The sequence below is a fragment of the Rhipicephalus microplus genome, chromosome 9 (assembly GCF_043290135.1).
Source record: "Rhipicephalus microplus isolate Deutch F79 chromosome 9, USDA_Rmic, whole genome shotgun sequence".
Classification (NCBI taxonomy): Eukaryota; Metazoa; Arthropoda; class Arachnida; order Ixodida; family Ixodidae; genus Rhipicephalus; species Rhipicephalus microplus.
Genome location: NC_134708.1, coordinates 94,220,545 through 94,328,141, shown reverse-complemented (window position 1 = coordinate 94,328,141; position 107,597 = coordinate 94,220,545). Strand labels below are relative to the sequence as shown.

The window sequence follows — 107,597 nt, the reverse complement described above, 5'->3', positions numbered from 1 at the left end:
AAAAAGGGCTAACAGGGGGGGGGGAGCAAGAGGCAAAAATAAAAATATGAAAAAAATTAGCAGATACCACGTGCTGTGGGACTCAACAATATGCAAAGGAAGGTTGATATTTCACTTCAAAATCAGCACTACGTAACAAGGTGGACGTAACTTACGCCATATATGACTTCCATGTCACGATTGTCATGTTTGAACGAGTAATTTACCTTCGTCGTCTTCTCACGTCACGTGATACCAAATTTAGTATATGTGGAGCTAGCCAAACCCCCGCGGGTGCGCTATGAGAGTAGCATGTAGTCATGTTTTACATGACACGCATATCATGAGTATTATGTTTGCACAAGACATTTACCATTGTCTACCTTTCACGTCACGCAATACAAAATTTGGTATATGTGAAGCCAGCTAAACGGCCGCGAGCGCATCATGAGCGTGGAATGTAATCATGTTATTACATGACACACATCTCATCATTATTTTGTTTGCATCAGGCATATACCTTCGCCATTCATTCCCGTCTCATAATACGATATTTGTAAATGTGAAGTTAGTGAAATGACTGGTAGGGAACCGGGAGAGTAGCGTGTAGTCACGATTCGCACGACATGCAAGTAATTATTTCAACGTTGGGGTCTGTTCCTTATGTTCGCCGTACAGTGATGTAATACCATACCAGTTTTGCACTATTTCATGCGAACGAAATTGCCTCAAGAGCAGCAAGACCATGAAATGTTAATCGTGACAGTCATGACATACATGTCATAATTTTCACATTTTGAATTGTCACCTATGCTCGTCATACAGTGATGTTATGCCGTTCCGCATTTTGTATAGATATAATTATCGAAACGGCCAGGAGAGCTAAAAGTCGTAGGTGGCTAGATAGAGACGCGCAACGTAGCTTGAAGAGAGACGCGCAAAGTCGCCGAACATTTCTAATAAATAATGCGCGCATGAAAAAGCAGAATATTGAAGGTGGAAAATAGAGAGACAAGGAGCGTGAGAGACACAAACCATGATAGAGACAACATAAAAGTAAGAAACAAAGAAGACAACAGAAAGAAGAGCAAGGACACCAACATTTATGGGACGTTGGTTATGTGACATGCTTCCGCTAAAATTACATCGCCCTACTGCTATAGCAAAGTGCGCAGTAGGTGGACACAAGGAAAAAACAAAATGAGACAGACAAGCGTCATTTCTCCGTCATCTCCTGTCTGCTGCACAGTTTGCTAAACTATGAACCCTGGACGACTCGCCCAGCTTTCAAAGCTTGCTACAATACCCTGGCCAAATCGGATGTTCTCAAAGAAAGATAATGTAGCACTAATCATCTCACACGTTTCAGTCAAATGCAGCTCATTTGAGCCGGGTAGAGAGACGAGTCCTGCTGCGCCCGTTTTTTACTCGGGAATGAGAACACCATCTCCGCTCTTGGTTTCACTTTCGAACCACAAAGACAAGCTGCCTGAATTTCATTTTCGTTTCGAAACTACTGAAGCCCTGCTATTTCGTTCGCGAAGTGGCACATAATTTCAAAAAGGTGCCTGCAGCGCGTGAAACTTACACGCGAAGGAAGTAATTCGGATAAATAACGTCAACAGAAAAAGTGCACAATTATTTCAAAACGAACATGTGTCTTACCCAATAAAGATTCTGGGGCTAAGGGCATTTAAGCATCAGGACCTTCTTTGATGTGCTGCTTTCGGTTCGGCCTCAACACGGGTTTCTCGAGCAAGAAAAAGTCTACGCACTGTGGCAGAAGAGAACTGGTACAAGAATTGAAGGCCGCCCTCATGCGTGGCGTGTTTGCTGAGTAAATTACTCTCTTTAAGCAAGTAGGGATAGAATAGGTTATTGTTAGCAATCTGTGTCATCGAATAACCGTGATAACTTCTAAAACACTTGCAGGCACAATAATTGAAAATCGCTAACTAATCGATAAGCTCAACTGTCGAAGAGAATTTTCAAAGCTTAAAACCATTAACCTAAATAGAAGAGCACACCTCAATGAGCAGTAGCAACCTCGTAAACTCTGTAAGCGTCTTTTGCTACAATTTTTTGGGTTGTAATATAAAGAAACGTAGTTGTGTCGTATTCAAGTATGTGCGTTTCTGTGTATATGTGTTTGCGCAATGAAACCTTCCAGGCGTCTAAAAAACACTCGCTGTGTACAAATGTTTTCATGTTAATTTCATGGTAGTTATATTAGCAATAATTCTAGCAGTATCATTATATCTTTGAAGTTGCCTCAAAAAATGTTACAGGCTGAGAGTAAAAGTGTTTTCCTTCAAAAAATAAACTTCAGAACTGCATGAATACTTGAAAAATCATAACTGGGGCTCGAAACAGGTGGCACTCAAGTTTCGATATTTCATTTAACACATAGGCTGATTTACCGCATGCATTGTGGCAATGTATTTAATGGGCGAAACTCCACAAGAGTATATAGGTTCATCACGATTGAAACGCTGTGTACGTCAATTTGAAAAAAAAAAACACTTTTCAGATAACAGGCGCAGGGTAGAAATGTTCAGTCCACTGCTTTGAAAACAAGACTTTGAGAAATGAATACAGTTATGTGGTACAAAAAATTATAGCATATTCGTGGAGGGAATGAAGATGAGTGGAGTGAAGCATCCGTGCGTCCGTTCATCCGTCTGTCACATTCAGTCTGTTCGTCTGTCCGTCTATGGGCGCGTCTGTCCGTCTGTCCATCCATCCGTCCATCCGTCTAGTGAACACTCCAAGTACCACCATCTCGCAACTTTTAATCATATATTCATCATATAGAAGTACCACATCCAGCGGACATTCCAAGAACTAAATGAGAAGTGGCTACTACTACGTACATGGGACGTATGACCCACGGCGTAAGGAGCTTCACCCCTAAAAAATTCGGTGAACCCAACGTACCTTGCAAATCGACGCCATGCGAAACATGTGGGAGAAAATGACTAAAGTTTTATTGAGTGAAATGTCATGAAATGACATAATGACATAATTATGTAAAAACGTTGCATGTACACATCGATTTTGAAAATTTGCAGAGTTTTATATAGCCAGTAGTTCTTTGCACTTGGTTAACGATGCCAACAGGAACAAGGTACTAGCAACATTAGAAGCGACAAGTTGATATAAAGTGCTGGTGCTAGCGAGTGTGGTAGTCCTCGAGACTGCTACACAAATCAACCTCAGCGTATGACGCCTAACTACAGTTGTCAATCGGCCGAAATGACGGCTGTATTATAGTAGTACCTACGTAAAGTTCACGAAATTGGATAGACAGCACAACCACAGAAATGTACGTTCCACCAACATTAGGGTCTATATGAAAAGTAGTTTCCAGACCTGGCGTCTCTCGTTGGTAGAATGGTTGATTACCACGCCGAATGCTTGGGATTGATTCTTCCTGTGCCCTGCAATTATTATTTGCATTCGTCAGGTCAACGCGGCCGACGTAAGGTTTTTCCTAACGTTTGCGCATACAAATTCTCGTGGGTGTTCTCGTCATTCCTTGGTATATACTAAGGGCCAGGTACCTGTGGCACATACCCGCATAATATTCACATACACCTCCTTGCGGGTATGTGCTTCTGCTTGGCGCGAAGTGTTTCATGACGTATGCGACAAAATAGTGACTTATTTGATGTCTTGACGAGAGTGTCATAATCAGGAAACCAGCTTACCCTCCATTACTAATATTGATTCAGGCCAAGTGAAGGGGCGATGACGAGAGCACCTATGTATAGGCGGCAAACAGAGAGATAGATTGATACATAGATATGCACACATGTAGACGCCTAAAGTGCTTGCAGTTTAGAAAGAAATGCTTGACATTTAAAGAATTACGCCATTTCCCGCCATAGCAAACCATGTGTAGATATGAAGCACCATGCTCTAACACTTACATTGGTGGCGACGTTGATATTGGCGCTCATCGCGGTGTCGCACAAGAGAGAAACCTCGGGAGGCACAAAACACGCAATGATGGATTCGCGTTTCCTTCTGGAACATGCCAATTGTTGTGAAGGGGTGGTGAAAGACAGAAGATTTTGATATGACACAGAGACCCGCAGTCTGCTTTAAGTTACGCACACGCTGTGAATTATTCTGTTTCAACAAGACACAGAAAAAATCTCCCACCAGAACATTCGAGGTCTCCCATCTTGGTGGTGAAGGTTCAGTACCTATGTATACGGACCAGTCAGTCAATGGTTCTGCAACGCAAGCAGTTTTTTTTTTTTTTCAATCAATGCACTCACTAGCAGGTGGTGCATGCGTCGGCGTTACGAGGTAGGAGAGGGGAGCGTAGGAGAGGAGAGAAATTAGGAGGGCACGTGCATGCGCCATGGCGCTGCAAACGCGGCGGGGAGGAAGGCCTAGAGAAGAGGAAAAGCAAACGTAGGTTAGAAGATGCTCTCTGCGTCGCCATTTCAAGACGAGAGTGGGGAGCGTAGGAAAAAAGTTGCGCATGCGTAGTGTGAGTGTGGACCCCGACACGGCAGAACATAAGCTCGCGCAAGAGATGCTGCTCATTTAAATTATAGATATTCAGTAAGCGTCATTTACTCCACCTTTAAGAGCATTCTTATCATGGGATATAAAGGGAAAGAACATCAATGAAACGTACATCTATGTATTGGCTGCAACGAATAATATAGCTTGGTTGAACGAGGTGGAACCGTCTTTGGGCGTGAAGTATGGCTGCATGTGGCAAATGAACCCATGGATTGGTTTTGCACCAATATCTTCTAAACATGCGAAAAAAAAAGCTTGTCCAGCCGCAGTGGCAGACAGAGCACTCCCTTTGATGACCTCACTTAGTGTGAAGAACATGCTGTGTGTGGCAAGTCAGCTTCTTTGGCTGTCTTAGAGCCTGCACTGTGAAAATAAATTATTCGATGAATTGAAGTGACTCCTAGACAGCTTGCAAATCCTGCGATTGAAATGTAAAAGCTGCCAATCAAAAACGAAATGCAGCAGATATGCACCATCTTGCGTGACAATCGGGTATTTTTAGAAACATGTTCCCACATTTTGCATCTGATATTGTGCTAGGCGACTGGCAGAAATCTTTTGGGCAGGGGGGCATCTTTTAGATTTTAGGGGAGGGGATGGGGGGTACCACCTCATGGAAATGCTCATTTATTGCTCTGAATGCCATTGCGAAAAATATTTCGTGAATGGGGGGAGGGCAGGGGCTTGGTGTGCGACCCTCTGGCCACGCCGCTGATTTGAGCTGGAAGCGTTTGCAGTGACTGAGACCTAAAGCGCCACAGATATTACTACACTTCAAATAAATATTATACTATTCTAAAAGCTAATTTTGCTACAATTCGCACTGCTGTCCCTTGGTTTGCCAATTCTATGCATATATACGAAGCCTTCGACAAATATTCAAGGCATAGTTTTGCCTTTTTGCCTTTTTTTCTTTCTAGGGGACGTCATCCGTTACGATCTCAGAGTTAGAGATTCTGTTCTACCTGGAAAGCCTCGCAAAACCTGTCAGAATTTTTATAATCGCGCTATAAAACATCAACCCTTTTTGACTATTTACACCGCCGACTGTGAGCGGGCAGTCCCACCATTCGAATAGGTTCAATATACGTTTGTCTGAATAATGTAACCTTGTGCCGACTCTCATATGCGCCTCGGCGATTTCAATCATATTGTATCTATAGATGCCAATAAATGAGACAGAGTTATATTCACGACTCGTTGGTGTTCCCCTTTATTATAGTGAGACATATGTGCTCTTTCGATTTCTTTATGAGCCAGTAAGAGGAAAAACCATCATAAAGCCCTCTTTGTTGCATAAAATCTGTATATTACGTAAATGATATTGTTGATGATTTGGAGCTTAAGATTGTCATACGGTGTGGTTATCTGGCATCGGTTTTCTGAAGGAAGTGCATGAAAAACCATAGGACATTTCACATACCGTAAAATTGATATTCTAAGCCACAATGCTTCCATCTCCACATATATAGACTGTATACCAGGCGCTTCGAAAATGTTGTAGGCCCGTGTGCTCAGATTTGGGTGCACGTTAAAGAACCTCAGGTGGTCAAAATTTCCGGAGCCCTCCACTACGGCGTCTCTCATAAACATATGGTGCTTTTGGTACGTTAAACTCCACATATCAATCAATGAAAAGTATACCAGGCGCTTCACTGGAAGATGCACGCAATCCTTTCATTTTCAGTTCAGACGCAGAAGAAGGACATTTGAAAAATTCTACAGATAAGGTGACCAACGTGTTCGCTGTAGGCTCGTACACAACTAAAACATTACAGTTAAATTTCGGCCAAGGCAAGGTTTAGGCAAACTTTTTACAACTGATATCAAGCTTCATATCTGTCTTCGTCACCGAACAAACAGCTAGTCTTCAGTGTTCAACTGAGTAAAGAAAACCAATAAACAAGTAAAAGCATTCCAGCACATCCACGAGGTGTATGATAATGACTAGGCGAAGCTGCGGAGTCAATCTGGTAAGCCGTGAACGCATCTTACATTTTGCCGGATTGATCATATTTGAAAAGACGGGAGAAACGTGGGGTGGTGTAGTATACACACAAACATCAATTTTATTCATCGCCGTATGTTTTAGCGAGATGTGGCTTCCATTGACCCTTCACTAAGACGTCTTTATGGCGAGTGAAGTCTGAGTGGTTCTTGGATCGAATAGTCAGAAACTGGCGAACACTAGATCGATGCAGGTTCCGCTCGTCATCGTTGGCTGCAGATGATGAAATGACACACATCGCAGAGTTCATCAAAATACGATATTGCCAAGGCAAACTGCCAATGCTCTGTATAACGCAGTCGTTGGGAACAAGAGAAGCGCTGACGGGGCCACTACAACAGATGAAGCCAGCCCACGGTGTAAGGCAGCCGCAATGCACGTGCAGGCCCTGCGTGCGCAAGAGCTTCGACCGAGCAGCCAACGCGCGTGAAGATAAAAGCGTTGGTGTTCAAGGCGGAGCCTCGCGAGAAATACTGACCTTCGGCATAGTGGCGTGCGTTTTATTTGTTTTCCGCGCCGTTTTACAAAATTGCACAAATTGTCATTGCATGTTTTGGCACGTTACTGCTAGCAGTACGATTCGGCCATCAAGAAGACAAGAACGACGTAGACACGTGGTTCCTAAGGAGCTGTTCGTCCGGGTACTTCTCGTAGACTAGTTCTGGCCAGCGTTTGTTGTTTTCTGTGTTGAAAGAACCGAACGCTTAATATCATGGCAGCGTGCAGTGCCACGTTCAAAACAAGTTATAAACACAAGCTCGAGAATCTGCAAGATGCAATTTGATAAGCAGGATATTGTGCGATCGTTTACGCACATAGTCAACGGCGAGACCGTGTCAATTACTTGCGATTGACCTGTGATGACCAGCAATGCGATTTTGACTGTGTTCGCTAACGTGCTGTAGTATTTGTGGACAAAGGCACCGCTACTTCAAGGACAACTGCGCTGAGAAAGAGGATGGGTCACCTGCAGCAGCAGTACCCGTCACTCAAGCAGTGCACAGGGTGTGGCTGTATACTCATCATAGCAACTGCGCGTTTTTGCAACAACACTTGAGAACACATTTTCACGTTGCTTTTGTTCAAAGCGCGTGAACGGCGATAGTCTTATTGAGTCAGCGTCGCTTATTTAGCTCGCAAAGCTGACGCTTGGTGTGTGTACCGAACAGAGCACAATTATTACCAGCTGATAATTAAGTTTTAAATGTTGCCTTAGCTTCATCGTTCCTACATACATTATTCCTCATTTTAAATAAATCCCCTGAGAACCTTACTTTACTCATTTTCGGGAGGACACATCAAATTATCAATTTTTATTCCGTTTCTTGTGCACTCTTAAAGGTAGAGCTTCTGTGTTTAGCAATAGAACTGTGCTGATAGTTATTTTTATGTATCTTCTGTTTTGGTGACATTTCTTAAAATGTTATGTTTTTAAATTGTTTTATTTGTGGATGTGAAATGCATTTTCTTGCTCCTTTTTCAGCTTCATGTATGCTTCTCAGTTTTCAGTAAGTTCTTGTAAATTAGTGTTGGCCGCAGAATAGTTTTATCTCCTAGACCACGTGCAGCGAATAAAAGAAGCGTCATGTGCGGGTGCTATGAACTTCACCCTCACATCACACACTTTAACGACAGGCTATTTGTTTTCTCCTTTACCCCCTTTATGAATTGACGTTTGCAAGAAACGTTTAGTTGAAGTTAAGCGTTTGCGTTGCGTGTCCTGTGTAATATTTGCGGCGCTTCCTGCCAAGATGAATTCATACCAACTGGCCCGATACACTTGTTTATTGAGGAATAAGCAGTCTTAAAACAGTGCCAACGGATATGAAATCAACATTTTTGACCGGATAACGAACTGCTATTCCGTGTTCCTTATTCCGTTTTGACCGCCATTGGCGCTCCCACATTGGTCGTTCAAACTGTCAGTCAAGGGACGAGCCGAAAGCCCAAATTGTGGTAACGTCGAAATAGCAAGCAAGCGATCATTATGCAAAAACAAACGCTCTCTGATTGGTCGTTCAACCTGTCAATCAAGTGACGATTCGAAAGCTCAAATTGTGGTAACGTAAAAATGACAAGTATGCGCGCATTATGAAAAAAAGAAACAAACAGAATCGGTTCTGCGCTACGGCATAACAGCCAGCCAGTGGGCCCGTCGCAAATGGAATAGAAAGAATGGCGGTGCCGGCTGAGCCAGCGACCTTCGCTGTTACGTTTAGCTACATGAATGCGGCCTACAACAAGTACCGGAGGGATGTTGAGGTTACTTTTGGCATGCCAGACGAACAGTTTGGGCGCCACTTTCACCTGAGTAAAGCAATGGTGTTGTGATTGGGCGAGCGCCAAACGTGTGGCCTTCGCGTTGCTTCGCCACCGGATTCTTCCAGTCGTCGGTGAGAGGCGAGGAGAGCGTCGCGGTGATGCAGGCCGCTGTCAGCATTTGTGTTTGACGTGTGGCTCGAGCGACCGTCAACGCCGGCACCCGCAACAACTGGGTACACTTCCCGAAAACGGCGGAGCCATGAAGGAGGAATTCCTTTGGCTTGGACCCCTACCCGGCTTGATCGGATGCGTTGACGGCAGCTTCGTCGCATTGAGGAGTGAGCACAGGGGGTCCTTCTAGTGCCGCGAAGGTTATTTTTCCCTCAATGTCATGTTCGTAAGTAGCGGTGTTCTCATTTTCTCGTGCGCATTTTTTTGCTTATCCAGTGAGACGTGGCTAATATTGCTATTGTTTTCCCCAAATTTGCGTCGCGGAATTGCTGATCCTCGCCGTAGACCCACTGTGACCGGGATCGGATGACGACAGCCACGTCTGCGTCGGACCATGAATCTGACTGGCAAGCACCTTCTCAGTGAGAAGTGAATATATACTCTTCCTTTTACGTGTGATGCCACTTTTTTGTACATAAAAATTTCTTCGCGGTATCGATAAATCTTCAGAGCACTGACATTTAAGTGACGTTATGTCGCATGCTACCGGTGCACAATCTCTCAGTTGGGGCGTAACTGGTGCAGTATTTTCAAACGACGCGTTATGTCATGACAACCTCACCGTAGTAGCCATGTTTTGCATAATACGGGGTCAATGTCAGGCTTTTCAGATACTGCGGATTAAGTTTTTTGTATCCTAGGGTCAACAAGCCTCAAGAGATCTTGGTCATTTTGGCAGTATTTACAACACAATTCATATTTCTGCACGTGACAATGGCTACCCCCTCAAGCCTTGGCTTGTGATCCTGGTGAAAGGTCTTCCTCACATAGGTAGTGCAGAAGTCAAGCACAACTCTGCGCATGCTTCATTGCGTTCCATATTGGAGCATTGTAGTGGGCTACTGAAGTTCCGTTTTCACTGCATTCAGCGGCACCATACCCCATTTCTCACCGGAACGTTCTTGCAGTATTGTTGCTGCATGTGCACTGTTGCACATCCATTCTTTTGAAGGTGCCATAGGCTTTGACAGTCTCAGTGATGACAGTGGTGACTAGAACAGCGAGCATGGTAGCTCTCTCAACGATGACTTCCAACCTCGATTCAGACAAGGAAATTCGGAACACTGAATGTACTTGCGTGGGCAAGCTGTCCACAATTGTGCTATCAGCAATTTTAAGACGCGAAGCAGCAAACCCTGCATTATTTAAGGAGAGTTTGCAGGCGACTGCATAGCCCGCAGCAGGAACCGTGGTTGTAAAATGTTTGTGCTACATTGCAAGAGCTTTATCATCCGTTGGTCCTTAACATCCACCGAATACGAAGTGAACCGATGTTTCTGCATTTCCCCCTCAGATGATCTCGCAACCATTTCTGTCAGCAGTAATGGGACACACGTCCACAAGTATACTAGTGTGAGATCTTATGTGATCAGCTGCCATGGTGTTTCTAGAAACATAGCAAGGAATTATGAAGCACCAACCAAGTCTAGCCCACTCACTGGGAAGGAATCATTTTGGTAAAGCATTTTGTATTTAAAATATTGCGTCGGTTCTATAAGCTGAAACCACAATATGATTATGGGGCACGCTTCACTTCAGGTCTTTGAAAAAATGTGGATGGAAATGCTATGCAGGCCTTTTGAATTGCACCTCCATCGATGTGCACCGTAGATCTTTAATCATGTCCATGCGATCTGGGTCCACAGTCAAGCACTGTAGCCACAGTGCGCCAGTACCTTTTTTGTCGCTGCTTCTATCCTGCAGTTGCCGACAGTTGTTGCCGTCGTCTGCAACATGCCTGCGCACTGTCTTCTTGCTTCCTGTCCACGCATCGCCTTCCAACTACACTCAGTGACCTTCTGTGGCATATCCACCACTATAATTCGAATGCGACAACCCATACTAAAACAAATAGTCTAGCATTTCCAGTTCATTTTGGTTATTTGTAAACGCGGAAGCAATGTGAAAGAATAGGTACGCAGCCTTTTTTTCAAGTCGTAACTTGGTAGAAAAATTATTTTATTCATGCTCAAGAATATGCTAAGACGGCATACAATTTTCGTGAACAAATGCACGTTGTGAACCACGGTATCAGGTTTTCAAAGCAGATATTTATTACGTTGCCCACATTGCAAGAAACATCACGCTGAATGAAGCACTGCGTCAAATGGGTAATTATCACTAGAATGCCATATGCATACATGAGGCCAGGCTTGTCTGATGAAATAAAGGCACGTGATATTTGTTGTGTGCATCATTTCAGAAGGGTGACGAGCACACGTAAAAGTAATGTGTGAAGATACCTTCACACGGCTGTGAAAAGGTGGATAACTGAACACTGTTATGCACCACACTTGTCGAATAGAGAAGCTGACTTGCAAGTGAAACAACACTACAGAAAGAATAGTTCAAGTGAAAAAAATGATTATGCCCATGGTCGTTACTGTGGTGGTGGCAGCAGAGGCTGAGGAGTTCGAGGCACAACGGTGGCCAGGGTTGCCAAGCGCAAGCCCCTCACTTCATCGACAAGCTCCAGATTATGTAGACAAATCACGTGATGTACTATAGACACTGTAATCCAAGAATATACAGGAAACACATGTGATGCTCCACATGTTCCAGTTGGACGGGTAGAAAAACGTAGTATTTGCAATTGATTCGGAAAAGAACATAATTATCAAGATAAGAAAAGCCAACCCTTTGTTTTTGCCTATTTAGAACACTGCCCAACCACAAGAAGTCAAACAGATTGGCTTCACTTGGCTTCTTCCAAGCCTTCGCACAAGCACCTTAATGTATCATTGTTAGGTGTGACCTTGTACTTCAGCCTCTTCTACATAGTAAAAGGATTGCAGAACTTCTTAGGTGTACAGCATAAATTCATAGGCATGTTGTTAATCAATTTATTAGTAGCAGAATTAAATACAGCAAAGTTGTAGAAAGTACATAACCTGTGTCGTTCGGATGTTGCACCAATTTCAGCACACCAATGATGTTTTTTGTTTGTACTGTTGAAAAGTATGCTACACCTGTCCATGGCGGGCATTCTTTCATTTATTAGGTCATTTCAATCAGCAGTCATCGAGAGAAGCCATACATTTTTACAAGATGTCTTGTAACTATGTAAAAGTTTTGTGCCTCACTGATTTAGAGACACCACACAATAGTAACAGTACCTGAAACGCAGGCGGCAATGTGCGACCTGGATATCAATTACCACTGCAATTCTGATTTTTTTGGTTCAGTGATCAAGACCATTTTTATACCAAAAGTATTGACGTTTTCCTCACACTTAGAATTTATATTTAAAAAGCTGTGGCTTCGAAAATGTCCTGCACTGTATTGTTACAGCGTCATTCTTTGTTATTTGTCTTTACCGTGCATTGTCTTTACCGTGCCTAAAAAGTTTTTTTATGCCAATTATGCAATCCAGATAAGTAATAAAGTGATTTATGAGGTACGCTAAGTAGGCACATCACACTTGTGTCTTGTATCGACCTCCTGGATTACCAAAGTGTACCCTGAATAGACCAATTAGCTAAGTAATCTCCACTTCAAAAACACAGTGCATCGAACATGATGGCAACTATACGCGATGCTGCCCTGTCTGCAACACTCGTAAGTTGCCAACGAAGTCGCATCCTTTTTGCTCGATAAACACAAAAAAAAGGCCCGCCGCTGCTGGGAAACCCAACCAAGTGGCTTCTCAAATGTTTTGCCTCTTTTTCTTCCCATTTCTCACCGCCACGCGGTAAGATACTATGCCCAACATATATCATACAAATTGTTAGTCAGCTAAAACAATAATGCTTATCAAATCTAATCGTTCAATCATCCCAAATAAAACACCATGCCCTGCAGATAAACATAAATGTTTAAAGAACTGTCTTCTGCGAGAGTTGGAATAAGAAAAAAAATGTACGTAATATGCAGTGGGTAAATACATGAATGCGCACTTCCATGATAGGTTTCGGGTGCTGTAACGACGCTCGTCCACGCATGATCCATCCTTAAATAAAAAAGTGTTGCTTACCTGTCAATAGACGACAAAATCGGTGGCTTCTGCGGCTCACCATTTGTTGTTTGCTACCTGTAAGAACAAAAGCGAAGTAAATATAACGCGATTGCGGTATGCTTCGCTTTGTTTACTTACTTTAGCAAGATGTTCATGATTTGCCATTGCTCTTCGCCACTTGTCATACCTTTTGCCAACAAAAATGCTCCCTGGTAGTCGCGATTACATTATTCTCGAAGAATTATATCCCACAGAACGCGAAATGCGGCTCGCACAGACGATCAGCTTTAGCTGTTTTTTTCACTTTACTCACAGCAGCCATTATGTGACTTGGATTGGGTGCAAAAACGACTAACATTTGGCTTCGACTCTCAACACGCAAAAGTTTATAACTTACTTTCAGCAGTATAATTATTTCATGTCAGCGCTAGAATCCTATAAATCAAAGCTATCCTACTTTACGGAGGACGGTTTTATTTGTTACATGCTCGCGAATAAAATAACTGAAATATACTGCCTCTTTTTTGCACTCAGCCGGACAATCGCTAAGGTGGTTAAATTTTTTTCTTCAAAATACCCAGAAAACACGAGGGATTCTTTTACTCGCGTAAACAATAAATTGAATATACGGCCGCTTTGCAACTTTCAATCAGCAAGACACTAAAGTCTTTCTAATTTCCTCCTCAAAATGCCCAGAAAGTACTAGGAATTTTTTCATATTTCTGCGTAAACTAGGCGAACTGCTGTAATTGTCTTGTATACACACTATGGGTGGCAACGAGCGATCTTCATTGGCCAAGTTCGAAAAACATAGAAGCTTCCGGCATGGGCGGTGCCGCAAGCGTGACGTAAGAGGGAAAACGAAATACGAAATAGAAGTACGTTACACGGCCATTGATGTCTCTGACGTAATATCATCTGATCCTAACCTTTCATACACTCTAAGGCAAAAGGGTGTTAAAAAGGTGCGTGGTTCGTCCTTTTGGAGACTAATGGGGCGGCCACAACCAATAATCCCTTTAAGGACTTACGGCACCGGGTCTAACAGTTAGTCCCCTCAAGGGACTAACATTTAGTCTACACATATACACCTTAGTGAGTAACCGTTAGTCCCACAGTTCACCCCTAAGGACTAACATTTAGTCCTCACATTTGCACCTTATTGAGCAACTGTCAATTCCAACATTTACACCTTACCGGGCAACCGTTAGTCCTACCAGTTGCACCTGGCCGGACAAACGGTTGATCCGCTGAAATACTTCAATCGGATGAACTTTTTGTCCCCAGTTCAAGCAATAATTTTGTTTATTTTCTGCTGGGCCTAATACTTTTTCACCTGTTTTACTGCGCAGTGAGCAAAAAATTCCGCAGAAAAGAACACGCGAAAAAATAGTTAGCCACCTATGTGTTACTGCGTTCACAGTCATGGCAACAACGAAAGACAAAAGTGCGACATCAAGATCTTTTATTTTTCTACACACACGTGAAGTTTCCCCATTCTTTTAAGTGAATTCATGGTGAAGTGCGCAAGTCCAGTCTCGTTGTCAAATCTTGTTCACTGCTTGGGGAGCTCCTCTGACGGAAGCGATAGATGACAGGCATCGCAGACGCCAGCGCACACAGTCTTCAGCACGCCGTGTGCCCCCGGCTGCACAATAAGTATGTAAAATAGTGAGTCACACGTGGCAGAGGTTGAATACTAATGCATATGAGAAATACGTGCAAGGTGAAATGAAAACATATGCGAGATATGACATGCTAAGAATTTCACTGTGATGTCACACATCGTCAAAGACTCATTTCGATCCCCGTAGCACAACAGCTTAGGAGCGGCGGCCGCAGTCACAACTTCACGAACTAACGTGCCGTTAACAAGTCGGCGAGTCCTAAGCGAGTGACGTCGTTCAGCTCGAGCAAGCGAACGCGAGACCAAACACGGCACTGAACGCGGAGTGTCTGCCGCCAGCGAACTTTGAACAGGAGAGCGAGCGTTCGCTTGGCCGCCACCACGAACAGCGCCGAGCTGGTTTGGAGCTAGCGCTGGTGAAACCGACGGTAATGCGGCCCTTTTGCACAAACTCGAGGCGCAAACGCGAGTCTGCCGCCGCGGCCAGCGGACGGCTCCGAGCTGCTTGCAACCGACTGGCGGGAAAGCCAACTGTAATAGCGACCAATTTTCAGTGAGTTCCGACGCTAGCGAAAGCCCCACCAGCCCGTGCTGGTGCACTTACAGCGCGTGACACACTTCAACCAAGCTCTCTACGAGAACCCACAACGTGTTTTCGATGACTCCCAACACAGCGAAGAGGTCTCAGCCCAATATCGTCAGCATGGAGCTCATGGCGGCGGCGATGAGCGAGCGTACGGGAGGCCGACGGAAATGGCGGCCAAATTCCAGACCGTTGCAAGCACATGCGAACTGAAGACGCCGAAGCTGACCTTCGCGATGCATTTCGTGCCTGCGATATACAACACGACCGAGCCTGTTGCCGGCAAGCACGATCCGTATCGCACACACGACAAGTAGAGTAGAAAAAAAGAATGATAACCTACTTGCCTTAGAATCCAGCGCTGTTTTCTGCCCTGAGTCAGACTGAAGTATATATCCGATAGGCCTGTTCTTCATGGCCACCATATCGGCCTTCGCAACTGTTGCTGTCGTGTGTTGGTCGTGACTATCTTGAAGCCAGAGATATGCAGCGCAGGGTGGTGACCTGTCGAGGCTTGCTCCAGACTTCATAGGTGCAGCGAAACGCTAAAGCAGCAGCCCACGCTCATCCAGGCGTACACACAAGCACCACGTCGTAATTCTTAGATCGTCAAATGCAGGCGGCCGCGGTCGAACACTCCAAGCGCGACGCTACGCGAGTACCGCTGGCAAAATACGAGAAAAAACTGAGCCAGCACAGGAGGAGAAGGACATGTGTTTTGTGGAGAAGGACGGGTGGTCACCTTGGCAACGCTTTTCGCGCTGCCTGCAATGCCCGGGCGGTTCATCCCAGTGGAGACTAAGTGATTTCGCGCCGCAAACTTCCCTCTGTTGTTGTTCCTCAACGGTCTATCCCTTCATCACGCTCGCCTACTGGGCTCCGTTACTCTTTTTCGGGTAATTTTGCCTTAGAGTGTATAGTTACCGTGAACAGATATTCAAAACTTTACGAGAGCTCGGCACCTGTTTCTCTTATTGTTCAAAGGTACGGCGCTCGAGCATTACAAAACACAGGATAATCACGCTATAATCAGGCAGGTATTCCAGCACCCATATCCTGTTCCACCGAAAGGAAATTTATCCAGAATGAGGCACGGCAGATTCTTCAAGATGATCCTATCCAGCTTTGGGCATTTGCCGTGGTGCCTGTTAAGAAGTATAACACGCTAAGTTTTTGTGTCAACTACCGAAAATTTAATGCTGTGACGAAACAAGAGGTACACCCCCTTCCGGGCATCGACGACGTGTTAGATCAAGTTTGGTGGGCAAAGTTCTTCTCATCACTAGATGTGAAACATCGATTCTCGAAAATCGGATGGGACAAGCGAGTGACAGCGACAGTGAAGATACTCATGCTTACTATCTCAGCAGTGAGGACTTTTCAGATGACGGTTTCCAACCTGTGCTGAGCCGCAAAGCGAAGAGGAGGAACATGAGGACATCCTCATCCTCAACTATTCAAACTGTAAGTGAAGCGCCAAAATCGAACACTTATACCATCCTGTTTCTGCCTGCACTTCCTACCGTCAGCATGAAACGCCTTAACAGACAGTCTGTGTCGAGGTCTCTGGAAACGCTCGTGCCAAATGAGATCACGAACATAAGAGTGAACGCCAGAAAGAATATACTGGCTGTGGACGTTTTGCACGCAAGTGCGTTGGGCGTTCTGCGCAGTGTAACTGACTTGGACGGCAACCAGGTGCGCTCTCATGTTCCCTTGGGATGTGATGTAGTAACCGGCGTGATCTACGACATAGATGTGGCTATTTCCAATACTGACTTACAGTTTCTTGTCAAGTCAACAACTGATACTCCAATTGTTGATGTCACCCGGCTAGGCAAGTCTCGCTGTGTGAAAATTGCGTTTAAGAGCACATCACTCCCCTCTCATGTGACGGTGGGGTACTTCAGACATGCTGTGCGGCCTTACATTCCAAAGCCTCTCTAGTGCCGTAAATGCATAAAACTTGGACATGTGAGCAGCGTCTGCGAAAATTCGGTGGTATGCCACCGCTGCGCCGAGCCCCATGAAGCGCATAAGATCGTCGCAACTGTCAAGAAATGCTCTAATTGCAATAGATCCCATGAAGCCACATCGAAGGACTGCCCGCGGATTCAGAAGGAAACTGCCATCTTGAAGGAGATGGTGCGTGATCACTCATCTCATCGAGAAGCCGCAGCTAAAGTCAGAAGGCGTCGTTCACGTCGACGTCGGTCTTCAAGGACGCCCGCTACCTCCTCGACACGTTTGCCAGATCCCTCATCAGTACCACCTCCTTTGCCTCCAAGACCACATGCCGTGGGAAAGGCTGCAAACGACAAAGCCAGTGAGCATACGCTAACTGCGACAGAGTGGCCTGCACTTCAAAGGGAAGCAGCATCAAGCGAACCGAAGGAGTTTCATGACGGCCAGTCCGCGATCCCAGTTCGAGGTCTTTCCAACCAAGACAGGCAAGTGACTGCAATCGTGCAATCATTAATTGCCACGATTCGCACGCTACTGAGCAGCATAAAATCTCCGTCTGCTAAGAGTGCACTGCAAATACTGGATGCACTGAATCCAGTTCTTGCTAACGTCGTATAAGCAAAATATAGGCTAACGTCGTATAAGCACAATATAGGCTCAACAAAATCTCATCTTCCGCACTGAAGTTAAAAGTGCGTCGATTTTTCAGTGGAATGCCAGAGGCATGAAGTCCCGTATCTCGGACTTTCGCCAATTCGTTCGGGCCAATCAATTCCCTATACTTGTCATATGTGAAGCAAACGTATCAACGCCTTATAGATTGTCCGGTTATGAAGCTTTTTGTTCAGCTGCTAGCGAAGAACGAACCAAAGTAATTGTTTACATTCGCACAGAGTTGACTTTTCTTTCGCACGCAATAAGTTCAAATGACGACAATCAGTACGTGTGTCTTTGTGTAAAGAAGAATGCAGTTTCGTTCACGCTTATTGGTGGATATATATCTCCGTCATCGCGATTTAACTGCGACAGATTAAAAGACATCCTAATGAGAACCGATGGGCCTTGGATCATCGCCGGTGACTTCAACGCCCATCACATGCTTTGGGGGAGCACTAGGATGAATGCCAGGGGCCGGAACATTGTTACATTCGCTTCCGATTACGACCTTTCCATCATGAACGATGGTACCCCCATATATCTGCGGGGTCTCACGTATGGCAGTTGCCTTGAGCTGACATTGGTGTCACGGTGCTTCTTTCACAAAGTTAAATGGTTTCGCGATATTGAGACTCATGGGAGTGATCACATATCCACCTACGTGACGATCAATGGTATCATGAAAAAATTTCTCTTCCGGTGTTGTAATTGGCACTTACTGGTCGATGTTTACATCGCGTGTTGAGGACGCTTGCCAAGAAGGCCTCGCCTGCAGCCTGAAAAATACCATAGCCGAAGCTATGCAAGCGTTCAAATGTAAATTACCATTTTCGTCTAAAATACCACAGTTTGACATCGAACTGGAAAGATTACGAGCTATACGAAGGCGTGCTGTGTGACGATACAGACGCACAAGAACAATTTACGATCTGAGGGAAGCAAGGCGGCTCCAGAAAAAGATTCAACGACGCATTTACAAGCTGGAGAGCGAACGCTGGAAAGCATTCTGCGAATCTCTAGACCCTCATAAACCACTGTCATATATCTGCAGAACACTTCGTGGTCTTCGCTCCTCTCCGCAACAATGGCACCCTTTTAAAGCTTTCGCACTCCATCATGGAAAAACACAACTCGAGGTGGCTGAAGAATTTTGCACGAGAGTTGCCGGGAATATTATGAACGAGAGCATCAACGCCGTGATCGTTCCTGAGACGCGATTACCAGAAATGGATATTCCAATCACCATGGAAGAACTGAAAGGTGCGTTAGTCGCTTATAAGCGCATGTCATCACCAGGTCCTGATGGTATTACTTATAGTGCGTTGGGACACCTTGGACAAAAAGCCAGAAAAGAACTTTTAACATGCTTCAAAAACTCCTGGCTCAGCGGCAGTGTTACCCGAGAATGGAAAATAAGTCGATTAATACCACTTTTGAAATCGGGAAAATCACCATTGGACTTGACAGCGTATCGCCCTATTGCCCTCGCAAGCTGCCTCGGAAAAGTGATGGAAAGAATGGTTCTGTTTCGTCTCGAGTGGTACTTGGAACGATACACCAAATACCCTTCTTGCATGGCGCGCTTTCGTCGGGGCCGCTCCTCCATCGACTGTGTCCTTGACTTATCGACATTTGTTCAACAAGAAAAAAGTCGCAAGCGCATATCAGTGACACTCTTTCTTGACGTGAAGGGTGCGTATGATAATGTAGCTTACGATGCCATCCTCACTTCTCTCGCAGCAATGGGCATTGGTGGACGAATGTTTCAATGGATAAAAGATTACATAACCGGCAGGGGTTTCTTTGTGCAAACATATGAGGGTACAACTACTGAACATTACACCTACTGCGGAGTACCTCAGGAAGGTGTTTTAAGTCCCACATTGTTCAATGTTGCCCTCATTGGTCTGGTGAAGGTTCTGCAAAAGTCGGTGTGCCTATCCATATACGCCGATGATATTACTCGCCCTCAGGTACAGTTACTCGCCCTCAGGTGCGTGCAGGAATACAGCGGGCAGCAACCCTCACAACAGCCTACCTTCAGAAACAAGGCCTAACTATATCAACTGTGAAGTGCGCGTTGATGGCTTTTACACGCAAACCAATGACGTCATACCCTGTTTACATCAATGGGCAGAGTGTCAAATATGCGCGGACGCATCGTTTCCTGGGCATACTAATCGACGGAAGTCTTTCGTGGAGCCCACATTGTGCGTACTTGAAGAAGAGACTGCTATCTATTGTGCATATAATGAAATTAATGTGCGAGAAAGCATGGGAAACTTCTGTGGCCTCCATGCTACAGCTGTACAGGGCCTTATTTCTGGGTCTATTGCACTACAGCTTGCCGGTACTGACTAACACTTGCAAATCCAATACTCATTCATTGGAGAGTTTGCAGGGTCAGGCACTGCGTATCTGCCTAGGACTGCCCCGATGCGCTTCTACTTATGCCACAATCATGCTTGCCAAAGGCCATCCGGTCAGGACATATAGAGTTGTGGATTGCCTCAGAGCGCTTATTCGACATGCTAGCCGTGTCCCCAACCACCACTTGGCCCTTCTACCCTCCGGAAGACCACGCGCTACGTTTTCAGACGTCATAGCCAAGCACCTAAACAGCATTCCATCAGGATATACGCCAGCTGCGAAAATAGCATGTCTTTTGTGGTGCCTCGACCAGCCGCAAGTACGTCTAGAAATTCCGGGAATCAAAAAGAAAAGCAATCACTCCAGAGTAGCATTGAAGCAAGCAACACTGCTATTATTACATGAGTTGTACTTAGACCGAACGCAGATATACACTGACGGGTCCGTCTCGTCCAGCAGCTCATCAGGTGCCACTGTAATTCCGGCTGCAGAAATGACAATCAAGTTTAAGTTGTCGCATATGACTACATCTACGGCATCAGAGCTTGCTGCTATAAGGGCTGCTTCACAATATCTCGTTCAAGAACGTCCAGCAAAATTGGTCATATTCTGTGATTCGAAGGCAGCGCTTCAGAGTTTGCGGTCTGCCATGCGTAGGAGGAGTCATGACCAATTGGTACAAGAAATAAGACATTGCCATCATGAAGCACTAGCACGAGGGCATGATATTATATATCAATGGCTGCCTGGACATATCGGTATTACCCGAAATCAATTAGCCAATGACGCAGCCCGCTCAGCCCATGAAGGAACCCGTGTAGTCCCGATTCCTCTATCAAGGAATGTTGCAGCTGGACCACTTTACCTGCTGGCTCGAGATCTCACACGCACGTTCTGGTCGTCTACCAGCTTCCAAAGGTGTCAATTTTATGAACTGGATCTTTCGCTCAAGCTAAAGCTACCATCACAACTTTCCCGCACCGACGCGACACTGTTATGCCGCCTTTGGTTGGGGGTTGTATTTACAAAGGTGTACTCCTTTCGCATTGGTATGGCAGACACTCCTACATGCGACTACTGCGGAGCTGAAGAGACCATCTAACACGTCCTGTGCAGCTGCGCTTGCTACGACACACAGCGATGGCAGCTCCAGATGGTTTTGAATCAACTTGACCCCAGACCATTTTGTGTGCAGAAGATACCAGGACCTTGGGCATGTGCATCAGTTGCGCAGAAAGCAACTAAAGCACTGCTACTTTACCTAAAGTCAACAAACCTGAGCGACCGCCAGTAGACTGTGTGTGCTCCCCGAGTGTGCTCGTGATTGTGTGTACCTTCTCATTTCTCTGCAACATCTTTTCTCCCCTTTATCCCTTCCCCAGTGCAGGGTAGCAAACCGGATGTGCGTCTGATTAACCTCCCTGCCTTTCCTTGCATCTTTATCTCTCTCTCTCTCTCGAAAATCGAAGTGGCTGATCGCGATTATGCGAAGACTGCGTTTATTACCCCGGACAGACTGTATGCAATTAAGGCTCTTCCCTGTTGGTCCCTGTTGTGCGCTGGCAACAAATAAGTCTAGAGTAGTGCCAGTTCGGCTTCGAAGAACTTCATTTTTTTGGGCACGTCGTGAGTGCCCAAGGTGTTCGCCCTAATTTTGAGAGATAGCCGCCAACACAAAGTTGAATGAGCCATTTATTATTCATTATATATACGCTAGAATCCCCTGCCAAAAGGAAGGGTGCGTTTTTATATTTGGTTTCATCCTGAAACACCAAGATTATAATGTACATTTTCACGTTCGCCTTGGAGAGATTCAGTGCCAGGCACCTAGTCATCAGGACAATTTTTGGATATATTTACAACGACGTGCTCAACGCTGCGCCTCTGGCTAGTGACCAGCAGTCCAAGGTCCCCTACTGGCTTTGGTAGCTTGGCAGCAACGGCAACACCACCCACTGAACGCTCTGCTTCCTCAATGCAAACGATTGGAAATAATTCATTAATGTATATTTTTGCTAAGTGACACGTTTTGACAAAGCAAAGGACGTCCGCTTTCGTCAGTAGGACCTCTCTCCATGTCTTTTACGAAAGCACGAAGACAGCGAGTGTCGTGCAAGATGAGGGTAAACTCAGTAGAGGAGTTGACGTCTTCTCGAATGACCTGTAGGTACATCTGCGTCACTACAAGCAATCGGTGTTACTCGAGACGTTGAGACTCGTCGCGCATACCTTTGTCCTCGCTACGATCTTTGTGGTAAAAGAGGTGATCGAGCTTAGCGCTGGTAAAGTAGACTGCAGGCTTAACGCAACCTTTTCTTGGTAAATGTTAATGACGCGCCTATTGTTAATTATGTGTGCGCGGGAAAAAAATAGAAAAAAATGTGTTATAAAGTAAACAATCTTTCAGCAAAGATAACAGCACACAATGGTGATGATGATGGTTACCGGAAGAATGGCAGTACCCACAAAGGGGGATCGGCCATGACGAGTGTAGCAGTAGAATTTGTGAAACAAAAAAATATAATAATTAAAGGAGGGAAGAGAAAGAAGAGAGGGGGAAAATATGCCAAAAACATAATGTAAATACGAAGAAAAGTATTCGTGATTAATTTGTTGTGCGTGTTTAAATAATTGCAACCTAAAGTAAATTAATGAAAAATACATATGATAAAATTAAGGTGAAAGGATAGTAGAAACCTTTGTTTAGATGTCCTGATAAATTTAACATGTCAATATATTGGATTTTTTAAAATATTTAAATATAGCCTCGCAAACGTCTCTGTCTCAATGCCTCAGTGCCGGGGACCCAAGGGAGGGCAATGCCGATGTAGAAAGCCTAAGGCCCATTTTTTGAAAACAGTGGTTTTAGATATCTTAGTCTTAGGTTGTGATACTTTCGATACTCGAAGAAGTGCGCAGTCATTTCTGCTTCATTACGAAAGGAATATTGGCGGGATGGAACGAATCCAGTCCTGTGTAATTACAAATGACGGTATTCTGCATCTCAATTTTGTTAATGTAACTTCCAATTGTGTTGTGCTGTACCATGAGCTATTCCATGAATACCTAAGGTGCTGGAAACTTGTGTCGCTAAGTACAGATGATTTAGTATGTTGCTCGTGCAGACAATGTTTTACGAATCGCGTGCACGTGTTATTGCGGGGTGGTTTTAGAATATTTACGACAGGTCCGTTTACAGATACTGCCGCTAAGGTGTCCACCGCTTCATTTATTTCTAATCCACTGTGGTCTGGTACCCAAACCAGACTGACGTTCCGCACACGATTTGGCATATACGAATAAAGTTCTTTGAGACAGCTGGACAAGAGAGATGCTACTAGCGCAGTACACAAGGACAAGGAATCTGTTAACACCACGACTTATGAAATGTGTGATGGCAGTTTACGCAATGCAAGAATGTTTGCCATCAATTCTGCCTCGAATATTGGTGTGAAGTCGGGCAAGTGAAGAGAACAGGACTAAGATCCGTTGTATAAATTTTCATTCCAGCCTTTACGTCAGCTACAGAAGCATTGGTGGCTACCACTGGATTTATTCACGCGCCCTTGTGGTGTTCTTGTAACAGCCACTTTAAGTACCTGGTGGTAATAATTTAGTATTTCTTGGAAATATATAATGAAATTCGATTACAGTGGTGTAGGGGTAAGTACGTTTGGTTAAATTATATCACGGTGTGATACTTGTAATGGATTCAAAAGTTTCTCCGCGAATAATATTTGAGGCCCATATAGCCTAGACCATTCCCATATAAAAATGTGGAACGGCCGTTGAAAAACACATAATAGGAGCGTCTGCGTGAGGAGTCATCTATGTTTAGTTACGTTTTACTTGATAGCATGCGGAAATTGGTTTGAAGAGATGGCAGGTAAACTTCGAGTTAAAGTATATTGTTGGCTACAAGTTTTGGAAGGCCGTGACAAAAATGTAATGCCTTGTGTTCTAAAGACTACAGAAGGTGTAATTATTAAGTGGCGACCCCAGAAAAAAAATACTCACGTAAACTGGTATATTTGGCGTACTTACATACAATCGATCTTTTACAATGTTTGCCTGCGCATTCCGAACCGACTGCTGCTGATTCGTCTTAATAGTCCAACTGCCCGTGAACCTTTAGCTGCTATACACTCAATGTGCTGTCTCCAAATGAGCTTAGCTGTCTATAATATGCCTCGATACTTCAATAAATCTTCCTGATGAAAGTCGGCCTGTCCGTACATTAGTGAAATACGCCCAGGAAAAATCAGCGGGAAAGCAAGAACAGCACTTTTGTTTTCATTCAGAGGCAAACTCAGACTATTAAGTCATATTTTGATGTCATCCAAGTATGCCTGTAGAATGTTGTACAGTGAATGTATATCACTAGAAGGAGCAAAGAATGCAATGGCGTCTGTGTACAATTACGCTTGCAAATCGTTATTTAGAGAAACTGAGCTTAGTAATATATAAATAAAATACGCGAGAGAACTGACCCTTGATGCACACCCCTTGTTTGCTGGCATATTTGAGAATAGCCGTTCTGCGAGCAACAAAATGTTCGTCCGCCTAAAAAAAATTTGTACCCATGCAACTAAATATTCGGAAACCCTGACGCTTCCTAGTCTATAAATCAATATGGTGTGATTTACGCCGTTATATGCCTTAGCAGTATCCGAGGTTACTAGGGCAGCGTATTGGTTTTTGTGAGAAGCAAGCCTAATTCTACTTTCTAAGTCAACATGAGCGCACCATATCGAACAGCCCAGCCTGAATTCTATTTGAGATTTGCTTCAAATGTTATTCCCTTCAAGCCTCTCTTCAGGATCTTTATATAATAATTGGTCCTATTAGCTTTACAAGATTCGAAGTGAGAAAAATAGGCTGAATGTTTTCTATGGCATCACCACGAACAACAACAACGCGAGCTCTATTGCAACAGCCATATTCTATGCCCCGATAGAGCATTCCGTCTTGCTCCTCACGGCTTGTAACAATGTTGTCCAAGCCACTCACTGACGACTGTCAGATGACAGAGAAAACGCACCGAGAGCGAGCGCGTTCCACTAGTGGTTGTCGGTTCTTTCCTGTCATACAAAATGCGTCGAAGAGCATAACGCCGCCTCATATAGTGCGTTGTCCGTAACCTCATTGTCATAACCTTTATTGTCTTCATCGTCAAGGTCATATGTTAAAGTGCATGTGCTGTGCCGCAATGACAGCAAGAGAATCTGTGGCCCGAAACACGCTTGTAAGTCGTCATCAGCGTGATCGTCATCGTATGGTTACGTCGAGGGGAGGAGAAGCCCCAACCATAAGGGGCTTCGCCCCTAAAAGTGAGTATTAGGTGATAAAGTCGTAGCAGGAATGAAAACACTCTGCCACGAAGTACGTAAATATAGGTTGTAGCTGCCTTGCGCTGCACACGAGGGTTTAGATAGATTTCAAACGGCTTCTTATTTGCTTCGAGTGTGCTGCCGCTTTCATGTATAAAAAGTGCGCCCGTCAAGCAACTCATTCAGTTCGTTGCATGACTGCCATGGGTAGACCACATAAATTAGGAACACCAATAAAGCAGCGTAAATAGAGTAATATCTACACAGAGATATGCCCAACGCATATAATAAAAAACCAAACATGACTGCTTGGGGAAGAGAGAGCTTGCAGGATTTCACAGTAGATTAACCGGAATACAAGCGGTCACCAGTAAATTACCTAAATATTCTTAATACCTACAGGAACAACAAGATAGTGGTACGACAAACAAAATATGCAAGCTGATTGCAAGGCACGCAAGAAAGAAGCACGCATGCTTGCGCATATGCTCAGGAAGTGTGAATTGCTTGGCTCCGACACTTCCCGGGAACAGTTCACAGGGATGACAAAGTCTCACGACCATATCCCCCAAGTCCTGGCTATCCAGCTCGCCCATGACATGGATAGGAGGCTTGACCTCCATGTCCCGACGTAGTATTAGCCATGCATATGGCAAGATACGGTACAGCACGTAACTTTTTTTCTTTTTTTCTTTTATAAAGCTCTATAAAGCGCTTTATTCGGTGCAATACAGTGCAAGTAAAAAGTTGGTATATTACAGAAGAAGGTCCCAAAGTAAAAACTGTTAGGGGGACCTCCTGTGAATTCATGTATTAAAATATAGAACAAAGATTGGCAACTAAAGAAAAACAGCAAGCGAATCAAACAAAATGAACGTAATGAAAATTATTATTGAAACAAATTAATATTATTATTAATATTATTATAACGCAAATTATTATTATGCATCCATTCATCCATTCTTGCGAAAAAAACAAATTTGTTTGAACGAAAATGTTCGCCGCACTGATCACAATTTACTGCAGCACCTTTAAATTAATTAGCACGAAGAACATTTTATTCAATAATAAAACAAAATCCGCATTAGCGATTGTGGCATTTCACAAAGGTCTGCTGGACATTCGGATTTCTAGAACACAATGGTGGCTGACTTTCATTAGTATTAGAGAAGCAGGAAATGCATTTAGCTAGAATAATGAGCTCCTTGGTACGCACCAATTACGCTTTTCTACATGTATTTGCACCATCTGCACAGAAACTTGTCATGAGTGCGTCATTTTGAAGAACTCGGGTTTTGTAGAAGCAAACAGTTTACCTAAATACAAGAACGCACATGTCCCGCAGGCTACACCACGCCAAAGAGGTAAACAACGCCCAAGTCACTCTTTCTCGTAGCGTCATTGTCTTCTACTTCAAGCCACAACAGAACACGTGATTAAGCCAAGGCATATGATAGTGTTGAACATGCTATTCTCACCAATGCCCTAAGAGACCTAACCTTCCCACAGCGTATAACAAATTAGAATAACGAATTTTTAATAGGCATAAAATTTAATTGCTCCCAACGAGGTGTTTAAATGCCGAAGGACAGCCAAACAATTGGTGTCCCTCAAGGCTCTGATCTATCGCCAGTACTATTTAACATTTCGTTAAGTTCAATACCACAGAGTGATACGGTACAAGCATATAAATATGTAGATGATATTGCGTTTTTTTTTGCACCTGACGGTGATATTCATATACTACATTCGACTTTACAGTTTTATTTGGCGAAATTTGAAACCTGGTTTCAGAAAATTCATACAAAACTGAACGTAACTAAAAGGGCTATAATAGTTTTTTATTGGACGTGCCAGTGACTATTTTTCTCCAGTACCATCAAGAAATCATTCCCAATGTTAACTGTATTAAATATCTAGGTGTATTATACGATCAGAAACTGAGCTGGCGAGATTACATTGAACATATTGTTACGAAAAGGAAGAGATGCCGTATCGACGAGGCCGGGGATTAGATGTATTCAAAACCAGTGGTAATGGCGTGGCCGGTTCCCCAGCGATTGAGAGGAGACCACCATTCGTCTTCTTCGTCAGGCACACACGCGCGTCGAACGCTAGTATATCAATATACTTGCATGTAGCATAACCCCCAGTTGCAGAAGTGCCGTCTGGGCGCGTCTAAATGGCAACGTCACTAAGAGAGTTGTAGGGCTTGAAGTGCGCAACATGTACAATATCGACAGCCTGTTGAGCACATGAAGACGACGGGGTGGCAGGACCTATTTAATATGTTACAGGAGTAACCACACGAAGGACTTGGTATGGACCGGTGTAGCGAGTAAACAGTTTTTCTGACAAGCGAACTTGACAGGTCGGAGACCAAAGCAGGACCAAAAAACCGGGCGGGAAGTGTACGTCGCGGTGTCGTTGGTCATACAAACGCAGTTGCTTTTTTTAGAGGTCAGAAGGTGAGTACGGGTGATTTCGCGTGTGTGAGTGGCCCGAGTGATAGCGTTCATTGCATATTCACTGGTGGGTACTCCAGGGGTCGGTATGACGGTGTATAGAGGCAATGTTGGTTCTCAGCTAAACAGCAGAAAAAATGGAGAGTAACCGGCAGTGTCATGGCACGAAGAATTGTAGGCAAATGTGACGTACGGCAACGCGAGATCCCAGTCGGTGTGGTTGGTAGAAACATACTTAGCGAGCATGTCTGTAAGAGTTTAATTTAGACGCTCCATGAGTCCTTTGGCTTGTGGGTGGTATGACGTAGTCAGCTTGTGTCACGTTTTACAGGACTGCAAGATGTCGGCTATGACCTTCGACAAAAAAATACGGCCATGGTCTGTAAGCAGCTGCGGTGGGATTCCGTGTTGCAAAATCACGTCCTTGAGGAGGAAGTCGGTGACATCTGTGGCGCAGCTTGTTGAAAGAGCTCGTGTGATGGCATAATGCGAGGCGTAGTCGGTGGCCACGACTATCCACTTGTTACCCGAGGAAGACGAGGGGAAAGGGAAAGGTAGGTGTAAGCCAATGCGGAAGAACTGTTTAGACGGAATATCGAGTGGATGAAGGCGTCCGGTGAGAAGTGTCGATGGTGTTTTGTGGTGCTGACATTTCTTACAAGCCGCAACGTATATGCGGACTGAGCGTGCAAGCCCTGGCCAAAAGAAGCATCGGTATATTCGGTCGTGAGTGCGTGACACACCAAGGTGACCAGCAGTCGGAAGGTCATGAAGTTCATGTAGAACTTCAGAGCGAAGGTGTTTCGAAATGACAAGCAGCAGGGCCGGTCCATCTGGCTCAAAAATTTTGGCGGTATATTACAACTTCATGGAGCACAAATGAACGATGTGACTGATGTAAATATGGTGATTCGAGGCGCTCAATGACAGCACGCAAGGACGCATCATGGCGCTGCTCGTCACCGATGCATGTCATTTGCGAAAGGGAAAAGACGCAAGGCTCGGTGTCGACGTAAGGCATAGTGCTCGACTCAGCAACCGGGTAGCGGTACAGGCAGTTTGCGTCTTGATGTAGGCGTCCGGACTTGTACGTCACCGTGTAGGTATACTCTTGCAGTCGCAGAGCCCAGCGCCCGAGCCGGCCAAGAGGCTCCTTCAGTGACGTAAGCCAACATAGCGCATGAAAGTCAGTTATCACAGAGAAATTTGTGCCACATAAGTATGGGCAGAGCTTTGAGACTGCCCAAACAAGAGCACGACATTCACACTCTGTAATGAAATAGTTGCACTCAGCAGCTGTGAGGAGGCGGCTAGCGTAGGCGACAACTCGGTCGTGTCCTCGTTGGCGTTGGGCTAAAACGGCTGCGATTCCGTGACCATTAGCATCGGTTCGGACTTCTGTTGAGCGAATGGGTCAAAGTGAGCTAATATAGGTCGAGTCGTCAGTAGGGCGATTAGGAGAGAAAAAGCAGCAGCTTGGTCGGTACCCCACGTAAATGTGACGTTTTTCTTCAGAAGCTCTGTGAGGGGTCAAACGATGGTTGTGAAATCTTTCACAAACCTTCTAAAATAGGAGCAAAGTCCTACAAAACTGCGGACGTCTTTGGCTGGCTGGGTACGGAAAAACTGGTGACCGTAGGAATTTTTCCGGGGTCCGGCTGCACACCAGAGGCGTCGACAAGGTGGCCCAACACTATAAACTGCCGGCGTCTGAAGTGGCACTTCGACGAGTTTAATTGAATACCTGCAGTGTGGAATATGTCGAGAATAGCTGACAAACGCTGAAGGTGCGTCTCAAATGTTGGGGGAATATACAACGACATCGTCAAGATAACAAAAACATGTTGACCATTTGTGCCATTGTAGCAGAGAGTCCATCATGCGCTCGAAGGTGGCTGGGTTATTGCATAGCCCAAACGGCATAACCTTGAACTGGTATAGGCCGTCTCGAGTTACAAACGCAGTCTTCTCTTGGTCTTTTTTGTCGACAGCAATCTGCCAGTAGCCGGAACGTAGGTCTATTGAAGAAAAGTATCGGGTGCCGTGGAGACAATCTAGAGCATCGTCGATGCGGGGTAAAGGGTAAACATCCTTTTTCTTGATTCTATTCAGATGACGGTAATCCACGCAAAAGAACCAGGTGCCATTTTTCTTTTTAACGAGCACAACGGCGGATGTCCAAGAGCTCGAAGAGGCTTCAATAATGCGTTTGGCTAGCATCTTGGTGACATCTTTTTGAATTACTTTACGCTCGGTGGCAGACACCCCGTATGGTCGCCGATGAATGGGATGAGAATCACCTGCGTTAATGCGGCGCTTGACGAGTGAAGTCTGCCCGAGTGCACGGCTGTCGATGTCGAATATGTCGCGGTAGAAAGCCAAAAGGCGGCATAGCGCGGCTGACTTCTCAGGTTTGAGGTCCGGGGTGATCATGAAGCGTAAGGTGGCAGCGAGGCACGTGGCATCCTGCGAGTGATGTGGGAGATCGGGACATATGTCTGCCGTAAAACAGGTGACGTGGTCGTCAATCAAGGGTCTTAGCGAGGCGACCGAAATTCCTTGGGGTAGCACTTGCTTTATGAAAGCGAAATCGATAACAGGTAAATATGTTCAGTTAGAGGTCATTGTTAAGACGGAGTGTGTGACAGTAAAGCCACGCGCCAGGAGAACGTGAGTAATCGGCGTCACGATATTGTCACGCAGCAAAGGACGACGCAGTTGTCTATAAGGAAAACAAGTTTATTGGAGCGAACCTGTGCTCCCCTAACAACTGAAAGAACACACAGGCGGCGAAGCAGTGGCCGGCAAAACGACGGGCACGCTAGTGAGCGTCGGCGATCGAATCACGCGGCATCACCTGTGCGGGAATTTATATCCCTCGGCGAGAGTTCGAGAACGCCGTGATAGCGTTTGTTAGAAACGCTGTTCGTTCGAATAGCGCCCCTAAGAAACAACGCTTGAAGCGTTGTTTCTATCGAACAACGCTTCACGCGTTGTTCGATAGCGTTTGTTCGAAACGCTGTGGTAGCGTTTGTTCAAAACGCTGTGAAAACGGCGATAGCACAGGCCGGCGCAGCCAGGCCGAAAAAACAAAACACAAATAAATAAACCCAATGCATGGTTCGCAGCATTACCCCCCCTCTAAGAGTGCATCGACCCGATGCTAACATAAGGGACAGTCTATACAAATTAAAAGTTCGTCATCGTCCGTAGAAAGGTTTTAAGCGAACCACACGGACGACTTCGGGCGCGGTGCGTCGTCGTGATGTACGGGAGTCCCCATCGGGGATCACTTCGTACGTTAGTTCGCCAACACGTCGTAGAATCTGGTATGGTCCAAAATAGCGTCGTAGAAGTTTCTCACTGAGTCCACGTCGTCGAATGGGAGTCCAAACCCACACACGATCTCCAGGATGGTACTCGGTGTCTCGGCGTCGGAGATTGTAGCGTCCGGCATCCACCAGTTGCTGGTCCGTTATACGAGCTCGAGCGAGCTGGCGGGCCTCCTCCGCACGTTGGAGGTATCCTTGGACGTCGGCGTTGAGGTCGTCATCTTCTACGTGCGGAAGCATGGCGTCGAGCATCGTAGTCGGCCGTCTTCCGTAGACGAGCTCGAACGCTGTCATCAGCGCGGTTTCTTGAATATCCGTGTTGTACGCAAACGTGACGTACGGGAGGACGTCGTCCCACGTCTTATGTTCAACGTCGACGTACATAGACAGCATATCCGCGATTGTCTTATTGAGCCGTTCCGTTAGTTCATTCGTTTGGGGGTGGTACGCCGTCGTTCTTCGGTGATCTGTGTTGCTGTAGCGTAAGATTCCTTGCATGAGCTCCGCAGTGAAGGTCGTTCCGCGGTCCGTGATTAAGACCTCAGGGGCTCCATGTCGCAGCACAATTTGGTTAATAAAGAACTTTGCAACTTCTTGTGCAGTTCCCCTAGGAAGAGCGGTGGTCTCTGCGTAGCGCGTCATGTAGTCTGTCGCTACGACAATCCATTTGTTCGCTGATCGGGATGACAAGTAGATAATTCGTTCTCGTTCCGGGGTTGAAATTCTTCTTCACTCGGTCTCTCTCGTCCACTTCAATTTGCCAGTAGCCGGTCTTCAGATCCATGGATGAGAAGTTCTTGGCGTGGCAGAGGTGGTCGAGGGCGTCGTCGATTCGTGGCAGGGGGTACACGTCCTTTTTGGTGATCTTGTTTAGTCTCCGGTAGTTGGAACAGGTTCTCTCGCTTTCCTTGCCGCGCAGCCCGGCTTCTTCGCTTTCCCCACCTTCCTGCCGTTTCCTTGGCTGGCCGTCCGTAACGGCTGCATCGGGCGCTTTGAGTGACCGATTCGCGAATACATTTGACGAGCGAACGATGGAAGAGGCGCTCAAATTGACCGCCGCTGTTGTGCTCCTTCGCGTAGCCGTGCGCTGTAATGTTTGCAACATTACGTCTGCACAGAGCAGGCAGGGGTTCCTCTCTCTTTGCGGTCACGGAAATGGAGGGCGCTCCCAGGTCTTTCGCGGGGATGCATGATCGGTGCCTTGCCTCCCTCTGCGCTATGTGTGTGTTCACGCAGTGTACATTATGACGTAGGAGGCGCGCTATTAATGCGGCGGACGGCAGGGACTGGAGGCCAAGGAGCGTCATTCAGGAAAGGAGAGAACACGAAAGGAAATGCTTGCCTCCTTTAATTTTCTTTCTCGCCATGACGTGTGCATGATCTGATGGCACACATCTCGTTAAGGAGCGTTATCCCGGGTTCGTCGCGCAGTCGCCATATAGCTCGTGTTTCGGATGTCGCGTGATATTTAGGTTGCCGAATACCCGCTACATGCAGAATGTTTTGTTGATTTTCACAGATTTGGAAAATCAGGTAGAGCGCGCGCAACAAATAAACAAACCCAATGCATGGTTCGCGGCATTAATGCCGCGAACGCATATCCAAGGTCCTTACGATCATCGAAGCCTCGGTGACGAACTCAGCGACAGTCTTAGGGGGGTTGCGGATGAGTCGAGCGAAGAGCTCTTGTTTAACTCCCCGCATCAGAAAGCGCACCTTCTTCTCTTCTGACATTTCGGGGTCAGCTCGCCGGAACAGCATCTTCATCTCCTCAGCGAACAGTACAACACCTTCGTTAGGGTGTTGCATTCGCGTCTCCAACAAAAAGGCGGCTCGTTTTTTCCGCACAACCGTAGCGAATGTTTTGAGGAATTCGCTCTTAAAGACAGTCCAGTCGGTTAGGGAGCCTTCATAATTCTCAAAACACGTTCGAGCTGCATCCTTCAAATAGAAGAAGACATGACGAAACCTTTCTTCGTCATCCCACCTCTTAAAGATGCGGATGCGCTCCAGCTTCTCGAGCCACTCTTCCGGGTCTTCACCAGGAGATCCTCGGAATGATGGGGGCTTACGAGGTTGTTGCAGAAGGACGGGAGGGTTGGTAGCGCTGGTCATTATTCCTGCGTTGATCATCGTGGTTTTTACGTCTTCTTTCCTTTTTTTATCCGGGAGCAGTTCAAACTCTGGCTGAAGGCCTTGCTGTCGGCGGCTGACACGAGTTGGGCGTGCTTGTCGGCTTGGCAATGGCTTAGGGTTCATGTACCCCACACCTCCACCAGATGTCACGCAGCAAAGAACGACGCAGTTGTCTATAAGGAAAACAAGTTTATTGGAGCGAACCTGTGTTCCCCTAACAACTGAAAGAATACACAGGCGGCGAAGCAGCAGCCGGCAAAACGACGGGCACGCTAGTGAGCGTCGGCGATCGAATCACGCGGCATCACCTGTGCGGGAATTTATATCCCTCGGCGCGAGTTCGAGAACGCCGTGATAGCGTTTGTTAGAAACGCTGTTCGTTCAAATAGCGCCCCTAACAAACAACGCTTGAAGCGTTGTTTCTATCGAACAACGCGTGAAGCGTTGTTCGATAGTGTTTGTTCGAAACGCTGTGGTAGCGTTTGTTCAAAACGCTGTGAAAACGGCGATAGCACAGGCCGGTGCAGCCAGGCCGAAAAAAAAACACAAATAAACAAACCCAATGCATGGTTCGCGGCAATATAATCACTATCGAGCACGGGAGAAGGTGTTGCCAATTCAATGTATGTGAGAGCTTTAGGCGGTATCCGGAAGACGTAAGAGGTGCACAGGCTGTTCGGGAGTTCAGGGCGAGAATGCGGGAGAAGAGAAAGTTCTAGGCAGAGAGTTCTGCTGGCACAATCGATCAGGGCAGAATGCGTCGATAGGAAGTACATGCTGAAGATTAGGTCCTGAGGGCAATTTTCAGGCACCGTATATGAAACGGGTACAACGCAGACGGTGATGCTAACACGAGCGGTACACATTCCAGTGATGGCGACAGTTCCACCATCAGCTACACGGAGGGTTTTAGTCACTACAGGCGCTGCAACCGTACCCCGCACCTCCACCAATTATGTTACGAAAAAGAAGAGACGCCGTATCGACGAGGCTGGAGATTAGATGTATTCAAAACCAGCGGTAATGACGTTACCAGTTCGCCAGCGATCGAGCGGAGACCACCCTTTGTCTTCCTCGTCAGGAACACACGCGCGTCGCACCTTAGCATATCAATATACACGCATGTAGCAATATTAAAATTATGGCTGCAAGCACTGTTGTGATGATAGGTAGGCTTGGCCGGCTCCGTTTCAGTCTTCGCAGAGATACGCTAATCATGATTTGTTGCATGTACGTTCGTCCGATTCTTGAATTCGGATGTGTACTATTATCTGGTGGACCAGCCGAGAGCGGGAAGCTCTCCATAGTTGTTTAGATATGCCAAAATTAGCAGCTAGCAATGTTTTGTATCAAGAAGCTCAGATACCCACTCCAGCTTGCAGATTCCATAGTTTAACATTTCAAACCTATTTAAAATTTTCTGAATCCACTCTAAGAAGGCGACAGTTTGTATTCTCTGCCGAGCCCGGTATCTTTTTCAATGAGCATTGGTCTCGTGTATATAAACCCCAAGTGCTATTTGTTCAAACACTTCTAGATGGTTTAAATGCTAATATATTCGAGATCACACCATCTGACAAACCAATTGGCCAGGTGCAAATAGAATTTGACAACATCTTCCCAATAAATGCTAAACACTTGCCCTCTCAATATTTTATTGGCTTATTAGAAGAATATTTGTCTTAATTAGGTACTAATATATTAAGTGCAACAGATGCATCTTTAAGTGGCAAGAAGGGATGTGTTGGTATTTTTTCTCTCTCATTATTCTGGTCCTTTTTGTTATGCCTCCCAGATTATACACCAATATTTGAAGCGAATTAACGGACGTTATACTAGCTATTCGTAAACTTTCTGAGACTCATTCGACTGCTGTGATAGTGACTGACTTGTATTCCGTGTGTTCATTATCATCGTCGTTGGCATCAGCAGTAGTAGGAACTTTTAAATGATGAATCCCAGTGAACATTCGTCTAGTGCGAATGATAAGGGTGCCAGGCCATTGTAGTATATTTATAAACGATATGGCTGACACACTCGCGCGAGCATCTCTTGATATTTCGATTGTGCCAATCATGCCTCTGACAGGTTATGTAACAGCAGTGAAGTTAAAAAAAAGTTTCCCTTCTCGAAGACTCATAAAACATTACGTTACCGAATCCAGATTTGTCGCACCTGTACTTCACATGGAACAATAAATAGTGTCCCATGCGTAAATTGGAAGTCTCTATAACAAAATTACGTTGCCGTGTACCAGCTCTTAATTTCTACTTGAACAGGTCTGGTCTGGTGCCATCACCTCTGTGCTCAAGCTGTAATGAGCCCGAACATATCGACCATTTTCTTCTCACAAGTCACCGTTTCAAAAATTAAAGAAAAAACTGTTTCAAAAATTTATTTAAAAAACAAGGGATATCACTTACTACTCCTAATATTTTGTCTTTTGGGGCCGCTTTATTAGGACACGGTGACAGGAGCATTTGCGGGGCTCTCTGAGAATTCCTATGTAACACAAGAAGATTACCTTGCTGAGCCATTGATCAGCTCTTGATTTTCACTAGCTAATCTAGCGTTTATTATTTAGCTATTACACTGTAATGATGTAACCTCCGGAAGATTTTGATGTAACGATTACACCTCAGATATTCAACAAATTCAAATATTTCTCTTCTTTTCCCTTTTGTTCACATCGTGCCAAATTAATCCCACAGTCAAAAAAAAGTAATCTTTTCCCCCTAACCTGAATAACCTAAAGGTATTGACTTGCATTACCTCCGGCTACTTGGCCCATCCCCCTTAGTGGGTGAGAGCCACAAAATAAGGGATCAAGCAAGCAAGCAAGAACACGTGCCTGTCCTGGAAGCGCTAGCAATGCACTTACATAAGGTGGCAGGCATATGTCAAAAGTAATTGCTGAAATGAATGAAGGAATAATCTTTCTTCGAATTCTGGCAGCGCCCTTTGGGTGAGGCGGGGGAAGAGGAGATGAAGTCCTGTTCCTTCCCACCCTCTGTCGACGATGATGGCGGCGCCTCAGGTGACCGCTCGAAGTCCTTGGGCACGGGTGGCATCTTCGGCTTGCCGGACGGCCCAAAGCTTGTCGCTGGTGAGTGCCGCTTCCCTGCTGCGGCGACGCTGACGCAGTCGATCCGTAGCAGTGTCCACAGTCGTGGCGGTGACCAGCCCCTGTCCTTGCGCGGTGGTAGCAGCAACAATTCGCACCTGAATTCGTCCCTTCCTAACATGAGTCGAGAAGTGAGCGGTGGCAGTTACGTCCTCTTTTCCGGCACACTCCAAAAGCATCTGCTGCACTGTGTCTTTTCCCCACACTCTTTACACGCATCATTCGGGTATGGTCTTGGATAACCCTAACGTAGTATCACAGGGATGGGGTAAGTATCTGCTTGTATTAATCTCAAAGTTATGGCCTGTCTTTTGTTTAATTTGTTGTGTGGTGGTAGGTATTTGTGTTTGTTTAGGCTGTAATGTTGTGTAGTTGAATATGTGGTCAGGCGATCACCCCACGACCATTTTGGTTGTTGTTTTGTTTATGCCATCACCCCTCTTTCGGAGGTGTAGGCGGCCACCGAATGAAGAAAGTGTATATTTTTACAGTTGTCTATCAGCACAGGCTTGTCTACTTTTTACAAAAGGGCTTCCCTCCTCTGCGGAAACCAAGTGCGCAGTCATGCGTGCTTTGATCACACGTAATAATAAAAAACGTCCATTTGCTTCTCCCAACCCGCCTTGCGATAAGCAACGGCGCAAAGCCATGTTTAGTTGAAGCTGCGACGTTCACAAACCCAAGCGCTTACCTACACATATTGATTGATATGTGGGGTTTAACGTCCCAAAACCACCATATGATTATGAGAGACGCCGTAGTGGAGGGCTCCGGAAATTTCGACCACCTGGGGTTCTTTAACGTGCACCCAAATCTGAGTACACGGGCCTACAACATTTCCGCCTCCATCAGAAATGCAGCCGCCGCAGCCGGGATTTGAACCCGCGACCTGCGGGTCAGCAGCCGAGTACTTTAGCCACTAGACCACCGCGGCGGGGCGCTTACCTACACATCGCATTTTGAGATGGCAGCCTTCTTACGATGGTGTTGCGTTATTAGGTGTTCACGAAGCAATGTTAGGCCTTCTTAGTCCGAGTACAAGATGGGAAGCAAGCTGAGCTTTCTCGTTGTTGTTTTTTCTGTATGCTAATAAAAGAGTGGTCCCCAAAGAATAAATTCCGCTCAAACCTTAACTGTAAACCAAATCACACCCATATAGGTGCAATAAACTGTCTATAACACACACCCCCACTCCCCAAGAAATGGATGTAACAAGCAGGACTACGCCTATACAATGGGCGTATTTCCTAATTTCCCTCCTACGGTGTTAACATAGTTTCGGGGTGTAGAAGCAAATGTGCACCCAAGTAAGCATAAGAGTATAAGAGTGTAACAGCAAGATTGCACTCAAACAAAAATTGTGTAGGGGCGCAATAAACTCCAAAAGAAAAAAAGGTGTGGGGCTGCTTATGCAGAATTACACCCCTACACCCATGCGAAAAATACCCATAACTCTAGTGTCACCCCCCTCAAGTACACTCCCGTGCAAGCAATAGAAAGCTTACCCTTTAGCTAGTACCTTTAACGCACAGACGTCTTATTCTAGTTGGTTTTACCACAGTGGCAAAATCCTGGGCCTTGCACTGCTTTTATGGCGCATATATGAAGCACGGCATATATCGCTCTTAGATCTAAAATGTAATCCTAGCTGAATACGAAAACATCACTCAAAATTAGCTGTCACATATAACATGACGTTCACACAGTTACAATACAGGCTTCAGACACAAGTTTTAGCTTAATCAAATACCTTTTTCATGTCTGAGAAAGAAGTCATGAAATCAGACGTGAATGGCTTGGCACGGACCTTTAACGAGCAAGGCATATGTATCAGAGTACAAGAGAACAAGCTTTATTTGCACATAAAATTGAAAAAAAAAACTGATTTTGGCATGCTTTGATGCAACACGAAGGCACAGTGCACTGCACCTACTATTCTATCGTGCACCTAGTGGAACGCTCGAAATTCAGCCTTTACACCAAGATTTCTTGCCTATCTAAAAAACACCAATCAATAAGCCTCTGCAATGGGTGATAGAAAAAATATAAACCAATTCGAACAAGAGAGTGGCATTATTTAAAATTTTTTAAAGGAGCCTTTTGTGGACATGTACAGCGTCAATCTTTACGTAAGGAAACAGGAAAGCGCGTGGCCTGTGCACTCCCGTGGATGCTGGCAGCGCGTTAAAGTGAGAGCGAGAGTGACAACAGTTTGTTTTCTTGTTATTTCGCGGCAAGCAAAACAACCATTAGTGCTGATGTAGAAGCGGCGGCAAGATTGCAGCCCCTTCCTTCTTCAAGGCGGTTACCGGCTCCGCCCTCCCCTTTCAAGGCGATTGCCGGCTCTGCCACCCATTTTTCTTTTGCCGAGTGAGGCTTCATTGCAGCGTTGTTTCAATATTTAGGTCAAATTTGTTACGTGTACACCATAGATACTGACACGACCGTGTAGTGGGTTTCTGGCTGTTGCGTGACTAGTGTCGTCATTACTTGTGCGTCTCGAAGGATTTGGTCGGCAGAAAAGACGACGACTAACTCGCAATGCACGATCGAAGCTGTTCCGCTGTTTTCTACACTGTTACTTGCACTAATTTTATCACCGTGGCCAACTGGTGGAGGTGGTGGGTATCGATCCCAGTACCTCTCGCATATAGCACCGCCGTGCAAGAAACTACAGGATTTACACCTTTCCGTCTGCTTCACGGCCGCGATGTTACTACGATGTTAGACGCCATGCTCTTACCTGACGCGATTATGACCACCACCGAAAATGCTGACCAGTATGCGCAGTGCGCCGACGAAGCTCGACAACTAGCTCGCTTGCACATTCGCTCTCAGCAACAACACGATGCTCATAGGTACAACCTTCGGCACAGAGATGTCACCTACCACCCCGAAAAACAAGTATGGCTCTGCAGTCCCGTACGCCAACGCGGCCGCTCTGAGAAGCTCTTGCGTCATTATTTCAGCCCTTACTAAGTTCTTCGGCGCGTCAGCGATGTAAACTACGAAGTAATCGCAGAGCCCAGTGTGCAGTTTTCCCGTCGTGGTGCCCAGCCGGACATCGTCTACGTGGCTAGGGTGAAGCCGTATTACTCACGCTAAAGACTTGCTCTAGTCTTCATACATTTGAAAGCATCGAGTCGATGCTTTTCGAGAGAAAAGTAATGACACGAGCATGTAGTGGGTTTCTGGCTGTTGCGTGGCTAGTGTCATCATTACTTGTGCATGTCGAAGGATTTGGTCGGCAGAAAAGACGACGCCGAACTCGCGCTGCTCGATCGAAGCTCTTCCGCAGTTTGCTACACTGTTACTTGCACTAATTTATTACCATGACAGTATAATCAAGAAGTTAGGGAAGGGTGGTGGCGAGGTGTTTATGTAATTGACACATCTTGGCCCTCTTCTCTAGAACCAAAACAAGCTGGCGCAGCTTTACTGTAAGGGCATCGAGAAGAATGGCGTGCATCAGTGGCTGGCTCGTGACGTCAGTCACCGCAAGAATGGCATCGAGCTGCATAAACCATATTGTGACGATGGAACGCGTTTATTCACAAGATGGGTAATGCAGAGGTGTAGCTCAGTGAAGGAACCACAGCGTCGCTCGCGAGCCAGTCGAGTCTCTTCCTCCTCTTCGTCGAATCTTCGCTAGCGCGTTTCAATTCCCGGTTCGCAGACGATGCCCTCTGGGCGAGTCACTCAGAGGGTTGATGGTGGCACGGTTTAAGGCGCGCAACGTGTGTCAATTGTGTTTTGCTAGAGCGGCGACCATTGCTTGTGACGCTCGAGATTATGTACGTGACGTCGCTGAGGCGATCAAGAATGACGAATGGACCAGAATAGTAGGCTAAGAACTTCTGGCACAAACCACGTTTGCGGACTGGTGTCCATAACCACACAAGATCGCCCTTACTATAAAATACGGAGCGATGGCAGGCGTCGTAACGTTTCTTAGAACGCTGCTGGGATGCCAAGGTTCGGAGGCGAACGATGCGACGGGCTTCTTCTGCGCGGCAGAGCGTCTCGGCTATCGAGGTTTCCACGTCTAGTGTAAAAAGGTATAGTGTCGAGACAAAATCGTGGGGAGCGAGCGTACAGCAGGTAAAATGGAGGGTAACCTGTAGTCTCATGCTTCGCGGTATTGTACGCGTACGTGATGTAAGGTAGCACTTCGTCCCAGTTTTTGTGCTTAGAATCGACAAAAATAGACAGCATGTTCGTGAGAGTCCGGTTCGTGCGCTCTACGAGACCATTGGTCTGCGGATGATATGGTGTGGCATTGCGGAAATGGCAGGCAGACAGACGCAGGATCTCTTCAACGATGTCGGCAACGAACTGACGTCCGTGGTCGCTAATGACAACGCGTGGAGGACCATGGCGGAGAATTATACAGCAAAGCATAAACTGCGACACGTGCATGGCCGTTGCAGCAGGTATTGCAGCAGTTTCTGCGTAGCGCGTTAGGTGGTCAACACAGAGGACGACCCATTGATTGTTACTGCTCGATCGAGGAAATGGACCGAGCAGATCGACACCAACAGTCTCGAAGGGAGAGTTAGGAGGTGGAACAGGATGGAGAAGTCCTGGCGGCGTAGCCGTGGGACGTTTGTGTCGTTGGCATTGTTCACATCCAGCAACGTATTTTTCCGTGTCGCGTCGCATCTTGGGCCAATAGAACCTTTGCTGGATTCGTTGAAGCGTTCTGGCGAAGCCCATGTGGCCGCAGGTTGCGTTGTCGTGTAAGGACCGAAAGACGTGAGCCCGTAAAGTGCGTGGAACAACTAGAAGCAGACGGGCGCCTTGTCCGGAATAATTTTTCTTGTAAAGGACGCCGTCATGAACCGCACAACAGCTTGGGTTTGCGTGTTCATTTTCGGAGGCGAACAGAGAATCTAAGGAGCGGTCCTCTTGTCGGGCTGTCCGGAAAGTCGCGAGATCAGGGAACTCAGAGGCAATAGCACCGATATACTGATCGAAGTTGTCAGCGTCGCACTCAGTCGTCGGTAGAGGAAGGCGCGATAGGCAGTCGGCGTCTGCGTGCCGGTTGCCGCTCTTGTAGCGTACTGTGAAGTCGAACTCCTGTAAGCGCAAAGTCCATCGCGCCAGTCGTTCAGATGGGTCTCGGAAGCCTACCAACCAGCATAGAGAGTGATGGTCGGTGATTACCGAGAAGCGACGGCCGTAGAGGTATGGGCGAAACTTGTGCACGGCGAAAACGACTGCGAGGCACTCCTGTTCTGTGACTGTGTAATTTCGTTCTGCCTTGCTCAACGAACGACTCGCGTAAGCGACCACGTGTTCAGCATTGTCATGGCGCTGAACGAGCACTGCACCAAGGCCGATTCCACTGGCATCTGTGTGAATTTCCGTTTCAGCAGAAGCATCGAAATGGCGTAGTACCGGTCCTGAAGTCAGTATGAATCGAAGCTGCTTAAAGGCTGCTTCGCAATCCGGTGTCCAGTGGAAAGGGACATCCTTTTGCAGCAAGTCAGTGAGTGGTTGTGCTTTATCAGCGAAATTCGGAACAAATCGACGAAAGTAAGAACACAGGCCCAGGAAGCTACGCAACTCCCTGGGGGACTGCGGCTGCTTGAAGTTGCTGACAGCGGCGACTTTCTGCGGGTCCGGTCTCACGCAATTTTATCCACCAGGTGTCCCAGTACTAAGGTTTCACGTTCTCCAAAGCGACATTTTTTTGAGTTCAGTGTAAGCCCAGCTTCCCCGAGACAGGTTAGAACGAGGTCAAGGCGATGATTATGTTCTTCAAATGTTCGGCCAAAAATCACCACATCGTCCAGGTAACAGGCAAATTTCCCATTTGAGGCCCCGTAAAACGGTGTCCATATATCTTTCAAATGTGGCGGGGGCAATACACAAGCCGAATGGCATAACATTAAACTCAAACAGACCGTCGGGTGTAACAAAGGCCGTCTTTTCTTTGTCAGCCGGATCCATGGGGATCTGCCAATACCCGTATCGCAAGTCCACCGCTGAAAAATAGGACGCTGAATGCAGGCAGTCGATGACATCATCGATGCGAGGAAGCGGGTACACGTCCTTCTCAGTTATAGAGTTGAGACGTCGGTATAGTCAACGCAGAACCTGCAGGACTCATCTTTTTTCTTGACCAAGATAACAGGCGCGGCCCAGGGACTTGACGATTCTTGAATCACGCCAGAGGTTAGCATCTCGCTGACTTGCTCTGAAATTACCTTGCGCTCTGACGCGGAAGCTCGATAAGGTTTCTGTCTGAGGGGGTGCGCAGATCTGGTGTCGATCTTGTGACGAGTGCGTGTGCTGGGCGTCTGAGGTCTATGCGACTTCCGTGCAAAATCAAATACTTTAGCGTGCCTGTCCAGCAGTGTAACCAACACTTTGCGCTTATGCGAGGGAATAGACTTGCTAACCATCTTATAAAATTCGTATTCCGTGCCGGATACATCAGCATAGTCCGAATTTGCCGCATTGCCGAGAGCTCGTATGCTGATACTGCACTGCCCTTCAAACATGGCAAGGCGCATTCCCTCTGGTAGTACAACAGACTTGGATGAGCAGTTAACTAACCATTATTTAGTTTTTCCCTCGGTGAGAGACACAACGCAGCGCGGCAGAAAGATGTTTTTCTTCATGCAAGGCAAAGGCAACGGCTCAATCACAATATCAGGAGAACTGAAACTCGAGTCGGCATTCGTAGCAGCAACGGGCACACTGGCAGTAGACCATGCCGGTAGAATAGCGTCTTTAACTACAACGAGGTTGTCGTCTCCGCTACGCTGAGGCTGCTGGGCGAGGGCGGACAACGGAACCTCGCCTGCCCCGCAGTCGACAGTCGCACGGCACTCTTGCAAGAAGTCAATTCCAAGGATAACGCCATGCGTGGAATGAGCGAGCACTGCGAATTCTGCCTTGAACGCTTTACCAGCAACACAAACAGACACAGTGCACACACCTACTGGACACAAAGCCGTGCCGCTGACTGCTCGAAAAGTAGAAGATTTATCCCAATAAAACATAACCTTGCGGCCAAGTCTCTCCTTGAAAGCTAAACTCATTACAGAAACTGTTGCACCGGTGTCTACTAGAGCCATCGTGGGAACATCGTCAATGAATACATGAACCTTGTTATGAAGCATGTGAACTAATGGAGGCATACTTGTGTGCAAAGCGGTACGTCCAGCGACCTCGCCTCCATCGGCCACGCCGGCTAGTTTCCCGGTGGCGGAGAGGAAAGCCACGGCCGGGGACGGGGAGATGGGGACCGTCGCTGGCGCGTAGTAGGTGGCGTCAAGCTCCTCACAGAGGCAGGCGAGTCACTGCGGATGTTCGGCCGGTGCCCGTGCCGCTGGGCAGTTGAATCCGAAGGCCAATAGGCGTAATCGGGCTGTTGGCTTCGCCATGCAAGCATCGCTGGTCGGTCAGAAAACGTCGTGCGTGGACGACGTCGCGATGGGCAAAACCGGGCGATATGTGCGCGAACACCGCACTGGTAGCACACGGGGCGTTCCCGAGGCACATTGAATGCTGCGGTGTGGAGAGGATGCTCAGGGAACTGTTGCCACTCGGACAAAAACGAAGGCGGTTGGCTGTCGTAGCTATAACTGCTGCGGGGCGCATAAGACGACTCGACGTAAGTAGCCGTTGGTGGCGGAGCCCTCAGCCGTGGACTGCGGGTGGAGTAACTGCGCTCGTCGAAACTCGCAGCATTGATGCTTGGGGATAGTGTATCACACTGCGGGTCTCCAGCTTGCATGGGAACAGAGACATGGCGACGCAGTTCCTCCCGTACAATCTGACGAATGGTGGAGGAAAGGTCGGCAGGTAGAGAATTTTGGCAGACATCGACGGTGGCAACAGTCGTGACGTTGGCCAGACGTCCGAACTTCGATGTGATGCGACGAGTTTTAAGAGCCTCGAAGGTTCGACAGTGGTTAATCACGTCGGCCACGCATTCCAGGCTCTGCTTGCCAATGAGGAATTGGTAGACGTCATCGGCGATGCCCTTGAGTATATGGCCCACTTTGTCTTCTTCCGTCATGTGGGCATCCACCGACTTGCACAACTTCAAAATCTCCTCAATGTAGGTTCTGCATGTCTCATCGGTGACTTGAGCGCTCTGCGACAACGTCTGCTCAGCACGTTTCTTCTTCGTTGCTGGGTCTCCAAAGCATTTCTTAATTTCCTCCACAAACGGGTCCCAGGTTGTCAATGTTTCTTCATGGTTCTCAAACCATACCAGCGCCGTGGAACCGAGGAAGAGCCCCACGTGAGACAGCTGGCTGGCTGCATTCCAACCGTTCGATTGGCTCACCCGCTGATAGTGGCTTAGCCATTCGTCCACGTCATCGCCGAGTTTCCCTGTGAAGGTTCGCGGCTCCCTGTAGTGGTAGGGCGACGTCCTTGTGGCTGGTTGCTGGTTGTCTCCGTCCGAGCTCATTTCTTGAGGTAATGGTGCGAAGCCCGCTAGTCGACGGCTGCGGCGAAGCTCGTGTAGCGGTTCCGTCGTTAGGGGATGGTGCCTCTCCAGTATCACTTGGTAGTAGCTAGCTTACCCAGCACCTTCCACCACAATTGTGACGATGGAACGCGTTTATTTACAAGATGGGTAATGCAGAGGTGTAGCTCAGCGAAGGAACCACAGCGTCGCCCGCGAGCCAGTCGAGTCTCTTCCTCCTCTTCGTCGAATCTTCGCTAGCGTGTTTTAATATATTGGGGTAGGCCAATTGGAACGGTGGCACTGGCAGGCAGAGTACCTGAAACATGGCAGCCAGTGGCTCGTCGAAGGGCGCGTTCTCCTGGGCAGCACTGTAGCGAGCGAGAGTGGAGACATGAGACGACGTCGAAAGCGGCCGATGGAGTTGTGTCGATCTCGGCACATTATTTCAGGCGTGAAGCAGAGCCGCGGTGTCTTCCAGCATCTGAAACACCAGGCGTGTTTTCTCGTACTGTTCTCGTGGAGCTCAAACTAGAATGGGCTGTGCTAGAGGCACGGTGCGGTGGTCAGGAAATAATTATGATGATGATGATGATGATGATGATGATGAAGTTAGAAGAAGAAGATGACGATAGCACCACACTTTGTTATAGCAGTACAAAGTAATATTTATTGATTTCCTGCGTTACAGCCCGCCTTTGATATATAACCACGTGCAAAGCAAACCTGCACAGTTCAAAACACTCAAGCCCAGGCCCTTAGAATATGCCTTGGTCAACCCCGCTGAGCACGAATGGCTGAAATCATTGCCATTGCACAGCACTACTCAATCTTGACGTACATCACCACTGATGCAATGCGGACCATTTTCGGGCATTACGCTAAGAAACCTTCTCACCGCTTGGCAGGCCTCGCTACTGAGAGGCCCAGCACGAAATTTAGTGCAACATTCTGTGCGCATCAGGCATCGTTTACGCCAAGTTTTACGCCCCAGAAAAAATTGATATTGCCTCCGCGGTCCCCCACTTTTCCGCAAGCACGTCTTACAAATCCAGGAATGAAGAAAAAATCAGTTTCGCCTACGTCAGCCTTAACAGAGTTGCGCCTGCACCTCTTGCACGAAATTTACAATAACCACGTGCGCGTAAGCGCCTATGGTTCAAGCGCAGCGTCTAGTTCTGGCGGCGCGGCGGTGATACCAGCTAAAGGAATCACCCTGCGAATCAAGCTGTCACACATCACTATGTCTACGGCATCAGAACTTTCGGCACTGCGTGGTACCCTAGCGTACATAATATTAAAGACCAAGTCAACGGGCGGTGTTTTCCGACTGAAAACGGGCCTTACAGAGCATAAGTTTGTCCTTCGATGAGGTTGTCAAGTGTCTTCACCGTTTCACAAAAAGAGGCCATGAGGACAATTTGCAGTGGCAACACGGTCATTGTGAAATCAGTGAAAATGTTTCCGCCGACCACGCGGCTCGCACATCTCACCAAGAAGAGCACACCCTTCCAATTTCATTTTCAAGTAAAGACACTGCAAGGCAGCTTCCTCACCTGGTACGTGGTCTGTGTCCGCTGAAGTGGAACACTCCAAGCGTAAGACATAGTGAGTCAAGTTAAGTCACGTTTATTACATATTTCACATTTGGTTGCATGGTTGGAATAGTACAGGAGGAGGTCCCAAAGTTTCAGAGAAATTGATGGGGAGGGGAAACCTCTAATGGTGACATGAATGGGGCAGTTACAAAAAAAATACAGCAATAGGTGTGAATTTGTGAGCAGTGACCAATGAGCTTCATTAACAGTACAATACACTTAATACGTAACATTACAGTAATACTACTGATAAAATTAAACACGAAAATTACATACAAGACTTCACCAAATAAGTACTCCGCGGCAACCTCAATTTCCATCCGAACTTTGTCGATGTGAAGCTTCGCTTCTTTGTCGGCTTTGGTTAGGGGTTTCCTTCGCAAAAGCACGTACAACCTCATTGGATTGACCGACACTCGGGAATGCGACATCCGCGGCACCAAAGAAGACATCGACCATCTGCTACGCCGTTGCCCTTCATTTGCCTCTCAGAGACAAAAACTTTCTGACGTGTTGAGACGATAGGACGATCAGCCACTCTCCGTGCAGATGCTGATGAAGCAGTCCTCGTCCTTCGTCGGCTCAAGAGGCAATAAAACCCTTCTTGCACTTTTTGAGGGCTACGGGCCATGTGGATGCTTTTAACATTTGTGTAGTACCACTGCTGCATACGCGTCAGCCCATTGACTGACAACTTTTGTCTCTATTTTCTTTTCTCTCTGTCTTGTATCTTTATACTTCCATTTCCCATTACACTCTAAAAACCAATGGCGAATTCCATTGAGAGAGCAGGAACACTCAAAAGCACGCTGAAAGTGCTCTCTTCAGAGCCGGCGTGTTTCAGTGGTCGAACAGGTGCAAGAGCACTGTCATCCATTGGTAGAGCGAGAGTGCTTTTGCTGTGCCGAGAGCAGCCAGGAACGATTTGTAGTGCTCTCGCCTGAACTTGAAGCGGAGTAGGCGGAGTACCACCATTCACGTTGCCCTTGAACATCACAGTTTCCGAATTTCCTTTAACCAGTGAGCGTGGCGGCAATGGTTTCTACCATGTGTAGTTTGGCATTGCTGTTTTGTACGGACGGCGACCATTACAGCTGGACGTCTGCCGAATGGGTCATTGCACAATCATACTAGGCATTGGGATAATGAAGAACACGAGGCTGACCGATTTCACGCGCATTTCGCTGCTGCCACAGAATAAATATGCCGGGGCTTCGAATGTTTCAGTGGCATGGTCTCCCTAGTCGTCAACTTCTTACCTATCATCCGGAAGCGCAGCGCATTCCAGTGGCAGGTTGAGTAGCCCTTCTCTTGGTGCTCTGCCCCCCCCCCCCTCCTAACTGCCCTGCCCCTCTACTGCCGTTCTCTCAATGCCATAAGAGAGTGCTCGGCACTCTCTTTGGGAGAGTACTTTCTTGTCCCATATTTTACTCTTTTTACCAGTGCAAATCACCTCTTGTTGAGGCAGAGTTCAGTGATTCCCCCATAACAAGTCAAAGCACTTCCCCTCAACAGACTAACATAACGCTGCCCGAAGAAGAGTAGCATGACCCCACCAAAAGAGTAGCAGTACACCTCACGAAAAAAAATAGAACTTTGGCCGAAATCGGAATTTTTAACTGTTCTTGACTGATTTCCTCATGCAAAGATCGTAAGGATGGTTAAATACGAGTAACACAACAAAAAGAAAAGACAGTAAATTGTGAAAAAAGCATAATTGAGTGAGACTTGAAGTTTCCACGTCTACTAACACTGCAGCTTGCGAGCCCGACATGCTAATCAGTATGCTACACTGAGAGATGATGAATGGTAGTTTATTTTTTTATGTCACAGGTATATTCTTGTTTATATGCCTTTCTTTGTTTAGACGCTTAGATTTGAGTGTCTCCGCGCTTCTCAAAAGCAGCCAGACTGTAGCTAACGTCTTTATTGTGCTTGTGTTGTGCTTCGTGAGATGAAAACGTGTACATTAAAGATTAGCACAACCGATTATAAGAACGTCATTTGCACTGAATCGCTAAACGGTTAGTCATTTCTGCCTAGAAAACATCGTGAATCTGAAGTATACACTAAACAGTTTAGATTTTATTTGGCCCCTTCGACATATATTTAGTCATTTTTGATCACATTATACGTCTAAAGCTACAATGCTTCACTCTAGCCGTACGCTGCGTAAGGCTTACGGCACCATCACCCGTGTACGATGGCCGTAGCGAAAAAAACAAGCATATAATAAAAGGAGAATGTCATAGCCATTTGCATTGAGGTTTGATCGTTACTGATTGAATGAGATAGTATTTGCTTATTTCAATACACAGATCCAAGGCTCTAAACGTGCATATTAAAAGTTCTGAGTGCATTCCACTGCGCTGAAATCCGCTGGCACGCGCTGGAAACGCTCTTCTTTTCGTTAAGCATCTCTAACGTCTCAAAAACAAATTCAGTACGTTTTACTGCATATATGTGTAGTTATGTGGTAGTGCTAATGCCTCACGGTGTTCCAACGCAACTAAAAGTAATCAAGAGCAAGAGTGTGACTGCGTTTTTCTCTCTCATGCCGGAAGACTATATGGGCAGTTCACTCTCTCAAAACAAGGAAGAGTAGAAAGCTGTTGCACTCTCTTGTTTCATACAGAGTGAAAATGAATTTCACTCTGCCTGATGCTTTGAAAGAGTAGAAGAACACTCTGAAAGGTAACTTAGCCTTTTTACTCCTGCGATACCCTCCGCAGTATTTACAGAGTACCACACGTATAGTAGCAAACCAGGCATATGCCTGGTTAACCTCCCTGCCTTCTTCTTGTTATCATGGTCCTTCCTAGCACAGTGATTTTCCTCGACCTTAGTAAGCGGTCCAGTGCTTTTGAGAAAGTGTAGAATAGCCCTCATGGTGGTATCACCACAAAACACCTATATACTACAATTTCGAGAAGAAAAACTGTACCTTCGACAATGCAATAAAAATAAGGGTAGCGGTGGCGTTGTGAACTAACTTATCCGACCTAGAGATGGCGCTGTGAAGACTATCATCATATTTGGGCTAGGGTATTGTGACGGCTGCTATGGGGGCGGGTGCAGGCGGTCACGGTGCGTGCTCGCAATGTTATGGGCGTTTATTCGCTGCTATTGCGGGCTCGTATTCGCGCGCCCGACAGCCTTACGTTACTATAAATATTTGCACCACGTCGCCAGGTGACCGAAAGGTCTCAAATCGCAAAACACCGCCAAGCAAGTAAGCTTACATTATTTATTGACAATCGTGAATGTAGCAATATACATTTAAACAAGGAACACTGTCGCTAACAGAGCTATACAATGCGTGCAAAAAAACAGTAATAGCTGTCAGTTTAATAAAATTACCCGCTGAAATTTTGCAACTTCGTCTCTTGTCTAGTTCAGCCTGACAACGATAAGTACACTGGACACCCATTGCACAGTACTTGGTACCGTGCTGCCCGTTGTCTTTCTCACCACACATGCACCTCAAAAAGTGCAGAGTCAGTAGAATTTGCCTGAGCCGCAATATGATATTTGAAAACACATTGGCGAGAGGCACATCACGTTGAATAAAAAGAAACAACCCCACGCTATTGTGCTAGGTATCCCTGTATATAACATTGTTCTCGATATTGTCACGGGGTCGTGACGTGCCTGAAGGCAGGACACTTAATCGTCAGATGAAACTGTTTATTTGGACGAACATGTGCCTGGTAAACGAAAATTCGGGTTTTAGTAGCAGACTTGCTCTAATAGCGGTGAACAGAGCGTTGGCCGTCGATTAACGGACAAACGGCGAAGCGCGTCGGCATTTATACACTTGCCATTAAAAGTTCTAGCGTTATCGCTAGCGGTGACGTAGTTACAGAATAATCTGTAGAGTTTGCGGAATGGGCGTGATCTTATAGAAATGATCTACTATGGTCCTGAAGCTTCTCAAAGACTGCAGGCGTGGTTCGCGCTGAGAATTGCGTAGTGTTTTGGGACGACAACACAGCTTGAGAAAAAGAAGGTGACAGTATTGTGTTTATTATCGCTGTGTTCAGGCCTGCGTGGCCGACCTTTTTACGGCTAACTAGATCAGCATCCAGTCGTGGTAAGCGCGTTCATCCCGCGAAAACACCATTTACCTGACCATGTTGAATGGGAAACTTAGTTTACGTTTCAAAAGAGTAAAAAGGTTGCATTGACAGACACTTTAATTGAGTAACAGTTGGCGAATACTGAAAGCCTCAGTCAAACATTTCAGCAAGTCAACCTTCTTGTGAAAGAGTTCACGGATGACAAGTTCAGAGAGCGAGCTACCATAGCCTTTGCTCGCCCACTGTTGATAAACTGACACACAAGATAGAAGAGCGTGTCGGTGTTCCCAAAAGCACTCATTAAAAAAAATATGGACCAGTGGAGAGCACTCGAAATACACTGCACATGACATATACGCACAAAATAGGAAAATATGCAGAAGTATAGTAACACTAGACAGCTTAGAAGTGCTGGAAGTCTCGGTAGCAATGTTGGAAAATAAGACAGTGAATGATCATTGCAGTCAAATCTGTATAATAAAATTTCTGCAATGGTGATTCATAAAGTAAGGGAAAATTCCTGATCTTTCAATATTCACACGTCAGACTGAAGCACAGCAAGCACAATCTGCTACTTTTCAGCGAAAGTACCGAAGTCATTGTTCTGGCTCAATAGTGATCTGCTTGTCGGGGAACGCAGACAACAATGTTGGCGAATATTGTTGCTTCCGCCTGTTGTGACGTGCACACTGTAATTTTACATTTTGTCGTGCATAAGAATGACTAGTTCCTCTATTTTACAGGGAGTTGTGCTAGGTTCAGAAACCAACTGTGAGGATTGAAACAAGTGTCAGAACAAGGTGGTGAGAGTTTCGAAATGGCTGCACAAATGTGTACGACAAAAAGTGGAACACCACGCCAAGCATACAGACCAACCAAACTGTTTAGGTTGACTGTATAGTGCAGTAGATTGACGACTAACAGATAACAGTGAAACAAAATTGTTCTTGTTGGCTTCACTACAATTTGCACAATTGTAGGTGATATGCCGAGATATAACAAAGCTTGTACAAGCTGAGATCTAAAAATGCCCACTGACACCCTCAAACACCAAAGGACGTCCGGTGGACGAACGTTTTTGAACTGCTACCAATAAGACAGAGATGATTTGTTTTTGCACACTGTTGCACAGGTTACGACACTTCATAGTGTATTGAAATGCAGCAACGACACCGTGGTGCCACCACTCCTGTTCACAAAAAAAATTGTAGCACTTAACTTCTCCAGTTAGAAAATGATGGGTACCATTTTTTAAGTAACAAAGGGCAATTTTATTCCTTAATTTCATAAAATATGGACCACAGTTGCAGCTGACGTATACTGTGGAACACTATCCACAGCAAAAACTACGATAAGCGTTGATGACATCCCTAACTCTCATCCGGAATCGTCCTCCTACATGACAATGCGCAACCTTGCACCACAGACAAAACAAATGGGAAGATCAAATATTTTGGTTGGGAACAGTAATTGCACGCCCCATTCTTCGGAGCCAGCACCATGTTGTTATTTTCTCTTCTTTCAGTTGAAATAACGGCTCGGGGTATGATTTTAAGACAGTTAGATACTGAAGATCACCATTCGCCATAGGTTCAAATACCAGGTGGCGATCTTTTATGCAGATTGACTAAAGAAACTGCTGCGACGGTATAAAAAGTGCTAAGAACTAAGCAGTGACTCTGTAAAAAAATGAAATTGGTTTTCTCTAAACTGAGTTCACTAATAAAAACTTTTGCTAATGGAAGTTTATTTTTTGGGAACCAAATAGCCCTTACTTTTTGAAAGACTCTAAAAGTTTTCATGGTTTTCATTGAGTTTTTTTGTGCCAATTGTGCATAGTCACCACACTGCTCAAACGATAGACGACGGCAGATGCTGAATTCACATTTACATTCTTTACTGCTTCCTAACTGTCTGCCTCACTCTCAACCATCACATGAGTATCGTACAAACCTTGTCTTTTCGGCTACACAGTTCACAAAATTATAAGGAAAACAGCTGTTAAAACACATTAAAATAATAAACATGTGCAAACACTGGCCATATTTGATTATACCTAATGAATGCTCTCAGCCATTGTTCTGTTAAAAATTCACATACATTTTAAATTGCTTCGATATGGTTTTATAAAAATGCTTTTATAAAAGGTATTTTATATAAACCAAATAATATTACACTAAATGATCGTTATTTGAACTCGGTTAAGTAAAAGCGCGCAGCCCTGCGTATTTCCATTGGGAGAAATCTCTCGATAATTTCAACACACTGGTATTCACAACGGTTAATTCAAACTGAAAGCCCCTTGTTTTCGAAGCTGCTCGCAAAAGTCAGTCCAGACTGATCATAATATTTTGCAAAATCAAGCCCAAATAAATTTACTAGCGGTGAAAAACAAGCAAACAGCAGCATTTTCAGCAGGTCAGATTTCGGATGATGAACTGGAGCCCTTGGACAAGCTACTAATTATGGTCATGGAGTCACAGTGGAAGCAATGCAAACAAACGCAAATTCCTGAATACTTTTCATTTGGATTGCGTTAACCCTGTCATGTAAACAAACATGTTTTCAAGCCGAAATATTGACATACGTTTCAATATTAACACTCACTGCTTGCGTGCATGTCGGTGGTTGTATTTGGCGTATCATCATCATCATCAGCCTGATTACATCTACTGCAGGGCCAAAGCCTCTTCCATGATCCGCCAATCAAACTGGTCTAGTGATTCCTGCTGCCACGTTATACCCACAAACATTTTAATCTCATCGGCGCACCTAACTTTATGTATCACTTTCGGGCCTATGCTTCACTGGGAATCTAGCCAGTTACCCTTAATGACCAGCGGATATCCTGCCTATGTGCTACTTGTGCAACCCATGTCCATTTCTCTTTTTTAATCTGAGCTATGATATCTTTAACCCCAGTTTGTTCTCTGTCCTACTCTGCTCTCTAATGGTCTCTTAAGGTTACAGCTACCAATTTCCTTTTTATTGCTCTCTGCTTCGTCCTCAATTTAAACTGAACCCTTTTTGTAAGCCTCTAGGTTTCTGCTCCATGCCATTTACCGGCAAAATGCAGCTGCTATGTACCTTTCTCTTGAGGATTAGCGACAGAATATCATTCATAATATGAGAATGTTTGCCGAGTGCGATCCACCCTATTCCTATTCTTCTAGTTATTTCACTTTCATATGGTTCGGCTCTGCAGTTGCTACCTCTGCAAGACAAGTTTCGCTTATCGAAGGGACGAGTTCTTGCACAGTTTCATCTTTTAGAACATCGACAGGGTCACTCCAAACGTGCACGTGGTATCACCAACTTTGTTTCAGCACTACTGGAGCTGTACCTACCACAGCCTTGCAAAACCCTTAAACATCACAGAAATCTATACTCAATGAGGAAAAGAAGTCCTGCTAAATATGCACTACCTCGGGTCCATATGTTACCTATTTATATGTGATACTCCATGCAAAGTTTGACATGTATTCTGAAGTAAAGTGTGTGCACCCCATCATATACTATCCGAGAAGTTTGAAGCCTGCACATTTACTGTAAAATGAGAAATTCATAAAACAAGAAACAACAATCTGGGCACTCAGTTTCGTACAGCTTGAACATACCGTACACTATCACTTCTTTTGAGTATACGGCTTCAATTTGTCGGCCTGGTATATTTCTAGCACATTGGGTTGTCACCACGGCAACTGTTGAACTTCTCACGACTTGACGTGGGTAGCTTGGAAATCATTGGTCTCTTTTTTTGTTCAGTTATCTGAGAAGTAAAAAAACAACAAATTACTGAGTCATGAAGAGGGTAACATATAGGTTGATAAACAAAAATAGGTTCAATAAATACAGCGTTTTTAACCATACCTTGAGAAGATTTTGGCCCATGAGTGATAACTCATTCAGTGATAACACATTCTTCGCTGATTTCAGGTAGGTTCAGTGATGAAGCATCCAAGCGAACATTATTATGAGCAGTTCCTTGGAGGCTGCGGTTGGGTTAGAAGAGAACGAGAAATCCTGGTGTCTCTGGTAGAAGCACGGACGAATTTTCGATGCATAGCTTAGAAAAACGTATATTGGAACACTGCATTTTAGAAAAGTAGCATGAACATGACATTACTATTTTGTGAATTTGTCTTGTGGATGGAATTCTGAAGAATTTGTTTTAGTGACATTCTTCCGAGGATAAAGCTAGATAATTGCCAAACTGGATGTTCTATGTGGTTTATGCAAATATAATATGCTTGATTGTAAACTTAGGAAAAATGTACAAACGTACATATATGCTGAAGGTTCACTTGGATCTACCATGCGTTTAATTTATGAGCATATATTGCAGCAGACTCATATTGAGCAGAAACAGGTAAAATTTAAGCTGTGAAGATGTGATCTTTGTGACAAAAACTAGCAGAAAAATATTTTCACTGAATGTGCCAAAGCAATAAATGGTCGCAAACATTCACAAGGTGTGCACCTCATTAGCTGTACAAGTCGAAAAGCCCTATGAATTGACAAAAACTGTAGCGCCTGCAAAAGAAAGAGACATTTTTTGATGCAAAGCAATGAATTTTCACTCACCGGTGGGCACACCCACATTGTGCATGATTATTTCCTTTTCGTTGGCAGTCACCGAGCGATTTTCTGGCGTTTACTTTTCACGCTGGAAGCTGCGGAGGCGGACTTTGGTGAAGCACAGAAGCTGACATGATTCACAGGCTTTAGACACGTTCACGTCGTACGTCGTCATAGCGGCACGTAAAGTCTGACGCAGAAGCTCACACTGGTATATGAAAGCTGAATCAAAACCATTGATTTGATATGTGGGGTTTAACATCCCTTAAGCACCATATGATTTTGAGAGACGCCGTAGTGGAGGGCTCCGGAAATTTTGTCTACCTGGTATTCTTTAAGGTGAACCCAACTCTGAGCACACGGGCCTACAGCATTTTCGCCTCAATAAAAAATGCAACATACGAAGCTGGGATCGGATTCCGCGACCTGCGGCTCAGCAGGCGCACTTTGCGCCTGCTGAGCCGCATACCTTCGCGTTTAGACCTTCGCGGCAGGGTGGAATTAAAATGGACCTTCGTAATGCTGATCGATAAAAAGTACCACGGCTAACCATGATACAATCTGAAAAAAATTACCGACAGAAACGTAATCGATGCCAATGAGCTGCTGGTTTTCGAGCATCAAGATAATCTCAATACTTGAACCTAGTGACCACTCTTGTATTATTGTTTCAAGTAATAAAAAATATTTTTATCAATTTTCATAAAAAATGACGTGGTAACTACTTTCTAATAGTATTTTGGTGCACCCTGAAATAAAAATTTTAGCCGCAGTGAGCGCCCTTAACAGGGAAAATGCACAATGACTTATCCGACTCCTGAAAAGAAGTGCTATAGTTTCGTTATACGTGTAAACGATAAAACTCGCCGCGGTCAATTTTTTTCACCCACCACGTTCATTGCTGGAACTTGAAAGTTTCTGGGGCCTGGTATCACTACTCGACTCACGGTAGATCACCACAATTAAGGCGCTGTGGACTGCTTTGAATCAAGGCAGCGGTGCCAAAGCCTTTACATCGGCCCAATGCATACCAGTTAGCGCCACCGCATAGTCGAACTGGTGACAGCAAGCTAGCACCCGTCCGATGTACTAAACACAAGATAGGGTCGATGGCGAAAAAAAAATGAATTAGTGTGAGTTGTGTACGTCAATAGAATGTCGCAGGCGACATTCCGCAATGCTGGACCAAGATCAATCGTTTGTCAATATATACTGCCTGGCATTGAGGTTTTCAGTATGAAAAAGACGCAAGCATTTGCAGATATTTAAATTGGTCAGTGCTTGCGCAGGAATGCAGTGCTGCTGCTGCAGCAAGTACTTCGGCAGAAGAACCCAAGCCCCTTTCAAATGGCATATTCCTCCATTGTCTAAACGGTGGTTATGTGCTGAGATTTTTGAATACACATATAGTAGTAGAGCCATTTTATTTAACAATGATACTTCTACAAATGCTTAATGCCTATCCAAAGGAACAATGTGGTCAAAACAATAGCATAGATGCTCTTCCCATTGATACCTAATGAACAGAATAGTAGCGTGGCCATTATGCCCTGAACGCTCCGTCGGTCGGAATAAGCTTCGTGCGTTACGTGCAGTTAACAGAAGCAGAATGCGAAGAGAGGTTGTCATTGCCATATTGACCCTTTCTGCCATCGATTTTATGTTTGCGATGCTTACGAACTCCGTAGCGCATCTGGTACCTTTGAGTGTCAAACAGGTGAGCAATAATTTGTGTTGTTTGTCTCGCCTAAATTCGTTTAACCCTTAAACACTCTCTAATGCAATCAGAAATTGACATTAGGATTTTTTAATTTATTAGTCTCAGCTGTACGTGGTCCAATTTGGTTCCTAATTAATGCAAAGATTTATATTCTGGCTCTACCAGAATTCTGAAAACCCCAGGATTCAAAACAATTTATTTCAAAGCAATGCGGAAGCCTCGAGGATGCTTAAGCATTATTTTCAAGAAATGAGCCGTGCAGCGTAGATGCGCCTAACACTGATCACCTTCGCATTCAAGTGCCATGCTTCGCATCTCAGTCAAAAGAATATCCACGAGACGATGAAGGAAGCGTCCGTACCGGTACAATTGGACAATTGAATCATTTCATTGCGCGAGAAAACGACCTTTTTTAACTTTTCTCTAAAAAAAGTTTTTCCCAAAGCAATAGGTGCTCCGCGCACAGAAGGAAACCAAGCTAAACATAATGAAACGTTCTTTTAGCTATATAGGTTGTAGAGCCATAACTATACAGTCGATCGCACAAAAGTTGGAAAGTGTGCAATATTTTGTCGCCACCACATGAGCAGAACACTGAAAAAAACAATGTAGGTAAAACATTGAAAACGAAGAAAGTTAAGGGTATACGTTTTGGAGACAACTAACCTAAAAATAGTACAAGAACAATAAGTGCTCTCCATATTGATGCTTTTTACAAAGACAAAAACTCAGAACAGTGCTGCGTTTAATTCCTGAAGCCATGTTGTAAAGAAGTTTGTAATTTTTCGTGTAATCCCCGTGCGCTCGTGCACATTTTACACAAATTTATGCTTTTTACAAGATTATCCTGCTGGTGTTCCAACGTAGAGGAATATCAGCAGCGTGAACCTTGCTATAAGAATCAGATGTCCTATGCACTTTTCAAATTTGTCTGGCGCCACCTATTTTCATGAACCACCTCCCTCTGCCAAGGCTGGTGATCCAAAATACGTATACAATGGTATATACTGTTATTATTTAGATGTTAGTGAAAGGAAAAAAAGAAATTGCACGCTATCCGAAAACGTCTATCTCCGCTTCGTAATATTGTATCGAGGTGAGCTCCGAGAAGCCTTCTCGTTGAAAAGAGAAGCTTTGCTGCCAGTGTTAGCCCATTGTACCCTAGCGACGTGCTTACCAGAGTAGATACATGATTGCGAACAGAGGCCAGAAGGTTCACACGTGTGGTGGAAAAGACCACTTGATGACGGGAAGGACGCCATCCTCTAAATGGTCTCGGATGTCTGAGGCCTACAGGAAGTATTCTTGTTCTCAGAGCTTCGGTATCAAAATAGGAAAGGTTCTCATTTTGCGACAAAAACGTTGGGGGTCCGTCAGGCTAAAAGCAGCATCATACAACTTGAATGTGCCTGAAGGCCATCACACGGCAGCAGTAACATAAAACTAGCTTACATAATTGTTTTCAGTAAACATCCCGAAAAAGGAAAAAAATCACCAATTTAATTTGAAAAAAAAAGGAACATATTGAATAACACTTTCAAACATAATATTTATAATAATACAAATGTAATGCATTTAAAATCAGGAATTGTAATGCATTGTTATACATAAAAAACAATCGGCATTAACACACAAAAAATGACTAGTATAAACATAGTTGCGACGCTCAATGAGATAATAAAATGCTTATGGAAACACTGAGAAAGAAAGACATTAAAAACATAAAAGATGCGAAACTATAAAAACAGTTTTTATCCCTTCAATCGTACTTGCAAAAGTATTCTTGAATTCGTTTGCGCGTCAAAAGATTCAGAAAAGTTCTTTTCTTTCCAATTTATCTAGTAGCGATGGTAGGCTATGCCTCAGACATTGCACTAGGTGCTTTGTGCGCCTGCATAGTACGGACCACATGCCGTGGCTAAGAATGCGAGAGTCACTATTTTTATATTCAAGCCGTGACGTATATTGTAAGAAGCATTTGATATTGTCGGTGCCGAAACAAAATTATTATAGAAGTCGTTATTTGTAGAGAATTTTCACACCGAATATCTTATGTTTTTCAAAAATTTGCACAGTGGAATAAAAGATAGGTACATTTGCTGTTTGTCGAAGCTCGCGTTTTGTAAGTTGAAGTGTGAGAATTTCGCCTTCTGTGGTTGCGGCGCACACAAGCGCACAACAGTTAAGATACAGTTAAAGTAGGGAGTAATATATCTGCAATTTTACCCTCTCCGAAAAACAATGTCAATAGTGAGATAGCACACCAGCGACCGGTGACAGTGATATTGCAATTACTTCAACGTGATCGGTCTAATTCATATCTTCTGAAAACGTAACACCTAGTCATTTGTATTTCATCGAAATTTCAATTGGAGCATCATACAAAAATAATTCTTCACGGAAACATGGATGTGTCTCTCTGGCCCTAAATAATATGGAATTTCATTTTGAGCTGTTGATTTTTACCACACTATTACGAGACAATGGCAACAGTTTAGAAAGAACATTGCGAGATTTGTGTAGCACATCATCATGTTGATGGCCAGAGGCAAACAAACTTGTATCGTCAGCATATAGCACAACAGGTGTATCTCTAACAATTTGAACGATATCAATTACATAAACATTAATTAGTTTTGGTCCCGATACGCTACTTTGGCGTACACTCATTTTATTTCACGATGTGAGAAGCAGAACTTTGCAACAGCAACGCACTGAGTCTGCCCAGAAAGGGACGACCAAAACATTAAGTTTAAAAAGCCACGGATACCATGGTGGTCTAGCTTTCTGAAAAATTTCATGATTTATTCGATCGATTGCCTTGCTGTAGTCAACATATATTTCTAACATTAGTTTACGCGCGTCTATGGTAATAGTTATTGTTGCCTTCTGAACTAACGCCACTGCTGTCTACCTCCCTGTGCGGAACCCGTACTGACAGTTAAAAAGAATGTCATTCTTAAAAAAAACTGGTGATTAGGGCAGAAACCACCTTTTATAAACCTTTAGAAAAAAGCAGACGGAATATAAATTGGCCTTTAGTTCCCTAAAACAATTCGATTGCTACGTTTAAAAATCACTGAGTCCCTGGATTTCTTTATCACACTTGGAAAATGGCCAGTTTCTAGAACAAGAATAAAGACAATTGCAGGTGAATTGCGATAACGTCAAATACAAAATATGTTATTTTGATTTGAACACCAACTGCATCAATAGACTTGCCGTTTTTTTGGCTTAAAAAGTACGAAAAAACTCGGTGTCATCAGACCCTTTGAGAAAACTACTATGCGTACTTCTAATACACCAGTGCCACTGGCAACACTATCTGATGACGTCATTTTGATCACGAAATAATCATTGCAGCATTCTGTCCAAGCGGCACCAGTCACTTTTTCATTATTTATGGTGACTTCACAAATAAGTTGTTTTACATTTTTTGGGACTAAGGCGTCATTCATATTTTTCAAAATTTAAAAGACGATAGTCTTTTTTGGGGGCCTTCAACGTAAAAACTTTGGTCTGTCTGTCTGGCTGTCTGTCTGTCTGTCTGTCTGTCTGTGTGTCTGTGTGTCTGTCTGTTCATTCCTAACGGCACCGGGTACTTAAAATGGCCGACCCCATTCGCAGCACCCACACTTGTTGGTCAAGCTTCAGTGTTCATACTTGTGCGATTGTCAAATGAAAAACAATAAATGCGCACGTTTGGGGCACCTTAACAACACGTATATATTTTGCGTGTGCGTCTTTTACTAGAAAAGGCATACATAAACAATTTCAAGGACCACATCGCTTATCACGCTGTGCTGACCATGCAACGCTTGCACAAAAACGCGAGTGTTTCTAACGCTTTGCTTAGACGAGAGGGTGGTGGCCCCTACCCGTCGCCTTGTGTTCTACACCTTATCACCTCTGAGACGGGCGCGCACACCCATCTTAGAGCCACGCGCTTCATTTTCCAAGAAAACTGCCAGATGGCGCTCATGTCCCACGTGTCACGTGACTTGATGCACTCGTTCGCCTCCACTGCATGCTCGAGGCACTGTAACGCAGTGCCTCCCAAATACCATTCACCGTTTTTCTTGCGCAGAACACCAAATAAATGTTTTGTTCACTCTCTCCACATGCAACACTATCATTTTTCGACAACATTTGAAGATTAACATGTAGATACGAGGCCAATATTTTTTCTGAATTTGTCCTCTGCACCGATCAAAAATAGTTTCGTGATAGTGTGCTTCAGCTTTTCGCAGTTCCTTGTTTATTGCATTTCGCAACTTCTTGAATGCAGTGTGATTACTCACATCAAGCGTTTGTAAAAGGCTATTATACAACCTGTTTTCTTTATTTTCCATGTTAACAGGTCTAGGCTGTGCCCAAGGCTTTTTAATACGTTTGTTCACCTTGCCTGTTTTGAGGGAAAACAGAAAATTGTAGAGACAAGTTAAATTGACAGGAACTAGCCATATTCTTCACTAGCATCTTTTTTGTCATATAATAAGGACCGGTCTGTGCGCAATAGAAGGGCGTGAAAGTGTTCGATATTTTTTGATAGACATCTATAACTTAAAGTGGTATCGGGTAAGCATTTTTTATGAACATGAAGTGAGCATGTTACTTACATTGGGAAATAGTCACAATATCAAAGCTCGTATCACATCTTGACGCTAAGGTGTTGTCATCGAGGTTGTCTCTTATTCTCTCAACACACGTGTGGTTGCAATGTTGTTTCGAGCGGTGCCCGCATCCCGCGGAGCAGGTGCACACCCATGAGCACGTGACGATGCAGTCGTGGAAGCTGCAATAAATGTGGCCGTAAGTTTGATATAATCAGAGAAGTGAAAGTAAAGCTAATGAAAATTCGCTGAAAAGCTCGACTTCACACGTCATGGGGCGGACATTCTGAAAAATTAAAAGTTAAAAGAAGTTTTCCCCGATTTTGAAGAGCTCTGCAAAAAATAGTTGGAATGGATGTCTAGCAAATATAAACCCTCATCACAGGAGATTGCAAAGGTGACACAAAAATTTGATGTTTGAGTTCGAAGGATGTGTGAGTATGAGTGGCAAGGTCCATGAGTAAATCTGGGTGTGCACGTAAGTACTCATTAGTGTGAGTTTACGACATGGCGTTTTATTTCTGTTTTTGACCAGCATGTCCAAGCCATCATACGCAACATTACCTCCTGCTATGAGATCTCACTTTTGACGCCCTTCTTGCCATGCCATAGATGATACTCAAGTCGTTAGATTCACGACATGTGATTCCATTTATTTTTAAGGAACGATGCAGCGCTGCATGTTTGCCGTGCGCATATACATATATGTGCATTTTCCTAGAAATAAACACTCAACTGGTTTGCGCAGACGTCTTTGGAAATTGTCCTGTTGCCAAAGCAAGCTAAAAAAAACTGATTGCACAACTTCAGTGCTTAAACTAACGACTCGAGGTATTAGGTGCACGGGAAAAAACTTAACTTGCATAAATTGGCGAAAAAAAGCATTGATCACCAGTGCTGTAATTGATATAAGCAGGTAACGAAAGAGTACACAATCGTAGAGTACCTGCTTCAAGTGACACTACGGTCGCTGATTGGTATTGCTGATAAAGTATCAGTGACAAAACGAGTAGTAGAGACATAAGCCAGCCTGAAATATGCCTTTAATGCTACAAATCGCTACATTCCCAACTGAATTGACTTGAAATGCGGTATAATGATGTTGTAGAACTTATTCGAAACGGCACAATATATTCCCCGGTGGCACAGTACGCGTAAAAGCACTTAACCGTAAATAGGCAGTGCAGAAGAAAACATTTTTACGCATCAGGTACACATCACAAAAGCGCTTGTGACCAGTACCTAATAGAGCAACGTCTCAAGATTTCCGCAGATCCCAGCTTTTTTTGTAAACAATAATATATGAGGCAATGGGCAAGACACTTGTCATGGCATATTACTTTGGCAAGCGCTAGCTACAATCATTTGACTATACATAGCTAATAAATAATCAGTGTAATACGCAGTACTAGATACTCTTGGCGGCTACTGAGTGACGGATGACAAGAAGCTGTGCACAGCCCATCACTAGTAGCCTACAGTAGCTGCCTTTCCGCCTACCATACTCTTTGAGTCTTAATAGTAAGCGAACACTCTATACGTATCGTCAAATCACACTGGCCAGCAGTTCAACAATGCATCCTACCAGTGTAAGGGTATCTAGAGCACATAGTATTGAATTTTCTACATGGTGTTTTATATCTGTTTTTGACCAGCATGTCCTAGCCATCAAACGCAACATTACCGCCTGCTATGAGATCTCACTTTTGATGCCCTTCTTGCCATGCCATGAACGGTACTCAAGTCATTTGATTTATGACATGTGATGCCATCTATTTTCTAACGAACGATGCAGCGCTGCATGTTTGCCGTGTGCATATACATACTTGCGGTTGCTTATTACATACTACTTGACATACTTGACATTTGGCCAACTAACCCCAGTCGTTAGCCAGAATGGGATGTACCGTTCCATCTTTTTTTTTAGGGTAATCATGGCGTGGCGTTGTAGCAATCCGGCAGCGCTAGTACGCCAGGCGTGGCTTCGCATCGAAGCGTATCGCGTTGCATGTGAAGGACCTAGCGATAGATAATTGCCGTCCCCTGCTACGGCACTGGAGCACGTTACTATCTCATAGCCACAATCACCATAAAAACTCTTCAATTTGATGCGTGGAGGCACCGGATGCAATAGGCTTCTTCAGAGTCGTCAAGTTGAGACACTTTATTCTTTGGCTAGACCAAACTGTACATTTCTTGGCATACAACTTATGCTAGGTATTTCATGAGGTATATACCACGACATATACACCACCACATCTACCGTTTGTACAGGTAGGAACCGACCCTTTGGACCTCTTTCCACGAACATCTAATGACAATCTAAGGGTGGCAGCGTGTGTCCACAACGTGAACCACTACGCTCAAATGGCGGTCATGCCATGTTCATGTACTGCGTGAGCTGCAAGGTTTTTGCTCTGATTTATTGTTCTTCTGCATGGTTATCTGCAGGTTGTCACTAGTGACCACGGTCGTCTGTTTGCTTTGGACAATCTAGAAGAACTGGTTGATCTATGCATTTCGCAGTTCCACCACTCCAACACCTTAACGCCGTGACACAATTGGGTTCTTAGAACGCACGAACTGAACTCCAATATGCTGGTAACAGTTGCATCTTCTGACCGCAAAGACTGGTACAGTTCTCCCATCATCAATTATGCTCACAATACTGGAAAGCAGGAGACGAATGACAACAGTCCGTTTTCTCTCGTGTACGCTTGTCCACCACTAAGCTAAAGCGACACGATACTACTGTTAAACTTTCATAGTGAGCATTTCGTCGCAAAGATGCTCTGTATTGCCGAAGAAGCCCGGCAAAAGGATCAGCTTTGTACTGTGGCGTCCAGCATCGATCAAAGGAACGTTGACGACCAGCATCAGTCTGTGTCTACAGCAAATAAACCATTGTGTGACTTTGGACTCCACAACGCTTGCGTAACTTATTCAAAACGTTGTTACACCTATACATGGGCCCATCCGTCATTTTTGATTACTTGAGCGATTTGGCGTACGTAGCCACAGCTTGAAGTTAGCTGGTGGTCGTGCATGCCGGAACGACTTGGTAAATGTTGCCTGTGTCAAGCGGTTTCACCTGATGGACTCACAGTGATTTGAGCTGGCCCAGCGGGCTCCGTCTTGAAACCTGGAATGCAATGGGTAAGAGCCGACCAAGGAAAAGTTGATTCGGGCTGGCGCAGTCTACCGACGTCACCATTACCCAACAACACACCCTCGCGCTGGTAATAAACATCCGGCAGCCGTTGCCGTAGCATTATGTTTCTTCGAACAACATTTCTACGTCTTTGGCCGCATGTCGTAACGTTTGGCTATATAAATATAAACCATAGTCCCTCTGACTTCTTACCATACCATAAATTTTCACGAAATCTGCCAAATTCGTTTCTTATGTGAAGCATCTTATGGTCGAGCCAAGGAAGTTAGATATATATTTAACCTCCTTAAGCCTAGCTCTCTTCGGTGTGCAGCTTGACCACTTTTCCTGCACATGCGTTTCCCCTTCCCATCTTCCTCCTCCCCTACTTTAACACACTCTCTCTTCTCAACGCAGACTGAGGCAGGGCCTGCTAGAGAGAGAGAGAGAAAAAAATAACTCCATTGGGTTGAAAAAAAGAAGGGGTTTAAGAGCAAGATGGGGGCCCCATGTCCAAGGCTCCACTGGCTTGCGTTGCCTGCTGAACGTGGTCCAGGAGTGCTAGTTGCACCTCCGGGTCCGAGCTAGCGAGGAATGCCTCCCATTGCTCCAAAGAGTTTTCCATTCTATACATACGCTGTAAGCGATCGAGTTCATTTGGACATTAAGCACAACTCCACGAGTTATAGTAAAGAATCGGTGGCAAGTCGCGACACCACGGACAATCGCACCCATACAAAGTTGGATGAATTTTGTGCTGTCGTAATAAATTTATATAAACTCCCGTTTGAATTTATGGAGGTCTATGGCGTCTTCCCATTTAAGAGATTTGTGGGAGGCGCCATATTTCTGCCACGTGCAACGCTGGTGAGCAAGAAGCGTTCGCGGAGCCATCCAAGCCGGGTCATTTTCCTCCTCCTCGCGAAAGCCCGTTGTTGCTGGATGGTGGTAACAGCGAGAAAGGCTGCTGCTCCACTCGGTTTGTGAGCGCTCGAGCTATAGCGTCCGCCCTCTCATTATCCTCTAGGCCTACATGTCCCGGGCACCAGACCAGCCATTAGTGTTGCTCAATGCGCCGCCTAAAAATTTGCAAATGTTCAATGAGAGGCGACCTTTTGTGAATTGCCGGCACGCCTATTGTGAATATGAGAGTATGGTGATGTAAGTCTGGCCATCGTTGCGCTCTCGACTTTTAATCGCCAGTGCGATGGCGAAACACTCGGCCTTGGTGATCGATGTAGGGTACAGTGATGCGCTGGACGCCATGCTTCTCGTGTCACTACTTACCATTGTGACAACGCAGCGCTTCCATTTATACCTGGAAGCGTGAACGTAAAGCACGTTCTCAGTGCCTCTGACTAATTTTCTGATCCATTTTACACGCTTCTCTCGCCTTTCGTAATGCCGCTCCTTGGTCATTTTCCTGGGGATAGGGGCGATCGAAATATGCCGTCGGACTGGGTCTGGTATGTCTACGAGCTCTTCGTCCAAGTTCTGGGGTTGCGGTGGTATACCCACTCTCATCAGTATCTCTCTTCGCGACTTCGTCTGGCTGAGGTGGTTGCGCTGAGAGATCAATGTTGCTGCTTTCAGTTAAGCGTACGTATTATGCAGGCCGATCTCTAGAGGTCCGTGTGTTGGCGTGCTTATCGGTAAGCCTAATGCTGCCTTGTAAGCCCCTCTGATGATAGAATCCACTTGCTCTTCCTCTCTCTTGTTCAGCGTGTGTAAAGGCAAGCTGTATGTCAATTTGCTCATTACGAACCCCTGCACTAAACGGACAGTATCACTTTCTTTTATATCCTTTTTGTGGAAGGTGATTTTCTGAATAACCCTAGCCACTTGTTTAGTTGCCGATTCAAGAAGACCGATAGTGTGATTTGCCCTACCATTTCTTTGAACCCAGACCTCTTTTTGTATCAGGAGGAAAGTGTCCTGTGTTGAGAGACCACTGCGGAAGCCCAGCATGGTGGCCGGAAACAGCCCCCTGTCATCTGCAAAATCCTGAATTCTGGTGCGAATGACCCGTTCAAAAAGCTTCTACATACATGACGTAACTGTTATAGGTCTGAGCGCCTGCAGGGAGGGCTTTTTTCGTGTTTCGGAGTGGTTATAATTTTGGCGTCTTTCCATTCTTCAGGGACCTTCCCTTTGAGCCAATAGTGTTCATTGAACTGTTTTGTCAGGCCTTCGATGGCATTGTCACTAAGGTTTCTTATCATCGCATTCGTAATTTGGTCTTCACCGGGGGTCGTGTTCTTCTTGGCGGCCTGGGCTGCTGCAAAGACCGCCTCCTTTGTTATCGGCTCGTCTAGTTTCTCATTTCTAGCTCTGCTGTAACTCATGTGATTAGCTGAATTGCTTGGTGAATTATCGCGAATACATATCTCTTTGAAGGCTTTCACGAGGTCGTCGTCCATGCCCGGAAATGTTTCTGTGATTTTCTGCAGTGTTCTGCTTGTTGTGGATTTTGACTTGACTGGATCAAGAATATTTCTTAGGATGGACCAAGTTTTCGCGGTGCTCAGTGTGTTCTGAACTGAACTGCAAAACTTGACCCATACCTCGGTAGCCAATATGGTTGCATAGTCGTTTGCTTCCTGCAACAGCAGCGATCCAGCGAAGTAAAGTCCTATTCAGGTGTTGACGTTTCCATCGCTTTAGTAGGCAGCGCCTGCTCTCCCATAGGTGTAGCAGACGGCTGTCTACTGCTGGAGTCTCTACGGTTCTGGCTATTTTCTTCGTAGTGATTGCGTGTACCGACTTTATGTACTCCGACCATGCCCCTACTGAGTCCGGTACAGAGTCGGGTGAAGGATCTCGTTTCCTGAACTCAGTCCAATCTGTGATCGCCACTCCACCTATCAATCTGGGCACTTTTGGAGTCGATATGTAGAGGCGTATAATGTGATGGTCGCTTCCTAGACTTTCCTCCAGGTTTGTCCAGAATGCGTCTTTGAGGTTGAAGGTGAAAGTGAGGTCCGGGAATGTGTTTCTACATACGCTGTTGCCCACTCTCGTGGGCGTGATCGAGAGAGGTATTAAAGTCAGGCCCACCCTAGACGCAGCACGTTCGAGACGCCTTCCCTTCGGAGAGTCTTTTGGGTAACTTCATGTGGTGCTGGGTGTGTTAAAATCACTCAAAACAAATGGGCGGTCCTTGTTGCCTGTGATTTAAGCGTCTCAGCAAGAACCTCATTTAAGTCTTCGCCTTTGTCTTTTGAAGGACTGTATAGGTTCACTTTTATAGTCTTTGCTTTGCCTCTCTTTTGGAGGAATAAACTGTTAATTTGGCGATTGATCTGTAGCGTTCCTATGTATTCTCCTGTTGCCGCAACAATGTTGCTCACCAGCCTGGCTACGCGGGGATAATTTGGGTTGTGAAAAACATAATAACCCTGAAGCCTCACTATTCTGGCAATAATTTTGTTGCAAGCATATAACGTCGGGTTTAATTGGGGCCACATTGATATAACTCTGGAGTGCTGTGGCGCGTTTGTGAAAAATGCGGCAATTCCACTGCCAGATCTCTTAATTGTTCCACACTTTTCTGGTTATTTCTGGCCATGATGTATGGGTGCTTCCACGTTGTCGCGATTCCCCTTAGATTATTTGCTATTTGTAGTGGAGGTCTAGCGAGCGCGCTTGTTTATTGCCCTTTGCAAGCTGCTCACAGCGTTATTCACGTACTGCCTTTGAGTTTTCAATTCCTCGCCGACGGAAGATTTCATCTCAATCATGAAGTTGACTAGCAGCTTATTAACGTTAGCTATACTTTCCTTGTTTTTGTGTCACTGCGCCTGTATTTGCTGCGTTATTTGGTTATGGGTATTTACTGTCGTGCTTGAGGTAGGGGTGGTTGTAGCTGCGTACACCATCCCTTTCTCAACTTCAGCCGACGCCGCGCTGCTCCCCAAAGGGGTGGGTTTTATCGACTGTTGATATGTAGTTTTCTGACTACATCCTCCAGCTATTCCTGTCGGGTTTTGTGGTCGTAGTTTAGCCTCTAGCCATCTCTCTAATGAAGATATTGCTGCCTGTAAGGTATTTCGCTCTTCGGCCATTTGTTTGTTTAGCTGTATGACCTCTGCAGTCAATCTCTTGTTTTCTTCAAACATTTTTTTATATTGTGGATTCTCTGTTATAGGAGCATTGGAAGACACTGCCCCCGCGAAGCTCACCTGATTTATGTTTTCCGGCCGGTGGCTAGGGCATCTTATGATTCCTGGCAGGAACCCATCTCGGCCAGAGGTCTTCGATGCTTTCGTCGGTTCCTTAAGCTGAATCTCCCAGGGGCTGGAGGTGCCGTGTCAGTGTGATTTTGTCTGTCACTCCTTGAACAAGCTCTCGATCGCGACCTTGACTGGGATCTCGATCGGGATCGTGAACTTGACCTTGACTGTCGCTGTTCCTGGCTGTCCAAGCTAAACCATCAAGGCATGCCCAACCTTAGTGAAGGGAATTCTTTGGAATACTTGGCATCGCCGGTACATTCAGCTTTGCCAACCAAGACATTTAGCTGATCTGTCCTCAATTTCTTGGGAGGAGCGACGTTCTTAAGTTTTTTTGCACAGACTAACTCCTGTGGGGTGTTCACTGTCACAGATGACACAGTTGGGGATGCAGTCGTATTCTTGCATTGGTTCTCTTGCCCCACACTTAAGGCATACATTGACATATGGAGTTGGACAGACGTGTGTACGGTGTCCGGTTAGGAGGCATGTCTTGCACACCTGTACTGTTGGCTTGTATGGGTAGCATACTATCTCGACACTCATAATGTATACGCTTCTCGGTAGCACATTGCCAGTGAATGTGATAATCGCCGTTTTAGACGAGCCCAACATTCTTGCTCTCCCAATATTCACCCCTTGAGTCCGAACACGTAGGTTCTCCATTAGTTCATTTTGCGAAGTCCCGGCCGGTATTTCATGTACCATTTCCCGCAAGACGCCTTCGGGGTCGGCCACGTATGCATTGAAAGCGTGAATTTGTCCCCTGATCTTTATTTTACAGATACCTCGCAGCCTACTCGCTACCTTCATGCTTGGCGTAGATAGTATTACAATGTTCGACCCTGGGTGAACCCGCAACAGAAGTCATTGCCATAGAAACTTCGTTGTCAGGCATCTATCACAGCTCTGGAGAGTTCCAGTCCTAATTTGTTTTTAACCCAGAGACCTTTATGCGGCCTCAGAATAATCTTGATGTTCTCTTTTGGTAGATCAGGTGGGCCGCGTCGCTTTCTCCATCGGAATCCCTGTGTGGCTTCATGTTTTTGTTTTTTGGTGGGCGGATCGCTTTTCCATTTCTCGTTCATGTTCACTGCCTTCTCCATCTGGGATTGCTGTTTTTAGATGCGGAGCATCTTATACTCGCGCCTTGTAGTGCGCCGTCCGCGCCGTCCGCGCCGTCCGCACCGCTTCTCGAACATTCGACAGCTGACGCGCGCGCATGCGCCGTCACGCCGTCGCCCACTCTTCCACCATCTGTGCATCCCTTCCTCCTCTACACACCGCGCGCGCTTCACTCCTCCACCATCTGTGCACCCTTCCTCCTCTACACAATGCGTTCGACATCTACAATTCTCCTGACTCTCCAGTGGACGCGCATGTGCCGTCGCGCTTCGAGAACATTCAACAGCTGACAGTGCATGCGCCGTCGTGCTGTATATATACTCAAGGTCGGCGCTCGCTCGCTCAGTTGCCGCTCGTCGGTTGGTTTGTACGGCGCGTCGACGTCCAAGGTCGCGGCGAAATGAATTCCAACGAATCCACAAACACAATGATAGACGTCCCTTCGACCAGCGCCGCCCTTTCGCATACGTGTGTACGTGTTCACTCATTTAACACCCCCTCCTACAACCACGTTAACCAATTTAGCCATCGACCCAAGTAAGTCGCAATTTAACACCCCATTTCACAACCACGTTAACCAATTTAGCCATCGACCCAAGTAAGTCGCACTTTAACACCCCGTTAACCAATTATATGGTCCGCATCCTCCTCAGTGTTGCCTCGAGGGAAGCTGCGGGCAATTTTTTTAATTGCTTTTCCTTTTGCTTGCGCGATAAAACTGTATGCCAGGCATCCTCAGTCCATCCATGGCGTTCCGAACAAGTCGCGTCGCCAGTCTCGTTTCCGAAAGTCGCGTCAAGAGACGCTGGTTCATCATCCTTTGCCTGCCGAGACGAGACGCCACTCGCGTTCGTGTCAGCGGGGAGTGATTCCGGTGCCCAAGAAGGACCGGGATAAGCTTCGTCAACTTCTATATGGCGAGAAAAGGCGGTCAGCGCCGGCCAGGAATGCTTGGCAGAATAAAGGAAAAGTGACCGCCACTCCTGCCAAGTTAGTCGGAGTGCTTAGGCTGGCACAGCTTTTCCGCAGGCATTTTGTCGTGTCACAAAACAGGTCAAGAAAGGAAGAAAAACATCGCTCACCTTCAATCCTTGTCCCGTGGCAGCAAAGCAAGTGTTCAAAGTTCACTGTCTGCTAGTCCGTGCTCCCACAAACACAAAACATCGTCGTGTTCCGCACGTCGGAGTGCCTTCTGGGACGCGCGACGCCGGCCGTGGTCATTAAGGTGAGTGTCACCACAAGGTAATCCAATCTGCCTGCGATAGTTTCTTCTCGTAAAGTTGATCCTGGCCGAAGCTTTGGGTACCCTCGGAGTCAAAAGAACTTCACGAAGCAGACTGTAAGATTGTTAGATTAGTTTGCGCGAAGTTTCTCTTAGAAAAGCTACGAGAAAGCGAAGTGCGGTGTGAGCATGTCTTCACAGCTTGGCGCCTCCTGGTGGTCCCCCCCCCCCCTGCCAAAGAGTTTTTTATATAAATAAAACCGGCTGCTCGCACTGCACAATCGTTCTCTGGCCACTCCATATATATAGACGCTGGGTCTTGATCTCCCAGGCTGGGCCAGTGGGAGACTTTTCTTGTGCGTTGTTTAACAATAAAAATTTTAGTGGTGGCCTAACTAGAAAAGCACTGCGGGTTTCAAGTGTTCAGTAGGAGTCTTCTGCATCTCATTGCTCATCAGCAGCGATTGGCATGTTCCAGTAGTAAACACCGGTTAATCACTGCATACTTTCCGCCTATCCAGGTATCTGTCCTGCGGAAACCGCGATGAGCAGCATTGTCTACGCCGCTGCCACTGCAAGCTTTGGCGCCTGCTGCTTCGCATCTACACATGAATTTTTTATCAAGAGATATTGTTATTTTTTGGCATTCATGCCAAGACAACGATGATTTTCGCGTCAAGAACATTACTAAAACCAGTCAGTTACGTTAGCTATGCGCGTGCGTTACATCACTCGAATGATTGTGTACAGCAAGGTAAAGAAACGTTCGCAATGATGACAGGACATTTCCGTAATGATAACATTATAAAAAATTCTTTGTGCAATTTCAAAACCTACAGGAACTAAATGTTGATATCACCTTAACACCATGGTGGAGCAAGCAGATAGATAGATAGATAAATAGATAGATAGATAGATAGATAATCAGATAGATGGATACATAGATAGATAGATAAATAGATAGATAGATAGATAAATAGATGGATAGATAGATAGATAGATACGTCTTTGCTTCGCCAACAAATGCTACGTAACAAAAAATTCGGCAGATCCTACATACCTTACGAATCGATGTTATGCCAAGCATGCGGATGCAAGGAGAACGTATTTAATTTTTTCTTGAGTGAGACGTAATGAAGTTGCGCTCAATACATGCACAAACTCACGCACACGCATGCGTTAAACAGAGACATATGTATTATATTAGCAGTTGTTTCCAGTTCAGTAACAATGCCAACAGCAAGATTGATATATTACGAACACGAAAGCGGTAAGCTGGTGCGAAGCGCTGGTGTTTACGATGTAGCTCATGAGATTGGTTGCCCTCAACACTGCTTTACGAATGAACCTCAGCTGATGGCGCCTATCTGCAATGAACGTGAACCGAACATGGCGCCTGTAGCATAGGAGTATATTATGTAATGTTGACAAAATTTGATAGCCAAAACTGAAACAAAAAGTGACGTATCACAAACATAAGGGTCCATTTGCAAAGTATTTCCGAAACTTGGCGTGTATTCGTGGTTGACAACTCGATTGCCACGCAGAATGCAACGGCTTGATTCCCGCTGCAACACTGACACTTATTCATTGTGTTCTTCCGGCCAACGCGGCCAAAACCAGCTTTTTCTTATCGCTGAAGCGCTGAAATTATTCGTGTCTGTTCTCGCTATTCCTAGAAAAATGTAAAATGCTTTTCATGTGTGGCACATATGCGCACACCAGTGGCTCATACCCGCCTTCTGGCATATGCCACTGTTTTTCGAAAAGTGTTTCACGACGTACGCGATGATACTGTGACGTTATTGATGTCATGACCAGCGTGTCCTATTCGTGAAACCAACTTACCCTCCTGTACTAATTTTGATGTATTCCAAGGTAAGTGGGGTGATCATGAGAGCACCATTACGTAGGAGGCTAGACAGAGAGATAAATATATAAATACGCAGAAAGACGCCAAAAGTGCTTCCAGTACGTGAAGCAATGCTTGTCAGTTAAATATTAGTATCTAACACAATGTTCTTTATTCCAGTTGTGGAAGCCTCCTTAGCAATACGTATTGCAGCTATACATAACTTGCGGAGGTTCATAAACTTTAAACACCTCGCTCACAACGTAGCGGCAATGTTAGGGTCCGCAAAACACACTAGGTTGTTCAGACTTGCAGCTGATTACTCAAGATTCTACCAAAAGGCGTCCAAAGGTGCTCAATGTGGACGTTTTAGCTCAAGCCGGTAAACTAACAAGTTTTCTCACAACGCTGTTCTGCTAACAGAGGCCGTATAGAGCTGCTTCCTTAGCAGGTTGGGTCTTATGCTAGAAATTCTGATTTTAGGACGCTACGCTCACCCAGGCTTTCATTTACAGCGAAAGCTGTAGATGACTACGACAACCCAAAAAGCGTTCGCCGTAGGTGTCACGAGCTGCCTCCAATAGCTGTGCAATCAGTTACGTCATTCTCAGCGTATCAGTTATGTCATTCTCAGCACGTGTGCTCCTGAAACCTTGTACATGGGTAGGCCGCGGGCAACTATAGAAGAACACTGACAGTAGAAAAGTGAAATAGCTTGACTTCGCAGGGCTGACGATGCATCCAGGGCACACATATCAGCCGAGAGTTGGCAGCAACTGCGTACTGATGTTCACCGAGCCTTCCAAACCGTGCTAAATCACGAACGGGAACGTAAGCCCCGGTGGCGGGCAGACCCTGCAAACCACGCAGCAGGTTAGCTCGCGATGTTAAACGCTTGAAATGACGCCGCTTGACAAGGCGCCTTGTGGCGTCAACGTGGTTAATTCCAGGAGTGCGTTCGTTGGGTTAAACGCCCACTTTCAGCAAGAGTGTCTCCAGTGGCGCATTAACTTATGCTAGTACACCTGTGAATGCCCGTTGTTCGAGGACAACAGTTGGGATTAACGCACTGCGAAACACATTTAGCTGTTCATTACACTCCTCCCTGACCAAGGTGATGCAAGGCACAATGTGCCGCAGGTGAAATGAACACTGTGGCAAACCGAAGCTAAATGTGTGTCTAAGCCCATTAAGAAGCACGAACATGTAGCCAATAATTGTGCAAGGCCTCAGTGCCACGTCAGGTTGAACCCTCTCCTAAAAACTGGGGCACACGATTCAGCTTTCGCTGGTTAACCACTTGTAATACGACATCCTTTCGCAGTGATTTTTGTATGTTTCGTCTAGGTATCACTCTTGTTCAACATAGGTTCCTGATAAAGCAGTTGGTAACCGGAACCGACGGAGCTGTTATGTGGATCAGAGTGGTTTGACGAGCATTACATGGAACAGCAGCTGTTTTAGGGCTGAAGCTCCTTAAAGCGGCACCAGTTCGTCCCTCGTATTACGTAACATGTCTTACGCTTTGACCTACAAGGGGGTGCCGGTGGGAGATTTCTCCTGTGCGTTGTTGAACAATAAAAAAATCACAGCGTTTGCGTTAACTAAAAGCCAAATTCTTCTGTCTCTCATTCCCCATTAGCAGCCATTGGCATGTTCCAGTAGGAAACGTTAGTAGAAGTAGAAGTGTAAGTGTTAGCTAAAAGCCGACTTCTGCTGTCTCCCATTCCCAGTAGCAGCCATTGTTTACCTCCGTGATTAAGGTTCAAAACGCCGTTGATTGATGAAAAAAACCAACGAAAGACGCCAGATGTTTTCTAAAAGCAAAACGAAAAGACGCCAGATGTTTCTAAAGCAAAACGAAAAGACGCCAGCTGCTTAACGAAAGACGCCAGGTGTTTTCTAAAGCAATGGTTTTATAATCAAAACCATATCGCGATACAGGTTTGCAGTTGACGATGCTCGTTGCCTTTGGTGTGTGCTCGTATGGATAAAGATGCCGAAAGTAGAATAAACTTTTTGTAAACACATATACCATGAACTCGAGGTGGTTAAAGGTGGGAAATAGACCCGAAGCGCAAGCCGTAAGAAAGTATGCATGTGCCGCCTCTCGTTTAGTCCTTAAAATCTCCGCTGGATGGCGGTGCTTCTATATGGGGAATATATGATGAAAAGATCTTGGAGCGTTCAATAGATGGATGAACGGACAAACAGACAGATGCATGGATGGACGCATGAACGGACGCAGGGGTGGATGCATGGAAGAACCCAGAGCAGACGCACGAACAGACGCACGCACGGACGGGCGGATGGACGCATGGACGGTCACACAGATGGACGCATGGACGGACGGAAGCAAGAACGAATGGACGGACGAATGCTTCACCCCACTCTCCATCATTCACTCCGTGGATATGCTGCCAAATTTTTTCCTTTTGTTTTTATTTACTTAAGTGGATCCCGATTTATGCTATCGGGCACAGCGATTTGTTCCAGTTATAAAGTGGCGTGCTTTTATGATTGTTCCACTTACGGCGGCAAAGGAACGCCGTATCTGCATTGCATGTTCCAGATAGCATGGAACCAGTTTATACAGCTTAAGTGCGTCAGGGAGATGGTGCGTCCCATGAATCTCTTCTTTGATTTCGAAATGTGCGACGGAAAAAAGCATGCTCAACGCGGGGCCAGCGCTCGTGAAATAACGACTGCAGACACTCCACGTCTCTCGGCAGTGGATCTTCATGCCAGCAGAAGAAAGCACGTCCATGCACCGGCACCAACACTTACTTCACTGTCGAGCGTTGCGGTGGTTACGGAGTTGACAAGTGCTGCGTAGGCTTACAAGAGGCTCACAAGAGACTTACAAGTGCGCCATTTTCATCGCTCGTGAACGTGCGTGCTTTTCCGAAGCTTTGTTTGTGTTTCCAGGTGGTCCTGGAGGCTCTGGGACCATCGTTAACACGTTTGATTTTGAAGCCTTGGACTATTGATTTTGCGGCCGCTTCCCAGAGGTGGGTGACGAGAATTTATACTGCTGATAAAGTGTACGGCGGAGGTAGTCCTTGCGCCATTTTTATCGTTTGCTCTGAGTTCTGATTTTGTTGTGTAGCTTGAATATTTATGCGACCACAACTTAATGAAGAGAGATTTGGCGAGCATGAACTAGCAAGATGAATACCTAAGCGTCTGTCAGCAGCACAGTTAGTATGTATGGTATGTGAATTCTGCCAACAAATCGTAGACGTGATGAAATTCTCGCAACAAAATGGCACAGTACCAGTTATATGTATTTACCTATATGCTTGGTTCACTGAGGTTTGTTGTGTAAAACACTAACTTTATGGGAATAGAGAGTTTTAGTACTGCGTACGCTGCGTACGTGGCAGCGTTGCGTACGAAAGGACGCCACGTTCTGCGTAGCGCGCATGCGCAGACCGCAACGCGCACGTATCACGTTACGTACGCAGCCGTCACGTACGCACGCATGAGATGCGTGCGTGCGTACGTATGAGCTGATCGCGCCGCTCTCGAACAAGTTCGCTACAGCGCGAGACTTTGTTTTGCAAAATGGTGGCGTCGAAGGTAAGCACCGACCTGCCCTGTGGCTTAAAATATGGCCATAATGTTGCTATATCACTTGGATTGGCTCACATTGGCTGTCAACAACACATGCTTTTATTTTGATCTACCAGATGACGCAACACGCTTCACGCTCGTTACTGTACGCGGGTACTACGGCTTTCTGAAAGCCAATTAGTGGCAAACGACGCCACGTAACGCAAGGCGCTTGCGTGATGCGTACGTAGCCCCATTCCGCAGTACTAAAACTCTCGAATATTAACGCTCGCTTGCTCGCATGGCCCGCGTGAGTGTGTTAGGACAATTCACGATGACCTTTCAAACGCGTTGTTTGGACGACTGGCTCACCTCGACAGCCTTTTCAGTTTACGACGAACTAGTTTACTGTTTGCGCCACGCGAAGTCGCCTTACGTTTCTGTATTTTAACGTCTGTGACAACAGGATGGTGTTCTAAGGGGTGTTTGGTGCGTTGTGGGGTATCTTTGTTGTGCGCAGCGCCATGTCGTGTAACGTATATTCTTCAGAAAACATTGGCACTAATTTATCTTATAAATACCTTTTCTATTGCGCCTCTTTTGATCACATTAAAAATTCTATGTCAAGTACTGAGAATTCTTACACGAACATGTGCTGCTTACATACTGTTAACGTAATAACGAACAAGCAGTGATGGTACCAACTAGAATTCTCCAATTTCCTTTCCAGACTGGCTTCGAGGTTGGCGACCCGCTTGTTATTGGATACCTCGATAATGGCCCACAGCGTGATCTTACAATAGAAAAAGGCTCTTAACTATCCGTTTTTCCACGCACGTCCAAAAAGTCCCAAATTGACTTTTCTTAGACAAGGGCAATAGCGTGGTTTCCATTTAGCTTTCTATTTCGAAAATATTGTATAGCGTTACATCGATTTGAGTGTGTGTGTGTGTGTGTGTGTTTGTGGGGGTATGGAATGCTTTAATTTGCATGTGTATTCAAACCTATCATATGGGTTCTGTTACGTCCCAGCTAATTGTAGCTGCAAAGACACCAGACTTCCACAAATGTAATTCAATTGTTTTAAACACTCTCTTAGAAGCTTGAATGAGTATGCGCATTTTAGAATCAAATTACATTATATGAGGTTAAGGTCACTCTCGCTTTGCTGTTTGAACACCTAATATTTGAAACGTTTTTTTTTTCATTGTCCATGGTATAGAATGCTGTCCAGATTTGCCAGATCTTTATGTCACCCATGCAAACAAGTCTTCTGGTGTGAAAAGACTGTGGCGAAGGCTCCTTAAACGGCTAAGTGAACCCCATAGCAACAGAGTTCTCGACTTAAGCTCCGGCAACATAACCAACTACTACTACAGTGAGCTCTACTGATCAGTTAGCTACGTAAGCAGTGACGTCTCACGATACTAATTCCGTAGTTTTGCTAAATATTTCAAAGGATAGAATCCAGGTGGCATCACTAATATTGCCACTGTACTATTGGTATCATCTTGATGAACAGCTTACGTCAAGCGACAATTTCTTTTTCTTGCACATGTTTTTCTGAGTTAACAATTGACACTTCGCACGTGTACCAGATTAATAACAGATCAAATATAATAATGCGTGTGAATACCGGTTGTATTAGTTACTTATTCTGGATCTTCAGTTTATTTCAAATGTATTGATATTGTTGGTCACAAGTTTTATTCTATTTCTAAGCACTATGGCTTGTTCTTTGTAGGTTATTTGGGATGGCCTTGTATTATATATATATAGTATACTCCTTTTTTCACGTAGCCATGTGCGAGAAAGAGTTCTGAGAAAGAAATTATTGAAAATATTTTTCTTCTTTTACCGCCCGCCGCCCGCCGAAATGGAAGGTGGCTTTTTGAGCATTATTGTTTTTCCGTGAGTAGAATTTTGCATTTAGATCATGCACACACAAAGCAATAAGAACAGAGGTAGCAGTTGTATCTTCACCCTTTCATTGTAGATTTTTGAGGTTTTATATAATCTATAGGAAAATGATGGTATGCCCCTAAATCAAATTACAAGCACGAACAGGCAAATGCAACTGCTGTAGCTTTACTATGGCCCTTTTCGCAATTTCGCAGGTATTGATTGGTGCTGTTTGGCCCAGTCAGACAGAACGGATGTTTCAAGATTCACCTAAATAGGCTAAATTACTATTTAAATTTCAATGAATAAATGAATGGGTAACTTTTTGGTTATCTCGACGCATGCTTGTATACCTACTATGCTTACCGTAACCGATATCTGGCATAACTAAGCCGACATGACATTCAAGTAGAACTCAACAATAAATTTCTCATATATTTTGTGGTATATCTGAACTAACAACTCAGTTGTTATTGTTCGATATGTTAAATATGTTAAAGTACAATATGTTACAATACAGTACAATATGTTACAGTACAATATGTTACAATATGTTAAATACAGTACAATATGTTAAAAGCAAGGGCAGGCATGTTTTGATGCAGCATAAATGCCGGCGTGTTCCACAATGACATACCTGCGCAGCAATTCTATAAAACATTTTTTTCAAAGTTATATTATGCTGACACATGACCCTCGATTCGTCTGTTCAGGTATGCACCAAATATATGAGAAAATTGAATGCTTACTTGCCTGATTTAAGTATCATATCTGTTTATTCATGCCAGAAATACGGGTGATGCTAATCATGCTGTGCATACATTTTCTAGGGTGCACCGATTCCCTAGGTACCAAATAAGTAGAACGCTGAAACGTACATAACCCAGTGACCAATGAGCGGAACACTGTTCTTCATACTCGAAGCGTTGTCTTGGACGCATCTCCACTTAGCTAAATGGAACTTTTTTGCAAAATTGTTCCGCTTACTAGCTGCAACCTATGTGAAACCAGAATTAGAGTGTACAAATGAAAAGCCAAGAAAAGTTCAGAAGGTTTCGTGAAAGAGCAGCGAAGTACTTCAAGATGAAGAGAAGCATGTTCCTACTGCGAAACCTGCGTCCACTGTCATGCCTTGTTATGGGCCCAGTATAGCACTAGGTACTGGGACGCTGGAGCAGCATGTTATGAGTGGCGCTTGGTACACAGCGCTAAACGACTTTACCTATACAACTGAAGCACCACCCAAGACAATACTAATGCGATTCGCTGACAGTATGCCCCTATGTTAGTTCGTCAAGGCGTACTAAATTACCGACCAAAAGTTGCATGTTCTTACGTACAAGTTAGAGAAGTACCGGCTAGTGCGCCCGGCAGCTTTCCGTGGGAGCCTGCGCTGCTGCAAGCTGACTCATCGATCGTCGTCGCTCCTTGTGCGGGCACTGCACACGAAAAAAAAAACAATCGATTAAGGTTCACGGATGTTGCAACTACATGTTACACTCGTTTTTATTGTTTACAATTATCAGTACACATAGCAAGAATCGCCGGTAACATGTACACCAATGTGGCCACCACGATAGGCCTAAGGCTCGCTGACGGGAACTGGGTGAAGCTGCTCTCGAAGCAGCTGGCTCAATTGCGATGCTTGAAATTTCAACATTTCTGCTTCGGAGTATTTTTAACTGTTACCTAAAGTAAGTACAAGAACAAGCATTAGCAGTCATTATTTCCGGTGTGGCAATATCTAACGACAGTTGCTTTTCTCGTCTCCACTAGGGACAGCTTGTAAAAAGCCGAGAGAGCTCCTTTACGTCTCATCAACTTTGCAGTGCAAACAATTTGCTATTTCTGGTTGGAGTGGAAAGTAGCTCTTCGTTTTTAAATACTGCAACAAGGAATGGTTAAAAATAAATCACTAATGCGAAATGGGTATAAGCAAAACGTGTGATCATGCAAAAAACGTGTAATTATTGATGCAACGCACGTGCACCACAAGAATAACGCTGGTATTGAAACTGCGTTAATTGTAAAGATAAAGCGTGCTAGTAAACAAAATCTTCAGCGCTAGCTGCTGTAAGTTATTAACGCATTTTTTTTCTCCTTACAAATAAAAACACTAAAGATGACAGTAATGCCGCATATGACAGGTCATGGCCATGATGTGTGATATGCGAAACAGCGAGGCAAGCTCAAGATTTGTTAGGGTAGCATCTATCCGTGCCTTCGAATCAAGCGTTTTATATTCAACAACACCAGGACATACCACGGCACAGGCTCCATAAACGTGAACGTGGCGCTGGTAGAAACAGTGCGTGCTCCAGTACGCACGAGCGCACTCCAGCGATAGTTGCAGCACTTCCAGCGCTTCAAGCACTTGCCAGCGTGCGCCAGCATCATAGCAGTTAAGCCAGTGCTTCTACCAGTTTGACCCAGCTTCTTCCCAGTGTGCCCAGTTAAGTACCAGTAAATACCAGTGTGTACGATTGTTTCCAGCGTGCACCAGTGCAAAAAACAAAAACGTACCGGCTTCATGCTGGGCTTCATGCTGTAGGGGTGGCTGCACCACCGAGGTATTCCTTACTTTTTGTTAACGTGACAAAGTGGTCCTGCCGCGGTGGTCTAGCGACTGAAGTATTCGGCTGCTGACCCGCAGGTCACTGGATTGAATTCAGGCTGCGGCGGCATTTTACATGGAGGCGAAAATGCTGTTGGTCGGTGTGCTCAGATTTGTGTGCGCCTTAAGAACCCCAAGTGGTTGGAATTTTCGTAACCCTCCACTATGGTGTCTCTCATAATCATATGGTTGATGTGGGACGTTAAAACCTACAAATCAATCATTGGTGTGATAAAGTGCGAAGGTGGACAAGAAAGCAGAAACAAAAATTACAAGATGTTACATGAATACTGTACACAAAGTTTTATTTTTTGTGCTTTAGAGGCATTATCTAAGGAAGGCTTAAGAGTGAACACAGAACAAAGCAACAGTGCAGTGTCGCCCACCAATCAGGTGATATTTTCCGGTGTTCTTTACATATATGCCGCGTTTCGCAACAGGTATCGCTCTTCTTGATTGTGGCGTAAATGCTTAATATTAACGCTTTAAGTGAGACCCCCGCGCACGCTGACAGTGGTTAGACCTAGCGATGCACAGTGAGACTAAACTGTTTACTACGTGATCTAATGAATGACGTTTACGAACAAGATGACTTCTATACTATCCTGTTTTGCTGCCAAATATTCACCGATATGTGACGTAATTTTAAAATCATGCCACAAAGGCAATGGGGTTATTACGTTATCACGTGGAATAATCCATTCATCAAACATGCGCTCATCCTAACACTTTAATGCGGCATCATTACGCGTGCACTGACACTCCGTGGAATGCAGTGACAGTGAGCCGAGTTCACCCTAAGAGCAGACGGCACTGAACCTTGATTTACGGCGCCACTTTGTATGGTATCAAGCCGTAAATGCCAGCATGCTCTAAGACATAGTAAAAGTTTGAGTGAAAATGCAGGAAGCACACTCTTGGAGAACAAAAGGTAAAAAAAGTTTTGCACCTGATGCCTGAAGCAAAGGCAGCCTTGAATGCAAGCTAATACGATTTAACACTTTCACTGCTTATGTTTAAAGGCTGACATTGTGGTCATTTCAGTTCGTCAACACGTCTGATCGAATATGGTCGTACAAAACAACTAACAGAGGATTTGTCAAATGCGAGGTCACTGAGCTTAAGGAAATATATGAGTTGTCAATTATTTTCGAAAAATCGTTGTACATTAGCCAAAGAAGGTAAGTCCTTGTTTTTTTGGAATTGAGCGTCGTGTGACCTAAGCAACTGCTTTTTTTGTTTTCATTCACAGGCGTGATGTTAAATTGCATGGAATATTTGATAAACGTCACATGCGACGTATGACTGTCATGGAAAAAGGTATGATTAGGTATGCAATCATTGACAGCAAACGTATTTCTGCCACACTGAGTTCACTAACCCTGCGACGTTATTCGCTAAGTAGCCCATCTGCTCATCACCTGATGGACCCATGTCGCCGTGGCTGCCGCATAATCCGAGCGATCCCTAACAATAAGACTCCACGCTACAAATTTGCCAGGCATGCCTGTGGGGCATGGCATTTCGCAAGTAAACCTTGCTGAACTATTAGCCTCCTGCTTCACGCTTGCAGCTCCCGCTACCCAAGGTTCAAGTATTTCACGTGCCATGAGCTACACTGCAACCCCCTCCCTTCTTCGATCGAATGTCGCTTGCCCTGCAACATTCGCTTGCTCTGCGAGAAGATTTCGACTCTCTGCGAGCTCGAACGTATTCTCCTGCCAAAGTGAAAAAGCCGCTCACTTGGGCTGAATGGAATAACCCATCAGCTCTTGCGAAATATGGACATATCTAAGCTCCCCATCCTCCTGGAGGCTTATAACCAGGTGTTCGTTAGCGGATCCTTTCCTGACTACTGGAGCGCAAGAACTGTAATCCCCGTCCTCAAGCGAGGCACGTTACCACGTGTGATCAAACCATATCAACTCATTTCCCCCACCTTCTTTGAGGGCAAACTAATAAAGCGAATGGTTCCTAATCAAGTGCACTGAGTTGCGGTTGCGCGCAGTCTTTTTCTTTGAGTAGTGTGGTTTCTGATGAGGTGGTGCTAAGGCTGATCGCATTACAGCTGTCATGCGCACAATTTAACAGGCTCTTCGTGACAACGACATTGTAATCTTCTGGCTTTCCAGTCTGCGTCTGAGTCACTTTCCGACGCCTCCATCTCCAGTGCAGTGCGTCGAGGGCACACTTCTCGACTATACTCGAGCCGTACTTGCCAATCCGACGTTCGCCGTGTTCACTGGAGGCGCAACCAGTTCAACACGTCCCGTCCACACTGTCGGGCCACAGGGGAGTAGTCTCAGCCTATTTATTTTCAACTTAAAGCTTGCGCCACTTGCGAAGTGCCTCACTGAAACAAAGATTGACCCAATCGTGTGTTTTACTCGGACGACATTGCCCTTCACGTGACCGGCCCTTCGCGGTGGTGCTTTGAAGTTCACGGGTGCATGCACAAGGCTTCGTTGTGCGTGGCGAACCTAATTATTGATATAGGCCTCAGAGTTTCTACAACTAAAATGGAGGCCCTTGTAGTTCACCCTCGTGCTGCCGCCCGCAGCCAACCCCAGAACTTCAGCTTGATGGTACGGACGTCTCTTGGCAAACAAATGCGTGGCACCTTAAGCTAACCATAGACAATCGTCATGAATTGTTTGCCGTGATGTGGTGCATTAGATAGAATGCTTGCCGTGTTGAGCTTTGTGTCCATGGACTCTTTGCGCAGCAATTGAGGCCCTTTCGCCTTCTGGGGCACCATATAGAAGACAATGGCCCCTTCATTGGTGTATTACGCACGACCCCTCTGCCCACTTCAGGCCCCACAGTGGCCAGCAATCGACCGGGACCATTGCCAAGTGATCTTAATATGCCAAGACATACTTCGTCATATTCGTGAGGTCGAAACTTTCGAAGAAACTGGCGCACTGCCTGCGTTGCTTGAAACTGATCTGCGCGCACTGCGTCATATGCAATCATGGCCCTGGCTCCCGTCCTCTACTCGCCTGACTTCGTGCTGTCGCAAACACGCAAGGCGGTCGAATTGTCTATATTTATGTCAGCCTTGTCGACGACCTTTCCCTGTGAACGCACTGTCTCTTCCAATACCGGCCAGCGCCCCTCTTCCAGCAATTGATTCTACAGCATACGGATCAGATAAGCGCCGGAAATATGTGGATTCTTGAATATAGTTGTAACAAGCATTATATACGCACAAACAAGACATCACATTTAGTCGTGGGACCAGAGGCTTACGTTATACACGCTTTATAATTTAGTTTTCATACATAGTTTTCCTGCACGCAGTAGTTGTCTAGCCGGGCGAGGCAAGAACGTGTCCCAGAGTGATGTTGATTATAAATGAATGCTATGAGGGAGGCCAAAGCTTGAGCCCAGATCACTACCATGTGGTGTGTCAAAGCGTTGACATAATTTCCTTTTGCTTATTGAAGATGTACAAAATTCAACAGGAAGTTGGCAACGACACGTTTCAAAAGCTAGTCCCGGAGACTAAAGTGTGGTTGCATTACTTAACTTTACTGCTTCCAAATTCCGACAATGTGTTGTCGGCTTGCACAACTATGAGAAAAAAAGTGTAAGACATAAAAGGAGCGTTAGTAAAGCGTCTGTGGTGGGAGCTACATTTTAGTGCGTTAGAAGCATGCATTTGCGTCCGCAGGTAACAAAAAAACATTCTTCTTGAAGCTACATGCTGCTGTCTTGCTAGTTAGACATGATTGTCTCACATCGCATAACTTTTTCCGTAGGGCGATCACTACTTTTTCTGTCGGAGAATAGAAAAGAATACAGCAGGTGTTTCTTCACTGCAGAGACGAGGTGTTTCGGGTTCTCTTGCAAAAGACATAAAAAAGTTCCTGCAGAACGCGCAGGCCATATAGTTTCTGGTAATTGAAATTGAGGATGTATTTTCGTATGAAATTACCAATATATTTATTCTGTACAGTGTTCAGAGTTAGTGCATCACTGTACGGCATGCTGACGTCTATGCTCGACGAGCTGTATAGCACTTTCGAGAGTGCGTTCTTTTTGTTATACAAATGAGAAAATGCAAAAGGATATGTCGGTTAGGTACCTCTCATGAAATGTTTCCTGTGCATGCAATTTCTGTAGAAAATGTTTACATGCCCAACACCGTACGAAGAAATTTACTAACGAATCCAGAGAACCGTCATGTCCTGGGGGCTACAGCGCAGGCAGCTAGCGCGTGGGGACAGTTAAGTCTAATTTAATCGCCGCATCGCAGGCTCTCTACACAGCCGAAACTTGATGCTCATATTTGGAGCTCTTGGGGGCCGAGCTCCATTTCTGCTCTGTCCGCTCCTTATCTCCGCGTAACGAAGGGCATCGCCAAAGCGTGCCCTCTGAATCCCACGTTACCCCGCAGCCAGGGCACTGCAAGCTGTAGTCACCTAGGAAGAGACAGTGCATCAGAAGCGAGATTCTGGTAAAAATTAGTTCGTAGCACCCTAAGAGTCATCGCCTGTGGTCTTGCGAGCTCTTTGTGCGGTGCTAGAAGTAGCCTTCTTTCCAGATACAAGGGCTCTGTGAATTCGATAGATACTCGCCGAATACTGTTGAAGAACAGAACTGCTATAAAAGTAAAAAAAAAAAGATTGTTGTGCCGTGAGTAGTGAGCTGGGCAAATGTTGTCGGAGACCGAGTGGTATTGGGTTTGGCTTCCATGGACGGAACTGATTTTCCTTTTCTGAAAATTTGCATTGATTCAAAATTAGTTCACTGACAAAAATACGTTACCGACGTCTTGGTGGACCCCAGCATGAAGGATTTCCTACATAATATAGAACCGACAGGGAAAGTACACAACTTTAGCCGAAGTTCACCATTTCTAAAGAAAGAATCATTCGTCACAAGTGTGCATTGGCGTATTACAACAAATGTAGTTAGCGCGAATTTTAGAGTACATCATCTGCTTTTCTCGGATACGTTCTTAGTAAGATAATCAAAAATAGCAGTGGCATATGTGCTATATCAACTTTGTTATGGAAGCATTGTGGGAAATAAGGTGCCCGTGCCACATTATTTCTTCAGAGGCAAGCACTGCGAAGCTCAGATAGGTGGTTATGTAAAATGTGTATTGGGCGCACGACGCACACTTACAACGCATGTAGAACACTGAGAATCCCAGAGTGTGTAGTACGACGAAATATCGACGTTGAGGTTTGAATGCTGCAACTCGTGTTACTCAAATTTCCGGCCACTATGTTCTGTCGTTTGGGCATTTGCAAAGTTCATCGGTGGGCTTTCCGGTGTAGCCTACAAAAGCTAGAGAACACAAGTGGTGGAGTCATGTCTGAGAATTTCAATGTTCAGAACAAATAAATAAATAGCTTAATAAAGAGCAATAAAGAGCTTGGTTTCTCGAAATTCTGGGATCAATCTCACAATCTTTTGTTGTGATTGGACAATGAGTGTTTTCCGAGAGCAAAAATAGTAGATAGGTGCATATGAGTAACAAAAAAGACTTCAGTCCTAGTTACAACCAAGCTTGTGTCTATCACATTACCACTTCTACATGAAACTGCATTGTAAAAATTCGCTACAACATTTTCATGCATTCGGGGTCTCTCTTCAACGCATGTAATACTAGGTAGCAAAATTGTTGAACCAAACCACATGTCAACACGTGTGAACTGCCTAAGAAGTACTTCGAAGCTGCCAACCTGCCAAGATGAAGTGTATAGTTGTGCAGGTGGACGTGGGTCCTTGCGGACATGTATTGCGAAGTTTACGATTTGGTGAACCGAAACGTCATAGCTAGCCGAACACCTCGCAACTGCCCAACTGCAAGTGATGTAGATACCTGAAGATACTTTGAAACAACCAACGTCAAAGGTACAAACAATTATTTCCTTGTTGCGTGGTTGATACATGCAATGAGAACCGTCGTGAGATTCACATTAAGAAGGCGATCCACACGGGGCCCTGTTGTGTTATGTTTATACTCGTGGACTTGAATCTCAGGAGTCCTCGAACTATTTGAGAGACTTTCGGTGTCACCAAAATTGGTGTGCACTTTACTGTGTTGAATCTGAATATTCAACAAACAGCGCTAGAGTGAAAGCATACGCAAAAAATTGGCAAATTCTATGTACAGTGGGAAGCGCGAATGAAGAACGTTGATATTGTCACAATGCCAAAACAGCGACAGTTGAATACAGGACAACTCACTTTAATTGTACCAGAACACTGGATCGGATGAGAACCCGATCTTTCTCTCTCACTGCGCGTGTTCTTCGTCGTTCTCTTGGTGCTGCATATTCAATGCGGCATTTGCCCCTTTCCAGAGAGCAGCATCCCGATGTTCTTCGACAAAAGCAGTTGATGAGTCCGAACAGTGGGGCTTCATTCGCACAACGTGCACGATTTCTGGTTTTTGCTGGCGGGTTGTCGAGGGGCTGTCAGGAACGAACACATAATTAACGTCACTCAGGCGTTGTAAAACTGTGTAAAAGCCAAAATACCTCTTCAACAATTTTTCAGACAATTCCCGGCGGCGAACAGGACTCCATACACAGACTTTCTCGCCGGGCTGATAGACGACATGTCGGTGGTGCAGATCATAACGTCGTGCGCCGTAATTTTTTTTGACCGTTCGAATGCGTGCAAGCTGCCTCGCTTCTACTGCTCGTTGTGTTAAAGATACAGCGTCCAAATTGACGTTATTGCAGTCGAAGAGTAGCATGGGGTCAAGCATCGTCGTCACACTTCACGGCCAAGAAGGAGACTGAACGGAGTTCTTCGTGTAGTTTCTTGTTGCCCTGTATTATAGGCGAACGTTATGTACGGTAGAATGTCGTCCCAGTTCTTGTGATCCACGTCATTGTACATACTCAACATGTCGGCAATAGTCATGTTGAGGCATTCTGTCAAGCCATTCGTTTGCGGATTATAGGAAGTGGTTTTCCGATGGGCTGTTCTACTGAGCTCAAGCATTTTTTTCAGGAGCACGGCCGTGAAAGTGATACCTCGATCTGTTATTATGATTGTCGGAGCACCGTGCCTCAGGACGATATTTTCTATGAAGAATCGTGCGGTTTCAACAGGGGTGCCACTTGACAAAGCCTTTGTTTCTACGTACCGCGTATGATAATCAGTGGGGACTATTTCCCACTTGTTGCCAGCATGGGAACTTGGATATGGTCTGAAAAGATTCATTTCAATTTGGGCAAAAAGATACCAAGGGCATTTGAATTGGTTTTAATAGTCCAGCTGGTTTTGATCGTGGCGATTTTCGTCGCTGTCAATCGAGACACGTGCACACAAAATTTTTATAGTAGCTGGAAATCTTGGCCAGTAGTATTTCTGTTGGATTCTGGCCAATGTGCGTAAGTATCCGAGATGACTAGAAGTTGGCTCATCGTGGCTAGCACTGAATATCTCCTCACGGATTGACGTTCGAACGACAAGTAGGTGGGTGCTTCCTCAGGGAGAAAAGTTTTCCTTATAGAGAACACCACTACAAAAGCAGAATGATGGCAGGCTTCTTGCAAATCTGGTAAAGACGGTTGTTATCCGGCCGTTCCGAAATTCAATAAGGAAAAGCAAGTCGCTGTCTTCCTACTGCTAGCACAAAATCATAGTGGTGTCGACGACTCCTACAAACGCCACGTTGTCCTCTTCTGTGTCATCGTCACGCTTTATCGGTGACCATGATAAGCAATCAGTCTCAGCGTGCTACTGTCCGGACTTATACGCGATCGTCATATCCAACTCTTGAAGGCGTAAGCTCCACCGTGCGAGCCGACCAGACGGGTCTTTCAAGTTGGTCAGCCAGCAGAGGGAATGATAGTCGCTGACTACGTGGAAGGAACGACTGTAGAGGTACGGACGAAACTTCATAACCGCCCATACGACAGTAAGACACTCTTTTTCCGTTGTGGAGTAGTTGGACTCGGCGCGGGATAGCATCTATTAGCATATGCGATCACATGCTCGGCTGAGTCTTGCCAGTGGACGAGTACAGCACCTAACCCCACGTTGCTGGCTTATGTGCGGACCATAGTAGGGGCATCCTCATCAAAGTGAGCGAGTACAAGCATTGTCGGAGATCGTCAAATGCCGCTTGTTGATCGTCGGCCCATGTGAACGAAACGTGTTCTCTTAAGAGTCGTGTTAACGGCGAGGCTAAGGGTGATAAATTGTCATTAAACTTTCGGTAGTATGCGCATGCGCCAAAGAAACGCCTGACTGCTTTCTAATCTGTTGGCACCGGAAATTTTTTGACAGCCGCAATCTTATGGGCATGAGATCGAACACCTTCATGGCTCACCACATGACCTGAAAATTGGAGCTCATTGAAACCGAAATGACACTTCTCCGGTGTCAGTGTCAGGCTGGCAGACCTTAATGCCTTGAATACCGATAGCCGCCTGCTCCGGTATTCCTTGAATGTTTTTTTGAAAAAAACAATGACATCGTCCAGATAGACCAGACATGTCGGCCACTTAAGGCCTGACAGAACGGTATCTATTAGTTTCTGAAATGTTGCGGGGGCTGAGCACAATCTGAAGGGCAAGAAGTTAAATTCATAAAGCCCGTCAGGCGTTACGAAAACCGCTTTTTTCTCTATCTCGCTCGTCGACCTCAATTTGCCAATACCCACATTTTAAGTCCATGGACGAGAAGTAGCGTGCGTACCTCAGCCTTTCGAGTGAATCATCGACTCGCGGTAATGGGTATACGTCTTTCTTTGTCATATGGTTCAGCTTGCGGTAGTCGACGCAAAATCGCAAGCTTACGTCTTTCTTTTTTAACCAGCACTACCGGCAATGTCCAAGGGCTTCTTGACGTCTGGATGACGTCATCATAGAGCATTTTATTTACTTGGTTCTGGAATGCTTCACGCTCTTTTGGCGCTACGCAGTATGGGTTCTGTCGTATTGGCCTTGCTGTCTCCTTTATTATTGTTCGGTGCTTCGTCAGTAGCGTTTCACTGACCCTCGAGGTCAATGAAAAACAGTCTTTGAACTGGCGAAGAAAATCTACTAGGCGCTGCCTCTGCGCTGGTGATAAATCACTGCTTACGTCAAAAGGTGGTGGGGCGGACACCATCTTCCGCCGAATCATTGAAAGTTTGGGTCTCTTCGCTAGGCAGTATTGGGGGAATTTCGGCACTTCGGCGATTCGCAACCTTCCCCCCTGAGGTCGCCGCTTTTAGTTTCCCCGGCCTGGACTGGGATTTCTCCCTCTTGGCATGCCAGTGGTGCTCCGTCTAGAAGATGGAGAATAACACTCAAGAGAAGGTGAGCGCGACCGAAACGCTGGAGGAACATTCCGCGGGGTCATGACACTCGTGTCGACGTCAGGCGTTCGTTGAAATGGCACCGAGAAATGGTGGAAGGAAACCCTTGGTACCCTGTGGCGCGATACGGGCAATACCGAACAATGTGGCCTGCTTCTTCGCAATGAAAGCACAGGGGCCTATGGTCAGGGGTATGCCAGATGTCAGTTTTGCGAAGTGGTGGCCGCTTCGGTGTCGAAGTTTCTCTGTAGTACCAAGGGACTGTCGGTGGTTAATGCTGGTGGCACTGATGTGGTGTCGGCACATTCGCTGACTGTCGGTGGACTATGTCTGCATAGCTTGCCCTGGGGGTGCTTGTGTTTGGCTCAGGAAGCGAGAGCGTTTGCCTGATCTGCTGGCACACAACTTCTGTTACTGGGGCGATTGCGCAGTCATTCGGTTTGGCGACGAGTTTCTTGACCTCTTCTTGTACGACTTCTCGTATGAGTTGGCGCAAAGAACCTACGTCGGGTGTCGTCGCTGTGGTCATGGCTGCAGCGCTCATCGGTGCATTGTGCGAATTCTCCAAAGAAGCGTCCTCCATCGAACGCACCCTGCATTGCAGGGCGCGTTCGATGGAGGACGCTTCTTTGGAGACTTCATCAACACTTAGGCGGGTTTCGTACGACACCAGTGAACAGCTGCTCCTTAAGGCCCCGCATGAGGTGGCTAACCTTTTTGGCTTCGGTCCTGTTGGGATCTGCGCGACGAAACAGCCGCGCCATGTCCTCAACAAACATGGTAAGGGATTCAATTGGTTTCTAAATCCGTCACTCAAGGAGGCACTGTGTGATTTCTCGTCTTTCGGTGCTTGCGAAAGTATCGAGCAACTTCTGCCGGAACTCCTCCCAAGAAGACCACATGCGATTCATAAACCATGTTCTGGCTCCGTCTTGAAGCAAAAAATACACGTAGTCCGATTTCTGTGTGGTGTTGTACCCATTATCATTCTCTGTGAGCTCGAATTCCTCGATCCAGTCATGTGTGTCCTCATAAGCGTTTCCATGGGAGTCAACCGGAAGTCGAGAGTTCAAAACAGTCACCTGTGTCGTGCTTGGGTTGGACAAGCTGGGGCTAGTGCTTCCAGGTGCCGTCATGCTTTCTGGCATGGTCACGCTTTCCGGCAATGAACCGAACTCCACGCAGAGCTCTAACATGCGGTGGCTGCTGTGGTGAACGAGGGTGTCGATGCCCGGAAGTCTTTCTGGACTAGGTAGGAGGCTGTTGTCAGGCGTCCCGAACATGCACTCCGCACCCCCACCAGTGTTACAATGCCGGAACAGCAGCAGTTGAATACTGGAAACTCACTTTAATTGTACCAGAGCACTGGCAATCTGATCGGATAAGAACCTCGTCTTTCTGTCTTGCTGCGCGTGCTCTTCGTTGTTCTCTTGGTGCTGCATATTCAATACGGCAATATGTCACTTTAAATTGAATGCAACATTAAAAGGTGGACGTAAATTATGCGGTACATGTCTTTCATGTCATGACTATTAATTTGTGCCTTGTATTTTGTTAATTTTCCTATTACATCACGTAATAGCAAATTTATACATGTAAAGCTAACAAAAAACCGCTAGTGAGGTAAGAGTGTAGCATGTAGTCATCTTTCACATGACCCGCATCTCATGATTATCATGTTTGGACGTGTCGTTTACTTCCGTCGTTCGTTTGAGTCCTGTAATACCAAATTCGTCTCGCAGGCCTCGCAGGCCTACCGCCTCGCAGGCCTACTGGACGGCCCAGAGTCAGTCACCAAGGCTGGGGCTGCACAGGGCAGCGGTAAACTGCGGTGGAAGGGTTCGGGATTTAGCACCTTGCGGATTTATGGCGCTGTTCCAGAGCATGTGATTTAATGTGGAAACCTCAACGTGGCATATCTTGCATATATTCGTCGTAGATATATTGGGGTATAGTCTCTTAAACAGCGATGGGTTGGGATACGTGTGCGTCTGCAGCTGTCGTAGAGACACCACCTCCATCCTGTTCAACTTCTGGCTGGGTGAAGGAAATGTTCGGCGGGCCAGGTAGAAAGCCTTGGTAATTTCGTCCTAGGTCGCCAAACGGTTTGTGGTGTTTCCCCATAGAGTGTTTCCCCAGCCGGCACGGTTCTCAAGCTCGCGCTCCTTGGCGTGTGCCGTCTCGTTTAGGTTGCGGGGCGTCTTCGATACCTCCCCCCGTAAACCAGGAACCAGAGGAGTCTGGTTTGAAGCTCTGCCTCTTGATGAAATTTTCTATTGCGCAGGACTTTGGCCGCTCGTTGCGAGATACATCTTTTGGCGAAGACTCCTACCGCTTCTGTCGAGTCACAGAGAACAGTAGTGCATGACGGATCCGTGAGCGCGAACGCCACCGCTACTTCCTCCGCTTCGTGTGCGTGGTTGCATGGAATATTTGCCGACATTCTCGTTTCGCCTTTCCAATCGACCACCATGACTGCGAATCCCGAGCGGTCTGCGTATTGAGTGGCGTCACTGAACCGCGTTCTCATTTCGTCGGTGTAATTGCACAGGAGAGCTCTTGTCCTGACTTTGTTCTGCCCAGGTTGTGTTCCGGATGAGCATTGCGTGGAATTGACTCAACCCTTATCGCTTATCAGATCGCGTCTGGCAGAGCGATTTTCTGGCTTTGTTCGGTGTATTAACTAATGCCGAGACTTTCCATGATCTGGCAACCCGCTGTCTTGCCCGAAAGTCGTTCCAGTGGTGAAGTGTGCTGCGCCTCGGCTATTTTGCGTAACGTGTTGTGAAGTCCAAGTTGAAGCAGCAGGTGAGCACTGGTGGATTCGGGTAGACCCAGTGCCACCTTGTACACTCTGTAGATAAGGACGTTGATCTTGGCTTCTTCTGCCTTGTATCAGTTGTGAAATGCCGCAACGTACGCAATATGACACATGACGAAAGAGTGTATAAGTCGTATGGGACTATCCTCTCTCATTCCGCTTCTTCTGCTAGTGACCCTCTTGAGAACTCTCATTGCGTTAGTAGACTTGTGCTTTAGTTTGGTGATCATTTCGCCGTTAGCTCCACTTGCCTCGATTATCATGCCGAGGACCCTTATTCTTTTTACTATCTGGATCGTTGCTCCGTTACTTATGCGTAGCCTGATTTATACGTATTCTCGTTTGGTCCTCGCCGCCATTTCTCTATGCTCGAATGGCCTACCCCTGTACGTGGGGTGGTGAAGCAGGAGTTTGGACTTTTTTGGTGAGCATAGTAGTCTTGTTTCCTCGAGATATTCCTCTACTCTGTCGATTGCTAGTTGTAACGCCGTTTCAATGTGGCCATCGCTGCCTCAGTGCACCCAGATAGTAATGTCATCGGCGTAGAATGAGTGCCGGACGTCTTCAATTGCTTGCAGCTTTTCAGCGAGCCCAATCATGGCTAGGTGAAGAGTGTAGACGAGATTACAAATCCTTGCGGGGTGCCAGTGCTTCCCAACATTTGCTCATCTAGTTGAAGGTTTCCTGCCGCCAGAACGGCTCGCCTGTCTATCAAGAAATCTTTTACGTAGTACTTACGCACGTAAACCAAAGTTTTGTCGAGATATTTCGTGCAGTATCGCCGAGTGCTCGATTTTATCAAACGCGCTCTTGAAGTGGAGGCTAGGAATTGCTCTGGTTCCTTTCGAGTTGCCATCGAGTACGTGGTGTTTCAACTGCAGCATGGCATCTTGTGTGGATACCTCTGAGTGGAATCGGATGATCGATGATAGATATGCCCCTTTTCGCTCTGGATAGGCTTGCCAGTGGTTAAGTAGAGCGTGTTGTATAGCCTTGCCTACACACGACGTCAGCGAGATAAGGCGAAGAGTGTCGAGGCTCGGCGCTTAACTTGGTTTTGAGATAAGGAAAATTATCGCAGTTTTCCACTGTTCCGCAAGCAACGACGCTGCCAGCCGTCGTTTATGTATTCCGTCAACCGCTGCACGGATCGGTCGTCGACATTTTTCAGAGCACGATTTGACACCCTATCTAGACCTGGCGCCGATCTGCTGTCGAGACTGTGCAGCGCCATCCTGATCTCTTATACGCTGAATTCCTTATCCAGTTCTTCGTTCGCGTCCCCCTCGTACGGGCGGTGCAGCACAGATGAAGTGTGTGGTAGGTACTTCGCCCGTAATCTGGCAGCCACTAAATGTTTACCATGTTTTTTGATCTCCTTGTGTAACAGACGGGCAAGGCAGTTACTCTGGTGTGACTTGGTCTTCGTTTTGTCCAGGAGGTACTTGAGCAGGTGCCACCCTTTGTCATTGTGTAGTTGCCCGTCCACTGAATTACACAACTCGTTTTATTGCTGGTGGTTCAGAATGCGGCAGTGTTCCTCGATGTTGTATTTCATCTCCGCTATTTTCTTTCTGAGTCTTCAATTAAGCCTCTGTCCCTTCCATCTTGCTGAGATAGAGTTTTCCGCCTAAATGAGATGCACCAGGTGGCTGTCCATCTAGGCCGCTTCAATCGACGTTTCAATAGTCTTGGTTGAAGCTTGGTGTCCACTACCAGTGAGCGGGCCCACGCTTCAATCACCTTGATTTTATCTTCTGTAGATGCTTCTTGCCCTCGTTTCTTTATGAAATTTTCCCAATCAGTTCCTTCAAATCTGCGTTTACTGTCCTGCGCTTTGTCCGACGTCGAAAGGTAAATTTTGATAACCGCGTGGTCACTACCTAGGTCAGCAGATGTGTTTTGCCATGTGGTGGCTGCCGCCTCGGCATTTCTTACGAAGGTGAAGTGCAAAGTCGTGTTCCTAGAGGTGCAGTTGCCTATTCTCGTCGGGTGTGCCGGATCTGTTATTAAAGTGCAGTCGAGTTCTTGCGCGTCTTGACCTAGTTGTCTTCTCTTGACCGTGCTGTATCCGTATCCCCACGCCGTGTCTGCCGCATTGCAATCACCCCCTACAATAAGCGTCTCAGACCCAGCAATCTTGAGCGTCCTCTGAAGCAACGTCATGAATCATTGACGCTGCTTCGACGGGCTACTATAAACGTTCAATAGAAATATGCTTTCTTTTTTTTGTTTAGTGGAGACTTGTCCGATGAAAGCGTGTTCCATCTGGACGCCGCTTAGATTGTTTAACGAACGTGAGACGCGTTCTTAGGAGCGTGAATAAACCCCTTCCATTAATTTTGCTGCTGTGCGCTTCGTAGTCTGTTAAGGTAGCCGCGTTTTTAAGCGCTTGAAGTAATATTACAACTGCTTTTCATGTTGAGTGCCTGATGTGTTGCAGTAGAACTGCCTTTTTTTCCTGCGAAGCCACGGCAATTCCACTGCCATATAACTATCCTTTGATTAGAGTTTGTCATCTATAAAATAGTGTACAAAACTACGCAGTTGTCTACTAAAATGAACCTCATTAGCCGTCAGTAAAATGACATTAGCAACTACTTCACGACCCTAAAAGTAGACCACCTATATTAAAAAAAGGTTGAGCCGCCGTGTCCAATGCAAAGCCAACCTATCCACCTCTTCTATATTTCGAACACTTCTCTCATCCTAATGATGATAGTGCCGCTCTTTGTCGTTCACACAATATTTAACATCCTACACGCCCCCACATTGGCGCCTCTGGACAAAGAAAACTCAACGCTCACATGAGTTCCGGGTACAAAGTGTACGTCAGTACTAGTAAGGGTTCCGCGTCGGTCCTAGTAGATTGTAATCCGAGTCTCCTTCTGCGCTTGATCTTCCAGCGGTGTTTCCGGCGCTTGTGCCACATACGTGCTATTGAGTGCGTTGACTGCAATGCACCTGTGCTCTCGCTGAGCAGGTTTTCTTGACATGAAAGCTCACAGATAAGAATCTTCCAGCAGGATCTTGTGAAACTATCTTTGAGAAACCTTTTTCCCGGCTTTCTCCTGCTTGCGGCATTTGCCTTGTAAGCCTCGGCCTTCTGGCTCCGCCTTCGGCGGGTTTGTCTCATTCGCCACTGTGACACTGGGCGGGCATTTCACCAATTCACTGAAATAATATGTGCCATGCACATTCCTTTGAATATTTTCTTCTGCAGCTTTCTCGAAGAGCCGAAGCCTTCAGCAATGCAAGAGGCTTATTTTTGTGTCGTCATGGCCTTTCCTTTTTTTTCTTCTGTTTCTTGTCGCCTTGTGAGCTGGCCTTCCTTTTTCTCCGTCGGGCACGTGAACGCAGGCTGATGAGGGCTTTTTAACGTCTGAGTCTGCCAGCTTTTGCTTGGACGCTATATCAATATCTCGTGAATGGCCTTTTAGACCTGCAAAGCCTTCTTCGTTCTCAATTATGGGAATGCTTTCCGCCTCAAACATCGAAGTTGCAGATCTCTTCACAACAGGTTCATGGGTATTGAACGCTAACGACAGTTCTGCAGGCGTGGGCCAGGTCCTTTTAAGTAGTGGTTGTTTTGCGCAGGCTCGTTCGATGTTCGTTACTTCAGTCAAGGTCCTGATTTACTCGCATTTACATGCTGAAGAATATGTCCTGAGGCTGACTTAACTGGCATCTGTGCTACGAGATTTCTGTCCAAAAGGCCTTGGCTAGATGGTAGTGACGCAGACGCAGAGAGTGCTTTTCTTTCTGCTTCCATTTTAATGTGTAGTCTTGCTGTCTCGAAACGAGCCTGCCATGACTTTAATGCGTTGGCGATTTTAAATTCGGTTCTGACTTTTGCTAAAAATATCTGGCGCTCATAAACTTCTGCCTCCTCCATCTCCGCTTGCAAATTAGTGATGTCGACTGCATCTTCTATTTTCTGGTCGATTCTTCTGAGTTCTTCATACTGGTCAATCAAAACGAGGTGAATACGTAGTAATTCATGAATTGGTGGGCGATCCGATTGCCGAAGACGTTTGACGTCTGCGATGACCTGCGTGACAGCCTTGCGTGTTTGACTCCGCCTTTCGTAGAGCGCCTACAAGATCCGGTCCAGTGTCGAAAACGTGAGAAGTCACTAGCCAGCCGTATCGCGAGGCGAAGTCGAAGTCAATACGGCCTCTATCGCAGAAGGTTCACACAACGAATATCCGTCACTTGTCGGGCTGTCATTCTTCATGATCTTGTGCATATCGGGACAACATTGTGAAGAGCGAGTCAGCACTGAGCTGGAGAAGACGTGAGCCTCCCGACGGGGCAGCACTGCACGGGACTCATGGGGCTGCACTGCTTCGTTTACCTATGGGCTGCCTTGCCTTGTGAATATCGGGCCATCGTGGTGAAAGGTGAGTCAAGTTGGAGCCGAAGTAGACGTGAGGGCACCCGTCTCACAAACCTCCAGACGATTCCCGTACTCACGTCAGTCCATGGGTGCTGCTAGTGATCGCAGTTGCAACCGGAGTCGCGCTCTCAGGTCTCAGCTGTGGTTAGGCCTCGCACAATAGCTTTCCTCATAGCGGCTTCACAAAAGTCCTCGAGGCTAGGACGGTGGTCGAAATTCGTGAAGTCAGCTCCATCTCACCTTTGAAGGTCGTTCCTTCCGGTCTTCACGACACCAAAATGTTGAGGAAAGGACGAGCCGCCATACCCATGACAAGGCCCGCCTATCCTCCTCTTATGTGAAAGGAAGTGCATGAAAGTAAAGACACACACCGACACTGGGGGATTGGCCAAGAACCGGGTAGTTCTGACTAAATACGGTTAATTTTTAGCTCACGGTTTGTAAGCTATAGAAAAAGGCAAATATTAAATGATGCCGAACACTTCTGTCATCATAGTGATGACAGTGCTGCTCTTTGTTGTTCACATAATATTTAACAACCACAAGCCTAAAGTATGAGAGTGCGTGCAAGTTCACCTGTAGTAGGTAACAGAAGGCAACGCTTCAGGAAGTATCAGGCCCTGCCGAGGAGTCAGCTTACGTTAGCGATAAGTTATCAGCCAGACGCCCATGATTTGCAAATACCATTGATCTCCCAACCGATGCCTGACGGGAACTAACCATTAGAAGCCATTGTAAGTTAGAGCTAGTCAAGACTGGATGAGGATTAAGTAAAATTGCTCAGCGCAAGCCATCGCCTTCGCATTCAAGCGTGCACATCCTCGTAGGCTAAAAAAAGACTTCGATAACTTTGCATCATGTTCTTGTTACTTTTGGTTTTATTTATAGCCATTATACCGATGATGTCACTGCTTAGAAATAATTTGTGGCCATGTCCCTGGTTCTGAGCACATGCGCACTTTTTTCTCTCAAAGGTCAGGGACGCATGAGCGAATGCCTATATGGTGCACTGCAAGCATTTATAAATCTAAGGCGTACCCAAAGAACTAACTTTGCAGCAGGTCAAATCACTTAGTAATTGAAGCGCTAACAGCTCAGATCGTATGCTCAGCCTTCCTACTCTTCACTGTAACCTGTAGTTTACAGGAGCTGAATATAGTAGTTGTGATTTTGTACTAGCGTAGTTTATGCTTGCACTCGAAATAATCTAAAACCTACCCGTGTTCTCCTTATTCACAGCTTGGAAATCAATGCAAGGAAAATGCACAGTATTAGCTCACTCCTGCACTATATGGATATGTACCCTACTTCTGTTACAAATGTTTATTATTGGCTTTGTATGTTTACTTCTTTTTCAGACAAGTTCCTTAACGTTGAAAATATACTTTACATGCATCCGGACGAATCATGTGCGGTGTTTAGGATCGAGTCACTAATACATTGTACGTACTTGCATTTGGTTCATACGGTACAAAATAGGCCTAATAAAAATACAAGCAGTTTTTTGCCCACATGCAACATATCAAGCGTAGTCACACGAGAAAACGTGCTGTCATAGAAGGTGTAGTAATTTGAGGATAGAAGAGAAAAGGGAGCCTTCAAACTGTCTGCTGCTAAATGTGACACTTCAAAAGTAGCTCAAGTGGGCAAGTGACAAGGTGGGATTTAAAGGGTTAGAGTATTTGTATTGTTAGGATTACTTCTCTCTTACCTTCTCTGCAGCCAGCAAAACGTGATAGTAAACAAGCATTCTTCTAATTTAAGCCCCTAACTTTAAAATGCCAAAAAGAAGCATCCTAGGACCACTCTTGTATTGCTTATAAATAATGACCCTGCTAACATTCAAGATTTTGTTGACTTTGTTGTTTACGCTGATTGAAGCACCATAATATTTACACTAAAAAAACAAAACAGATAAACTTCTAAAGAGAAACGAAGTGCCAAACAAATTATCAGTCTGGTCTACTGCTAATTGTTTTGTAAATAAAGGCTACTAAAACAAAAGCCATTATCTTTAGATCCAAGGGTACTAAAATTGATACAGAAGTAGTGCAGAAGTTCTAGGACTCACATATTTGCTTATTACTTCATGGCAAATGCCGAGGTGATCTTCTTGAAGAGCGCATTTCATAGAATCTTCGCATATATGGTACGGCAACGCAATTAGCTCGAGTCACTGGTATGTGGTCTATGGTTCGTTATTCGCTTCCCAGAACGTTAAACATTCTCATTTACAACTCCTTATTTCTCTCAGTTTTAAGTTACTATTACCTTATCTGGGGAACTGAAACTACGTATAACATAAGGATATACATGATATACAAAAAAAGCCATTCAAGCCATTGCGAATACTTCCTACGAAAGTCATTCAGAACCACTTTTGCGCAATTTGCATTTGGTCTAACTTCCAAACCTATATAAGCGTATCCGAAATAAACGCCATGCCAAAATTCAGAAAAAAAAATACCGGTCTCCTAAAAGCATCGGCTAGTTGCCTCTTAACGTACATTCACGAGACACCAGAGTTCGGAAAACGTGGGAGGTGCCACGTTGTAGAACTACTCATGGTGAACAAAGTTTGTGCATACAGTTACCACGTCTCCTAAATAAATGTTTTGAAGCGTGTGGGTCTTATCGAGTTTCACTTTTCGCGCTTCAAATCATTCCTGTCACTAGCCTCTTTCTTTTTTTAGAGATTGTTTTTATGGCAGAATTTTTCTCGTGAAGCTTAGCTCGTATTATATATTTAGGTTGTGGACTTCATTCAACACTTCCTGTATGATTATTACATTTTCACTTTCGCAAAAATACTGTATTATGTAAATATAAAATATTCAATTGATTTTGTACCAAGTACTGCTGTCTGTCAAATGTCAGTTGGCGCTTTCAAGCCCATTTTAGAGGCTTTTTTCCACTGCCAACATTACTGTACTCTGTGCCTTGATGTTGAAAATTAACTCAGGCTGAAACCCAAAGTAAAATTATAAAGCAGATGATTGCAACACCGTGTAAAAAGTCCAAGGACGAGGAAGAACTTGACGAGAGCTTCATGGCGTCAGGAGATTGTCGACGATGGGCCGATTAGTGAGAGCCACGCTGACGTCGGAGTTCGTGGAGGCACAATCGTTCGGCACGGAATCCAGGGAGCGAGTCTGTCATGCACAACCTGCTTTAGTATGCCGTGTACAACGTATATACTGCTGTAGGTTTGTCACGCCTACTTCAATGTGTGCCTAAATTTGACACTATAGGTTGTAGGCGCAGCCAGTAGTTTCGCATTTTTGAAATGAAAGCATGCAATCATCGTGGCGCGGGTTGAGTGTTTATAAAGAATTCAAATAAAGCTAAAACTTTGCACTATTCTTCTCATCGCGGTGCTAGCATCGAAGCTACGGAAAGCCTATAAGACGCTTAGCTATGGAGTGGTGAGCTTCCGCTAGTCTTTCCTGCTCTTGTGCTCTCTCTCTCATGCTAAAGACGTGAGATGCCGGCTTTTCTCTGAAAACATTTTAGTAAGTGGCTATCGCAATACATGCATCGGATTTCAGCGAAAGCGATTTTTCAGTTGTCGCAGCTTGTGGACTCTGTAGTTTATTTATTCATTGTTCATTATGATCATAATGATTTCGGAAGGGTGTACCGTGTACTTAGAATAAGAATGATAACTTTATATTTTGCTTCGAAAATATATATGATATTGTTGCAAGTAAAATTTATGGTTGGATTGAATTGAGGAAAGAAAAGAAGGTAAGTTAGTCTTCATATAGTAAATTATAGCAGTATCTTGGTTGCAGTGCACAATAATGAAAAATTCAAGACATTTCAATACTTTCTGGTGGAATATATCGTATGACGCAAAAAAACGTTTTCAAAATTTAGTTAGGAATGGTTGTATTAACTGACCTCAGCACAGGTCCTATGGCAGTAAAGAAATAAGAGTATGAGCGTTTTTTTTTAATAATGCTTAAGACTGCTGAGTCACTGTCCCGGTGCCTTCGTTAAGTTTGTCAGCTGTGACTGGGTTTATGCGCCTTTGGAAGATGAGTGAAGTTGCAGGGAAGGGTCTTAATTTTAAGCAATATTTGAGTTCACATTATACATTTATGCACAGCTGTGAACACACTGACGTACATATATACAATGTAGTTGAACTTCCCCCCCCCCCCCCGAGAAAAAAGAAAAAAAATTACAGCATATGCACGAAGCGAGTGATGTTGTGTGGGTCGAAGCATCCATCCGTTCCTGCTTCTGTGCCTCCACGCGCCCGGCAGTCCGTCTGTGCTTTCGTCCGTCCATCCGTCTTTCTATGTGTCCGTGCCTCTGTCCGCCTGTGCATCTGTCTGTGCGTCCAGATGGATGGACGGACAGACAGCATCACGCACGGTGGGACGGACAGATGAATGGACTCACTGGTTGAAGTACGCCAGGACAGACGCGTGAAAGAACGGAAGCACGGAAGGACAGATGAAATAACGACGGATGGATGGACAGAACTACGGACCGACAAAAGAACGGACTCACGGATGGACGGTCGAAAGCACTGACACACGCACAGATGGATGGACGGACGAAAGAACGGACAGAAGAACGCCCGGACAGACGTATGAGCAGACGTAAGCATTCACGGACAGACAAAAAGACAGACGCATGGACAGACTGACAGAAGCATGGACTGAATGGGCGAACGGACAGACTCAAGGACAGTTGCACACACAGGAATAGACAGGCGGACGCTTCGCCCAACTCATCATTCACTCCGTGGACATGCTGTGAAAAGCACTAATGCCATCTGGTTATATTATTCCCAAGGACATATAAACACAAGACCATCTTTGAGCAACCTATAGATTAGAGGTCGCTACATACTGCTTACGGAGGAGGGAACAACCCATGGTCTAAAGAACTTGGCCCCAAAATTTAAAACATGCAGCTACGCCATTGATGCAACTTCAAGACAAGACCACCACAGTGGAAGCAATAACTATCGCAGGCATGTTTGAATTGTTAGGTCCTTGTGTGTCGAAAGGAATGTGCTAGACCACGTTGTTTTGGCTTGTGGGAGAGCTCCCATAGTGCACTCCTGATTAAAAAACACATTTTCGAAGAAATGCCACAATGGGATATCTCTGAAGTGACAGTAAATTACTAGACCTTCAAAATGAACATTTATTAGCTTTGCCGTTTTCTATTTTTCTGCGTTTCCAAACTATATTCTCTAATGATAACAGCAAGTGCGTCCGGCTCTATGTTAACTGTTTTAATTGATCCGCTGGGTTCGGAAAGGCAATATTCATCAACTGCAAAACAGCAACAGTTAGAGACGCAAGGAAAGCACGATTTCATAATGCTGCTCCTATACACTGCGTGTGGGCTGATTCAGAAAAAGCAGAAAATTTTTCATCGTATGAGGCTCACCACCACGAACGCTGTTTCAGCACCGTACAGCGTTTTCCTACCTTTGAAGAGCATTTGATAGTGAAGAAGGCATCGGTAAAATCCAGCTTACAACTCGTCTACATTGGTCTATTGAAAGTGCACTTGATGAATTGCTGCTACCAAGCGGTACTTGTGTTATCAGCCCAAAGCTGTAGACGCCCTAATAAACTTTCAAGTCATCTAATTGTATTCCCTCGGCCTGAAAATAATCAATATATGCTCCCATAAGATGAGAAAGTGCAAGATATTTGTGAAAACAGTGCATAACGTGACTTTTCACTCATGTCACTGTTTTGTTCAAGTGCAGAAGAGTTGCCAAAGGGTTTCAGATAAAGAAACAAACAAAGTACGTGCATAAATAGTCTGTGTAGCCCTCCTAATAGCCAACAGTTCTTGTGGACTTCTGTACAGCGGTGAAACGAATTGCCTCAAACTCAACCTTGCGATGGGACTGGACACAAAATAGAAGTGACAAAAACATGCGAAGACTAACAACTGGGTATAATTAACAATGAAATGAGCGTTTCGATGGTCCCAAATAGCGTGACAATAAATATTGGTATTTCCACTTCACAAGCCACACAAGGATTTGATATGCACGGTTTTATAGCGTGAGAACTGTCTTTAATTCACATGAAGTCCTTCATCAGTTTTTTGTTTAGCATTGATGCAGTTGATGTTCACTTTGATTGGTAGCTCAAAAACTGAAGTAATCACCAATGTAACGTAGTGCACACCCCTTTGATCTCGATTTTTCTAGTCATCGTTTTCTTCATCGTCTGCTTTTCTCCCAGATGTTGTGCTGTAATGTTTTCAGAGGGGGACACAAGTTGATGAGTAAGATAAGGAATGCAGAATAGGAGAAAAAAACGAGATAAAAATCGCAAGAGAGAAAGATAAAAAAGATTCCTGGTGAAACAATTTTCGTCGTGATAGTTTTGAACTTGTCTTCCCAGGATTTGTAGGCAAGCATCTTGACCATCCAGGTATCCAGAAAGTTTTTTTTCTTTTTTACATCTGTGGGAATAATTTCTCAAATCTTGTCAATATTTGACACAATTGATCTCTTTAGAATTAGGCACACACGTCCACATGCACGAGACACACAGAATTTTAAATTACCCAAGGCTTCTTCTAAAGCGCAGATATAATGTCAACAAGGACATGTAACTCATTGAATAGGTATGTGACGGTCTAATGGAGAGAAATGAGAAAAGAGAGGAAAATACAGTGCAGAAAGAGTAGGAAAGAGGAGAATACAATGAAATATACTAAGTCAGAAAAGCTAGAGAGGAAATAAAAAGAATGCAACTAAAGAGGAAGAGAGCAAGAAATCAAGTTAATGAAAGAAAGGAAAGACCGAGAAAGAAGAAGAGAAAGAACTAAAAAGCCAGAGAGAACGTTGTGGTGGCAAACGAAGAAGATGCTTAGAAAAAGAATTGAGGTTGAGAAACAGAAAATACGACATATAAACAGTAAAACGCCGCAAAACGTTGCGTAAACAGAATGAGTTAAAGAGAAATACAGATTAACAAATGAAGAAAGAAATAGCAAGCGAGATATAAAAATGAGAGCAGGAGCAGGATTACGAAAAAAAAAGAAAGAGCGAAACAGGGAAAACAATAAATATGCAGAGGGAAAGACACTAATACATATGAAGTGGGAAAAAAAGTGGAGTAAGATACGGACTGGAATCGGGATAGAGCAAACTGAATAGTAAAAAGCAGAACTGCCCCACTACGGCTTTTGGGCATGACACAATTATTGGGAAGCGGCCTTAATTTGTTGCTGGCCTGTTGCTTTTTTTTCATGGCTTTCAAGCGTTATGTTTCAACCCCATTGGGGGTCACTGTATTTATACTAAGAGAGTTCAGAAGACCGCTTACATGTTGTGTTAGTATCATTGATACTTTGTACTTTTTGTCTCACTTCCTGCCTTGTGTACCAGTACACCGCGCAGTATGACCAAAATAAGTGTCTCGAACGTGCCAAACTTCTTACGCACTTCCAGAACTCCCTCACTGTGCGGACGGCGTTCTGTGAGTCATGGCAGTTACCTGTGCTCTTTTACGATCATCGCAGCGCCGAAAGGTTATTCGCTGACCGGCAGCGATGACGAGGTAAACATCAGCAAGCAATGATATCTAAAGGCTGGGCTCAGTAAGGCTGAAAGTTGAAAACGTCAGCTCAAAACAGCGGGAGATGAACATGACCATTTTTTCTGTCCTGGTGTGTTTTAATTCGACACCTTGTGACAGCTTGGAATCGTCCTACCTCAAACGAATAGCGTGCCCTAATAAAAAATTTTGCCTAACATCAATGCATCAGGAAAAGACATAACAGACTCTGCATATTTCATGTACACAAGGATTTCGTAACTGTTAATCCTGGTACAGTTTACTGAATTCACATCTACTTTTCTCCCTGTAGGGGACGTCATCCGCCACGATCTGCGAGTCAAGAATTCTTCCATACATCGAAAGCCTCGCAAAAGCTGTAGTAGGTATTATTATAGCGTCATAAAACTTGAACCATCCTACAAAATTTACGTTCCTGGATGTCAGAAGGCGCTCAAAGAAGGCAGATAGGTACACATCCCGGTTATCCCACTTGGACAAGTTTTTCTAGTTTTAGATGCAACTGTCGCAGTAATGTTCCTGATTTCTCGAGTAAATACGAGTAAAGCAGTACTTAGTTCAGTTGCATTCTTCCTTTTCAAGAAAGTGCAATACTCACCCTCATGCTGCTGTCCTACAGAGCATCGCAAATCAAAAACCTTGTTTATTGGTGCGTGCCGTGCTTTGCACCATGCACGTTCTCTCACTTCCACTGATATTCAGGTGATCTTAAAAGCGTGACACAGGATTTGTTTAGCCTTGGGATCTACTTAGCTGTATGATCGAAAACCCCGCTGAATGTTCGTCTGTTGCTGTAAAATCGAAGAGATTGAAAACATCGGTGCCAACTGCATAAGCCGTAGTGGCCCTGGCCAGAGCTACTGCGAGCGGAAATTGCACCGGAAGGCTGCCGCCATATGATTCGATAAATGTAACGGTAAAAGTGATCCCAGCATTGCATAAAAATAGGAATAATTATTGGAATTAATTCTCCATTAGCATATATTTTCACTTAAAGTGACAGAGAATAAAGATCTTGACATTTTCTAGCTTGAAAACTGCAAAGCTGGTCAAAGAATGCGCCATACGCCATGTGTTGGAGAAAACGTATCGGCGTTGCTCCGGGTGCCGTTATTGAAAGAAAATAAAAGAAAAAAAAACGTATGAGCGTTGATATATATACGTCCTTGTAAAAATTAGGATCACTAAAGCTAGAAAACATTTTAGAAGCATTCGCAAGCTGTCTCGTTTCTCACGTGTCGTTCCATCTTCAAGTACCGCATTGTTTGTTACCATCGCAACAACGTCCTTAGTACGCTGGACGTAACAGGCAATATGTCATGCGAGCTTTTTTTAAGGTAGTGCTTTCAGTTCATTTCGTCGGGCAGCCTTTCAACGTCAGAGGGTGATTAAAAACGGTAAGGTGAGCCCAAAAATTGGAGTTAAGGGTAAGCATCCATTTATTGTATGTTGATAGCCCTAAGATGAATAGTTTTGCACTGCATGGCTCTATTGCTGCTGTTTTTGCGGCACTCATCTCTTAAGCCGCAAGTGTACACAACCAGCTAGAGAAAAATGTAAAAATATGAAGTCGTGAAAAGTGTTGGAGGGCCCCTTTAAGGAAGAAACTTTGTTATTCTTTTAGTGACGAAGCACCTCAAGACTGCACAACGTCCCTCCGTAATGAAACAACCGCCATGCGTATAAATCAGATGTTGAAACGGAAAGAGTTGTGAACCGCAAAAAGTTATCAAAACAAAGATAATAACAGGCCCCAACACCAGAAATGCACTGACGTTTAACCACCCATCAATCATCACATATGAGAAAAAAAAATGTTTAGATAAAAAGGCTGTTAGCCACAACAAAATGGAAGGCCACAATTCGTAATCCGATGCACACTGCTTCACTCCTATTCATCATCATTCACTTCGTAGATGTGCATAGATTTTTAAATATTTAATCTCTACTAACACTGATAAGAATATTCGATATGTATCTCATAGCCCTTCATGTTAATATTTGTCAACCGATTTTCTCATCACCATTCGAACACAAATGTGTCACCTGAGTGCTGCCCTGTCGTAAGAAGACGTACGACACACAATATTTGCGTTATTCGGAGAATGAGGAGCAAGATATAGGCGTGAGCGACAACAATTAGAACACATCAATTGGATTTTGCAGAACGTAGCAGCAGGAAGGCGGAGTTGGTGAGCGCTAGATTGGGATGCCACTAAAGGCTCATAGAAAAATGTATGCCTGGCAGTTCAATACATACATTCACATCAGCAACTTGCGAGTGA

The 107,597-nt window shown here is 45.3% G+C and overlaps 1 protein-coding gene and 1 long non-coding RNA gene across 2 annotated transcripts; both read left to right on the top strand.

The window, feature by feature from the left end:
- Positions 1–8,976: 8,976 nt before the first annotated feature.
- Positions 8,977–9,414, top strand: LOC142771414 (uncharacterized). Its single transcript, XR_012885904.1, has 2 exons — positions 8,977–9,188; positions 9,308–9,414. It is a non-coding gene; the product is annotated as an uncharacterized LOC142771414 (long non-coding RNA).
- A 47,414-nt stretch (positions 9,415–56,828) lies between these two features.
- LOC142771413 (uncharacterized) lies at positions 56,829–105,868 on the top strand. Its single transcript, XM_075872894.1, has 5 exons — positions 56,829–56,969; positions 82,283–82,419; positions 82,491–82,558; positions 99,097–99,180; positions 105,605–105,868. Exons 1-5 carry the CDS (start codon positions 56,862–56,864, stop codon positions 105,760–105,762), a joined length of 555 nt encoding a protein of 184 aa, XP_075729009.1. The 5' UTR covers positions 56,829–56,861; the 3' UTR covers positions 105,763–105,868.
- The last annotated feature ends 1,729 nt before the right edge of the window (positions 105,869–107,597 follow it).

Bases quoted from the DNA above. Each gene is read 5' to 3' on its own strand.
- LOC142771413 (XM_075872894.1), top strand. From the start codon at position 56,862: ATGCGAAGAGAGGTTGTCATTGCCATATTGACCCTTTCTGCCATCGAT. The intron at 82,420-82,490 runs GTAAGTCCTTGT...TTTCATTCACAG, and splicing joins TTGTACATTAGCCAAAGAAG to GCGTGATGTTAAATTGCATG. The intron at 99,181-105,604 runs GTACGTACTTGC...TTCTCCCTGTAG, and splicing joins GATCGAGTCACTAATACATT to GGGACGTCATCCGCCACGAT.